Source organism: Seriola dumerili, unplaced genomic scaffold (assembly GCF_002260705.1).
Source record: "Seriola dumerili isolate Sdu_G_001 unplaced genomic scaffold, Sdu_1.0 BDQW01000149.1, whole genome shotgun sequence".
Taxonomy (NCBI): Eukaryota; Metazoa; Chordata; class Actinopteri; order Carangiformes; family Carangidae; genus Seriola; species Seriola dumerili.
In genome coordinates, this window is record NW_019174404.1 from 21,964,978 (window position 1) to 22,109,156 (window position 144,179).

Consider the following 144,179-nt stretch of genomic DNA (forward strand, 5'->3'; position numbering starts at 1 on the left):
GATTGTCAGTCTGTCCAACATGGATCTGATGTTTGGCTCCATGGTTTTAGTTTGATTGTGTCATTAACATAATTTTCTGTTCCAGCTGCTGGAGGAGAACATTGTCACTTTTGTGAAGAATGAGCTGAAGAAGATCCAGAAGCTTCTGATTGCAGATTACCCAGAATGCTTAGCAAGTCAGATGGAGGATGAAGAGATGTTGGACAGTGAGGATGAGGAGCAGAAGAGGAGCAGCAGAGAGGCATTTCTGAAGATCACACTGGACTTCCTGAGGGGAATGAAGCAGGAGGAGCTGGCTGACTGTCTGCAGAGCAGTAAGAGGATTTCTCTAAAGGTTTAACATGATGGAAAAATAAGACATTTATTAACTCTACACACATGAGGGGAAATATGTTCATATATGCATTATCTTGCATGCATCTTTAGGGGAATTCAAATGTCATATTTTCTTTATCATTCAGTCACAGATATTTTTCTTATTTTCATTCAGGACATATTGCTGCAGTTTGTCAAATTAAACTCAAAGCTAAGCTGAAGAAGAAGTTCCAGTGTGTGTTTGAGGGGATTTCTAAAGCAGGAAACCCAACCCCTCTGAATCAGATCTACACAGAGCTCTACATCACAGAGGGAGGGACTGGAGAGGTCAACAATGAACATGAGGTCAGACAGATTGAAACAACATCCAGGAAACCAGACAGACCAGAAACAACCATCAGACAAGAAGACATCTTTAAAGCCTCACCTGGAAGAGATGAACCAATCAGAACAGTGATGACAAAGGGAGTGGCCGGCATTGGGAAAACAGTCTTAACACAGAAGTTCACTCTGGACTGGGCTGAAGACAAAGCCAACCAGGACATACAGTTCACATTCCCACTCACCTTCAGAGAGCTGAATGTGCTGAAAGAGAAAAAGTTCAGCTTGGTGGAACTTGTTCATCACTTCTTTACTGAAACCAAAGAAGCAGGAATCTGCAGGTTTGATCAGTTCCAGGTTGTGTTCATCTTTGACGGTCTGGATGAGTGTCGACCTCCTCTGGACTTCCACAACACTGAGATCCTGACTGATGTTACAGAGTCCACCTCAGTGGACGTGCTGCTGACAAACCTCATCAGGGGGAAACTGCTTCCCTCTGCCCGCCTCTGGATAACCACACAACCTGCAGCAGCCAATCAGATCCCTCCTGAGTGTGTTGACATGGTGACAGAGGTCAGGGGGTTCACTGACCCACAGAAGGAGGACTACTTCAGGAAGAGGTTCAGAGATGAGGAGCAGGCCAGTCGGATCATCTCCCACATCAAGACATCACGAAGCCTCCACATCATGTGCCACATCCCAGTCTTCTGCTGGATCACTGCTACAGTTCTGGAGGATGTGTTGAAAACCAGAGAGGGAGAAGAGCTGCCCAAGACTCTGACTGAGCTGTACATCCACTTCCTGGTGGTTCAGACCAAACTGAAGAATGTCAAGTATGATGGAGGAGCTGAGACAGATCCACACTGGAGTCCAGAGAGCAGGAAGATGATTGAGTCTATGGGAAAACTGGCTTTTGAGCAGTTGCAGAAGGGAAACCTGATCTTCTATGAATCAGACCTGACAGAGTGTGGCATCGATATCAGAGCAGCCTCAGTGTACTCAGGAGTGTTCACACAGATCTTTAAAGAGGAGAGAGGGCTGTACCAGGACAAGGTGTTCTGCTTCGTCCACCTGAGTGTTCAGGAGTTTCTGGCTGCTCTTCATGTCCATCTGACCTTCTTCAATTCTGGAGTCAATCTACTCTCAGAAGAACAGTCAACGTGGACCTACTGGTGGTCTAAACTATTTAGATACAAACCCGAATTAACACATTTCTACCAGAGTGCTGTGAACAAGGCCTTACAGAGTCCAAATGGACACCTGGACTTGTTCCTCTGCTTCCTCCTGGGTCTTTCACTGCAAACCAATCAGACTCTCCTACAAGGCCTAATGACAAAGACAGGAAGTTACTCACAGACCAATCAGGAAACAGTCCAGTACATCAAGAGGAAGATTGAAGACACTACCTCTGCAGAGAAAAGCATCAACCTGTTCCACTGTCTGAATGAACTGAATGATCATTCTCTAGTGGAGGAAATCCAACAGTCCTTGAGATCAGGAAGTCTCTCCACAGATAAACTATCTCCTGCTCAATGGTCAGCTCTGGTCTTCATCTTACTGTCATCAGAAAAAGATCTGGACCTGAAGAAATACTCTGGTTCAGAGGAGGCTCTTCTGAGGCTGCTGCCAGTGATCAAAGCCTCTAAAAATGCTCTGTAAGTGTATAGATAATTGGATTTATTCGTCATTATATGATCAATTTTTTTTATTTAACAGATGATATATACAGTATAGTACTAAATCTATGTCAAAACCATTGTACCTCCACCAAAATGGACCAGAACCATAAAATAAGAAAATAATCAAACAACTACAAAACAGACCACCAAGTGTTGACAGAGGGTTCCTGTGTGTTGTTTTGCATGTTAACAGTCTTTCAGGTTGTCTGGTCACAGAGGAAGGCTGTGCTTCTCTGGCTTCAGCTCTGAGCTCCAACCCCTCCCATCTGAGAGAGCTGGACCTGAGCTACAATCATCCAGGAGACTCAGGGGTGAAGCTGCTGTCTGCTGGACTGGAGGATCCAGATGAGGGACTGGACACTCTCGGGTATGGAGAGGCCTGCTGCACCTACAGACACTGTCTGATAGAGGAGGAAGAGCTGAAAACCTTTTCTCTGTCACAGCTAATGACAGATTTCTATAGAAGTGTTTTGACTTCAACAACAACAAAAGAGGAGTTTTCTCCTAATGATGACTTCAGAGTCTCATTATGACTCACTATGTCATATTTAAGAGAAAAGCACTCACAGTCTCAATTCAGCTTTATTGCCTCCACAAATGTTTTTATCAGACTTAATTACCTTATTTATCAGGCTGTATCAGCACAAAGCAGCTTGGAAACATTTCAGCTGCAGCTGGTTTAACTGTTCCTCAACCAACAGAGCCACATTGAGTGTGAGTGTTTTCACCAGAACAACCCCAGAGACTGTGGAGACCTGTTCAATGTTTACAATCTAATAATAACACACTAATAAATTTATCTTACTTTTCTTTTTTACTTTTTTTTCTTTAGGGGGTCAGGGGGTATATGTTGTAGAGATCATGGAGTTGTTGGCTCCCCTTGTTGAGAGATGACTACTGTAAAGGAATGAAATTTGACAAATAAAGAGTACAGATAATAACAATAATAATAATAACAACAACAACAATAATAATAATAATAATAATAATAATATTACCATTTACACTTCTTAGAGACATTAAACTCCAAATAGTGAGCTCATCAGCTTTCTATACCGATTGTAAAGTGATGTATACTGAAATAAACAGCAACATTAAGGTGCTGTTAATGTAATGTGAGAGCAAGAGACTGAAAGTGTGTGTCTCACACCAGAACTGATATCACATGAAGAACACATGATGGAATATTTTCTCCATGTCGCCTCCCTGCTCCGTATAAAAGACTCCAGTTCCTTTTTCTCTGTGGTGAATGTACATCCATACATACAAGCCTCCATTTGAACAGAGTAATAAAACAACGTATATGAGAGCCATATAATGTCCAGGGCCTGTATTCACAAAGCATTTATCTTACCAGAGTACTCCTAAGTCACACTAAAAGTTTTTAACTAAAAGATTTTCTTTCAGCAGGTAGACCGACCATGAAGCTACTTCATTTCTCTGTAGTTGTTGAGCATGTTGAGCAGATGTTATTTAATCCCTCACAAACTCCACAACAATCATTATTCCCTCGTGATTGAGTGGTATCTTTTAAGTAATTCAGCATTGTGCAAGGTTTCCAGAACACTGCGACGTGGAATGACAGCAGCCATTTTACAATCCTTTGTGATTTGGTCTTAGTGAGTTAGGAGGCCTCTCCACTGCTTCTAACCTCTTCCAGGTTTAGGAGCTACTTTAAGCACTAAGTGGATTTGTGAATTACTCTCAGTCAAAAAAATTTAGGAGTCCTAAAGTTAGGACTGACACACCCATTATTTTTAGCAGTTTCTCCTAAATCGGCAAGTTAGGAGCTACTTTGAGCCTTAAGATGCTTTGTGAGTACGGGCCCATGTCTGCATGCTGAAAGAGAACGTGCTGGTCTGACCCCCCTCCTCCTTTCAGGGCGGAGCCTGGTGGAGTCCAATGGTTGAGACCAGATCTGAGGAAGTGTAAGTGTGTTTTTAATTTGATTCATGGACAAAGTGGCACATTCAACCATCTTCAAACTGTCACATCACTCATTCAGATCACTGATGTCATGAGTCAGTAAATAATCAGATGATAGATCGATAACTGCAGCTGTGTCTTCTTCTCTCCATCAGATTCCTGTGAACTCGCAATCGACACAAACACAGTGAACACAAACGTGAAGCTGTCTGACAACAACAGGAAAGTGACACATGTGGAGGAGGAACAGCTGTATCCCGATCATCCAGACAGATTTGAAGAGCAGCCTCAGCTGCTGTGTGGAACTGGTCTGACTGGTCGCTGTTACTGGGAGGTCGAGTGGAGAGGGAATGTTTATATATCAGTGAGTTACAGAGGAATCAGCAGGACAGGTGACATAAAAGAGTGTGTGTTTGGACTGAACGATCAGTCCTGGAGTCTGTTCTGCTCTGATGGTCGTCATTATGTCTGTCACAATAACAAAGTGATAAATATACCCTCCTCCTCCTCTGTCTCTGACAGAGTAGCAGTGTATGTGGACTGTCCTGCTGGCACTCTGTCCTTCTACAGAGTCTCCTCTGACTCACTGATCCACCTCCACACCTACAACACCACATTCACTGAACCTCTGTATCCTGGGTTTGGGTTCTGGTCAAAGCCTGGTTCCTCAGTGTCTCTGTGTTCAGTGTAGCAGAGAGTCTCTGTAAAAAAAAAGCTGCTTTGTTTCCCTCTTCACTAGGCCCTGATCCCCCACATTATCACTGTTTAGTGACCATCACTGTTATATCATCAGTATTTTATTCAGATGTTTCTATTAATTTTTCAGGTTTTGATTATTCAATACATTAATAGTGAGAGGGGTTTATCTTTCTTTGCAGCTTTGTTATGTTGGATTGGTCAGCCCACTTTGTTTATTTTCAGTTGTCTGTCTAGGTTAGTGGGGTAGATCAGCGCAATCATGTAGAGGGGATGCAGGTGTGCATCATTAGGTCCTCTTAGTAGTGAGGGACCGGACATTTGTAGTATGGGGAAAGAGAGGTAAAACTGTTCATTAGATAGTAAATAGTAGATGACAGTGGGATGAACCTCGTGCACATTCAAATCATTTCTTTGTGCTTATTGTAGATTGAGTATTGTCGGGAGTAATATAAATCCAGTGTGTAGCAGTTGTGTAGGGGTTGGTATGGTTGGGAAGACAAGTGTTTGTTTAGCTCACCCCCATACTTACCTAAGCTGATGGTATGCTCCAGCTAGGTGCGAAGGAGAAGGTAAAATGCCATTCAGTGGTCCAGAGAGAGCAGGTGGCAGCTCGCTGTGAGGCTGCACATTTCCTGGGGGTTCATTTTTCCTCTGTCTGGTAATTTTTTTGTTGATAAATGTCACTGAGATTTTTGCTGACCTGCTTTTTGGAACATCCCTTAAAAAGGTTTCCAGTGCCCCAACACCATCACCTGCCCTTTATATGGGATGGTGGCACTCTCCTGTTAAAGAAACTGTTCATTCTGTACATGTCTGTCTCTGTATGTATTAAATCAGTTTGTTTTAATAAACTCTTCTAAATGATTCCTTGTAAAAGTTTTCCTCTTCCAGTCCTTTAAAGATGGAAGGTTAAAAATTTGAAAAGTTGATTTAAAATCTTTTCACAATAAAAGCATCACTGTGAAAATCAGTCTGTCCTCTCTGTCATTTTTTTGTCTCTTCTTGTCAATTTCTGACAGTTTGGCAGTTTTTTTTGTTTGCCATTTGTAGCCATTGCCAAGGTGTGCTTGTCAAGCTGTCCTTGACTCAGCTTCTGCTGTTCAGAATCAGTTATGATATTGCAGCATTATACGCATGCACAGATGTATGTAAAACTAAACTTGCACATTAAGTGTTAAGAGTCAGGAGCAGCAAGTAAACGAGCAAATTACACTGTGATTCATCATCTCTGTGTGAGACCTGCTGTAAGATTGAGAAATTAGAGACAGAATATTTTCACAGGTGGAGAGCAGCTACCTTCAGGAATAGATCGGTACATATTGTGTGTGTAGAGAGAGAGAGAGAGAGGTGACACTGGCAACCGGTGCACAGATTTAGCTATTTAGTTAACAGTTAGCAGTTAGCCTGTGCACTTTTTAGGCTGTTAGTCAGTAAATAAATGCTACGATTCCTCAAGACCCAAGTTCCCGCCTCTTTCCTGTTCTTCGACTAAAGCCAGGTACATTGAGCCAAGGAAGATTAACAGCACTGAGGCTGGAAAATACAGGATTCTGGAAAAAATGTCAGATCAGATCATGATCTGGTTTTTCTTCAGCCTTCCTACAAACCATGTGTACAACCACCCTCTCATTCAGGAACTGGAACCCAGAGGCCAGTGAGTCTCTAAAGGGCTGTTTTGACAGCAAGGACCCTGACCTTGATAGAATGGTTGAATGTACCACGGACTACATTAACTTCTGTATGGACACTGTAATACCAGCAAAGGCTGTACACTGGTTTCCAAACAACAAACCCTGGATCACCAGTAACATAAATCAAACATCAGCATCCCTCCTCAACCAGAAAAAGGAGGCCTTCAGGGATGGAGACTGGGAGAAGCTCAGGTGTGTGCAACATGAGCTGAAGAGGAGATTAAAGCAGGAGAAGGAGGACTACAAAAAGAAAGTAGAGAGGAAGCTGCAGCACAACAACACCAGAGAGGTGTGGAAGGGGATGAGGACCATATAAGGACAAGAACAGCCAGGCAACATCAGGTGATGTGGACAAGGCCAATGTGTTCAACCTGTTCTACAAAAGGTGTGACACACCCTCACCTGTTCTCTCTCCCACTGCTTCAGCTGCAGCTTCTCCTACGGCATCTCCTCCACAACCTGACACTGCAGCTGCAGCTCCCTCCACACTGGGTCAAGTCTCCTGTCCTTTACAGCAGAAGAGGGGAGGAGAGGCTCAAGAGGCTACATCCTGGAAAGGCAACAGGCCCGGATGGTGTGTGTCCGAGGCTGTTAAAGGACTGTGCAGCCCAGCTGGCTGAGCCTGTCCAGAGGATCTTTAACTTAAGCCTTCAAACAGGGAGGGTCCCAGTCCTGTGGAAAACATCTTGTCTTGTTCCAGTCCCTAAAGTAGGAGGACCAGCTGGGATAAATAACTACAGACCAGTGGCCTTCACATCACACATCATGAAGACCCTGGAGCAGCTGCTTCTCCACCTTCTGAAGCCACAGGTTGAACATGCACTACACCCCCTACAGCTCGCCTACAAAGAACATATTGGAGTGGATGATGCTGCCCTTTACATGCTCCACGGGGCCCATTCTTAATGAGCCAGGTAGTTACATGAGGATTATGTGCTTTGATTTTTCAAGAACATTTAACACCATCCAACCCCCCATCCTTAAAGACAAGCTGGAAGGGATGGGGGTGGATCCCTGCTTCACGTCCTGGATTGTGGATTACCTCACAAAACAAACACAGTTTGGGTAACTGTGTCTTAGGGACAGTGATGAGCATGAGATTTCCGCCTTCAATACAGTCCCGGATGCTCTGTCAAGAGCTCCTGTGAATGACTGTCAACACTTACCTTATGCTGCTGTGCTATGGTCTGAGAGGGACACCTCTGAAAAAACCCAAATCACATGAGGACATTTGGAAAGCCCAGCAGGAAAATTTCTTCATCCAGAGCCTGTGTGACAAAATCATAGAAACAGGAGAAGTGATTGAAAATCTGACCACCAAGTTCACTGTTTTGGAGGACATAGTATACAGAGTTGTAACAGGGTGTGATAGGACCCACGTGCAGCACAACCAAACAGATGGATAGTTTGAAATGACCTTTATTGAAATACAAGCAGAGAGAACACACACAGGTGGGTATGAGGACTCGAGGATAGGGTCCGGGGCTGGAGAGCCCGGGGTCCAATGAGTGGAGCGAGGTGACCCGAAGGCTGGGGCTGGCAGTGCCGTGTGTCAGGGAGCAGGCTGGAGATGTCGTCGAGGGAGCTGGAAAACGCCCAACAGCCACAGGAATGGGCAGACGGGGACCAGGAAGCGCACAGGCAGAACTCATGGTCGGGGACAGAAGGCTAAGGTATTTACCGGGGCAGAGACGAGGCAGGATGGTCAGGGACAAGCAGAGTCGAAAACAGGAAGTCAGTCTGGGGATAATCACTGGAAAGTCAAGCATGACGCTGAGAACAATCTGGCAAGGAGCGAGTGAACCGGGGACGTTTATATAATGGTCCGATTGGAGATCGACTGCAGCTGGGGGCAACAGGTGAGGACAGTGAAGCTGATTAGGAGGTGTGGCAGAGTGGAGAGTGAGAAATCGGCATAGCAGGCTGTGACACAGAGTAGTGCAGTTACCTTCTAAAACCTTATATCAAGTGTACATACCATGAGATAAGCATGGAGCATGGATGTGAGAGAATGTGCGATGTTGCCGGGTTTACCAGCTCTACAAACCTGAGTCCAAGAAGGGACTGGAAAACTTCAACAAACTGTAGAAAAAGAACCTTGGGATATGCTAGAAGTTGATTTCATGGGCTCCTTTCCTCTAAGCTCCAATAGCAACTTATACTAGGAATGGGCATTTTCAGTAATTTCAATATTCAAGTACTTTCACTACCTTATGAACAAGTACTAGATTACTCGCAAATTATATATGTATTTTTTTTACCGTAAAAAAACGAAATACGAGAGGTCCATGTCTGACTGGGACCACCGGTTTAAAGATTCCGCTTTTGTTTCCAGTTGGACACGGACCTCCCTGACCACACCCATGTTTGACTGTCGGAGAACATGATATGCAAGTTTAATGACACATATCTTGAACTTAACGTTATTGTCGTCTTTTTTAATCAAAGTATTTCCTGACATCTCTTTCCCTAGTCACGGCTGCCATGGTGCATGTAACGCTACCTGGGTTTAACTAATGTAGCCAAAAACAACACGTGCACAGGTGCGCAAGTGGTGAGACGCTACTTGAATAATGACATCAACAACGAGTACTCGTACCCATCCCTAACTTCTACTTCATTGTCTTCGTGAATTACTACACAAGATGGGTTGAAATGTTTCCTCTTTGCAAATCAACACAGTTCATTCAGTTTTAGGAGGGAGTCAGAGCAGGTCAGTAGGAGCAACACAGAGCAAAATGCTCATTGCAGTAGACCCAAATCCCATACTTATCGTCATCCACCCGTCATTGCCAGCCACCCTTTGGTAACTACTGTGCTCACATTTTGAATGTGCATCCTTTGTGTATTGTTTGACCTAATCTTGAACTCGACTTATCTTGAATGCCAGGAGAGAGACCTGACTGGCACCCCTAATAGAAATAAAACTTAGTAATCATAACTTGAAAAGTCAAACAATGTTTGATGCACATGTTTTATGGTGGCCAGTGTACTCTTTTATGCTGCAGTCTGCTGGGGTGGCAGCATGTCCAACATGAACACAAAGAGACTGGACAAGCTGGTAAAAAAGGCTGGGTCTGTGCTTGGCAGGAGTCTGGACTCACTCAGGACTGTTGTGGAGAGACGCATGCAATGTAAGGTACAGGTGCAGCAAACTTCTCATTTCACTGAACAGAGGTTCAGGAGATCCTTTGTTCCCACTGCCATCAGGCTATGCAACACCTCAGCCAAAGGAAGTGGCTCATGACCTGGACTAATGAACAATAATGGTTTATTATAATCCATCCATCCATCCATCCATCCATTGGGAAACTTAAAGTAAGTCAATGAAATGCTAGTCAAATGGTGCCATTACTAACAATACCACCTTGGATACTTCCAGACACCACAGAAAATTTACATAGTTAGAAAACAAAGGAAAAAAATAAAGATAATTAAGTTATTGTAAAAAATATTATTTATTATATTTATAATTCACATACCATATAGGCCTATGATAGTTGCAGTTGCATTTGTTGATCCAGAGTAGTAGGGAAAAGTATAAATGATGAAGTTTCAGTTTACACAGGAGAAATACTTGCAATATTGTTAGCTGTACAGTGGATAGAAAAAACAAGACTGTTGATAAAAATCATTTGTTCAGGTTCAAGTTCATCACTCGCCAGTTTACAGTTCAGTCATTCAGACAGCAGACCAGATATTCTGATACAAGTACAACAAACATACAGAATTTAAATGATGGGGCAGTAATATTTGTATGAATACAGCACACATTGGCATTAAAGGAAATTAAATGGCAGACAAGGTCACAAAGGAGGCAAAAAACAGAAACTCATTGATTAGATTAGATTAGATTATTAAGCAAAGACTGACAGACAAGTGGCAAAGGTAATGGGAGAAAGAGAGAAAAGGAAGATATTACAAAAAAAGACTTAGGACAGACTTATAAGCAAGTTTAACTGACCGTGTCTGAACACAGAGGTATATAGGTATTGTAAGTCTTTTACTATCTGTCATCTAGCAGGGGATAAGAATGTTACCAAAGTCCCATTGCAATGAATGATTATGTGACATTATGACCTCAATATAACAGAAATGCTGTTTAAATGGCTTCAGTTTGTCCAACTGCCCCTTTTGCATGTTAATAGATTAGAAAAAAAAATGAACTCACATTTTAAGTTCACAATAAGTACAGCTCATATCAAAATGAACAGAGAGTTAATTCAGCTGTAAAGTCCAAACTGGTCTCTGACCAATGATCTTTTCTTACTCATCAGCATCTTTAAAAGTCATGAAATTATCTTTTCTCAATCTCTTACTTTAAGTGATGGGACTTCATTACTAAAGCCACAACACTTAATTTTAGAGGACACATTTCATCATGCTGAGGAAAATTACAAGATACAATTGAGAACTCCAGAATAGCTGCTAAATGAACTAGACTGTTTTCTGAACTCCTTGAGGATGTTTTTTATCAATGCTGCAACTTTAATTGTTTTTTACTTTGGCATGGAAATTTCATGTACAAATACAGGACACAGATCAAACAACTGACTTAAACATATTGCTAATATGAAACGAATAAACTACGTGTTCAACAGTGAGAACGTTTCTCAGGTGGAGACGCTCTCTGCTACACTGAACACAGAGACACTGAGGAACCAGGCCACCAGACTGCAAACCCAGGATACAGAGGTTCAGTGAATGTGGTGTTGACGGTGTGGAGGTGGATCAGTGAGTCAGAGGAGATCCTGTAGAAGGACAGAGTGCCAGCGGGACAGTCCACATACACTGCTACTCTGTCAGAGACAGAGGAGGAGGAGATAGATGTCACTTTCTTATTGTGCCGGAAAGAGTAACCATCATTAGAGCAGCTCAGGCTCCAGGACTGATCGTTCCATCCAAAAACACGATCGTCTTTGTCTCCTCTCCTTGTCATTCCTCCGTAACTCACTGATACACGAACTGCTTTGCTCCACTCGACCTCCCAGTAACATCGACCAGTCAGACCAGTTGTACACACCAGCTGAGGCCAGTGGTCAAATCTGTCTGGATGATCAGGATATGACTGGTCCTCCTCTACACGTGTCACCTTCCTGTTGTTGTCAGATAGTTTGATCTTTGTGTTCACTGTGTTTGTGTCTATTGTGAGTTCACAGGAATCTGATGGAGAGAAGCAGACAATTGCAGTTATTGATCTATCATATGATCATATATTATCACTTTGACGATGACTCATGACATCAGTGATCTGAATGAGTGATGTGACAGTTTGAATATGGTTGAATGTGCTGCTTTGTTTCCATGAATCAAATTAAAAACACACTTACACTTCCTCAGACCTGGTCTCAACCATTGGACTCCATCAGGCTCCACCCTGAAAGGAGGAGGGGGATCAGACCAGCACATTCTCTTTCAGCATGCAGACATGGATAATACATGGCTCTCATACACAGATTGTTATGAACTGAAAAAGGAGCAGCCCAACAATTTGAAAAACAAACTTGAATGTAATATCTCAAAAGTCCTGTCTGTGGATGTCACGTTCCAGCACAGTTTTAACTAATTATCATACTTCACTGGTAATTAATTTTTTCTCTTTGTGCTAAGCTAGGCTAAAGATATGCTTGACCTCTCTCATTATAGAGACTGATACGAATCCTATGTAAGAGGGAAGAAAAGTATATTTCTCAAACTGTTGCTGTACAAAAGCATAAATTATTACCATCACGCAAATATAATTTTTTGAGATCTCCTACACTTTTTTATGTTCAACCTGTATCTGTGGCTGCAGCAGGCCTCCCCATACCTGAGAGTGTCCAGTTTCCAGTCTGGATCCTCCAGTCCAGCAGACAGCAGCTTCAGTCCTGAGTCTCCTGGATGATTGTAGCTCAGGTCCAGCTCTCTCAGATAGGAGGGGTTGGAGCTCAGAGCTGAAGCCAGAGAAACACAGCCTTCCTCTGTGATCAGACAACCTGACAGACTGCAGACACACAAAACGACACACATGACAGATACTGCTGGATACTGCTGTGTAACTTTCTCTGGAAAAATAAATAAAAAATACAATGTCAAAATCAGGGAGTTAACAGGACCCGTGTTATTATAATGAAAATGTTTCAGAGTGTACACTCATGGTGGACAGGTTGGTTTTTTGAGCTCAACTGCAACATCAACATGCTAACACATATGTGTGAAAGTCTCACCAATAAAAATTAGGCTGTCAATATTACTATGTAGTTGCTGGGGTACAGCCCCTGTCGACCTGACAAGGAAACCCCACCTACTAAATGAGTGGTACATTTTGTCAGTCTGTTTCTGTCTTACTTTTTCCCTTGGTGGATGGTGGATGTTCATAATATGTTAATGTGTGTGAATCTCTACTTGGTTAGTGAATTAATATGTATGTGTATATGTGTATATACGTGTTTTATTTCAACTGTAGACAGTAATTGAGGATTAATAATGTGATACTGTGTCAAATTGTGGAAATGTCATTCTAGGTCTTGTTAGCTACTTCAGATTGTTATTTCAGTTGTGGTAAGATTGAATCAAGTCAATCTGAGTTCATAATGTTTAACCTATGTAAAAATGCTTAATTGATATTATTTGATATTACCACTACGTAGATTATGGTACTTACATTATTTTACTAATTGCTGTACTGTGTTTCATTGTCTGTTTATTGTACACCACTGGAGATAATGGAGCCTGAGGATACTGATGTCAGAGCTACTGCTTCACATACCCACAGCAGTGCTGGATGACCAGGTTTAACGTCTTGATCTGGAGGAGCTACATCAACATCAACTACTAGAGGAGGGAGACCATGCTAAACAGGAATGCCATTAGGTCCCGTTCATAGCAGTCACCATCCTGCTCTGGCCATATGAAGGCATATGAAGTTTTACACAACGGTAAGGACAGGATTGGTTTTGACTGTTTGTTCACTACAAGTGACAATCACAGAATAGTGCGTTGCTCCTTGGGTCCACTCTTGCTCCTTCCCTCCTTGGAGTGCTCATAAGATTCAGCCAGCAATCTATATGGACAATTGTTTGGGACTTCTCCTGACTCTTCAGAGTACCTAGCAAGTCCAATAGGGTGTGATTAAATAACTCAGTAGGATTGCCGCTAGGATGGTATGGGGTCGTTCTCACCTTATTTATGCTAGCTATCTCACAAAGCTCTTTGAACAAGCAGGACTCAAAATCTGATCCCTGATCACTATGTAGTCTTTCTTGGATCCCATAGTGTACAATAAAATTTTCCCACAGACACTTTGCCACTGTGTGGGCCCTCCTGTACAGGATGTTATTGAGGAGCTCAAGGTGATTTAACTCCCTCAACAGGAGTGGAAGATCAGGGAGTTCACTCCTCAGTGTAGGGGTTGGCTTGTCCCCACACTCAGAAATACATTGGTGAACTCTTTGTTTGTTTGCCAACTCTGCCTCAGTTAGATGGGGAATAACTGGCAATCCTCCAAATTGATCTTCCTGCCCATAACTGTCGGGCACAGCATCAGTGGAGATGACAAGAGTTACGACTAGGACAGCACCACCAGCACTGCCCTGGTCACCAGGGCTGTCACTGTAGACAAACTGTCCCTCACGGATTGCTTGAACAGCTTGATCTACTGCATCAATGCTCTGTAGATCAGAGATGCTCTTGGGTAAACTCACATATTTCTTCAATGACTTTTTGTGATTTTAGATTGTCTGACAATTTCCTATGGGTTCTGAGGGACAGCCCATCTGCATCAGCATTTTGTTTTATAGGTCGGTACAACAGTTTGAATGAGAATGTGGAAAATGCTGCCAGCCATTAGTATCTTGTCGCGTCCAATTTTGCTGAGGTCAGTATGTATGTCAATGGGCTACTATCAATAACAATGGTGAAATGATTGCCGTAAAGATAATCGCTGAACTTTTCGGTCACTGACCACTTGAGTGCCAAAAAGTCCAACTTGTGTGGTGGGTAGTGGTTGTCCCACTGAGACAGCCCTCTGCTTGAAAAGGCTATGACTCAAAGCTGGCCTTCCTGTTCTTGATACAAAACAACATTGATCCTGCTGGTGGTAGCATCAGTATGGAGTACATAGGGCTTTTGAGGATCTGTAAAACCCAACAGAGGAGCAGAGGTAAGTTTTTGAACAACCAGCTCCAACACTTGCTGTCAATGTGTCCAATGATCTCCAAAGGGTTCCTTTGGATTGGAGTATTGATCTGCTTTGTCTTTCAGTTTGGATTTGTTGTGGGAAGATGGATAACTGGATGTTAGGCCGTGAAGGGGCTTCATGATGCCGGAATAGCCGTTAACAAACCTAGTGTAATACCCAGCAAACCCTACAAAATACCTGAACTCTCTGAGGTTCTGAGAAAATAGCCAAGTCTTAAGGACAGCGATTTTCTCTGGATCGGTCTGAACTCCGTTCCTAGAGACTACATGGCCCAGATAACGGATGGATGTCTTGAAGAAGACACATTTTTCTGGGGATAGCTTCAACCCAAACTCTCTGTGACGATCAAGGTAAATCATCAGTCTCAGCTCATGCTCCTCCAGGGTTTTCAAGAATACTAGTAAGTCAAGAAAACTAGTATCTTCCTTGAACGCATGCCTCCCATGCACTTTCCCATCAATATTTTAAATGTTTTAGGTGCGTTTGCCTTGAGGCATTCGGTTAAATTCCCAAAACCCAACCAGGCATACAAAAGCCGTCTTGTCCGGTTTGTCCGCATCCTCAACTTCAATCTGGTAATAATCTGATTCTAAATCTCTTTCAATTCACCTACTTCACTTTGATGAAGTGTGGGGTAGAGAGGTAAAGGTTGTGTAAGTTGCTCAGCGAGTAGTTCTGGAAAACCAAGTACTTACAGATGTCATTTTACACACAGTCCTACTCAAGGTAGAAGGTGTGCTCAATTTGAAGCCGCTGGTAGATGTGTCATCTGAAGTGGCATGTCAGAATTCAGTCATTCTTAATGTCCTTCTGAAGGGTGGTCACGACACATCACTTCTGCAGGCTATGTATGCTGCAAGTGACACACTTGGAACACTCCAATGAAGGCAGACCGAAATCCCTGTGTATCATTTCTGGATCAACTTTGCCAGAAATTACTTACCTGATCAGTAAGCGTGAAAAAAATGGAAAAAGGATGAGGAAGACCTGGAAGTCAGTCAAGTGGTTTTCATTATTGATCCTCAGCATCCTCGAGCATCCTCGAGCATTCTGGTTTGTAGGAAAGGTGTCAGGATGATGGACGCATTCCAACTAGCAGCCACCCAGATGCTCGAACAAGGAATATGCGCAAATTGTTTGATTAGACTCCCTGCTATTAAGGAGGATGTTGTTAATGTATCTACCATAGGCTGATGGACATTCTGTTGTGTGTACAAAGTTACAACTGTCATAATTTTGGGGGCAGCTGTACGAAAGTCCCACAATGTAAATGAGACTGTCACTGCTGCTATGTAGTTGAGTTGCACATGTCATCAGTTTCTTTCTTCCTTTTTCCCATGGTGGATGGTGGCTGTTCAACAATGTGTTCCCATGTGTGAGTAACTATTGAGTCTTGCATCAGGCTGATTTTTCAATTGTTGTATGATAGAATCAAGTCGCTCTGAGTTCAAAATGTTTAGCCCATATAAGAATGTTTAATATTATTTGATATTATCCCCATCTAGAGTTTGGTAATGACATTATTTTACTAAATACTGTAGTTTGTTTCTTTCTCTGGAATTTAAGACGTCTTGATCTGAGTTATTTCCACTCAACAGAGGTGCTTTAGGTGTCCACCTTACTCTTTGGACTGAACTTTAAAACGCTGGGCAACATACATACAGTAGTGCTGGTTTATTTGTGTTGAATATTTCATTGCTATTTTGCTATTTGCTTCATTGTATGGTTTGACTATAATTTGTCAGACATAATTCTGACTGGCACCCTTCTTATCTAAACATGTTAAATCTGCTACAAGCTGTGGTAAAGCTGTTCATCTAATGTAAATGAGATTTTTAATGGTCATCAATTGAATCCTGACCTGAGAGTTTTCAGTGTACAGTGTGGACTCTTCAGTCCAGCAGACAGCAGGTTGACTCCTGAATCCTGCAGGTTGTTGTTACTCAGGTCCAGCTCTCTCAGACTAGAGGACTGTGAGCTGAGGACTGAGGACAGAGCTTCACAGCTTCTCTCTGAGAGGTTACAGCCACTCAGTCTGAAAAGAAAAAAATAACTAATGAGTTGTTTATTTTCTCTCCAGTTTAAAAAAAAGCTGCATAAGTATATATAATGGTGAATAAATTCAACTATCTATACACTTACAGGGCTGCCTTGGATGTTTTGATCACTGGCAGCAGCCTCAGAAGAGCGTCCTCTGAAGCAGAGTATTTCTTCAGGTCAAACACATCCAGCTCTTGTTCTGATGACAGTAAGATGAACCCCAGAGCTGACCACTGAGCAGGAGACAGTTTATCTGTGGAGAGACTTCCTGAAGTCAGGGACTTTTGGATCTCCTCCACTAGAGACTGATCATTCAGTTCATTCAGACAGTGGAACAGGTTGATGGTTTTCTCTAAAGAGGAAGTCTCTTCAATCTTTCTCTTGATGTACTGGACTGTTTTCTGATTGGTCTGTGAGTGACTTCCTGTCTGTCTCAATAGACCTTGTAGGAGAGTCTGATTGGTCTGCAGCGAAAAACCCAGGAGGAAGCGGAGGAACAAGTCCAGGTGTCCATTTGGACTCTGTAAGGCCTTGTTCAAAGCACTCTTGTAGAAGTTTGTCTCTTTGGATTCTTTCTTGGATTTTCTCTTCTTGGAGTTGTGGGAGGTTGACTGTTCTTCTGAGAGTAGATTGAGTCCAGAGTTGATGAAGGTCAGATGGACATGAAGAGCAGCCAGAAACTCCTGAACACTCAGATGGACGAAGCAGAACACCTTGTCCTGGTACAGCCCTCTCTCCTCTTTAAAAATCTGTGTTAACACTCCTGAGTACACTGAGGCTGCTCTGATATTGATGCCACACTCTGTCAGGTCTGATTCATAGAAGATCAGGTTTCCTTTCTGCAGCTGCTCAAAAGCCAGTTTTCCCAGAGACGTAATCATCTCCCTGGTCTCTGAACTCCAGTGTGGATCTGTCTCAGCTCCTCCATCATACTTGACATTTTTCAATTTGGACTGAACCACCAGGAAGTGGATGTACATCTGAGTTAGGGTCTTGGGCAGCTCTCCTCCCTGTCTGGTTTTCAACACCTCCTCCAGAACTGTAGCAGTGATCCAGCAGAAGACTGGGATGTGGCACATGATGTGGAGGCTTCGTGATGTTTTGATGTGGGAGATTATCCTGCTGGCCTGATCCTCATCTTTGAACCTCTTCCTGAAGTACTCCTCCTTCTGTGGGTCAGTGAACCCTTTAACCTCTGTCACCATGTCAATACACTCAGGAGGGATCTGATTGGCTGCTGCAGGTCGTGTGGTTATCCAGAGGCGAGCAGAGGGAAGCAGTTTCCCCCTGATGAGGTTTGTCAGCAGCACGTCCACTGAGGTGGACTCTGTAACATCAGTCAGGATCTCAGTGTTGTGGAAGTCCAGAGGAGGTCTACACTCATCCAGACCGTCAAAGATGAACACAACCTGGAACTGATCAAACCTGCAGATTCCTGCTTCTTTGGTTTCAGTAAAGAAGTGATGAACAAGTTCCACCAAGCTGAACTTTTTCTCTTTCAGCACATTCAGCTCTCTGAAGGTGAATGGAAATGTGAACTGTATGTCCCAGTTGGCTTTGTCTTCAGCCCAGTCCAGAGTGAACTTCTGTGTTAAGACTGTTTTCCCAATGCCGGCCACTCCCTTTGTCATTACTGTTCTGATTGGTTCATCTCTTCCTGGTGAGGCTTTAAAGATGTCTTCTTGTCTTATGGTTGTTTCTGGTCTGTCTGGTTTCCTGGATGCTGTTTCAATCTGTCTGACCTCATGTTCATCATTGACCTCTCCAGTCCCTCCCTCTGTGATGTAGAGCTCTGTGTAGATCTGATTCAGAAGGGTTGGGTTTCCAGCTTTAGCGATACCCTCAAACACACACTGGAACTTCTTCTTCAGCTTAGCTTTGAGTCTAGGCTGGCACATAGCAGGAGATTCTGAAAGAACACATAAACACATTTTCTTTAAGTAACTATATCTAACTTTTTCAGCCGCAAGTCTGTCAAGTGATAGTCTCAACAAATTCACACTCTTAGCTACTCCTTACTCCCCCTTGGCCCTACCTTCCTGTTTCCTGAAACAATGACACGATCAACAGACAGGTCACAACAAACTTTATGAGGTAGGCACTGGTCCAAAGCTAGCGTGAGATGAGTAACACTTCTCTCCTCTTGCACTGAAACAATGCAATGTAACAAGGTTTACAGTTTAGGATTTATAATACATAGTTTTTTATTGTTTCTACCATTTTTTGAAGAGGCTGCATTTACTTGGTTGTATCTATTTCAGTGAGGAGATTTTATAATGTCAGCAGCTTAGCTAATTTAGCTTAAAATGATGAAGGCTATGGGAGTGTAGCATGTGTAGCTGACACTGGTGGACGCCAGTGACCGGACACAAGATTTATGGTAAGGACCTGGGGTGCTCTGGAGTATATGGAGAGCCCCCCATGTCCACTTTCCCATCATCAAACTATCACCTGGATAGAACACAGGGACGAAATGAGTTCCTCTCACCAATAAACTAGCTTTTAAGATATCATCGGAATTTATGGCTAGTTCATGGAACTCATCCCGAATCAACACTCCTGCAACAAATGGGAGACAAACACAACACTCCCAACAGACTGACACTGAGTTCATGTCGCATCCCTGAGATTCATCTGGAACTGATAGGTGGGTGCCACCTCTTATCAGGTAACATGAAAAGGAACATTTAGCCCTATCAAGGTGCTAAACCATCAGGATTCACACTCTTGACTCATTTCTCTCTCACAAGAGAAAACAACATCATCAACTTTAACACCCTTTCATACCCAAAGGGGGGTCTCATGAGGAACCACAGGCCCCCGCCATAAACCATCCTACATTCCAAGCTGGACTGATAACCATTATTCTACATTTATAAAGCATGATTAAAATGTCATTGAACGGAATGTCCCATCACCAGGTAATTCATGCATTATTACTCTGGAAAGATTTCCATAAAGTATGGTCCAAAATTCATTTCTGTAGCCCAAGAGGAAGCTGAGATATATTTTATCAGTTCTAAGGTAAATATCCACCACGTTACAATACTGCCATCTAAGGACCATTCTGGACCCCTTTTTCCTCTAGGAAATTAACTGCAACCTAATATATCACTTTGATATTACTATTTCATGCTATAGCTGTAGCTATATATTTGTGTGGGTACTAATTGTTATCTTTTTGTTAGTGAATATATTCTATGTGTACTATTACCCATGATGATGTTATTAGTTTATTTCGTATATTCCAAACCGTAGCTAGGTAGTTGGTATATGCCGTTGGTAAAATGAATGGGCCATGGTGGGAGTAGAATACGCAACACTTGCGAGTAAAACCAAATTAAACAAAATAACTTAAGGTTTTATTTATCTCTTTCTTTATTGAAACAAAGAAAGAGAAGGAAAACCTGAGGGGTGGCGACAACTGTCAAGCCCCCCCCCCCCGGCTACACACACCCCGAGGATAAAACAGCAGGATCCTCCAGGGCAGACTCTCTTCTTTTACAATCTTAATCTTACTGTCACTCTTACGTCTAGTCTCTTACATTCTTGTCTCTCATTTTGCACACTAGCTCACGTTCGTTTCTAGTCTAAACTTTACTTTGTTACTTTGGTACCAACCTCGTGTTCTTTGTCCTCAATTTTCTTATACTTTTGTGCGCGATTTTCGTTTTTACTACTTCAGCAAGCCAAGCCTTCCAAATTGAATCACACACAGGTGTGTATAAGTAATTTCGTCATTTTCTTTTTCGACAAATTCAACTTTTGTCAAGAAGATTTTGAAGGTTTTGTGTCGTTTGGCCAACACCAATTCCTTCCATCTTATCTGGCAAATTAAATTAAATACTAGCGCTTATTCTGCCGTCAACCTCCGGCCCTCCGGCTACACGCCTCACCAGGACCAGCTGACCAGATCTCGAGAGTGCCTATGTAAGAAAGTCTGCTGGCAGACTGCGCCAACGCTGACCCATCGAGACATCGGCAGAGCCCGTCACCCCTGGCAGTGGCCGTCATCTCTGAGAGAAACCCACTAGGAGCGTGGCATCCCCGTCACCTAGCGACTTAACTCCGGGGCTCCAGCCAGGATCTCAACAGCGCACGCAACTCAAAGTAGGCAACTCCATCCTTTGCTCCGAACTGGGTTGATGTCGGAATAATACTAGTCCCGACCTAATAATTTCCAACCGTAAGAATAAATGCTATACACATAGCAAATTCATTCTCTTTCACCATCGCCCAAATCACTGCTAGTTCAGCTGCTAGATATAGGTATCGTTAGTCATAGATTCATGTTCATTATCATTGTTCATTGTACTCCTCCTGTGTTTAGTTAGTCAATAAATATTATCAACGTGACCCAGTCGTTGCCCTGTGTTTCTTTGAAGTGAAGATCGGAGATCCCTGTAATCGAGAAATCACAACTTTGGATGTGAGATTGATCAAAAATAATCCTTAATTTTAATCAAATTGTCCTCCCTGAGGACTGGTGCCCCATTCTTTAACAAGAGCAAATTTCAAATTGTGGTGTTCGCGCTACACATGTAACACTTCTAACTGAAATTTGTTGGCATAAGGTTAGGTATTGCACTGATAAGGATGACAGAGACTGTGCTGTTTTAATTTTTGAAGTGAAAGAGAATTGAGCATGTTAAGCGAGGCCAGTGAGGGTTCACCTGTCCCATCAAGGGGATGGAGGACAGCGAGCGGGAGCTGGGAGAGGGAGCAGAGGCGGAGGAGTCAAGCCGAGAGAGTCGAGGTTCTTCATAGGCAAAGAAGGGAGGACAGAGACCTACGTGTCATGATCAATATTACAATAACAAGTGTCTTATTATATAATGTTGTTGTGGATAAAAACAGAGAAATCCTCTTACTGCTCTGCAGACAGTCAGCCAGGTTTTCCTGCTTCATTCTCCTCATGAAGTCCAGTGTGATCTGCAGAAATGCCTCTCTGCTGCTCCTCTTCTGCTCCTCATCCTCACTGTTCAACACCTCATCCTCCCTCTGACTCTCTAAGCATTCTGTGTAATCTGGAATCAGAAGCTTCTGGATCTTCTTCAGCTCGTTCTTCACAAAAGTGACAATGTTCTCCTCCAGCAGCTGGAACAGAAAATTATGTTAATGACACAATCAAACTAAAACCATGGAGCCAAACATCAGATCCATGTTGGACAGACTGACAATCCACTGGTCTAAAAGTGCAGCATGGAGATTATTGTGAACAGAACAGATGTAAAAGTAGTTGTTGAACATTTACAGACCATAAATATGGAGTCCAGGTCTGGTTGATGCTGCTGGGCAGACTGACCACGGGGAACCTCTGAGCTCTCCTGGTCCACTCTGTGGAGGAACCATGAAGAATGAGTTCACATTATGTCTGTCCACACAGAGACAGACACAAGCTAAAGGTCGTTTTAGCTCTATGATTGGATATAATATTGAATAAGGTGATTTTCCCTGACATTAACATGTTTCTCATTATGCTGATCACACCTCCCCTGTTACTGAGTCGCTGGTCCTGGGCAATCTTTCCTCTGTTCCTGCATCTGATCAGCATCTTGCCTCTTCCTGTGTGAGAAGATCTTGGTCAACGCCTCCTTTTCTCCAGAGTCAATTTCCTCAGACAAAGCCTCCCCTGTTACTGTGTCTGCTCCTAAGTTGACCGCACTGGTTGATTCATCGGCTGTTCCAGTGTCCGGGGTCCCAGTTGACGTTAAACCTGCTCCTCATGTCCTGTCGGCTGTCCGGTCAACTTCTGCTCCTATTCCCCAGTCGGTGGTCTAGTTGACTTCTGCTTGCCTTCCAGAGGGACTCCGCCTGCGACTCGCCCACACCATTTCTTTCCAGTTTTGCTCCCTGAGATGACACACCGTCCCCCTCCTGCTCAGCCTCCTGAAGTGCTCTGCCTGCATCAGCATCGCCCTCCTGCTGTCTCCTGAGGGGACCTGATTTCGACCTCCTGAGAGATCCGGTCTCCAGCGTCGGCCTCCTCTGGGCCATCATCTGGAGCTGCCCAGTCGGTGTGCCTGCTCCCTGGCTGTCCTCTCCAGCCGCTCTGCCTGTCCATCCGGCCTCTGGGCCATCCTCCTTAGCAACCCAGTCTGTCTGCCGGGACTTAGTCGTCTGCCCCATTCCTCAGCCCTTGTTCTGTCCCTGCTGCCCCCGTGAACCCCAGCTCCTTCCCTAGCCCTGTTTCTCTCCTTCCTGTCCACTGGCCCCTGGATAGTTGTTTCATTTCCTGTTTTATTTTGAAGTAGAGTTTCTTGTGTATCTCGTGGTCATTTTACTTCTTTACCTCTGCTTGTCAGGATTAGGTCCTTTTCTTTCCCTGTTTTCCTTGTGTTTTCCACTGTGTTCCCTTCCCTCTTGTGGTTGTTTGTGCCCAGTTTGCATGTGTGCGTGTGTGTGTGTGTGTGTTCAGCTGGGCATGGCTTCCTGAATCCTATTCCCTCCAGTCTCCTTCCGCACCTGCTGTCCATCACACAATCAACTCCACAACCACGTGCAGTATAAAGCCCGGTTCAACTCTTCACTTGTCGCCAGATCGTTCTGACTCATCGTGCAGTATTACGCTATAGCCAGGCTTTGCCTTTTTTTTTTTTTTGCTGTGTCTTGTTTAACTGTTCATTAACCCTTAGATTCCTGTGGCTTAGGTCCATATCTCTGCTACCCTGCCACCTGCAATGCTCAGCCCCCAATCTTATCTCCTCAGCGTGGTGCTGCACCTTGTGTTTTGCAACTTGCAAAAGCACTCTGTTTGACCGGAGCCTAAAAAAACATTTTGTTCTTCTGTTCAGATTTAATCTCTTACCTTTGACCAACATTGTGACGTCCATCTTTGAAGTATATAGGATTTTTCTTAGACCGGTCGCTCTTCATGGACACACTGCTGGGTTCAGGTTCTTCCAGTTTCCTCCTGAAAGACACAGGATATAATCTAATCTGCATCAGGTGAAACAACGTACTGAATATACATCAGAAAAAACCTTGTCCTGTTCTGTCCTCTTTGCAAGGAATTACACTCTGTGATTCCTCGTGGGCCACTGTCAAAACTGAAATGCAGACTCAACTGTTGATTCACAGTGTGGTCAGCAGTATGAGAAACACTTTAATGTCAGTGAAAATCATCTCATTCAATCAACTCCACAACCACCTGCAGTATAAAGCCCGGTTCAACTCTTCACATCGTGCAGTATTACGCTATAGCCAAGCTTTGCCTTTTTTTTTGCTGTGTCTTGTTGAACTGTTCATTAACCCTTAGATTCCTGTGCCTTAGGTCCATTCTCTGCCACCCTGCCGCTTGCCACGCTCAGCCCCCATCTCATCTCCTCAGTTTGGATTTCGGTTCACCAGCTCTACTCTGTGCCTGTCCGTCACACCTGTCTGCCCTGCTCCACAACTCCCAACAATATCTAAAATAAAAAGAATTATTTTCCATCACTCCACTGTGTTCTGCTTTGTGGGTCCAGATCCTCACTAAAACCTTATGGCTGCCTACTCATATTGTTGGGGGCCTTATCATTTAAAGGTTTGTTAAAGTATAGCAGCAGGCGCATGTAGCCAGAATCAACTATCCAATTTAATACAAAAAATGCCATCTTATTTATGAAAAAACCATCCAGAGGAGATTGTAGAAAGCCTATTAAAAGATCGATCTCAGGATTTTATGAATCGATATCAGATTATTCAAATGAAGATAGATTTGAATCAGAATCAAATTTTTCAACCCTTCCCTAATTTTGATGGCTCTCAACATGGTTGGCGCTAAATAATGACCTGATGGTTAGTTAGAAAGTAACAAGTCCCACATCTACACCTGTCAGACTTTGTAGGCTGTTGGATAAACAGTAGGGTAGGCCTAAATCCAGAATATCATGTGGACATTAAAACAAATATAACCTATTGCCAACAAATGCTCAGCAGAACCAATGGACCCCCTGTAGTTATTGGTCATTTTTGTGATGCTACATCCAAGGATTGACAGCAGATTGTCAAACTTTCCCTGACTCAACCTAAAATAAGCCTTGAACCAACCATTATCCAGGCGAAGCTCCTTGGCCAGCTGGTGGTATTCCCCATGATTTTTCCTCTTTCTGAAGGTCACATATACCCACACTGATCTCCAGCATATTATTGAGAACAACCTCTTAATCAGATCCAGAGCAAGTGCCCTCCACCTGTAGCCTAAATATTTAAGTAACATGTTGCCCTACAGATCTGTGGGTTTACTGCACCACAAAATCAAGGTCAAGGCCTCACAAGAAAAACACACGGCACTGCTCCTTCTTTAAAGTGCAGGCTTCAACAGAAGAGCAGCGTGGTGCACCTTGTGTTTTGCAACTTGCAAAAGCACTTTGTTTGACATTTTGTGCTTCTGTTCAGATTTAATCTCTTACCTTTGACCAACATTGTGACGTCCATCTTTGAAGTATATAGGATTTTTCTTAGACCGGTCGCTCTTCATGGACACACTGCTGGGTTCAGGTTCTTCCAGTTTCCTCCTGAAAGACACAGGATATAATCTAATCTGCATCAGGTGAAACAACGTACTGAATATACATCAGAAAAAACCTTGTCCTGTTCTGTCCTCTTCGCAAGGAATCATCAATCAATCAGGTACAAACATTCAAAATATGATAAACTATGCATGATTAAAATCAAAATCCTTTTCAATCCTTTTTACTCAACAAAGTTAATAGAAAATTAAGTTCTGCAGTGTGATACAGCACACATGTAACATGGCTCAGACTGCAAAATAAAAAAATAAATAGACAAAGAAGATTTGCACTGCGTACTGGCCCGGCGCTCATCAGGAGTCCACTAATACTCGTTTGGGCCTGTAATTTTTTATTTTCTGTGTTCCATAAGTACTTGTTTAACATATGTACTTTTTTCATGTGCACTTTTGTGTTTTACATTCATGCTTTTTAGTAACACTATTCATTACTCATTACATCATTACATGTATCATTTATTACTCATCTTATAGGCTAAATATTATATTTTTATCTCTTTTGTCACGCTGTACTCAAAAAAAAAAGGCTAAGGCCTTTTGGAGTAATGACAGAGCAGTGATCTGAGCTTTGACATGGAGAAGAGTCATGGACAGTTATAGAGCCTCATCTTACCTCCGGGCTCTGGTCTGGCTCTCATGTTCCCCACACAGAGTGGTTTTAGAGGGAGGGGCTCCCTCCTTTCTGTCCTCACACTGATCCATGCTGCTGAGTTCACAACAGCTCACACGTTCTACCTTCATGTGGAGAGAAACACAAATCATTCATTTGCATATAAACTGAAATTAACATCATTTCTCCTGTTAAAATATCAGCTGTTCCTCGACTGATTCTTCTTCTCTGTTTCATATCAGTGTCAGTTGAATGCAGTCAGACAACAGTGTGAGGCAGAGGAAGCGGCCTTGACAGATTACTTTGTCGATTAATGGTAAAGTCTGAACCCGCATAAAGTACCAGCATGAAACCAACAACAGAGACACAGTTAGGCAGATAGGCATCGCTTTACTATAACAAATATGTTTTGACAGACAGCTTTTCTGTTGCACTGCAAACAATCATAGAGATATAATCACCACCAGAGCAACTGAAATGCTTTACGGTCAGACTCTTAATGGATATGGATTACCAAATTCATCAGGTGGACTTGGTTCCCGATAGTTTCTGCTCCTTTGTCCAAAAAAAACAATAAATACAAAAATCCTTATTAAGAGAAAAAGGTGAAGTAAAAATCCTACTTTCTAATTCCACTTTCTAAGTTTTATCAGTACAAATACACTTATAAAGTATCAAAAGTAAAAGTACTCATCAAGCAGAATGGACTCTGTCATCATTATATCAATATATCCTGCATCAACATGTCAGTAGAACCTGTCAGGGAGGAGCTGCTTTGAACTGTTTTGTATTTGTAGGTAGTTTCATCTGTATTCCTGTATCATATTTTATAAAGTGATCATTAGGTTTTTATTTCAAATCTGTAGCCCTGGTGTTTCTGAAATATAGTGAAGTATAAAGAAGGAGAGGTCGAAATACCCAAGTACTGAAGTAATCTTAATCAATACTGTAAACAACTCAACTACAGTAGTGGAATAAATGTACTTAGTTACTTTACACCGCAGGAGTGGATGAACAAAGAAACCTTTACAATAAGTGACCGACAGTCTCAGTAAAGCCTTTACAATAGCTTCATTTACCTATTGATCACATTGAATTAAACATTTATACTGACAGCTGTTGGAGGAGAAACAGGAATGACACAGCTCTTTTTCATTGTTTTTCATTGTATATCACCCTATCTATCACCCTCCTCAGCCCGCCACACTGAGTCCACATCAGTCCTGTCGTGTAACTCTAATGACAGACCACTCACCCCAGAGAAAGTCCAGCGGTTGTGCGGCCGAGCTCTGACCGCATCCAGTGAGTCAGACAGCGGGAGAACAGTGGCTCATCTCCGCCTCACCACAGGCTGATTAAGGCGGAGAAAGCTGCCTCCAGTCATCAGCAAGTGGAGCTACACGGTAACAACGACTCTATGTTCAACTACTGACCGTCAACTAACTCTGCTTCTACCCTCATTTATATATATATATACATACTTATATCACACAAACATGATGATCGTCCTCCCCGCTCTTCGATAACAAGTGTGACTCAATAACTATAACGTATGATCACACTATCATAATACAACAACAACAACAACAACAACAACGACAACAACAACAACAACAACAACAACAACAACAACAACAACAACACAACAATAACGTAACGGTGAGATAACTCAGGTAACGACAGGTGTTAACGAGTAAAACATTAAAAACTGTTCACATTACCTTCAGAGGAGGAAATTAACTGCTGCAGTCTTTGCTCCAAGTGAAACTTCAGTGAGGACACGCCCAGAGAGAGAGCTCGAGCGAGCGAGCGAGCGAGCGAGCGAGAGAGAGAGAGAGAGAGAGAGAGAGAGAGAGAGAGAGAGAGAGATCCGATCCCATTTGTGCCAAAAACATGTCCATATCATAATACAGTGATTATAAAATAACAAAATAATAATCTAATACCGTAATTGTTAAATTAAAAGTAATACAAATCTTGATAATAATAATAAAAAAACATATTCCCATTAGAGTGATGGCAGGATGTGTAATTACACAGCTAAATTCACAGCATCTTTATATCCCAAAACCCGCTGTATTTCTTCCTGGATGATGTACTGTATCATGTTTGGCTGTTGGATCAGTTCTCAGTCAATAAAGGAGGTTATAGTGAATGTATGTTGAATTTAATTTATGTATCTCACACATCTGACAACCACCAACAGCTCAATGATCTACAGCTGTAAACTCCAGGTTTACCAACCAGTTCCAAAGCTGACCTGTTCTGGCATCAGTGGATATGAAGCACTCATTCAAGTTAACACAACCGTACATCTCTGCTGACTCAAATGATGCTGCAGTTGTAAACTCCTCCTGTCTTCTAGCAATAAATAAATGGATGAACAATAATTTCTTAAAGTTAAATAAGGAAAGAACTTTTGCTCCAAAGCAAAAAGAGAAGTGTTGTTCAACAACCTGAGGTTACAGTCTCAGTGTTATCTTAGATTAGGATCTGAGCTTCAGGTCAACAAAGGTGAGACAACATCAATTTCCCACCTGTTACATTTCCTGTAAGAGCAGGCATACAGGGAATAACAATAAATAAAAGAAGATTATAATAACAAAAAGATCTACAGGAAAGAGATGCAGCAAAAATAAGGGATTTTATTCACAATTATAGACTACAACAAAAACTGACTGTGGAACACTGGGCAACTGAAACTGCCATACCCTAAGAAAACCCTATAAATACAACCACAAGATAGTATGAGTATCACTATCAGAATTCATCAAACACTACAGCTTGTTGAATGGAGCAAAAGAAGCAGAGTGTGAACTTTCATCTGTAATGGCCTCTAGACCTCCAGAACAATTTCCTGGTTGTTGGGATGTGGGGAGTGATGGCTGCCACCTGGTGACTGCTCACCTATAAATACATATATGTGGGAGTGGCAGCATCCAGCCGTTAGCTCCTATGCAGGAAAGTTGGAAAAAATACAGTTACCAATTGAAAAAAGTAAAGAGTAGCAAAGAAATCAACATAAAAGAGAGACTAGAGTATGTTGCAACAGCTAGGGAGCTTCTGACTATCTTTCTTCTTCTTTCAGTTTCAATGAGTTTTCAGTTCAGTTTTTATTTCAGTCATAGAGAGAGAGAGAGAGAGAGAGAGAGAGAGAGAGAGAGAGAGAGAGAGAGGGTGACACACAGCAAAGGGCTGCCGTGGCAAGGACTAAACCTTGAGGCATAGACACTTTACCAGCTGAGCTACCGGGGTGAAGAATTTGCTTTTATTTCTAGCTTTGTCTCTCACACTGGGATCCACAATAGTTTAGTCTTTATTTACCTCAACTCCAGAACATAACAGACTTTCATTAGAGGCAGGTCTTTATGTCTGACTCCCTCTGTTTGATATGTAGAGTTGGTCAGAGCAGTTAGTACGAAGCCTGATTACCGATGACTTCTCTCTCTCCCTCCCTCTCTCCTGCTCTCTCCGCTCGGGGAGTCTTATGTTTAGTTATTCCTCTGCGTCATTTAGTAATAATAGTAATGGAGGTGAAGCTCAGTGTATTGGAAGTGCTCCTTTGCTTCCCTGCAGCTCCTGAGGAGCTGGGAAACCAGAGCGGTGTAGCCCTCCATCCATACAGTCCAGTCATGAACCAGGTTTATACCCAGTCTGTTTGAAAATAGTCTCTCAATCTAGAGACAATAAGCTGAGTTCATTTCCCCCCCCCCCCCCCGCTGATAGATCCTGTTTATGCCAGAAACTCCAACTCAGTGACAACGCACTCAGCTGACCAGTGGTGGAAATATGATCAGTCCTTGCACTCTAGCCAAAAACTGGAAGATGCACTGTCAAAAATGTCACAAGGTTATAACTTGAAAAACATGCAGTCTAACAACCATGGTTTTCCCTGTAAAATGTATCTGCAAGATCTAAATCTAAATCTGATGAACCTCAAAGCGTCCAGAAGGTCATTGGCCAACGCGAGTCTCTTGGACAAAGACACTTTAAACCCCATTTCTCCTCTGGACAGAAAATTTCATCACTGAGAGCCTCAGGGTCATTTTTATTTTCTCAGATCTTTCATACAAACTGTGACAGCATTTTTGTTTAAAGTGAATCAGTTCAATAGATCTAAGATTCAGAGAAAGACAAAACACTGATATTCACAATGCTCAATGCTTTTATTGTGAAAAGACAAGCAAATAACAACCAGTGTTGTAATGTACTGGTTGGCACTCATCAACACACATCTCTACTTGGAGACGTCAGGTCACAGCAAGGCAAACATACACAGGCTTGGTTATTTGTTGGCCATCGATTAAGTAACAATCACTACTGCCTTTTACATATTAAAGCCACAAGGTGGTGACAACACCACTCTATTACAAGAGTCTTAAACCAAAAGTCAACAATATTTTTATTCTGTAATAGTCGTAGCTTCCATCTTTAAAAGACTGGAAGGAAGAGCAAGACGTTTAACAGGAATCATTCAGTGTCTGATAAATAAACTGATTCAATACATGAATCTGAAAATGTGTGTGTCAGTGAAAGAGACAGACATGTACAGACTGAACTATCTGTTCAACAGTGACAAAGTTTCTCTAACAGGAAGAGACTCCTCTCTACTCTGAACACAGACACACTGAGGAACCAGACCAGAACCCAAACCCAGGATACAGAGGTTCAGTGAATGTGGTGTTGTAGGTGTGGAGGTGGATCAGTGAGTCAGAGGAGACTCTGTAGAAGGACAGAGTGCCAGCGGGACAGTCCACATACACTGCTACTCTGTCAGAGACAGAGGAGGAGGAGGAGGAGGAGGGTAAATTTGTCAGTTTCTTATTGTGACAGACATAGTGACGACCATCAGAGCAGAACAGACTCCAGGACTGATCATTCCTTCCAAATTCACAGTCTTCACCGTCTCCTCTCCTTCTGATTCCTCTGTAACTCACTGATACATGAACCACTCCTCGCCACTCGACCTCCCAGTAACAGCGACCAATCAGAACATTTCTACACAACAGCTGAGGACACTGGTCAAATCTGTCTGGATGATCAGGATACGACTGTTCCTCCTCCACAAATGTCACCTTGCTGTTGTCGTCAGACAGCTTCAGGTTTTTGTTCACTGTGTTTGTGTTGAATGCGAGTTCACAGGAATCTAACGGAGAAAACAAGACACAGCTGCAGTTATTAATGTGTTGATTTATTGACAGTTTGAGGGTGGCTCATGACATCAGTGATTTGAACAGGTTTTGCTTTGTTTTGTTTTCATGAATCAAATTAAAAACACACTTACACTTCCTCAGACCTGGTCTCAACCATCGGACTCCACCAGGCTCCAACCTGAAAGGAGGAGGGGGGTCAGACCAGCACGTTCTCTTTCAGCATGCAGACATGGACATTATGGAGAGCAAAAATGATGTAGGCATGCATAAATAAATAAATAAACAGATAAAGCAATGACTTAATAAATAATAAAAGGTCCTTCCAGTGTTGTCATTTTAGTGGCTTTGACGCTAGATTAACAATTTTTCAGACTTCTTTGTTTTTTTGATTTAGTGATTTAAAATACTGAAACTCTTTCTCAATGGCAGACTGTGAGTGCCTGCTTAAAGTTTATCAAGAGTGAACAAGTTAAAATTATTACCAGTGGCTACGACACAAAACCTGCCAGCTGAATTTGCAGCTAACTCTATAAGGAGGACAAAGGAGTAACCAGCCACCACCTCAGAGACACAGAAGCCGCACAGCTAGACAAGCCTATGCTCCCAGTATTAAATCATGAATGCAGCTAATCCCCCTTTTTCACCTGGCACTCTTTAGCATACATAAAGTGGCTTTAAACAAAGAAACACACTAGCCGTTTCTCAATACAGAGTACGCCAAGTTCAGACTCCTGTACTTGGCAGTTCCAACTTCACAACTTCAACTCACAAGTCCAGACTCCTGAGGACGGGCGGACTATTTTGCAATTGGAACAGCAGCATTCTTCCTAATATCAGCAGCTCATCTCGGCACAGGTTACACTACAACACTCCTGTTAATTAATCTAAACTCAAGTCAGAACAAACAGATGAATTGACATTGATTGTAATAAAATATACGCTTCATATCCAATCAGTAATATATATTAAAAATTTAACGAAATTCAATATAAAGCACACTGCCTCAGTTCATTTTTGTTTACATATATTTATTGAAACCCCATAAGTAACTGAGAAACACGGGTTAATTATCTTATATTATACAGTTTTTTTTTTTAAAGAATTTTTTGGGCTTTTTGTGTCTTTAATGGACAGGACAGTAGAGAGACAGGAAATGGGGAGGCAGAGAGAGGGGGAATGACATGCAGGAAAGGGCTGTCTGATGCGGGAGTGGAACCGGGGGCCAGCTGCAGCGAGGACTGTAGCCTCTATATATGGGGCGCCTGTGTAACCCACTGCGCTACGCGACGCCCCATATTATACTGTTTTTGATGTTGCAATGTGTATTTTCATGACCGTTCTTGCTTAGGCAAGATAGATAGTGTTAACAAATACCCCAATGTTACAAATTGAATGAACTGACTGAACTAAAGGACTGAGGGAAATCCTAAGACCAAATGGGGGAATGTTGGGCCTCAGTCCATTCAAATGGAAGAGAACAAATGAACCCCCTAATTGTCATTGTATAATTGTACTCTGGCTGCACAGAAAAATTTCCAGCTCGTTGTCCTCTATCAGACATTGTCTGTGGCTGCAGCAGGGATCTCCATACCTGAGAGTGTCCAGTCTCCAGTCTGGATCGTCCAGTCCAGCGGACAGAAGCTTCAGTCCTGAGCCTCCTGGATGATTGAAGCTCAGGTCCAGCTCTCTCAGATGGGAGGGGTTGGAGCTCAGAGCTGAAGCTAGAGAAGCACAGCCTTCCTTTGTGATCAGACAGCCTGAAAGACTACAGACACACAAAACAACACACACAAACCCTCTGTTACCACTTGGTGCTATGTTTTTCTTTTTCTTTGATTTTTGTCTTTTTTTCTGGATGCAGTCCATTTGGTCAAGGTACAGTGTAGTTTAGTTTAATTTATTAATAGCAACATTTGCCTGAAGAATTTTCAAAACTATATGTATTTCATGGATGTTCCTGGATCCATGAGCATCCTTTACACAATCCTTCACAGGTTAGCTGTTCTTCCACTTATATAAATCAGAATTTAAAAAGTCATCAGTTAAGCAGGTTGATCAATTCTGACCTGAGAGTTTCCAGTGTACAGTTTGGACTCTCCAGTCCAACGGACAGCAGGTTGACTCCTGAATCATGCAGGTTGTTGTTACTCAGGTCTATCTCTCTCAGACTAGAGGACTGGGAGCTGAGAACTGAGGACAGAGCTTCACACTTTCTCTCTGAGAGGTTACAGTCACTCAGTCTGAAGAATAATTAAGAAACAACAGGACAAATAACATTTGTGTTAAAACAAACAAAAATCTCAGTTTGCCCTGCAGCTCACAGCAAACAGACCTGTTTTTTCAAAATTTGTTCTGTTTGTGTCAGATATTACATCTGGTGATAATCTCTTATTGTCACTGATTAAAATCCTTTCTGTTTTATTCGAAACAAGATGGAAACATGACAGTTAAATATGTCAGACTTTGTAATAAACAGACATGTAACTGTGATAATTTTGACACCTGATTTTAATTTAGTTTTTAAAAATGTTCATTAGCTGTAAATACTTTTTTGTCTCAGCAGGTGGTTTGTCCATTAATCACAAAGTTGGTGGTTTGATTCCCACCTCCGCTCTTCTCCACAAGAAGCTTTAGTCTAATTTTAGTCATGCATCTTTAGGCGTGAGCATTTTGAGGCTCCAGCTGTTTTCATCTTTGTTATGTATAGTCAACATGATTAGAACTGTCTGCAACTTTGCTGTGTACAGTTATCATGGTTAGAGCTGTTTACTTGTTGACTCACAGTAGCAACGTGACTTTGATTTGCAGTGATACAACAGACTAACTCTCCTCAGCAAATCCAGTAAATCCATGTCATTATAAACTCTGAACCACTCTCTCTGTCATTGCTGCTCACCTAGCATTAGCATTAGCAATGACCAAGCTACCTGTGCTCTCTATAGAGACAGACTGACAGAGATTCCTGAATTTATAGTTAGATTTTGTCATAGTTCTCATTACCTATTATTTCATTTTAGTTTTAGTTTCCTAATGGGTTTTTTGGGTAGAATCCTCTTGGACTGCAGCTGGTTACAGGAGTTCTAGTTCTGCTCTGGTAGAGAACACACAGCATAAGGACTGCCGTTGCCAGCTGCATTTAGTGGACTAGCTGGTTAATAGTCAACAATGGAACTGTTAGCAGCAATTTAACTTTCAATTTAGTATCTAAATCTAGAACCTTTAAATTAAGCAATCTGTACGATTGATCTGAAAAGCAGATCATATGCCAAAATAAGATAATCAACGATAGTTGTCGATGAATATCTTTGGCTGGACCGCAACAGTGGGGCCAGCCTTATAGTCTGGAATGTCCCTGACTGACTGACTGACTCAGGTCACTGAATTGGAGTTTCTGGGTCAAACAGGTTCTATTGGGGGCTGTTTACAGCTGCAGTATTGCCAACTTAATGCATTGTCTCTATATTTATAGACTTTTTTTTAGACAGACTCGGTATAAATCTGCATATGGGCTACACCTCTTGTTGCAGGCAGTCTACTGAGCCGCTCTTGTTTCCTGGCTGCCCGGAACTGCAGGGTAGCAGAGGCGGGCTTCCAATACACTGAGACTCGCCTCCATTACGGAAAATAAACTACTTTGATTATATGTATCATTATTACCACAGGAGGCAGAGGAATAGCTCAACATAAGACACACCAAGGAGAAAGAGCAGAAGAGTGGGAGGAAGGAAGAGAAGTCATCGCTAACTAGCAGATCTGAATAGCATGTAAACAACAGAAATGCCAGCATCCGGGAATGAGACAACACTGACAATACCATGTTAAGAAATGGTTATAAAATTAGGATTTGACAGTCCAGACATTTACTCGGTTCAACTTAGTCTTATTTGTCTTCATTTTTGTTGACATCATTAACACTGACATGAAATCATCTAAACCACATCATGACAAAAGCATAAATTAATTTCTATATCTTTATTTCTAGAGTTTGTGGGCCTCTCTAATGTCAACATTGTTGGACTTAACAAATATCTCCAGTCATTTAAAACAATATATAACTTGAACTGACCTGAGAGTTTCCAGTGTACAGTGTGGACTCTCCAGTCCAGCAGACAGCAGCTTCACTCCTGAATCCTGCAGGTTGTTGTTACTCAGGTCCACCTCTCTCAGACTAGAGGAGTGGCAGATGAGAACTGAGGACAAAGCTTCACAGCTTCTCTCTGAGAGGCTACAGCCACTAAGTCTGAAGGGATGATGATAAGGAATTGAAGAAGAAAGGGATTTATTTTCTCTCCTGTTGAAAAGATAGAAGTGTCTTTATAAAATGATGAATAAATCCAACTATCTATACACTTACAGAGCTTTGTGAGAGGCTTTGGCCACTGGCAGCAGCCTCAGAAGAGCCTCCTCTGAAGCAGAGTATTTCTTGAGGTCAAACAGGTCCAGATCTTTTTCTGATGACAGTAAGATGAAGACCAGAGCTGACCATTGAGCTGGAGAGAGTTTGTCTGTGGAGAGACTTCCTGATCTCAGGTACTCTTGGATTTCCTTCACTAGAGAACGATCATTCAGCTCATTCAGACAGTGGAACAGGTTGATGCTTCTCTCTGCAGAGGGAGTCTCTTCAATCTTCTTCTTGATATACTGGACTGTTTCTGGACTGTTTTTTGAGTCACTTCCTGTCTGTTTCAGCAGGCCTTGCAAGAGAGTCTGATTGGTCTGGAGTGAAAGACCCAGGAGGAAGCGGAGGAACAAGTCCAGGTGTCCATTGGGACTCTGTAAGGCCTTGTTCACAGCACTGTGGTAGAATAATTTGGATTTGTTTCTTACTTGTTTCTTACTCTGGGGGGTTGATTTCTTTTCTGTCAGCAGATTGAGTCCAGAGTTGATAAAGGTCAGATGGACATGAAGAGCAGCCAGAAACTCCTGAACACTCAGGTGGACGAAGCAGAACACCTTGTCCTGGTACAGCCCTCTCTCCTCTTTAAAGATCTGTGTGAACACTCCTGAGTACACTGAGGCTGCTCTGATATTGATGCCACACTCTGTCAGGTCTGATTCATAGAAGATCAGGTTTCCGTTTTGCAGCTGCTCAAAAGCCAGTTTTCCCAGAGACTTAATCATCTTCCTGGTCTCTGGACTCCAGTGTGGATCTGTCTCAGATCTTCTGTCATACTTGACATTCTTCAATTTGGACTGAACCACCAGGAAGTGGATGTACATCTGAGTTAGGGTCTTGGGCAGCTCTCCTCCCTGTCTGGTTTTCAACACCTCCTCCAGAACTGTAGCAGTGATCCAGCAGAAGACTGGGATGTGGCACATGATGTGGAGGCTTCGTGATGTTTTGATGTGGGAGATGATCGTGCTGGCTGGCTCCTCATCTCTGAACCTCTTCCTGAAGTATTCCTCCTTCTGTGGGTTAGTGAACCCCCTGACCTCTGTCACCATGTCAACACACTCAGGAGGGATCTGATTGGCTGCTGCAGGTCGTGTGGTTATCCAGAGGCGAGCAGAGGGAAGCAGTTTCCCCCTGATGAGGTTTGTCAGCAGCACGTCCACTGAGGTGGACTCTGTAACATCAGTCAGGATCTCAGTGTTGTGGAAGTCCAGAGGAGGTCGACACTCATCCAGACCGTCAAAGATGAACACAACCTGGAACTGATCAAACCTGCAGATTCCTGCTTCTTTGGTTTCAGTAAAGAAGTGATGAACAAGTTCCACCAAGCTGAACTTTTTCTCTTTCAGCACATTCAGCTCTCTGAAGGTGAATGGAAATGTGAACTGTATGTCCTGGTTGGCTTTGTCTTCAGCCCAGTCCAGAGTGAACTTCTGTGTTAAGACTGTTTTCCCAATGCCAGCCACTCCCTTTGTCATCACTGTTCTGATTGGTTCATCTCTTCCAGGTGAGGATTTAAAGATGTCTTCTTGTCTGATGGTTGTTTCTGGTCTGACTGGTTTCCTGGATGCTGTTTCAATCTGTCTGACCTCATGTTCATCATTGACCTCTCCAGTCCCTCCCTCTGTGATGTAGAGCTCTGTGTAGATCTGATTCAGAAGGGTTGGGTTTCCTGCTTTAGAAATCCCCTCAAACACACACTGGAACTTCTTCTTCAGCTTAGATTTGAGTTTATGTTGACAAACTGCAGCAATATGTCCTGAATGAAAACATAAGAAAATATCTGACTGAATGATAAAGAAAATATGATCATTTAATTCCCCTAAAGAATGCATATATGAACATATTTCCCTCCTCATGTTGAGATGTTAGTAAAAGTCTAATTTCTCCATCATGTTAAACCTTTAGAGAAATCCTCTTACTGCTCTGCAGACAGTCAGCCAGCTCCTCCTGCTTCATTCCCCTCAGGAAGTCCAGTGTGATCTTCAGAAATGCCTCTCTGCTGCTCCTCTTCTGCTCCTCATCCTCACTGTTCAACACCTCTTCATCCTCCCTCTGACTCTCTAAGCATTCTGGGTAATCTGGACCTACAACTTTCTGGATCTTCTTCAGCTCATTCTTCACAAAAGTGCCAATGCTCTCCTCCAGCAGGTGGAACAGAAAACTATATGAATGACACAATCAAACTAAAACCATGGAGTCAAACATTAGATCTATGTTGGACAGACTGACAACCTACTGGTCTAAAACCTGCAGCATAGAGATTATTGTGAACACAACAGATGTAAAAGTAGTTGTTGTATATGTACAAACCACAAATATAGAGTCCAGGTGTGTTTGATGCTGCTGACCACTGGCAACCTTTGATTTCTTCTGGTTAAATCTGTGGAGGACTCATGGAGAATTAAGTTGGAACTATGCTCCTGCACAAATGTGAACTCATGCAGAGAAGGGTGTTATAGAAAACTGTATACTGAATGGTCTCACAGAAGAGCTGGCATACACACCTCCTAATACTTAACAGCTTAAATTGTTGACCTGCATGTCAGCACGATGATTAGTTGATCCAACATCCTGTCACAAAGCTTTTAGAGCTTGGGCATAGATACTTACAAAGTACCACCACAACTGTTGTTCTGCCAGAGCATCCATTCATCCATCCATCCATTTTCTTCTGCTTATCCAGGGTCAGGTGACAGTGAAGGTGAAGTGCATTCCAGACACCCCTCTCTCCCACAATGCTTTCCAAATCCTCCTAGGGAATCCAGAGGAGTTCCCAGGCAGATGGGATATGTAATCCCTCCAGTTCTGGGTCTACCCCGAGGTCTTCTCCCAGTTGGACATGCACGGAGAACCTTCAAAGGAAGGCACCCAGAAGGCATCCCGATTTCAGGGTTTTTCCTGCATAGAGAATTGTGAGGTGGCCGCCTCTGTCACATTCCGTGCCGCCTCTACCTCCCGACAAAGTTCTAATACTTGCTTTCTTGGTACTCGGTGGATTTGATGTTTGTAACTGCAATTGCAGCTGTACACCACCACGGCAATGTAGTGGCGCTGTATCGAAATCCGTGCATCAGGCAGAGCCATCGGAAATTACCAAAGAAGAAGAATACGAACGCGCTGGATTTTCTGCCTGTGGAGGAGGCGGCAACCTGATTTTGTGGCTCAGCTGAATAGGGTTGCATGTACCCATCCCGTATATCATCATATATTTGAAAATAAAATGCTGCATCCTGTATCAATACAGGACAGCTCCGCCTTCCGAAAAAATTCTAGTACTTGTTTTCTCGGTACTCACTGGATTTGAATCAATATGGGATGCTATTTGTCCCATATTTTCATTCATGTTATGTCCTCAAAGTGCTGTGAATAATGTAATGTCAAGTAAAATCAAACCAGTTGCCACCCTTTTTCACATAAAAGGTGGCAACCCTACAGATTAATATTTTGTCTTTTACATCCAAGTACACCCAGCTTCTTGAAAAGTTTTCCCTAAATTAACGTTACATCCCATCCTGTATGTTTTTTTTTTTCAGAAATATCTCAAATCACAGATTATTTTAAAGAGAAAGTTCACGAGGAGGAGAATCGCGAGGACAGGTGAAACAGTGCAGAGTGCAGACATCATTAGTTCTTCTAAAATGGGAAAAAAAAGTCAATGTACATGGTGTTCATTATGGCCAGACTATGACTAGCACAGAAGTCTAATAACAAATCACCACTCAGGTTCAGATTAGGGAGGTCGATCCTCCCATTCATGCCCCTCCAGGTTTCTCCATTGTTGCCCACATGAGTGTTGAAGTACCCCAGCAGAACTATAGAGTCCCCAGGCAGGACCCTTTCCAGGACACCACCGAGAGACTCTAAGAAGGCCCGATACTCTGAGCTGATGTTTGGTGCATAAGCACACACAATAGTCAGAGCAACCCGCAGTTGCACCCAGGTGACCCTCTCATTCCCCGGGGAGAACTCCAACACAGTGGTGCTCAACTGGGGGCTTGTGAGGTTCCCCACACCTGTCCGATGCCTGTAACCCTGGGCAACTCCGGAAAAGGAGAGAGTCCAGCCCTTCTCCTGGAGTTTGGTTCCAGATCCCCTGTTATGCGTAGAGGGGAGCCCAACTACATCTAGTTGGTAGCACTCCACCTCCCACACTAGTTCAGACTCCTTCCCCGCATTAGGACATTGGGCCTTGGTGTAGGTCTGCACTCTGCAAGTGCCTTTCTATATGGTTTATTTGCTGGTTTGTTTGTATCTAGCAATGTTAAGGAAAGTGATTTAAAAAATTACTGGATTTGCTCCTTTAACTGGATGGGTCCACAACAAAATTTCATAGGTTCATCCCTGGCCCATGAACCATCCCTCCACCATGTTTGGTGCAAATCAATCAGTTCATTACTTTTTATGTAATCCTACAGACCAACAAACAAACAGACACAGGTGAAAACATAACCTCCTCAGTGGAGGTAAAAACGCTCCCTGGATAAACAGCTATTTAAACATGAATCAGTAATGTATAATGTTAGTAACAGCATACCTCTTAGCAAAGGTTTTTTACGTTTTTGAAATAAATAAATTAACTTATGTTTTGACCCGTCACTCTTTAAGGACACAGAGCTGGGTTCAGGTTCAGGTCCACCAGAGAGGGAAATTCACTTTTTAGTCTCCAACTTCAGAGGCTGCTGGAGAAACTAAAAGCTATCATAGTTTAAAAGATGCAATCAGACAATTACACAATGTGTAACTGCTGATAAAATATCCACAATGACGTTTAAACTACATGACTGAGAAGTAACACATTAAATACTGTTAATGGTAATACCATTAGTGTGAGTAACAGCTTACCTCTTTGCAGTAGAGGGTTGTTGTTCTTTAAAATGTATGTAATGCTGTTTTGACTTGTCACTCTTGAAGGACACGCAGCTGGGTCCAGGTTCAGGTCCAGGCTCAGGTTCAGCAAAGGCTGGTCTTCTATACATCCTGGCAGACAAAAAAGAAAACCACCAGAGAGGGAAATTCACTTTTTAGTCTCCAACTGCAGAGGCTGCTGGAGAAACTAATAGCTATCAACAAGAAAAGATGCACACAGCAAATATCAATAACAACTAAGTTTGGAAGACGTAATCATACAGTTAACAACCTGTAAAGCTGCAGAAATAATTTCAACAATCAGGTTTGAACTACATGTCTGAGCACTAACATATTAAATACTGTTAATGTTAACACAGCTAATGTTAGTTGGGTCCAGGTCCAGCTCTAGGTCTAGCAGAGTTTGGTGTGTGAAACACAAATCATTCATCTGCACATCAACTGAAATCCTCCTCTCATTTCTCCTGTAAAAATATCAGTGTCAGTCGAAAGCAGTCGGACAGCAGTGTGAGGTGCAGAAAGCTGCCATCAGCTGCTGTACTTCTCCTGTCAGTCCATGGCGACATGAAGTTGCAGTGAGATGAAGAGCAGCCCAGCAAACATACGATGCATGGACGACCATTCACATCTACTGACGCACAGAAGGACTGAGATCCACTTTATGACACAGTCTCTGTGTCTACGGCGTCCCTGTAGAAATTGATTTCATGAAACAAGCTACCACTAATTATTTCACACACAACAATTGAGACTTAAGTTATTTCACCTCAAAGCCAGGGTTTTTCCTGGATGAAAATTTTGGCGGGGGTGGTACTAAGCCTTGACTCCTCTCTCGCGCTCTGAGCCTCTCCACCGACACCTTCCACTTGTGGCTGAGAACTAGGCCTGCTTTCAGTCCTGACACACCTGACATAACCGTATCTCATCAGTAAAATAAATGAACTTTTTTCCCCCCATTTTAGAACTAATGATGTCTGCACTCTGCACATTTTCACCTGTCCTCACAAGTCTCGTCTTTGCAAACTCTTTTTAAAATAATCTTTGATTTGAGATATTTCTGAGAAAAAAAAAACATACACGATGGGATGTAACGTTATTTTAGGGAAACTTTTCCAGAAGCTGGGTGTGCTTGGATGTAAAAGAGATAATATTCATCTGTGTCTCATTTATGTGAAAAAAGGCAACCCTATTCACCTGTTTCTGGAGCTGCAAAATCAGGTTGCTGCCTCCTTCCGCAGGCAGAAAATCCAGCGTGTTCGTATTCTCGTATTCTTTGGCAATTTTGGATGGCTCTGCCTGATGCACGGATTACGACACAGTGCAATAGTTAAAATTTAAAATATCACTTCTAAAAACATTATTTTATAAAAAAAGATAATCAATATTGGCCATTATGTGGCTTTCTGATCCGTATCAACAAAGCTTCCTGTAATGGACTGTAATTACATTTCAGAAGATTATCTCCTTAACAGCTACAACAGTGAATAATTTCCTGGAAATCAAAGTGTATTTGGACCCTCATTAAAGGGGAAATGGAGACAGTCTTCTGTCAGTTATTTTAGTGGGAGCGTGTCTATGTTCCCACAGCCCTATATTCCCCTTTTATACCCTTTCAGAACGCTTTGCATCCACGTTCCACGGCGTCTTCACATTTATCCACCTCAGCGATCGTTTTTGTAAAGCATCGTTTTCAGTTTCGGAATTCACCGTTCTAATGTGGACGGAAGGGCTAACCGGATAAATGTTACCCGGGTTAGTGTGGACATGGGCCTATGGGAACATATAAGACTGTGGGAAAATAGGGCCTAATTTTCAAAAAATTCTTAGAAATGTGGGAACATAGGGCTGTGGGAACATAGGGCTGTGGGAACATAGGGCTGACCCCATTTTGGTTAGTTGGTGTTTAAAAGCAGTTGTTGAATTCCAGAGGAATTCTGCTGCTGCATTTAAAACCAAAAAAACTTTATTTTTCAGACATGTTGAATTGTCTGTTTCTCTGTAGATACATTTCACATTTGAGCTGCTGTGCACTGACTAAAATACTCTGTAAGTTGTAGTTAATAGTTAATACACATATAGAATAATATAACACAAGTAATACTCTGAATGCAGGATAATAACTAGCTGTGAAGTAAATGTAGTGCCTCTGAAATATAGTGAAGTATAAAGACGCAGAGATGGAAATACTAGTACTACAGTAATCTTAATCAATACTGTAAACAACTCAACTACAGTAGTGGAATAAATGTATTTAGTTACTTTACACATACAGGAGTGGATGAACAAAGAAACCTTTACAATAAGTGACCGACAGTCTCAGTAAAGCCTTTACAATAGCTTCATTTACCTATTGATCACATTGAATTAAACATTTATACTGACAGCTGTTGGAGGAGAAACAGGAATGACACAGCTCTTTTTCATTGTATATCAACCTATCTATCAACCTCCTCAGCCCGCCACAGAGTCCACATCAGTCCTGTCGTGTAAATCTAATGACAGACCACTCACCCCAGAGGAAGTCCAGCGGTTGTGCAGCTGAGCTCTGACTGCATCCAGTGAGTCAGACAGCGGGAGAAAAGTGGCTCATCTCCGCCTCACCACAGGCTGATTAAGGCGGAGAAAGCTGCCTCCAGTCATCAGCAAGTGGAGCTACACGGTAACAACGACTCTATGTTCAACTACTGACCGTCAACTAACTCTGCTTCTACTGCAAATATCCACACAACATCATGGTCCTCCTCCTACCTCGTTCAGACTTCACTCAGCAACTTAACGTATGATCACACAATAATAACACAACAACAACAACAACAACAACAACAACAACAACAACAACAACAACACAACAATAACGTAAAGGTGAGATAACTCAGGTAATGACAGGTGTTAGCAAGTAAAACATTAAAAACTGTTACCTTCAGAGGAAAAAATAAACTGCATGACACTGGCCATTAAAAGTGAAACTAAACTTCAAGCAAGAAAACGCCCAGAGAGAGACACACACAAGAGGGAGAGAGAGAGATAGAGAGAGAGAGAGAGAGAGAGAGAGAGAGATGCAGTCCCATTTGTGCCAAAAATATGTCAGTATTATAATACAGTGTTTATAAAATAACAAAAAATAAAAATCAAATACCATAATTGTTATTGTGTTCATTTTGAAAGTAATACAAATCTTGATAATAATAAAAACAAGACTAGGTCTAAACCTAGTACATGTCTGTACCCAAGACACTATCATTGTTATTTAGTCTCTCACACAGAGCACAGCTTTCGTCTGCGATCCACAATAGTCTAGTCTAGTATTTACTTCAACTCCAGAACGTAACAGACTTTTGTAAGAGGCAGGTCTTCATGTCTGGCTCCCTCTGTTTGATATGTAGAGTTGGTCATAGTCGTCAGTACGAAGCCTCGTTACCGATTTATTCTCTCTCTCCCTCCCTCTCTCCTGCTCCCTCTGCTTGGGGTGTCTTATGTTTAGTTATTCCTCTGCCTCCTTTAGTAATAATGATACATGTAATGAAAGAAGTTTATTTGCTGTAATGGAAGCCAGGCTCTGTGTATTGGAAGTGCTCCTCATCTTCCCTGCAGTTCCTGAGCAGTCAGGGAAACCAGAGCGGCTCAGTAGACTGTGGCTCGGCACTCTGCTGACCAATGGTGGAAATATCATCAGTCAGTCAGGGACATTTGTAATTATAGGGCTGGTCCAGCCAAAAATCATATTCCCATTAAAGTTAAGGCAGGGTGTGTAATTACATAGCTAGGGTCAGGGGAGAGGGAGGGGATGACACGCAGCAAGGGTATACAGGCCAGACTGGAACCTGGGCCGCTGAGGTTAGGAGTAGTCCTTCGTGGTACGCTCTCTACCAGGTCAGTCCCCTGGACGCCCCAGGTTATACTACATTTATGTTCAATTTAATTTATATACCACTGTTACGATCCTAGTGGTGTTGTATTGTGTGCTGCTCTCTCTCTCTCTCTCTCTTTCCCCAGGTACTGCTCCTCCTCCAAATGGGGGGAGATGGGCTGAACGCAGCTGTACCCACTTACTAATTAGCGGAGATTGCTGAGTGGCTGTGCGTGTGTCGCTGCGTGAAGGAGGGTGGTTTTTTTCAAACTTTGCCTGAGGCTCGATTTTGTTCTTTGGTTAACCCTGGTGGTTTAGAAGCCAGCATTTGTTGTTGTTCTTTTTCATTTAATAAGAAAACTCATTGGTTTCCTCACACTTTTGTTTTGCCTCCTTATCTTCCTTTCTCATCTCCTGACACACATCAGGGAATGTAACAACCACCAACAACTTTCTGATCTATAGTTGTAAACTCCAGGTATACTTACAGTTGAGCCTTTCTGACATCAGTGCTCAAAGCGGATATGAAGCATTCATTCAAGGACAGGACTGAAATCATACTAGTCGCTCCCAAAGCGAAAAGAGAAATGCTGTTCATTAACCTGGGGAAAAAAACACTGCAAGACTCATTCAACTGCAGCTCGGCTGTGAACCAGACCAAGAGGAGAGAGCACATTAGCCCAGCTGAACTTCCTGTTACATTTAGAATTAGATTTTAAGATCCTCCTCCTTATATATAAAGGTCTTAATGTGCAATGACCAAGCTACATTGCTAACTCCCTGATTAACTATATGCGACCTTTGTGAGATGTCTTCTGTCTAAATCAACTCGCCGGAGCTGGTCAGGTGTGTGGTAACAGCAGGTTTATTCCTCATCAGCATTCATCTGTATTTATGACAGAACAATAGAGTAGAATGGTCATCTCTTGTGAACACACAGCTCATGCTCTGTCTTGTGGCAAATCCTCTGTTCCTTTTAGATTACCACAATCTTAACATCGCCAAAAATCTACACTCTGCACAATACAAATATATAGTGATCATACAGTGGGTTTAAATTTGTGTAAATAAAATCAATGACACAGGACAGAAACTGTCACTATTCCAAAACCACAAAGAAAAAGTACAAAAATATCAAATAATGACACAAAATAATACAATAAAAATAATATAAAATAAGAACAAATGTATAATCATAAATATTTCTCATAGACTGTTACCTTTTTGTTTACCTTTAGTATTTTTCATTCCATAACAATGTGACTTTATTATATTATAAAACAAAACATTACCACACTCTGTAGAGCGAGACTGTAACAAACCTGCATTCATGACAGAACAATAGACTGAGTAGAATGGTCATCTCTTGTATGAGAAGACGGCATCGCATTAACATTAGCTAGCTTAACTGGAAGCTAGATCAATTTTTTATATACTTTTCAAACTTATAAACATTATTATGCCCCTAACCACTCAGAGACTCATTACCTTGTGGCAAATTTCCATCTCTTTGCGGATTACCCATAATCCTGCAATTACTCCCTTGCTCTGCAGGTACAGATTTACAACAGCAGGTGGCATATATGATCCATTTAACCTGAACCTCTTTTTAACTGTTGCCCCCAAGAACACTGAGATCACCTGCTGCTGGTTCCAGTAACAGCTGTAAGAAAATCTGGGATGCAGCCTTTGTCAGTTATGGCCCAAAGCTGTGGAACATATCAGAGAAGCAGCTCACTGAAAAAAGAAAGATAAAAACTTATCTTTTCACTTTAGCCTTTAACCTGCTGTGAAATGTGTGTTTGTGTGTGTGTGTGTGTGTGTGTGTGTGTGTGTGTGTGTGTGTGTACCCTCCACAGCGCCACCAAAGAAGTGCAGATGAAACCAACAGTGAGGATGCACCTGTAGGTAAAATGTTGTGGGGCAGCTGAAAGAAGCTGTGATCAGAACCTATGGTGCATTTGTGTCCGTTGGGAAAACAGGTTGTGTAGAGCTGTTTGCCTCAGAGCTGAGTTGACTTTTAATAGAAGAGTGAACAAAGAAGTTTTTCCTTTAATGAAAAACTTTCTTACTTATTTCATGGCTTCTATGTAATCCACTTTTAACTTATTTATTCTTTTTTATTTATTTCTATTTTTTATATCTGTTATTATTTTATTATCATTCCGTCTCATTTCACATTAATGCTTTGAACATGTTTTATGTTCATTTTGTCTATATAACAAACACCACAAAACGCAGTAGAAGCAATGAATTTCAAAACACAGACATCCAAATATTCATAGCAATTTAATAAAATCCTTCAACTTAATTATGTGCATACTATCTCCACCAAATTGATGTGCAGTAAGGACAAGCCTCAGGTCAGTAATAAACTATTTTTTAATATGCAAATCATAGATATGTACAGTCTCCGTCCAGCTAGTCCTGTAATTTAGAGCCTAACCACAAGTACTGTGTGTATTTACTCTTACAGTATGAATTGGTATATGACGCTATGTATGGACCTGATTATTTGTTAATTGTCTGATCTGAGTGTTTCAGTGTTCAAGTTAATCCATTCTCTGTCAGTCTCCCCTCCGCACTGGTCACTGTCAGGGCATTTCAGCTTTCTGCATTCTCATTGGTCTTCAGCCTCTGAAGCTCCTCCTCCAGTATGCTGATTCGCTGGAGTAGCTCCTCCCTGTCCTGTTGGGCTCTGAGCTCCGTCTGCCGCTCCAACTCCGCAATCTTCCTTTCATACCAGCGCTCCAACTGGGCCGACACCGTCTCAAAGAAACGCTGAGTTACCTGACGGGAAAACAACAACACCCTTCAAGTGGTTCTATGTTTCCTTAGTTTCCCTCTGTCCTTACAGGAACAGTGCAACAATTTGGGACATGCTTATTTTCTTTCTTTCTGAGAGTGAGATGAGAAGACAAATATCAGCTTGTCTGTATGTAGAACCAGGAGGCGATTAGCCTAGCTTAGCATAAAGACTGGAAGTAGGGGGACTATACCTATCACCTATCCACACCTCATTCCACCCATTAGTACACTCACCTCCATAGCGTGCAGATTTTTCCTCTCCTGGTTGAATGTGGGTTCAGTGGGACGGTCGATGAAGAACTCCAGGGTTCTGGTTCTGTCACCGTGTATCTCTGCATGCCTGTGGGCACTCATCAGCTTCACAAGGTGTTTCCTGTGTTGCCTGTCATAGCTGTGTCCCTGATGTGTGATGAGTCTTGGTCCCTGGTCGCTGATGCTGGCCTGGCTGCTGCTGCTGCTGCTTGAGAAGCTCTCCCCACACAGTGGCACCACTGCTGCTGTAGGACCGTCCTGCACTCCCGGAGGTTGCGAGAGGGGGTCAGCAGAGCCCAGCGGGAGGCCTGAGGTGTGGTTGGCAGGCAGAGGAAACAGGGCTGTGTTCTCGTAGTCGTCTGAAAGGAGTTTTTGGAAAGAAACAGAAAAGATAAATCATCCACTTAACACAGAATGAAAAGAGAATCTGTTCAATAAAGATATAAACTTTCAGTCAATCATAACATGTTTCATATAATTTATATATTCAGACTCAGTCCAGCTGATGTCATCCTGCTGTATGTCTTTATTTTCTGTCATCTCTCTCCTGTGTGCTATCTAATAAACACTTTTTATTTTAATCTTTATTTTACTTTGAATTAAGAAATCATAACACAAGATCCACCTACTAGCTTTTTCTGAAGCATTCAACTGCTTTTCATTGTCTTCCTCAATGGATGTTTGATGTGTTATAATGTGTAATGGAAATGAGTAAGTCTTGACCTACCACTACAATTAAGTAGGGGTGGACTGTAGCAAAGCATATCGCATCCCTAATATTAACCCCAACCTAACCCATGTCAATTGGACCAAAATACCAAAATCCTCATTCTGAGGAAAACCACAAAACCTTCAGTTTCAATGCAGTTTCTGATGGAGGGCTTGTATTTCCATAAACGAGTCACATCCTTAACCCATTTAAGGTTAAACTGCTAAAAATATTTCATCAAAGCTTGTTTTGACAATTGTGACAACTACACACAAGTTCTCCACAGGATATTTCATCCTCTCTGCTGTGAAAACTTGTTTTTTTTATAGTTTATAGTATAGAAACTATCATGCACCCTCCCACTGGCCTGTTGATACACTTGCAGTGGTAACAGCCACAAATCATTGTTGAATGCCTCTTTGACTGCATTATAGACTCTTCTCTTGGACATACCTGGTGACCTGTCCACTCTCATTTCAAAGTATGTCCTCCTGCCCGCCCGCTCTGGCTCCAGGCTGTCCAGACAGTAGGCAGCTCTGGATGGCAGGATGTTGACATAGTTGGCCAGTGAGGTGCTGCTCTCTCCTGAGACCACCGACAGCAGGGGGAGTGACTCCAGATCAGGGTCTGCCGCAGACTGCTCCACAGATGGTGAGGGGAGGAGTTTGTAATACTGGGCTTCGACCGGGGCGTGGACATCCATGTCCTTCAGGTGAGACGCACACCACCTCTTCAGTTCCTGGCTCACTGCTGCCTGCTTGAGATAAGAAACAAAGCTGCTCTCTGATCATTAGATCTTATCATCAGTCTTTATGATGCTGACAAAAATGAGATGCTGACAAAAACCCAATTTCTCTTTATCTACTTCATTGTTGAAATTGGGAGATTAAGCTCAAATGACTCTGTATTTCTCACGTCTATTTGCATTGTACCAAAAAGATCAGTCATTACAGACTGGGATTTAGATCTCAAACAGATTTCTGAGATTTATTCTTGCAAGTCTGAAAATTAACCTAAAATGACATCCTCCCATATGCAGAGATGCAGTTTCTGCACAGGCAACTGCTTGGGGCTCCAGGCTGTTAGGGGGCCCCGGAGGGCCAACAAACTCCACAGCCATGTCTCAAAATGCAACTTTCTCCTCCTTAAACAACAAATGGATGATTTGCACTGATATCTCAGTAGGAAATCTCCCTAAAGGGGCCCCATTTAGAATAAAAACAGTAGCGATTGGTGATTGGTTGTTAGGTACGCCCATTCACAGCTCATTCACTTTTGCTACATTTACTCCTGCCATTCACACATCAGAGTCTTCAAGCCCCTAAAACAGAGACTCTCACAAACACTGCTAGACCAGTTTTAGTTTGAAACCTCCAAATTGTGTTGTAGTCTGGATGGACAGAAACTGAGACGTTTGGAAACGATGATGTAGACACCCACGATCGCTCCCTGATTGGTTCTCATCAGCCTTGTATACCAGTGGTGAAAACAACATGATAATGAATTAAAGCGTTAATGACCTTGTTGTCTTTGCTAGCAGCTGTTGTTCAGTTAAATTCTGTATTTTAATGTTACAATCGTCTTTGCTGCTCCTCATTCAGAGTTTTTTCTGTAACATCTTTGCTGCAGAGTAGACAATCTGCTTCCTGTCTACACAGTCTACATGAATGGTCATGTCTGAACAACCATATGTCATTTTTTTCAAACCTCTGATACGACACATAGGAGTGTCTACTGAAATAGCGCCCCTAGGGCGGCAGGTGTACCGGACCTTGGTTGTCATGGTTACAATAACAAACACGCAGATTGTACCGACAGCGGCGCACCTACTTTCATCGCCATGGTTACTATAATACAGTCATGGATAATAAAAACAACATAAGCTGTTGGTTTCAGATGGGAATGGAACACCGCTCTCCTGTGTCATTCATCCATCCACCACAACCTCCTCCTGACGTGGACTTTGTCTCTCTTTATACTACGTCACTACACTTTTCCCTTTGCTCCTGTCATAATTACTACAACCTGTAGATGTCGCCTAGCAACAAAATGTAACTATGGGTCATAATAACCTGCTGCACAGACGACCTGTAGGCTATTAATAACATGAGTAATTAACAACGTGACAATGTTGAAGTTCTTTAGTTATTTAGTTAGATTTTGTAAAATTTTTGTTGGTGTGGGATTACTTGTTATATAATGGTGATAAATGCTGATTGGAGAGACCGGGCTCTATAATCATCACATCAAGTCAGCTGTGTGTTGTCAGTGATACCTGTGTCTTCAGAGCTTCCTCTTTGTCCTGAGCCACTCTCTGCTCGATCCTGTAAACCATGTTCTTCTTCTCTGCTGCTGCTTTCTCCTGGTTCAGCCTGTTCAACACTTTAATCTGCCCAAACCAAAAAAGGATAAATTGTCAAACTGGCATGAAAATTGTCAATTGTAATTTATCTGAAATGATAGTGACGATGTAAATTGATGTGATTTTATAGAACCAATTGACAGTGTTGCTGCTGTGTCTCAACACGATAGCTTAGATTTATCAATCGTTGAAAATGAACTGAACCATTGGTTTAAGACACTGAAAGTAAGAGGAATGATGTGTTTGCAGGAGCAGAGTAGATGTAGACCTGGTGTCTGTTCCGTTGGGCCATTTTGCCCATCCTGCTGTTGACCTGCTCCTGGACAGTCAGGATGTGCAGCCTCATCTCCTCCTGCGTGGCTTTCACTTGACCCTCCAGCTTCTTGATCAAGGGCTTACAGTGGCATCCATTGGCTGGTGCCTAAAGAGAGCGAGCACAAGTTATAAGCTGCACAGTCAGCAAAACGGGTTCCACAGAGTACCCTATGGTTCAGCTTCCATGGCAGGTGTGTTCGGTACAGCTCAGCAAGTTTTAGCAGCAAGATGTTTTCAAAGCTGCTCCATACACAGTGGTTTTGATAAGGTTGGTGACTAACTTCGCTCTGGAACCTTAATAAACCGGGTTATGTTTGACCTGTCTAATGTTGCCATCCTTGTCGCGGTACAGAGTGTAAAGCTGGTAGAATTTTCCATTCTGAGCGGAGCCCTTGTCGTCATCATCATCACGGAGGAGATCCCTCTTCTTCCCCTTCCTCAGATCATCTTCATTCAGAGCCTTCAGAGGAGTAAAAGCAACACACTGTTACTGAAACCCGCAACATGTAGTTGTCCTTCAGAGAATCATGAGCTCTACTAAAGGGAACTTCACATTTGTTTTCATGTGGAGGGTCGTAGAACAGGTGGAATCATACTGCTCATCTGCTCATCAGCTTCTACTGGCTTTTCTACGAGCTCACTGAGTTAGCAACTGGAGCAAAACTTCAATCCAATAATCAATAACTGGATTTCTTGAGTTTGAATAGACTTGTTTGCAATCAAACATTGTTGGTACCTCCATCTAATGGCCATTAGAGGAACTGCACCTTAAGACACATCTGCATTACCTACCTTTAAAGACTCTTGAACCCTTTGAGAACAAAAAATCATTTTCTACTGATAATATCTCATTATATCTGGATAATGAGCTTTCTCTGCTTCTGTACTTTCAAGTAGAAGAATCACAAAAGAAAAAAGTGTCTTTCTGTATCTTCCAGCAACGTGCAGCCTGACAGCAAATTTCAGAGGGGAGAAAAGATTGATTTGCAGCTGCTAATGGTGCAACCAGATACTACTGCTTCTTAGGAAACAATTTTCACCAAATTTCTAATTACAGAAAAAAAACAAAAAACAAAATAGTTGCTTAACAGCTGATGTTGAAGAGCCTATCAGCTGATGGAAGTGTGACTTCAGTGCACACATGGCTGCTGTAACTCCCTGGTCCTGGTGTCTCTGTTGTGGACCCACCTGCTTCTTGACTCTTGTCCTCTTGTGGCAGCTGTAGGGGCTGCTGATGGTGGCTGGGGTCTTCTGGTGCTCCTGCTGCTGCTGCTGCTGCTGCTGTTGCTGACGCTGAGGACTCCCCTGGACGGCAGTTCTGCTCTCCATGTGTTCACTGCTGGTACATTCCTCCACCACTGAACTGCTGTCTTCCTCAAGACACACAGATGGAAAGGAGTAGCGTCATATTTAAATCAAACGCAAAATAAAAACTGAAGAATTGTTCATGAGACCTGTCCTCTTGTCTCCACAAGCTATAAAGAATTAGTCTTTTGGGTAGTTTCTTACTTTGTTTGGTAGTATTTCTACTCTGGTGAAAGACTGGGTCCTGCGCTCAGCTGTCAGTCTTTCTCTTCGTTTCCTTATTGTTCTTCCCCGCATGAAGCGATGTACCTGAGGACGATAACTGCTACCACTAAGTCTGGCTGCTTATGATATCAAAACACCACAACATCTGGACTCAAATGATCTATCTAATACAGGATTGTGATCTGATCAAATCTAGATTAAGTTCATATTGACCTGAGGAGCTCTGGCCAGGAGAAGTGCCACATCTTTGTGATTGTTGTCTCTGGCTTTATCAAGTGCTGTTTTTCCTGCCTGGAAGTCAGGTGTGTCACATACATAATATATTTTTAGTTTGAATAAAGATCTCTTTATCCAACAAAGCAAAATGGAGAAGAAGGGGAGACTGGGGACGGCTGCAACAAGGGATGGTTGCAACAAGTCTTATTCCTCCAGTAAGAGACATGCTAGAGTGATGACGCTCATACTGCACATTTGAATCATTTGAATCATTGTTGTGTTGAATTCTAAGTCACATGGTTAGCATGTGTCAGTGTGTCTAGCTAGCACATGTTGTTCTGTCATGGTTGAGGGTGGAGACGGTTATAACAACTTGTTGCAACCGTCTCCAAGCCAAGCAGCTACATCACAACAGACCACACAGACCAACAGTCTGTTTCTACATTTTTTGTTAAAAATAGACAAAATTATGCAGCTACTTCTATCCCATAGAATGACATGCAATAATAATTGTCCTTTTTAACACACAAAAAAATATAAACTCATTTTGGGAATTATTTTTTTGCCTCTTATGGTCTTATAATATATTTGCCTGTTCTGTTCCTCATAAGCAATACAGTAAATAAATTGTGCCTATTTTGACAGAAGTTAGGTTCTATGTTCTTAGGTTCTACTGTTCTTTGATAAATATTACTAAATAAATAAATGAATTTAATATTATTGTAAAACAAAACATATTTTCAGAATACTATTCTTATTGAGAAAAAAGCAAAAGTTACATAGTGAAATTTTATGTATTTTTAATCTATTGCAACCGTCCCAGATCTGTGTTGCAACCGTCCACAGGGTTGGGGTCAGTTGCAACAGCTGAATTCTTCCATTTAAATGAATATTGTGAATGACATGTCATATGTAATCATCTTTTAATGGTATGGGTAATTAGCTACAGATGTAAGTCTAATATGTAAAAGTTTGGTGTGTCTAGGAAAAAGTGTTGCAACCGTCCCCAGCCTCCCCAGCCTGCAGTCGTTATTACTATGTCTTGGAATAAGGTGATGATTAAATTGAAGCTTAGAAATAATAGATATATAATAATTAGATATTTTGAGACATTAGGATGATGATTCTACTGTGTTTTAGTTGTAAAATAGAACTTACATTGTTTCTGGTTTTCCCATCAGTCCCTGCCTCCAGTAAGAGCTGAACTGTCTTCTTATGGTTCAGAGCAGCAGCCACATGGAGAGCTGTGTCTCCTCCCTACAGGCAAACACAGACACAAACCCTCTCTCCTTGAAATTATAATTATTACTGCAGCAGCAAATGTGTTTTACTTGAAAGGAAATGTTGTTATCTTACTTTGCAAATATGCAAAATGTTCACATAGTTGTTTCCAGCAAAATATGTGATGTTGCAGTACAATGCAGTAAAGTCACTTGTAGTGACTCCAGCATCATTAGACTGGTTTCTGTTCAGACTCTCACAGCTCTTGGCTCAGGTCGGGGAAAGATCCTGGTCTGGTTTAATACAGAGAACATTCACATCTAAACCGAAGCCGCCATCTTTCACTAACCAAAGGGATTTGTTGACCAAACCTGACACACTCACAGACGGGACTGTGGATTCCAGCTCTGGTCTCTGGTATGACCACCACTTACCAACCTCCCGGTGCCTCTGCTTCCATTAATAATAAGGTGTATAACTTCATTGATTAGAAACATTACCATTTAGCAGTTTATCCCTCTCAATATCATGTTGGTTGTTAACTGTACTGTACCTGGTTTCTCTCTATCAAAGAACACAGTGAACTCAGCAGGATTTTGACCAGGGTCAGGTTGTTGTAGCGAGCAGCCACATGCAAACAGGTGTCACCCATCTGGAACCAAAGCAGAGGTCTAGTTTAATCTTCTAACCAGGGATACCATGATGAAGTGCATCGTGAAACTGTTCCTTACTGTGGTACAATACCTCAACAATCTCACAGTGACAGGGCGGAGAGTCAACTACTTTTTTAATCAGGTGAAATCAATTTCAGTCTCAGTGAAGACTATGGTGCATCGTGGGATGCTGGACAACTCACATTGTTCTTGGTGTCTGGTGTGGCTCCTCCGAGCAGCAGTAGGCGAGCAGTCTGAGCATGTGCGTTCTGACAGGCCAGGTGAAGGGCGGTGTTTCCTGCCTTAGTCAACATGATACAGTCATTTCATTTGAACTTCTTAGGGGGTAGAGACTGTGACACCATCATCTATAACAGGAGTTTGTAAAAACAAGCAGATATTCTGATTTTATCCAAGAGTTTGACAGTCCTCATTTACCGTCCAGTCGGCAGTATTTCAGTCTGTTGGTCCCAGGTCACACATTCGTTTCAATACAGAACTATCAACTATCAAACAAGCACTGTACAGCTCTGCAGCCGGTATTTATGTTTGAGTTGTCAGATTATGTTTGTTTGCTGTGTTTTAATGTTTACATGGAGGTAGTTTACTGTGAATCACAGTGCCTGAGTCGACAAGCCCAACAGACACCTCGCCTGTTCCACCTCATCTGTCTGTTCTGTCTGTTCCTGAGTCTCTTCCTGAGTCTTTGCCGACACCCAGGCAGATCTCCAGTGGACGCCCTCTTACTCAGCCTCCGCACAAAGCCTCCAGAGGGATCCCGTCTTTTATCTCCTGGCCTCCTCGTCATTGACCTCCTCCTGCTCTGCCTTCAGTGAGACCCTGCCTTCATCCCTGCCCTCGCTGACACCCTCCTGCCCGTCTGCCTGGCCTGTGGGCTGCCCCTCCTCCACCCTTGGTAAATTTTTATATTGCCACATATAAAGTATACGATGATTATTACTATCCTACCTTGTTCCCGATGTGCACATCAGCTCCTGCCTTCACCAGCAGTTTGACACACTGAGAGAAACCATGCCAAGACACCTCGTGCAGCGCTGTGTTGCCGTCCTCAAACAGATACCAAACACTCCCATTACTAACTATTAACATTCTGTGAACCACACAACTCGTGAATGCATTAGAGGATTCTGTGTGAATGAGTTTCGACACCACTCACTCTGTCCTGCAGGTCGACAGCACAGCCTCCCTGAATCAGAGCAGACATGGCGTCACTGTTCCCCACCATGGCAGCTCGGTGCAGGGCCGTCTGGTGCCCTGGGCCCGGGCATGATGGGGTAGGGACGTGGACCAGCTCCTGTTCGTTCATCGCTGCTGGCACACACACATTCATACACATCTGTATATGTGTGCATGCATAAACAGATACTTAAAAACAAATATACCACTATGTACATTTATGTAGGGCTACAATAAAGCAATAGATCATTTTATTTGAATAACAAAAATAACACTGATATTTTACATAATATTCCTGCAAAGCCTGAGATGATTGATTATTTATCCCATCCAATTTTTATTTTAATATTTCATTATTAATTATTATAATAATTACTGCCAAAATTTAAATAAAGGCCAAAGACCAGTTTGAAGGCAAAAAACCTAAAGTCGTATCTGTAATCATTTTATTTGTAATATCTTTATACTAAAAATGGATCACATTACTAGTCTTATGTAAAATTTGCCACTTGTAGTGACAAAGACTCTTTAGCTCCCCTCAGCTCTACATAGTGTGTTAGCTCTTTTCAGCTTTTATTTTGGTTTCACAGCTTGAATCTTCACTGTTCTAGTTCAGTCTCAGTGCTCTTCATCAACCAGCAGCAGCAGCAGCAGGCAGGTCCAATAAACCCAGTCAGAGAGAGCAGCTGGTGAACATAATGGAACATTTAGCAGCTAACGAGCCAGATGTGTTTGTCAGGAACTGGTGGAGACCAAACACAGAGCTAAAAGAGAGGGAATACTGGACACAAATATAACTGAATGATAATGTTGCTGTGTGTCTGCTGGATGTCTAAATAAGCAGCTGGTTACCAACATGTTCTCCGAGACTGGCGACTAGGCCACATCTAGTGGCTGCTCCGCCTTGTTCATCAGATGGTCATTAAGTAGAGATGAAGACATTTGTAACATTTTTCCCATGATGTGAAAAGTCCCTGTGTAGTTGTTTTAATTCTGTGTTTTGTTTTTTTAGTCAAGCAGATGAAATTCAAGCTGTAAATTTCCAGTGTTGTCTGACCTGCCTTCTCACGCTGACTCTCCTGCTCCTTTACTGTTACACATCTGACCCAAATTCCAAAGGATTTCATGTCAGTGCTGCAGAGCTGCTCGTCAGATTATGTGTCATTAATCTTAATCTTTGTTGGTGATTTACAAACAGTCTTGAACCTAAAGCATGTGTACATACAACACTGAAACTACTAGGCTTATCGCTCACTCTTATTCTGTTCTGTTCACTGATCCCATCAGTAGCACATACAGGTATTTTCTGTATGAATACACATTCTAATCCGATGTGATGGGAGGTTTGGTCCATATATTTGTAATTACACTTTATACTGTACACTGTATGATATTCGGTGTTTTCTGGTGTTCTGGCCCCTTCAGAGAACGAGCTGTGTTGTTTCATGCTCACTGTTCTTTAAAATGATTGATCCAGGAAGTTTTCTGAGAAGTTTCCCCAAAAGAATGATGGACTGGTTTTCAGTTCAGCATTTGCAGCTATTTAATTCCAGTTAATTTCTGTGTAACTTACATTTTCATTTTCAAGTTTACATTATCAGTTGAATATAGTCTCCTATAGGCTTCCACGGTGCCATAGCGAGCCATTTACTCAACAGGTTTGTTGAAAATGCAGAAATGTGAAATTTCTCTCATGGAAACTTTTATTTCCTTTTAATTTTTTACCAAACTACTTCTTTCCAATAAATGTATTTCCTAGTAAATAAAAATAAAAATAAAAACCATAAATAAATGAATATTTTAAATCATTCCATTCCCTCTATAAAATTGATAAGATATAGAGAAATGTATAGATTTATAAGATCGGATCCTGCTCCTAATTTTTGCACCTTTTCCATCTTTCAGAGCACAAATAATATAAACACACCTTGAGTGAAGTTGTCATTATAGAAGCAAGGAGCAAAATTGTGAAATTAGCAATGTCTAATTACATGATGTAACAAGTGCCTACATATGTATAACAATGTGTTCAGAGAAGCGTGTGTTTTCTACAGTTAAAATATCTTCTCAATGTGATTATAGGTATTCCCACATCAGGCCAGCTTCAGTTAAAGGTTTAGTTTGTTCAGGTATAGATTCTCACAGAAAAGCAGAGTTGTGCTGTACGTTTTACCTTTCCCTCCACGCAGCCTGCAGATGTCTCTTATTCTCTGTCGGAGCAAAAAGGAGCATCCATGTAAAATCCAAACAAACAAGCCGTTCAAAGAGTCACTGGACGTGTCTGTGTCGTGTTGTGTAAGAGGATGATGCTGCTGCTGCTGCTGCTGCATCAACAGCAGGCGAGCTACTCAGTGTGTGAACATGTGCAGAGAGGATGCCAGCTGTTTGCTGTGCACTACAGCTTAAAGAGAGAGAGAGAGAGAGAGAGGAGAGAGAGAGAGAGAGAGAGAGAGAGAACATACATCTACACTAACACCTGAAACCCTCCATCTGTACATGCTCAATGTCATGTAAAGAGGTTTATGACCAGTTCATCTGTGATCTGATTTACAACAGGGTCAGTGACAGCTGACTTCTGGCTTGTGTGCGGAACAGTGTGCTATGAATCTCAATTACGCTCACACACACACACACACACACACACACACACACATACACATACACACAGGCCTACATGTCTTTGGTGAATCTTTCTGAAATGCATCCCTTGAGGATTAGGATCAGGACACATGGATGAAATCTCTGACGAGCCCTTGTTGTCATTTTAATCTAAGCTTTTGTTGCACGTGATACAGAACAGGATAAAGAGAAAAAAAAATCTAGAGCTAAATTGAAATTCAAGTCAGGTCATAATGTATTGACAGCTGGTTTACATGCTGTGTAGTTCTCATCATACATGAGAATCCACCGGTTGGACCTCAGAGATCTTCAGAGGCTTTATTACATGACAAGCGGACATGTTATTCACTTATTCAGGTTTGCCTGAGATTAACTTTTTCTTGTCATGTTCATAACCTATAATATTCACATCCACTTAGATGTAAACTACATATGGGTGATGTGTGACATTCACCACTGTAGCTTGGCTTATTTGGTCTAGACCAAAATGAATCCACTGTTATCTTTCAGGCTGTGTCACCATGGAGGCTCAGAGAAGTTGTCAAAGGTTTGTCTTAAATGAGCCCGACAAACCAAACCAGGATAAATCTGTTTCATTAAGCAGCTGATTGCACTGTAGGTAAATGTAAGTAGCAGTAGCTAACTATCTAGCATGTTTAATCCACTTTACTTTGTGACCATTTCTGAATTAGATTGTGTCAAGTATCTACAGATTAACGCTAATGTTAGCTAGTTTATAATTTAGCCTTAAGTTATAATATTAGCCTTTATAGTTTTAGCTGTTGGGTCACTGAACAATATTAAAAACCATATGTGCTGAAGGTTCAGTAATTGTATTAGCAGTGGTTTAAAGTAATTCAGTACATTTACTCTAAGTACTATGTAATTAAGTACAATTTTGAGGTTGCCTAGTTGTACTTCACTTTCATTTTCTGCTACTTCATACTTCCAGTCCTACATTTCAAAGGGAAAGATTGAAATTTTTTTCTCCACTACATTTATTGGACAGCTTTACTTATTAGTTTTAATATGACAATTTTACACAATGTAAAGCATAACAAGCTTTTAAAATACAATAAAAGTAAGTCATCCACAGACTGCAGACAATATGTAAAACAAGTAAGCTACATTAAGGATTGTAACACTGCAGTTTACTGAATGAATATAACAGATCCACACTAATCCGTGCCGTCTGCCTCCACCTGCTGGTAGCTGTGGTAAGAGCAATTTATGGACTGGAAATGATCATCCTTTTTAAATGGCTCAATAGCTAATGATTGGTGGACTTGGTGAGGCACATTACTATTAACTCATTATTAAGTACATATGTGGTTATGATTTTTGGTTTTGCCTGACAGGCCACATGTTCACATGTTAGAGGTCTATGGGGCGGTTGCACAGTGAACACAGTGAACACAGTGTCAGAGTGGTGTGTTTGAAGGAGGACCAGAATCTGTTACTACTGATCCAGCAGCACCTGGACCACATGTTCTCAGCGTCTCGAGTCCCGGACAAGCACAAGCTTCAACCAGGAACATTTGTAAGGTAATAAACAAATGCACCAGTTAAGGTGGTACAGTGGCATCCTGGGTGCAGACAGCTGGAAGCTGAAATCCGGAGCTTTGCCCCAGTGTGGTAGGCTACTTAACACATGAATTCACAGTATTAATTAATACTGTGTTGATAGGGAATTAATCTTTTAGTCCACCAATGTTTTTAATCACTGTATTTTATTTAATGGGCTCTGTGATTCAGCTTTCTGTTGTTCACCTAAATTAATGAAAGAAAATTTAACAAAAACATGATATTATAGTTAGTTACCATAGGAAAAGACTATAGATCCATTCAGACTGTTGTTATTATTATTATTATTATTATTATTATTATTATTACTATTACTGTTATTATTATTATTATTATTATTATTATTGGCAACAAACTATTTAAAAGCTCGCCCTGTTGTCTTGAGGTCAGTTTTCTCGTGACACCCACCAGCATCACAGCCCTAACCCGGATCCTGCCCCCTGTGGCTGCAGTGTGCAGGACTGAAGGCGGGGGGGGGGGGGGGGGTGAAAGTTCACCAGCATGGCTCTCACGTATCAGGTCGCAGTCTGGAAAAGTTGGACACCACAGGCGGTTTAAATCCAAACCAGAGACAGGGCGACAGGAGAAGAAACCAGCATGACGACCGAGAGAGTCTCGGCTCTGAGCGGCGGCGACGAGGTGGAGGACTCGGCTCTGGGATATTACGACGACGAAGACGACCTGGACGCGTTTTCAGACGGAGAGCTGGGCTGTGAGGACGGAGGTAGGCGGAGGAAGGTCACACAGCGGCGGTACACTGTCACCTCGGTCTCTGGTTTGTTCTCGGTTGAAGTGTCTCAGTGCGGCGACCTGGTCCTGGAGTGTGGCTGGTCTGCCCGTGGTTAACACTCGGTCAGGCTGCTCTGCCTTCTCTGTTATGTTCACGGTCTGTGGGTCCGCTGGGAACTTCATGTGCGTCATTTTAAAAAGTTAGGCTGCACAGTTTTACATAACGACACTATATCTGTCCGAGTCTCCTTCCATGTTGGGAGACAAGTGTGACATAAGTGTAAGTACTGTAACATGAGGTAAAAGTAGGACCAGTTATACCTGCCTATGACGTTTGTGTTTAAACTAGACAGTTCATTATTATTATTAGCTTATTATTATATTAAATTATTATTTTACATTTAATGGTTGGGGTTTTATACATTTGGTGCATTAAATATCCATCTGAGTGTTATTTATAGATTTTGGATTAGGTTTCATCCATTTTACTTTTGTGAGGTAAACTCCTGGAAGCTCATTTTTTGTAATTTACATATTTTGAACAAGAACTTGGAAGTACATTAAAATACTGAGTACGCTGGTGGCCTAGTGTAACAGTAACAACAATGTAAAAGGAAAAAAAAGGATTGTTTTTATTTTTAATTTATAAATGACATTAAAAATAAGCAACTGACAACAGGCTTTGGCAATATGTCCAGGCCAAACATCGCGATATGTGATATTAGGGATGTCCTGATCAATGTTATCAGGGTCAAATCAAGGTATTTTTCAACTGATGGGTATCAGCTTTATTTGGCACGAACCCAATCCTTTTTTTCCACGTCAGCTGTCATACAGGTGTCATGAACAGAGCACAATATGTGGCAGGACTCGGCTAAAATGTCTGCAGTGTAGAAATATTTTAAAATGGAAAGCAAATGCAGTCCAACAGACACTTGCAATGTCTGCAATGCAAGCATTTTGTGAGGCAGTAGTAATAGATGCGTTCAATACTAAACAAAACACTCAACGGAATGAGTGAGTGCAGTAAGTTCACTCGGGTGACTCAGGCAGAGGCTGCACCGAGGCAACACACACACACACACACACACACACACACACTGGAGGATACTTTGGGATGGGGAGAGAAAGTTCCTCGAGACAGCAGGAGGCCAGAAAGATTTGGATGACCACTCCATCTCTGTGGTACATTATTTTGTTAACTGCACTAAGTGGAACCGTGATAAGAGCCATGTCAAATATTTTTAGTTTGTTTACTTTGTCATTTTGTTAAAAACAAACAAACAAAAAAAAACATTAAAGAAAAAACATTACGGAAAAGCTTGGATGTAGGATTTTTTTTTCTTAATGCAGTGCAGAGCTATTCAGCTGTCAAGCATATACATTAGATTGATTTTAATAATTTGAATGTATTTGAAGTGTGCACTGAGGAAAATAGAAGTATCAGATCGGCAGATACTCAATATTAAATGACTCAGGGATTGAGGGCAAAAAAAACTTGATCGGGACATCCCTAATCTTTATCTCTCTTTTTGTCTGGTCCACTTTTCTATCACTTTTTCAGCATTCACAGATCAGCTGAAGTTGCACTGGGCCATTCACTTATTTGACATCCATCCTAGCCAGTGTCCCAGACTTAAGATCAGGTGTTAGCGGCACCTGGAGCCAGTAACATGTGCATCACCTGACAGCTGATTTCCTCAGTACCTCAGTCACTGCAGTAAAAACATCAAGGTCGTACCAGGTCATGGAGATTGATGACCTGTAATCAATGGCAAATCGCTCGATGGATGGATGAATGGATAATCCAAACTGTCATTTGTCATCTGGAACCCCAGCAAGTAGGGCATGTGGGGGCCCAAAGGGAACACGGGAAATAAATAAATAACTGTGATTATTCAAGGTAAATAGATAAATTCATTTCAATTCAGCCAAATAAGAATAAATAAATAAATGTGCAAATCAATAATTTATTTATTTTATAGTGTATTGCCACATTTACTTTTTTTTTTCATTTCCTCGTTTATTAAACCATTGCCTGGGCATGAAGGTGTAAGCAGTCAGACTAGGAAGAGTCTTTATTCTGTATGATGACTTGTTCATATTCAAGCTGTGACCGGGAGCAGCTGCCTCACATATGGTGCGGAGCAAATGCTACATACAGAAATGCTACATACAGCGAGGCTGTATGTCTTGTGTCCGTGTCAAAGCTGGTGTCCACCAGCAGCTGACTAACCTGATCACTGCAGGGTGTGATACCACTCACAAGCTGTAAAGAACAACAGCTGCTGCACGGTACAGTGTAGGAAGGTCAAGGAAGTGAGAAGAAAATGTAGATTTCTCCGAAGATGGCTATTCAGCATAAAAAAACATTTAAGTTCAGAAAGTCTCATTGTACTTCAGTCATTATAACCTAATAGAGGCTTTACTGAAATTATTTGGTAAATTATTCCTGATAATGCCATTTATTCGGCTCCACTGTATTTTAATTACCTAGTACTTTGTGAAAAATAACTGAACAATGCGTGTACAGCTTCGTTTTATGCCAAACAACTGAAACTAAAGACTAGGTCAAAACTTGGTATCTGCCTGGAACATGTGTTGTCAACGTGTGAAATTGAGGCTGTGGTTGAAAACTGTTGCGGAAGCGCTATAAACAACTGACATCATCACTCTCTTCTATGTTGCCATGGTTTGCCCAAGAATACGGTGGCCCTGAGAGCTCAAAGCACTGCAGCTTAAGAAAACACATGCAAACAGACAAAAAAAAACAAACAAATTCAGAAAACATCTTCATCAGTTTGACAACACATGAGCTGCAAAGACTCACAACACAACAGAAGTGTTTCCAGGGGGACACTAGAAAGTGATGTGGGGGTGCTCACCTGGTGCTCTCCTATTATGAAGGCATAGTCCTTACTGCAGCGGCAATGGGTTCGAGTCCAACCCGTGGCCCTTTGCTGCATGTCATCCCCTCTCGCTCTTTCCCTGACTCAAATCGATGATGTTTTCTGAAGTTGTTTGTGTTTTGTCTGTTTGTATGTGTTTTCTTAAGTAACAGTGTGTTGACCTCTCAGAGCAACCGTACAAAAAGTAACTAGATTTGTTGCAAGTCTCTAAAGGTGTTGGCAACAATGCAGACTGTGAATGCCCCCTGAGAGCATTTCACTGACCAATGGTGGAACTATGATCACTCAGTCAGTCAGTCAGTCATGGACATTCACGATTACAGGCCTGGCCTCGCTGTTGCAATCCAGCCAATAATGTATATAGTATCTCAGGTGCACAATTACCTTGATTTGGTGGATAGAGCCTCCATCTGAACTGTGATGTACGTCCCTGTGTGACTGGTGGAGGCAGCACAGCCGTGGGCCAAAGTTCTGCTGATTCTGATGCAGATTAATCGGCCAAACTGATTAGTGATGAGATGGATGTAGTTCATACCAGCACTAGAAATACAGTTGGTCCAACAACAACTGAACGGACCTTCTTCTCTAACAGGAGGAGTATTCCTATGTGTCTTTGAGTTAAATCTAAGCATAATAATAGCAGCAATAATAACAATAACAGTAATCCACAATCTAATGTAAATAATAGGCCTAATATATTTATTTTACAAACCATTCCATTTGGTCTTAGTCCTTGCCACGACGGTCTGGGCTCGAGTCCAGCCTGTGGCCCTATGCTGCGTGTCATCCTCTCTCTCTTCTCTCTCTTTATCTATCTCACTCTCCCACTATGACTGTAATAAAGGCAAGCGCCTGAAAAAATAACTCTCCTCTAACTTTCTCTGTGAGTGATCATGTTACAGTAAATCCAGCTGAAATCGCAGCTCAGTCTTTGTCTTTCATTTACTTGTTTGGTGATTTTGTCAGACGACGTCACAGGATTTATAAAATCAGGATTTGACCAGAGGTCCAGACATGTACAAGGTTTAGACCTAGTCTTGTTACTTGTTATTATGAGACTGTGTTCTGGTAGTAACAGTTCTTGCTGCTTGTTTTACAGCCGTGGGAGAGATACAGACTGTAATGCACTGACACACTGCCATCTCAGTGTTTTGCTTGTGTTCTGTCAGCACATTTTTAAGAGCAAATTTAAGATTATGCCCAAAACAACTGAGCCATGGCCTCATTATCACAGCTGCAGTGTGTAGCTAGTGGTGACAGTGTTTCTTATCTGAACCCCAGTCTTAGAGGAGGCTCCACTTATGCTCTCAGCCGTGTGATTTTCTGGGAAGAAGCTTGTCTGAAGGCGTTTTCATTCAAGTTCCCAGTCAAGTGTGATGAAGGTGCAGTCAAAGACAAGGGGGGAGGGTGGGGGGTGGGGGGCTCATGTCAGTCGGTGACATGTTAAAACATAATTGCTTGTCTGATGCACATTTTCCTTCAGACAGAAAAAAACACACATTGGTATTTTTATTTGCTTCTTATGTTGGCATTTACTGTCATCACTAAATGGACATCATATATTTAATTAAATTATTATTATTATTTTGTGTTTTGTTTTTAACACTAAATGAATTGTTTTTCATTGTGACATTAATTTTCCATGACACAATAAAATAAAGTCACACACACAAAACAAAGTGAAGAGGTGAACAGGTGTGTTATATTTCAGTGTTGTCCAGCAGAGGACATCATAGACCTGCCAACATTAAATACAGAGCTCTGTCCATTAGTTTTCATGAGGAGCCTTTTCTTCTTAAGAGGAAGACACATCATTAATGCCAACATGAAAAACAAGTAACTGTCCAATCACAGTGTTGGGGGTGGGACCATGGGCAGAGTTGTGACCAGCTGATGGCAGCCTCACATTAAAACAGATTCCTGTGGGTCAGCTGGTTGGAAGGATGCTACTATTGACTGTATGTTTAGTTACACTTGTGATTGAGCATAGTTTTAAGACATGGATTCTGCAGCTGCAGGAACAATAGGACACTCACAGTGTACAGCCATCCTCCATCCTCCAGCCTCCATTTATTTGTTGAGTCATTTATTTATTTTGATTTTGAGTTTCAGTCCTCCATACCAGCAACTTAAGAGGCTCTTCAGTCAGGGATTAACAGCTGGTGTTTTTCCGATAAAGGACAATAGTCAGGTTTCCATCACAGTTATGCGCAATAAAGAAGATATTTTTTTAAAAAAGGCGATATAACACGATAGTGAATGTTCTGTGTTTCTATTGAGTGATGTTATATGAATCGAGCTGGTTTTTTTATGCCTCTTGACCCGCGACAGAACAGAGCTGGAGGCATATTGCTTTTGGGTTGTCTGTATGTCCATCCTTCCCATTTTAGTGGACACAATATCTCAGTATCGCCTTGACTTCTTTTGGCACCAACATTCATTTGGATTCAAAGATGAACTGGATTTTGGTGGTGAAATGTCAAAGTCACAGTGACTTCACAAAACAGGGTTTTGGCCTTTTGAATGTGTAATCTCAAGATCACCTTGAGGAAATTTTATTTAGATATGGCCAAACATTCACTTGGATTAAAAGATGAACTGATTAGATTTTGTTGGTCAAAGGTCAAACGTCAAGGTCATAGTGATCTCATGTTCTTGTGAATGCAATATATCAGGATTGCCCAGAGGGAATTTCATCACTTCTGTCTCATTGTGACCTCACAAAACATGTTTTTGATCATAAGTCGTGAATTCATTCACTAAGTATGAAACAATTGAACTCAAATGTCTATAAGGATAAAATTAAGTGATGACCTTTCATATCTAAGTGATCAAAGGTCAACTTCATGACATCATAATGTTCTGCAAAAACACTTCTGGCCATTCTAATGTAACCATATTTCCTGACACTTGGCTGGTTGATGGAGGCATACAACTGCGAGGCGGTAATTCTAGTTTGTTTCTTGTGTGATATGGTTTTTGCAACATTTGAGAGTTTTTTTTTAAATTCACCTGTTTCCATTACTGTTAAGTTGAAAATTTCAACTTGTGCATTAAACAGGTTAATGTAAACACACCTAATGTTTTGTCCAAAGGCTACAAATGCTAAGCTAAGTTACATTTGATTTTGACCATCAGTGTTTTTTGTTACAGAGACACTTCAAACCTTGAATTTTTATAAGGTGACATAAACAGCTTGCAGTTTGTCTGTTTTAAATTTGTTAGTTGTGATAGACTGAGTTTTGGGGGTGATATATGACAATACCAGCAGATCCACTGCAAACAGGTCAAGAAGTAGATGTAGAGAGGTCAGACATGGTTGAAAGTGGTTCTTCTATAAAAGGTCAGATTTACAACAATGAGATATGTGATCAGTGTAAACAGCAGAAGAGGACGACCGAACAAGTATTTGTCAGTATTTTACGATTGAATATCATTACCACAACATTACTCTGCCATATCATGATGATGTTTAAGGCAACACTACCTCCTCTGCTAAGCAGTAAACTGAGGCCTTCTACAAACAGCCTGTAAACCTGCAAGTGTGCGGTCGTAGTTTTTTCCTAATGTAGCTTTACCCACCTGATTCCCGGTGTTTCTGTCCCTGCTGTGTAGTGCTGGGCTTCAGTGATTCACTGAGTGGAGAGGTCAAACCTCGTATACTGTTGATGGGCCTACGGAGGAGTGGAAAGTCCTCCATCCAGAAGGTGGTTTTTCACAAGATGTCCCCCAATGAGACCCTGTTCCTGGAGAGCACCAACAAGATCTGCAGGGAGGACGTCTCCAGCAGCTCTTTCGTCAGCTTCCAGATCTGGGACTTCCCCGGACAGATCGACTTCTTCGATCCCACCTTCGACTACGAGATGATCTTCAGAGGAACCGGAGCGCTGATCTTTGTCATCGACTCACAGGTCAGACCACAGAGCTATGGAGTCCTGGAGGATTTATCATGATCCTGAGGAGGTGACAGTAATGAATCAGCGCTTCAGGGTACAGATGGCGGATGGGGGGGGGTATAGAGGACTGGACTTATATTGGTTCTGGTTCCTGACTGGTTAGAACCCCTGAACTTATAAGCTTCTGTAGCCACTGGTGCCAATTTAACCTCATTCATTGATTTGTTCAACAACATTCAGACACTCTCAGTCTGAATAAATTCATCCTCTCATCAAACCCTCAGCATCAAAGCAGATAAGCATATTTCCCAAAACACTGGTAATCAATAATAGTTTTCACTATAAGTTTCCTTGTTTCTTAAGTCTGTGCTCTCTGATGGACTTATGTTGTCATGGAGACACTGTTTCTACCTGACCCCAAACATATCGGTCACATTTGTGTATTGACATTTCCTGTTACTTTTCAGCAGACATTGTTACCTGCTCGTTTTGGGAAAAGGGAAGCAAGATGAAACCAGATGTAGTTGGTAAAGTAAAATAATTTATTTATAAGGAGACTGGGGAAGTGGATAAACAAGACCAGGTCTAATCCTAGTATATGCCTAGACTGCCTCCAGTCAAGTACTGATTTTATAATTCCACCTTCATCTTACAATATCACCAAATACATCAGTTAAAGACAAAGACTGAGCTGTTATCAGATGTATTTTTCTGTAAAATGAGAAAGTTAGAGGGGACAGACTGTCTTTCTTAATTAGTCTCTCACACTTTTATTCTTTATTTACTTCAACTCCAGAACGTAACAGACTTTTATTAGAGGCAGGTCTTTATGTCTGACTCCCTCTGTTTGATATGTAGAGTTGGTCATAGTCGTTAGTACGAAGCCTCGTTACCGATGACTTCTCTCTCTCCCTCCCTCTCTCCTGCTCTCTCTGCTTGGTGTGTCTTATGTTTAGTTCTTCCTCTGCCTCCTTTAGTAATGATGATACATGTAATCAAAGTAGTTTATTTGCTGTAATGGAGGTGAGGCTCAGTGTACTGGAAGTGCTTCTCCTCTTCCCTGCAGTTCCTGAGCAGCTGGGAAACTAGGGTGACTCGGTAGACTGGTCGAAACAAGAAGTGTAGCCCTAAGCCCCGGGTTAGCGTCCATACATGGTCCAGACCTGAACCAGGTTTATACCCAGTCTGGTTGAAAAAAAAGGTCTTTAACTGTCAGTCAGTCAGAGACATTCCAGATTATGGGGTAATGACCTTGCTGCTGTGGTCCAGCTAAAAACAATAAATGAGTTAAACTGAAATGGGAAACAGGGCAAACAGAACCAAGTACAGTATAACCAAAAGAGGACTCAAAGAGTTTCAACCAGCTGTCTAAAGGAAAACAAAACCCCTCTGACTACTCCCTCGTGATTTTTTAAATTATTTATTAGTTATTTTTATGGGCTTTTTATGTCTTTATTAGACAGAACAGTGTAGAGTGGCAGGAAATAGGACAGAGAGAATGACATGCAGCAAAAAGTCCAGAGAGAATGACATGCAGCAAAAAGTCCAGTCAGGAGTCAAACTGGGGTCTCGCCTATTTTAGAGCATTTGCGCTTATGTGGTATGGGCCCTAACCATTTGCCCCCATCAGGTTCCCCCCCTGTCCTGATTTCAAACAAAAAAAAAAAAAAGAAGCAAAAAACAGCCAAATATCCATGTTCCTGGTGGCTCTAAATCAATAGTTTTCTATGTGTTTGTAGTCACTTGTGGCCCAGTCCCCAGATAGTCCAACAAGTACCTCAATATTAAAACACAAAGAAAAAGTTCAACAACTACAGGAGGAATGCTGGTGAGCGGTGGGTATTAGCCCTTCTGAATGACAGGCTTGCCAGGCTTTTGCACTCTTGGTGCCAAATTGCATCGGGTGGATTGGCGGGCTGAACCAAGTGCCACTCCAATCAGGACTCAGACATTGAAGAAGGTGGAGGGTGGGGGGCGGCTGCAGCTGTAACAACACATACTGTACACTACTACACAAAATCTTTGATAACGTTCATAAAACAACATTACTCAGACTCTTTAATCTTCACTGCTAAACTCACTGGTTTAATGTAGAAAGATCCAGAACCTTGGTGGTCTAACGTCTGCTTCCTCAGCTGTGTGAATCTCCTCTTCGCCTCCTGACAGGATGACTACGTGGAGGCTCTGAGCAGGCTGCACCTCACTGTGACAAGGGCCTACAAAGTCAACCCAGACATCAACTTCGAGGTGTTCATTCACAAAGTGGACGGCCTGTCGGACGACCACAAGATCGAGAAGCAGAGGGACATTCAAAAACGAGCCAGCGACGACCTCGCAGACGCAGGCCTGGAACGAATCCACCTGAGGTCAGCTTCACCTGCAGCTGCAGACGGTTTTTAAGTTTCACAATATGTCTGGAATAAATAGACACTGTGATATAGGTACGTTTCAAAATGATCATATCATCTGCATACTGCAATGAGCAGCAGATTTATCCTCACAGAGCAGTTATGCTCGAACAGAGCGCTCCAAGAACAAGCAAAATATAGACACAAACACATTCATCACTCAGGTGGTTGTGACCTGCATGAAGAGTCAGACTGGACCAGTCAGAGCAGAGCTGGACCACCCAGAAAAACACATTTAAATACATTATACTAGAATGTATTCAATCTGATGCATCAAAAATTCAATCAAATGTAAATATGAATCTCATGAATCATTCAGAGCAAATTATCATATAAATCACCACACAGACAAGTAAATAAAAACACTAGAGCAGACATCAAAATAGTAGAAGAGCAGAGAATCCTATATGAATCTGTAAAACATCAACGCACAGGAATTCAATGGAATCAACTAAGTTTTCAGACATTATAATTTATAAATGTGACAACATTTATCTGACTTAGTCTTTTTTATTCAAAGCCTGTTCATTAGTATTTTCACAGTGTAAAAAATTACAAATGGAACATTGTATCCAGTCTGATACCAAACCTCCCACTAGACCTGTGCCACTGAATAAAAGTCATAGAGTTCTTCTGTCTTAAACCCAGAAATTAGTAGCATGTTAGCTCCTCCTGTTCCCTGGTCCTGAAGTCTCTGGATTTGTTGAATGTGCTTTTGGTTAGATGAATGAAATAAGGACAACATAAAAGTTCCTGTTATTGGTTTATCACAGTGATAGTGGGCCCCCAGTCCACAGGTTGGGAACCACTGACTTAGACTGTATTAAAGATTTGGGAAGTTTGACTTTTTAAACAATAAGAAGATTGTAGAAGAAAATGTCAGTATTCTTCTAATTCACAGATAGTTTTGTATTGGTGTCTGTACTGAAGGTATTTGTATCTGTATCTTTGCTAACATTAAACAAAACAAAGTAACTAAACATACTCATTATGTTTCTTTTAACAGCTTCTATCTGACCAGTATATACGACCACTCCATCTTCGAGGCCTTCAGTAAAGTGGTCCAGAAGCTCATCCCTCAGCTGCCCACGCTGGAGAACCTGCTCAACATCTTCATATCAGTGAGTAAATCCTGCTGCTGACACCACAGCACAGAATCCACCTGCCCTGACTACTGTAAACCAAACTGTGCTACTGAATGAACTGGATTCTGTGGACACCATGTCCTCCACTGTGTGTTTCATGTGCATGTCCTCCTGTACTTTACAATTGAGTCACTAGATGGTAGTGATAGATAACAAATACAGTGGTTGAACGGCATGAATGCACATCGGATGAAATGCGACTACAATGCATGTTACTGATATCATATACATACAGTATATATATATATATATATATATATATATATATATGTATATATATATATATTTAAACACTCATTAATGAGAAAAAGCCTATGAACTAGCTTTTACCAAACACCCAATAGAGACACATTTATTAAGGGCCAAGGAACCAATTGAAGCTCGTGTTTCTTATTATTATTATTCTGACAAATGCATGGCCTTTTTAAGGCCTTACCATGCTCGAAAAGTCATGAAACTTTGCACAGGCATCAGGCCTGGCGAAAATTTACATATTTTATAGATCTTGCACATGCCAAGGCTCACAAAAAAGCCTCTTGTATTCACATCTTAAACTGAGAAGGAAGTCAGCCATTTTGAATTTACTCTGCATTTTTGGTGCCATTTTTCTGAGTTAAAGAATTTCATATTTTATCATTTGATGTCCTCCTCCTAGCAGGCTGGCCACACCCACTTCAAACTTGGTAAGAAAATGTGTAAGACCTTGATGATGCCTCAAAGAGAAAACTATAACTTTTTGTTGGATGGTGTGACTGTGGCAGCATGGCTAATTTCAATGTTTCACCATGAAACAGGAAGTTGTTGTAACTCACGTGTACATTGATCAATCTGCCCCAAACTTCATGAGTTTTATGACCCATACCGAAGACATCAGCACAGTAATATGAAGTCATAGTCATAGCGCCACCTGCTGAAAACAGGAAGTAACCCTTTGATTTACATGAAATTTTCATTGCCTTGTTTACACTTGGTATACAGGGACGTAGTACATGTTGCCTACGTTAAGGGGCCTCTTGGCTGCAGCCCTGAGGTGAGCAACAGGGCGAGGCCCTGCATAACGCTTATTGCAGCTTTAATGTTTACAATGTCAGTGTCTACAATTTACTCAGTAATGTAATATTTATTTATGCTTGTCAGTGTTTACTGCTCCATCTAACCTGAAGAGTCTGTTGGTTCATGTTCAGTGTCACCTCCATGTAAATGAACTTAAATGCCGGGGTGCTCCAGCTGCATCTGTTCACAGTTCACTTCATTTATTCACCGGGCTTCAGTCTTCAGTCTGACAGTGGCGCTTAATACCAATATAAATGATCTATGACTCCACAGATAGTTATAAAGGTTAACACAACATAAAACCATACATTTATTTAATGCATTAAACCTTTAACTATGGTGAACATTTAGCCATTTACCCAGTGCAGTGAGGCAACAGGTGAAATGTTATTAACATGATAGAATGACAGCAAAATAAGTACAAACAAAAAAGTATGTGAACCCAGTACGATGCTCTAAAGACAACGTGACGTTTGGGAGTGTATACTCTCCTGAGGGCTTCAGACGGTAAGAAACCTGAGCTGACAGGATTCACCTGAATCTCTCTTTTACACTAAATATTGTAAAAATGAAAAATAAACATTACTATTACATAAAGTCAAAAACTATAAGTTATGCAGTCGTTATTGGAATCGTTTAAATAAAGAAGTGAAATCCACAGTGATGGAGATGGCTCAGTGTGTCAGCTCTCTCTCTGCTGTGATCTCTGGGCTGTGATTGTATCTCCAGCAGCTGAGGAAAGCTGCTCTCTGTGGGTGGAAGAGGCCTGCACACTCAGATATGAAGCAGCCAGCTCCGACAACAAAGGAGGAGTGTGTGTCTGTGTGCTCGGCCCAGGGGGAAGCAGAGGAGAGCAGAAAATGACTCCACTTCTTCCTTACTCCCAGGGATGACCAGGGCCACTGCAGAATTAATGTATTCACCAGTCAAGGTAGGGCAGGCATCAGGGTGAGCACATGCAAAAAGACAACAACAGAAAATACAGGCTTTTTAACAAAGGTATCTCATGTCTACAGCTGCTGCAGCTGCTTTTTGAGAAGATATTTACATCATGTACAATGGAGATCAGGCTAAACACACAGCACGGTCTGGTTATGTAGCCAGGACCAAGCATCAACCTCCGGGGCTGAAAACTGCAGTTCCTCTAATGACCACTAGAGTCTGGCTCCAACAGTGAGTCAGTCTCCATAGACTCCCATGTTAAAATGTCCAACTTCACAGCAGAAATAAACATGTTTACAGCCTGGTACAAAAACTGTTTTGGTCTCTAGAGCTAATTTCCTCCTTCATGACACCTGTTAACATTTTAGTAAGGCTTAAAGTCATGGAGAATTGAGGGCGTAGCCACTTTGAGTGACAGGTGGGTGAGTGCATGCTTGCCACAAGCCAACATGCAATGAAGTCTCAGCTCCACACATGCCCCACCTCTTCGACCATTTTTGGATTAGCTGAGAGTAAGGGGCGGAGTCAGACAGCGACAAGAAGGCGACGGTGGAGCAGCACACTCTGAGCTTCAAAACCGCTCTTCGGGATCCCATGGGTGACGTCACAGAGGCTACATCCATCTTTATTTGCAGTTTGATGTTAATGACCTCATATCTTCATCATCCTCAGTAAACAGCTCCTCTGAAGGTCTACATGCACTAACGTCACTTGTTCATCAGGTATTTGGTCGTAAAGTTTTGACCGGATGATGGACGATGAGGTGTCACAGAAATATTACAGTTTATCCTGAGGAGGAGGTGAACGGGTGAACTACATTTCATAACATTCCATCCAATAGTATATGAAACATTTCATTGAAAACTTTTAAACCTAGATGAACTAGAATTGGTTGTTTCCTTCCACCAACCGGTCAAGGGAAATATGGTCATTATCTCTCATTCCTGAGTTACAGTGTTGAATAATGACCATAAGTGCATTTACAAAATATTATGTCACAGTGATGTTGACCTTTTACTTTTATATATAAAAGGTCGTCACTTCAGTTTATCCTAGACATTTGAGGTAAATTGTGTCATAGTGTATGAATTAGCGAGTTATGGCCAAAAACGTGTTTTATGACGTCACAGCAACCTTGACCTTTGACCTTCAACCACCAAATTCTAATCACTTCCTTAAATCCTAGTGAATGTTTGTACCAAATTTGAAGAAGTTCCCTCAAGGTGTTCCTGAGTCATCACCTTCATGATAATGGGCCAGACGAACCCAAAAACATAACGGATCCAGCCCTGACTGTCGCTGACATGGAGCAGGATTCATCCTCTGCAAACCATGATGACTGCTCAGAAAACATGTGATGCACTGACATCACATGTTGGTCTGTTTGCATGCATGTATGTTTCAGGTATCAAGGAAAGTAGACCCAAAATGCAGACAACAAAAAGGGGTAGGTGGAAAAATTATGTTTCATAACAAAAAAACAGAAACTTACAAAACCAAGAATCCAAAAAATCCAGGCAGGAACAAAAACCAGGACTCAGTAAGCCTTGGAGCTCGATAAAGGGGAAACATAAAGGCTACCAGAAGAAGTCCAGAAGAAAAAACTGGAGGAACACAAAGGAAACAGAAGAACTAAGAAAGGGGAACACAGAGACCAAATAGACACAAGGGAGGCAAGGGTGATCGAACACAGGTGAAACATTGGGGGGGGGGGGGGGGGTCTACAAGGAAGGAAACAGGACAAAGACAAGAAGTAAAATAACCACAAGAAACACAAGGTAAGTAGTTTCAAAATAAAACAGGAAATACTGTCCAAATCAGAGTCCAAACATAAGGTCCAAAAAAATGTTCAAACATAAATTGTCCGTCAGGGCAAACCATGTATGTTTATGATCCTCTGTTCATTCTCCCAACACACAGATAAGCCTGGATAAATAAATTAGAAAATGAGAGAGAGACTGTGTCTTTGTGATGAGCCACTGAATTGAAAATAATGCAGACAGACTCGGTTGTGTCCTCACACAGATCTCCTGCAGTGCTGAGTGTTTAAATGTGGTGATGATGGAGTGCTTATCTCTCATACTGACAAGTTTAAAAACATCATATCGCTGATAAAGAGCCATGAAGAAAAGCTGAAAAACATTATTACTGAATCATGTCGTCTGTTCATTGCCTGACTGCAGCTCTACAGTGGACTGTTACTGAAGATGATGATGATGATGTAATCCTCCACACAGTGATTTCCCAAATCTCTGCTGACACCACTGACTCCACTGTGTTTTTAAGATCTGTGTGTGAACAGCATTTTTGTTTTATTACTGCATCCATTATCTGCAGTAACAACCTGAACTTCACCCAAACTGTCTCCTACAGTGTGGACGGAATAATAAAGGGTTATTTACAACAGACCGCTGTGGAGGCAGTGTTTGTTTTTAGGATTACTTCCCTTAATAATACAGTTTAATTGTCCCGGTAAATGCTTGTCTCATTATCACAAGTTTCTTTCTGGCATTTTTCAGACATTATTTTTAATTTGAACGGGTTGTTCTCTGGAGGAATTAAGCAGCTGAACAGACCGTCCCTCGAGAGAAGCTGGTATTTAGGATTCAGAGCCATACTCATGTACCTGAAATGAATTAGAATGACTGGGGGAACGGGAAACCACTCAGAGAGCACGCTCTAATATTAGGTATGAACAATATGATTAATAAGATACGAGAGACAACTGTTTAAATGTATTTCTGTCTGTTTAATTTCTTTGTCAAAGGTTCTTCTGGGGATGGACTGAATTACACATATAGTAGAAGTAGTAGGTTAAATGTTAAACACACAGTAACTTCTGCCTCTAGGGGTCTCTCAATCAAAACAATAGCAAAAGACGGCATTGAGTGACATCATGAAATAGCGTGGGATCATGGGAATTGTCCTCACCACCATTGCTGTCAGCTTATGCTGGTTTCAGTGTTGGCCGTTCAGGAGGTTTTTACCAGCAGCTGAATTATCCACAGAGGTGTCCTCTTCACAACAAACAGACTAGGTGATTAGGACTAGTAAAAAGCAGTTTCATGTTAAAAATCCGTGTTTCAGAGGATGGCGGTTGATCTTCGTTGCGACCCTCGCCATTGGTCATCAACTCTGGGTACAGACCAAAAGAATGAGATCGTGAACAGCAGCTGCAGTGAGTTTCCTCTGTAGGATTTCTGGGCTCAGCCTGAGAGATAGGGTGAGGAGCTCTGACTTCCAGAGGGAGGTCAGGGTGCAGTCGCTGCTCCTTCACTTTGAAAGGAGCCCGTTGACATGGTTCAGGTATCTGGTAAGGATCTTCCTGGGTGCCTTTCATTGGAGGTCTTCAAGGCACGTCCTACTGGTAGGAGACCCTGTGGTAGACTCAGAACGCACTGGGGAGATTATATATCTCATCTGGTCAGGGAACGCCTCAGGATTCCCCTGGAGGAGCTGGAAAACATTGCTGAGGAGAGGAACATATGGACGACCTTGCTTAACCACCTTGACCCAGCTACAGAAAAGTGGCAGAAAATGGATGGATGGATGGATGGAATGCTTTGTTCTCACTAATGCATGCCTGTATCCAAGATCATGTCTGTAAAGTGAGTGAGTGGTTTCATGTGGTGTATAGTACACACCTTGCATGTATTCTCATGCATTGAAAACTCTTAGTGATCACCCGAGGTCATGGTAACACTAATGACTCGCACTTAATGAGTTTCTCTCTTCTTTGTCTCTGTCTTTGTTTTCAGAACTCGGGTATTGAGAAGGCCTTCCTGTTTGATGTGGTCAGTAAGATTTACATCGCCACAGACAGCAGCCCAGTGGACATGCAGACGTACGAACTGTGCTGCGACATGATCGACGTGGTCATTGACATCTCCTGCATCTATGGGTAAGCCAGACATGTTTACTTCCACCTGTCAAGAGAATTATACAAAATAATGAAGTTCCATCAGAAATGGTGTCGACCTCCTTGGTCTTCAGTGCCAGTTCATGTTGGTCATAGTTTTTATTTCATGTGAAGATAAAGATGGAAACATATAAATTCTCTGTAATATTCCAGTGGACCAATTAATGCTTCATGGTGGAGGTTCCAACATGTTATAAAGAAAAGTATGACACTGTTCTGAGACTAATGGTCATGTGAGATGTCAGGAAGTTGGTCATTGTGACATTCAGCTCTAGGAAAATGACACTAAAATCTAATTTACAAGCAAACTAGTTTTCTGATGCGACGCCAACATGGCAAGATTTTTAACATGTTTATAACCGGTGTTGTGCATGAACGCGCTCAATGAACGCGTTCCTTCACTCTGGTGAGATTTAACAACGCTCATACACCAGAAGGTGGCGGTATCGCACCAATAAGCTGTTTGCCAACAAAAAATAGAAATCAGTTCATAAGAACATTTGAAGACTTTTATGAACAAACCAGTTCAGATTCCAACAGAAGAAATCTGAGTTTGAATAAACCGACACTGCAACAAATCTAAAACAACACATCGAGTTGGAGCATCATAAGAAATATCTGCAAGTGAATGATGATCAAAAGAAATCATTTAGAAAGAGTCAGACCATGAACTTACATGCGCAAAGTTCCTCTACCCGTCAGACTCACAGCAGAGACACATGAAACATATACTCACAATGGGTTTAAAAGTGATCTCTGTCTGTGACTCTATAGTATCAAATGGTGATTCGTGTGGTTTGAGAAGTGGCGGTGATTTGAGGCTGGGATGGATGGTAGGAAGAGGTTCAACTGAAAAAGAATAAAAAACAAAACATGATATGAACATGAACTACGGTAGTTAATTTTAACCTTGTGAAGTGTAAACTTTCACAACATAGTTTTTAATCTTTTTAAGTTCTTATTTCCATCTTCCAGTTCTCTAATAAGAGATGGTAATTAGTGAAGTATATAGTTATAGTTTCGGCTACTTTCAGCTTTACACAGCTTCATAGTGTGAAACTGGGCTCATTGTTTTCCAGCCCACAATTTCACTGTTCTGTTCACCGCTCTCATTGAGTCATATTTGGCTGCAGCAGCAGCTATTTTCAGAAAAAAAAAAAGCTCTAGAAAGCCACAATCCTCTACCTGCTCAGCTGCGAACAGCAGACACGCAGTCAGCGAGCAGCTGGTGAACATAGATGAGAAAAGAACTGAAAGAGAGGGAACACTGGTCAGAAACATGACTCCAGATGAAGGATAACGATGCTCCATAACTGCGCGTTCAACCACATCACCATAACAACTTAAAAGGAGATGATGTGTCATGTCTTGTTCACAGTGTGTGGCCAAAAACATGTAGTATCTGAGAAACTCTTTGGTAGCTCATCAAAAGAAGACCCTGATGATACGGTGGTATTCTGATTCATGGAATATATTAATATTTAAAGTGCATCACATAATAATCATGAAATGAATTTGCAGGAAAACATGTAAAATAAACATGTATATATGTGCATATATATAAACATACACTATATGTACAAATAATATATGAAACCTTGAATTGTAACAATTTCACATATTGACATTTATGTCTAACCCATACAAATATGCATGTGTCTTTATGTATGTTTATATCGTAGACATATGTTACATAAATATATATCCATCCCAAAGCCTGTCAACATGTTGATATGTATTTACAGTAGGGTCCAAAAGTCTGAGACTTTGAAAGAAAGAATGAGAAGAGAGACATATTTAAAATTAATGAGAAATTATTAAGAAAAACATAGATAAACATACAGAATTTTTATATGTATATTACTTTAATAAACTTACACATATAAATTAAATATATATAAATAACATGTATTTATTAATATATGCACATATACAAATTTTACTTTGGGTATTTCATATATGTTATTAACTTATAACTTTGCATGAGTGATAATAATGTGATAATGGTTTACAGTATATTGTCATATCAATAATAATCAAATATTAGGGATCCATTCGAAAGAAAAAACAAAAAGAAAGCTAATTAAACTCTCAGTCACCAACATGATTATCAGCTTCTAACAATTTGACCGGATGTCTGTGTGGTGGTGGTTATGGACTTGATTAAGATCTAAGAGAAGCATCAGAGTGGTGAGCTGAAGCTGTGGTTGTTTGAGTGGCTGAAATCACTGTCCTTGTCAAGGTGAAGTGTGCTGGGTAGCTGAACTGGCAGACTGGATATAATAGTGGTGCAGCGCTGAATGTGAAGTGAAGCCCTCTGATCCCCGGCAGGATCTGCTCTGTAGTCTCTCTGCAATAATCACTGCAGCTGGGAGGATAATTAGCTCAGGATCCAGATCCGTGTGCGATTCTGTGGGTCGGTTCAGTCACAACCTGGAAGAAGAATTAATGAGACACTGGTTCCTCCACTGTCATGAAGGAACCATGAGACGTGATGGGATCACAGCTGCCTCAGTCATTACTCAACAACACACTGTCTGTCCGTGACATGTAGCCACCAGCTGCTGTCAATCAAACACAGACACAGACACGCCTCTCCAGCCGGCTGAGATGAAGAGGATTATTTCTGATATTTCCCAAGACTTTTTTCCTTCCTTTTAATTAATTTAATACAAAACTATTAGTAATGCAATTAAAAATGTTGACATGCTCACATTTAGTTTGATAATAGTTTGTCTTTACTGGGAAACAATTTAGAGTTTATAATGAACTATTAGTATATAGTCATTACATTCACAAGAATCATTATACTTAATTTAATTACATTTAATTTAACTGCTGTGTAGTTTTCCACTCATGGTAATAATCTGATAATTAAAGCTGAAGACATCATGTGTGATCTAAATGATCCCATTACTGCTGATGGATGGATGGATTAATGGATGGATGGATGTATAATAAATTAATTAATGAATGGATGGATGCATGAATGGATGAGCGGATGAATTAGTGGATGGCTGGATGGAGCAAAGTTCACCCCCTCATTTTCTATGGGATGGGAGTGATGCGGGTCAAAAGACAGGAAATGATAAGGGACTGAACTTTATAGTTTATACTTTTTTATTTATTTATTTCAATTCACAAGTGTCAGAAAATGTTCTGAAAGCCCAAGGTGACAGTCTCCCATCACTTATTTTGTGAGTCGGGTAGTTTGGTCAGTCTGCCTGCAATCCAGTGATTTTCTCTTAATGATATGAGACAGAACTTTTGAATAGAAGCTGGAACCAGAACTGTCACCTTGAGTCTGCAAACCTGAACTGTGGGATTTTGACTATTGCGGTCTCTTTGTCACTTGTCACATGTATGGGGCTGCACTGAAATATACCACTCAAAAGAACATGTTGTTAAACTGAGAATGACGTTCAACAAAAGCATCAGAAGAAGGTGGACAGCACGTCAAAGCTGTGACGGTCAGTAAGGACTTCCTTCATGAGCCAACAATCTTGAAAACCTTCAAAGCTTCAACATGAACTTCTGATGGCGGTCTCCTGTTGGCTCTGTATGTCTGTTACCCACATGCTGCCTTCTAAAACTTTTTTCATCTCATGTTGAAAATCTGGGTAGTTGTCATACCTGACGGGCAACTCCACATGTGAGCAACAGCTTGTCTCTGGAGTCCCTGAACAGTGATGCTGTTTCCTGTCAACAAGTCTGAGTGCAAAATCTGATTAAAGAGGAGAGGTGCTGGGTGTCATTCATACATGCAGTTTGTTTCTCCTGGGCATTCTGGGTACCGGGGTAAGTTTGATCTGATGATCTTTCATAGACTTGCTTCAAACCCGTTCAGCTCTGATCTGTTGTTGGTGAGCGAGCTGCCTCCGGCGGTTGCGAATATCCACGTTTTCCGACAATTCTTCTTGGTCAACACCTTCAAAATCTAAACGACAAGATTCAAAGATCACTCGCTCCGAATCTGACACTCCCTTGAAAAAGCTGTCCACAACATCACACTTTATGAAGCCCAAACAGCTTGCTGTAGAAGTACAGGAAGGTGCTTCTCTTTTTGTCAGCTAAATGTGATTATTCAGCCGACATTTCCCTTATTTTTGTTTTTCAAAATCATGATGTAGGTATGACACTTTGAAGAAATTTCCCATAGATCACTTCTCATAAGTCAAAAATTCTGACAGCACATCCCTCAAAAAACACCTCCATCATCCCCAGCCTTTTCAAGCTTCCAACTGGGAAGAATAACCTCATCCTGCAGGATACTTTCCTCAGAAAGAGTCTGTCCATGATGAAGAGCAGTAATCTTCCTCTCTCTCTCTCTCTCTCTCTCTCTGATTGGCTTGTTCCTGCATCATATCCATGGAAGGGTGGTTCAAATGACAGTTCATGAGAAAGAGGGAAGGTATCATCCGGACTGGAGTACTCCATCCCAGAGATGCTTTTACAAACATCCTCTAAAGCGTTCACATGAAGAAATGTTTCATGTTCTGGTGAACCAAAAGCACCGGTTGGGTCGATTGTGGATCGTAGGGAAACAGTATTTATCTCCACAGTGGTAATAGACATCAGGTCTGTGATGTGTCTTTTCCCCTTTTTGTGCAGTCGTATCACTACTATCCTCCTGCAGATTTAAGTCTCTCCTCTTGTTGTTAAATGGAAACGTAGAGAGTCTTTTCAAACAGTTCTCTGCCTGTGATACTGTCTCTAATGAAAGCTGCTGAGAGTCACACAACTGCACAGCCTTTTCAATCACGATCTGTTTCCTGCTGTCTTTCAGGACCCTCTCTCTTCTCTGATTCCCTGACTCTTCCAGGGACAGAGCAGGAATAAAAATCAACCTGGGACTTTTGACTGAAAACCATCAAACTTTGGCCTGAAACCCATCACACACACCCTGTGTCACACTTTACAATAAACAACAGAGTAAACAGAGGTTAAATGAATTGGGATGATTTGTATAACACCTTTAACAGAAACACCTACACATAAATTATATTGATATACAGTAACTTTGTACTGTCATAGTCTTAGTTGTTATTTGCAAAATTCAATGACAGAGTTTGTGAAGAAGAGAAAAACGTCTTTTCCTATCACAGTCCACAGCTACAACAACACAGTAGCTACAGTCTGAAAAATGACCATATAACTCCGTAACTACAGGTCAGATTGAGAAGATCAGACTGGACAGTACAGCAGTAAATACAGCAGCAGACATGTTTGGATTTTAGTGTCTTTTTCTTTCTTCACTGGATGTTTCTGTGATAAGATTCTGTGGATCTGAGCTGATCACACCGACTATGATGACTTTAATTAGCTTATTAGAATTTCTGATGATCACAAAACTTTACAACTTCCATCCATCCCTCCATTTCCTGCTGCTTATCCGGGGTTGGTTTATGGTCGTCAAGCAAAGTAGTCCAGAAGTCCCTCTCCCCAGCAACGTTTTCCAGCTCCTCCTGGTGGATCCTGAGATGTTCCCAGACAAGATGATATATATATATATATATATATATATATATACAGTATATATACTCTCTACTCTGAGCTCACCCTATCTCTAAGTCTGAGCCCAGACACCCTGCAGAGGAAACTCATTACAGCTGCTTGTAACCTCAATCTCATTCTTTCCATCTCTACCCAGAGCTCAACACCAGAGGTGAGGGTCAGAACAAAGATTGACCAGTAAATGAAGAGCCTCGCTTTCCGGCTCAGCTCCCTCTTCACCACAACGGTCCAGTACGACGCCCACTTCACTGCACCGATCCTCCTGTTGATCTACAACATTATTGTCCTAAATAACCTCTTCTGCCTACTGCTTAGTCTGTAAAACTGGACTGCTGTTTATACTGGCCTCACTGGCAGCTGTGGTCTCTGCTGCTCTGCTCCTCCTGTCTGCGGTCTGCAGAGTTACTGCTGCTACTATTTGAACTATTTGAAGCACATTACTTCTTTTCTCTGAGCCTCTCAGTCGGACCTTTTTCTTTTTAAACTTTGTTATTCATGTAAAGTGAGTCAGTAACAGTCCACTGCTGCCTCGTGAGTTTAATCCATGATGAAGATACCAACACACAAACAGTAAGTATGTGGGCGGAGCTGTGAGACAGAACTGAATGTATTTAGCTGGAGAGGGAGACAGACGACAGGGAGATGACGGCCGGCAGAGCCTGCTGCACTGAGCTGATCGCCACAGCACAGATACATCTCTCTCCCTCCCTCTCTCTCTCTGCCTCTGTCACTCACTGATATATATATTTTTTTTTTCACATTAAGCCCTATTAGTGTAGCAGCTCATTGGGAAAAGTTTTGGTTCTCCCTAATGGCCTTTCTGGCCTTTTTGAGCATCTTTGTGGGGTTTTGACGCTCAATCTCAGACACATGATCAGCTTTGTTTCCTCTAAGTCGCTTGAAGATCTTTGACTTGTAACTGCTGCAACCGGTCGTCCAACCTCAACAACCACCAACCCTCTGATACGACCCATAGGAGCTTCATCTGAAATAGCGCCTCTACGGTGGCAGGCGTACTATACCTTGGTTGCCATGGCTACAGTAATAAACGTGCAGTGTACCGACCTTCATTGCCACGGTTACTATGATAACAATCATGGCTTGGTTAGGTTTAGGAAAAGATGGTGGTTTGGGATAAAATAATTACTTCCTCAACATTAGACAATCTTTATTGCCACGGTTACAATAATAAAAACATGGTTAACTTTAGTTGATCCATCCATCCACCACAACCTCCTCCTGATATGAACTGTCTATACGTCACCACACTTTTCCCTTTGCTCCTGTCATCATTACTACGACCACTAGATATCAAGCATCTTCCCTAACCCTCATGTTTAAATGAGACAAAACCTTTTCTTCAGTTAGGGAGAAAGGAAACTTTTTCTTTTAAAATTTAAAATAAGTCTCCTGCTTTTCTGATTTTCTAAAGCTGCCCTCTGATATTATCACAAAGTCAATATTTTAAAGTGGGTAAGGTAGCATAATCACTCACACTCCTTGATCTAGCTACAGAGGTTCTCAACCTTTTCCAACTCATGACCCACTTGAACATCTCAAAAATGTTGGCGGCCCACATCTGACCTCGTAACAATACACAGGCTAAATAATTCACATTCTCAGAGCACTTTTTATTTTAATGATAATGATGGAACATTCAGGACTGAAGTGAAGGCAGAGGAAGCTCAATTTTCCTTTTTTTGTTTGATCACTTGTAGATTCATCATCTGTCTCTTGACTTCCTTATTCTTCCTGCTGCTATCCAGCTATCTATTCTGATTATCCACTTTTTGTCATGGATGAAATCTTTTAGCATACAATCAGACTGAGATAGTACACTAGTATACAATGTTGTCCACCTGGCAACAACATAAAAGTGTCAGGGGGTTTGCAAGGTAAGTTGGACCCAAATGCAGTCAATTCTTGGGAGATCGGTGCGCAGAGGTTTATTTGCAAACGTGAACGTGACATGAACAGACAACGTGAAAAACAACAGAGAAAAACAACAGATGAACCGACCATGACAAAGAGAAGCACAAAGACTATATAGACAAGGGAGGCAAGGGTGATTGAACACAGGTGAAACACATTAGGGCGGGGCAGACAATTACTACACAGAAACGAGACCAAGACAAGAAGCAAAACACAGACACACAAGGAAGCCAAAACAAAATAAAACAGGAAGTGCAAAAGTCCAAAACAAAACTAACAAAAAGTGTCTGCCATGGCAAAACATGACAAAAAGTTCCTATCAATATGAGGACAAAAAAGTATGATAGGTATGATAGTTAAGTTAAACGTTTTTAATGATTTAAATGTCATTTTGTTTTAAAACACTTAACACAAACACAAAATATATGTATATATTTTTTATAATATAGCAGACTCTATGACTCTATGGACATAATTCACCATAATCGGTAGTTTGCTGTGCTGCATGTTGTCCACACAAAGTTATTGTGAGTTCTCTTTGGTCAGTGACACTGTCACTTTAAGACAGAAGGCTGTTCAGGGTGAACGGCTCTCTACTTTTGTTTTGGGGCTTTTGATGTGTTAATAAAAGTTGCACACATTCGTGCAGCAAAGGAAATTGTCCATCTCTGTTTTCCTTCAATTTTCTTTTCTACAATAATTACATTTTACAAAATGTTTTTAAAGCTTTAACAACAATGGTTTAATTTGTTCAGCTGCGACAACAGACTGATTAAAAATACTCAAGAATTATATCTAACATCTAACACTTACAAAAGTCACCTGTGATAGTCACCTTATGTAAGATTGCGTAGGTTTGCACGGTTAGGCTACGTGGTGATGAAGGGACCTAAACGCCACTTGAGCATATGCACACTCAAGTTTTCATCTTATAATTTTTTCTTTTACTGGCAGAAATGGGCTTCCATGCTTTGTAGATATGAAAACAATGCTGTGCTATTTCTTTTTGAATCAGTCTTTGACAGAATAAACAGAGCACATTCGCCACAACAGTTTTATTTAGTAGTTTGGCTCACGAAATACACATGAATTGAGCTCTGTGATGGACTGGCGATCAGTCAAGGTTTATACCCTGTCCTGGCACAATGTCAGCTGATAGGCTCCACCAGTTTCTCCCAGTGATGAACCACAGAAGAATCACTGCTGATGAGAGAGAGAGAGTCAGGGTACAGTAACAGGACGTGCAGGTTGCCTGACAGATATTCTGATTTTCTGGATGTTGTGCACTGAAAACAGAATACTGGGGTTTACACGGAAAATAATTGGGCCAGCTGTTATGACATGTGTCATATAATTCTTGTACATATCTGCAACCCATCAACATTTTTCACGTCAAACCAGTCAGAGTGTACAAGCCTCACAGTATGATTTTAACTATATGCCGGTGCATTTCACAAAGCTGAGGAGAAGAGGCTGGTAAGAGAATAAGAGAACAGCAGGAGAATACAGACTAAGACTAAGATGACTGCATGAGCTGTAGTTTTAAATTAAATTAGAGGAACTGTAATCAGCACAGATATAAATAGAGAGGTATGTATTCTCTCTATGCATGTATAGTGTACAGCATGTACATAGAGCTGCAATTTTAAATGTACAAATGTAAAGGAAACTGTTGGAACTGTGAGCTGTAAATAACATTTTATTTAGCTAAGTACTCTATTGATACATGAATATATTCCTGTTGTTTATATTGAGCTATTTAGTCAAAATTGTAACTGCCAAATATTCATTATCTAAAATTATCTGCAGTGATATTAATATTCTCCAGTGGACATTTCTTTTTTTTACCACAACTGATGATATCTGTGTAAACACAGTTTGTTATATCACCTCATTAACAACAACCTGATAGTCATGTTTGAGCACACTGCTCTATAGGGGGTGACATTGCTTCCTGTTGTGTTTAGCCCCACCTATGTCTGATTGTGACTGTGTTCGTGCGGAGGTCAGAAAATGACATGTTGCTGTGAGATTTAAGAGTCTGGGACCATTATAAAAACTTCCTGTTTTAAGTCTGAAGTCAAGACATGAAGAGTATAAGAGAGGATTTATCTGACTAACTTCAGGAATCCTGTCTTATCTTACTTTATCCTTTTTTTTTTTTATCTCAGGTTAGAAATCCTAAATACTCAATCAAATGTTGGTTATCAACTTTTACGTCTGTTACCTAGCAACCGACATACTTATCTCACTGAGATATATTTGAAACCAATTAGATTTCTCACTGAAATGTATAAAAAGGCCACTTGACTCTGAAAATCTTCATTAGCGAGAAAGGAGTTCCGTGTTGCCAGGTTGGCCTGTTCACAGCTGGTAGGAGATGCTTGATTATGTCCTGTCTTCAGTTCAGAACACTGATTTAGGAACTTTTCAACCCTAAGCCTGATTACCATGGTTACCAGGCATCTTTAATATCGCCTCTGGTCATTTGCCATCAGCTGATGCTACACCACCCCTCCCTTCTTAATATAGTGAAGGAAAAACACAACACTGAGCTACTGCTTTTTTAACAGGTGTTGAATTAACATGAATGTCCAGTGGCAATCAGTGTGAACATTAGCAAGCTAATCCAGCTAGCTGCCGCTGTATGAGTGGTATACAAACAGCGTGACGGGTCACCCCAGATGTTACATGTTGTGAAGGGACGTCTCAAAGCTGGAGTATGACACTCTGGAGAAAGACACCAAAACAAATACACCCCTCCCTTCAGCGCTCCTTCATAAGCTCCACCCCCCAAATACAGCGTGGTAGGCGTACAGTATATACTCCTTGTCATAGTTGAAGCAAAACAAAACATCACCAAGCAAACTTTCCTTCGTGGTCTAACCTATTCCAAGATGCATTAGCCCTTAAAAGCTTTTGTAAAAAAAAAAAAAAAAAAAAAGTTGTCAAGGTTGGTAGGCGACAGGAGCTGCACTTTGTGACGCAACAGTAAGGACGTGGTACAGCTGGTGACGCGAAGAGAAAGTCCTCCGTAGACCTGTCCATCTCGTTTCGGTTTGGCCTTCGAAGTCTACAGTATGCTGGCTACGAAGACCGCGTCCTCTGAAGGACGTGGCCCTACATTGGGACACATCTTTAGTCTATACGGTGTGATGATCTCCAGTCAAGAGCACAACACAGAAGTTGATAGTGTGTCTCCTAGCAACGCCAGCTCTCAGTTGTCAGTCAGCCAGTGCCGTGGGAAACACCCACTCAGGGACTTGAGGCTTAGATGCCGTGTTCACAGATACGTCCAACAATTATTACAATCTCTGACCGCTCTACATTTCTTTTTACATACATTGGGGCATAATTTAATCAACAACATAGGTTTCAATCATTTTCACACTCACATCGTATTGTCATGGAAGTATATTGCTGCCACGCCAGACAAAGAAAGAGGATCAATATCAAGTGATTACATGAAATGTATCTTGTTACAATAAGAAACTCTTCATGTTACGAGATTCTGCTGTGTCGGAGAAGTTGGTAAGATATTCACTGATTCAAACTTCCTGGATCAATAACTCATAACAGAAACATGATGACACAAACCTGCCGTATGAAGGTAGACTATGAGCTCCCACCTACTTTTCATCAACACCAGCCGGAGAAATAACACGGGTCTCTATGTGCAGCAGCTGTGAGCCAAGTGATCAGGGACCATGTACAAAGTGCAACACTGACAACAGATACTACAAAAATATTCATTAATTTCCCTCTTATATACTGTTGTGTCACTAAAATCACATCACACATCAAAGGTCTCGAAGACCCTACATTATGTAAAGGCACATTTTTCCAAACTAAATGTTGTAGTATAACCGAGAGGAGACTATTGATGTGTGAAGTGATTTTTTTGTGACACTTCATATATCCAAATAACATGAAAACATTTTTGTTCTAACAATAAATTTTTCACAGTCATAACTTAATACTCATCCCTTTTTCTTTTTCTGGCGTGGCAGCAATACGCTTCCATAACATGAGCTAGATAGTAGAGATGGGAAAAATACCCATGTTCATGACTTGTGAGCGTTGACATCATTGTCTTGTGAGGTTTAAAAATGATGTGAATTGAGATTTTGACATTTGATTGATTAAACTTAGGTTATTCGATTGTGCCAGAGAAACTGGTAACTATGGCAACTCCCATGTAGCATCATTCCTGCTTGCGTTTCATTTATTTGCTAAAAATAGATTTCTAATTGTAATTGAAAGTGTTGTTGAAATGTTTTCTTAAGTTAGTTGTGTTCAGTGCTGTGAGCTTCTCAGCCACAGTAGAAGACTGCTTCTGGGGCTTTTCATGTGTGCACACAGAATCGGAGAAAGAAACCTAGAGTGAGAAGGCGGCGACACTGTTTTCTGAGTAACGTCACGATGCCTGCCCTGGGACAGGTGGTCCTTGTTTGACCTATATCTATAGTTGGAGGTGTGTTTGGATGTATGTGTGTGTGTGTGTGTGTGTGTGTGTGTGTGTGTGTGTGTGTGTGTGTGTCAAAGGCTACTTTTGTGGACAAATGTTAGTTAGTCTTGTCCAATTGGGAAAAATCTGATTTTTTGATCAGGGGTTAAAGGTTAAGGGTTAAAGGTTGATGTTGGCGCAAGTCTCCAGGAAATAAATGTAAGTCTATGTAATGTCTCCAAAAGTGACCCATGACAACCTGTGTGTGTGTGTGCGGTCTACCCGGGGCGTCTCAGCTGAGGGTTTTAAACTGAACTGGGCCACACTCGGCCTGGAGTGAGTGAATATTTAACCATGGCAGCTGTTCCAGGGAGCGTGTGGCCGAGGGCGCAGTCAGGACTCCTGCAGACGGAGGTGGACGCCTGATGTCAGTGGAATCATGTTCTCTTTGTAAACACACATCACTCAGTTAACCAGGACTGTCCGCTTTAGTTACTCCCCATAGCGTGCGCACTCACCTGTGTCCGTGAATGAGCGTGGGAGCGCTTGCAGGTGCCGGTCGGACCTGCTCTCATAAATCAGCAGATTGCGGCGTAGACGGCTGCCGTCGTTATCGTGACAAAACAGCTGGGATATTATCCTTAATTAGAGGCTTCAGGAAATGGAGTTCTTTTTTCACCTCATTTAATTAATGAGCTCTGTTGGTGCGTGAGACACCTGGCACGCTACATGTTTGGAAAGCTCAAATGTGACTGAAATGTTCCTCGGCCAACAAACCGAGCCAACTCTTATTGTCAGTGAAATGCAATTATCTCTTTTTCTCTCAACAGCAGTGATGAATTCACTTCATCTGACTGAACTGACATGAGCCGAGCATGTTCCTCTGCTCTGCTCCGCCTCCAGTCTGCGGAGCGCTGGGACTATTCTTAGCTCTCCTGTGTCGTCACGTCCAGGCTAACGGCCACGACAACATGAGATTAAGTGAGAGTGAACATTTTATTCATTTTGATAATTACGTTTAATCCGGCATCTGTTGCATGGAGATGTATTTAAAAAAAAAAAAAAAAAAAAAAAAAATCATATTTCTAATGTAAGATGTGTTTGTTGCCAGCAGTGCCTCAGGTGCAGATATGAGCGATTCATAATTAATAGAAGCTCAGCTTGGTGCTGTCTGTTTGTGGATTGATGTGTAAAAATAATTCCCTGTGAATCTGTTACACATCTTCACAGCTCCTTAGACACGTTTCATGAAATTTATTCTATTAGCACAAACTGTTTTTGTGAGTTTCTAAAAACAAAAGCAAAACTCTGCTGAAGTCTCTCATCATTCAGATAACCACCACAAACACCTGGTCACCCTGAACACCCTGAACACCCTGAACATTGCTGGTTTCTTCTGTCTCTTGTTCAGTCCAGATGGACCAACCTTCAGTCCTGAGACCAGCTGCCATAGTTACAAAAGTGACCAGCAACAGTTTCCATGCATCATGTCCCAGACTGACTCGAACACTAGACGCAACATCGATGCAACTGATTGTGAAATGAACCTTTAAACAACATATTGGTCTCAGCCCGTGGCACAGTGTGGGAAAAAGATAAACATGTAAATACTTTTCATTTCGGAGCAACTGGAAGCAGTGCCAGCTGTTCACAGTGAGTCTGCGAGGTTACCACAGTAACAAGCCTTGTGAGGTATAATGTATGGCAGTCCTGAGAGCTCAACACACTGCAACTATGGACTAGAATTACTGCCTCGTAGTTGTGAAGTCTTGAGTAATGGCTAAACAGCGTTTTCACCTTGACCTTTAACCTTTAACCTCCAAAATCTAATCAGTTCATTCTTGAGTCCAAGTGAATGTTTGTGCCAAATTTGAAGAAGTTCTGTTTAGGCGTTACTGAGATATATCCATAAGAATAGGATGGACGCACGTACCTATGTACGGACGGATGGACGAACAGAAGACTATGTGGCTGCAGCTCTGTCCGTGTCCTGAGGTATTAAAGTACATGCAAAGAGACAAACATCTTCATCAGCTTCAAATACTTACATCACAACCCCAAGGGCGTAGGTTTGCATATGGACGGTGGGAACATGTCCCTACCGATATCTGAGTGAACTCAAACTCATTCACAGCATGTTTGAAGTGATGTCTTTACTGCAACATGTTTTGTACTGTAGATATTATACCTCCAAAAAAGAGTCGGGGGCTTTTTCACCTCCCAGAGTGTCAGTAGTGCAGTGACTTAAAATGAAAATGTTTGAATGTGAAATCAAGGGGAACTGCAGCGCTGATAGGACAGCTGAATATAAACATGTTGATGTTGGATGCAGAAATACTGTTTTTTTTTTTTCTCTCTCTCTCTTTTCTGTAATTTTTTAATGTTAACTTTCTTTTGATCTTTAATCTGTTAATGTGTATAGTTTTTATTGAAATGTAAATACAGGTAAATACAGATCATATGTTAATAAGTTGACAGTTTTTTTCGGAGGCGTCAATGTTGATGGAAGGGTTTCCAGGGGACATGAAAAACGTGACGAACCCGGCTGCGGTGCACTTGTTGTTCAATGCTCTGTGACTTTTGAAATTAAAAGCACTGAACAAGTTCACATATAATACATCCATGTGGCCTCCATGCAAGCACATTCCACTTCATCACTTTTTTAAAATGTTCTTTATGTTTGTGTATTTGGTTGCGTTGTGAGTATTTGCAGCTCACGTGTTGTCAAATTGATAGAGATGTTTTCTGAATGTGTGTGTGTGTGGAATGTGTTTCCTTAAGTTGCAGTGCGTTCAGCTCTCAGGGCCACCGTAGATAACAGGAACAATGTTTCTGAAAGTAGATGTTGCTTTTGAATTATTTAAACGTTCATTTCAAAGCGCCACAAACTGAATTTTCTTCACCTCTGTCAGGCTCGAGGAAGAAATCTCAACAAGTAAAAAAAAAACCAAACAAAAAAACCCAAAGCAAAACAACCTTTTCTCTAAACAATTATAGCCTGTAGCTGTGGATGATGGACTCATGTTTTCACGTACCATTGTTAGTCCAATATTGCAGTTGTAGAGTAGTTACCAGCAAAAAGTACGAGTCACAAATAAAAACAATTTAGTATTTGATGGGAATGAGTAAAAACAAAGCAGATGTTGGCAGGTTGTGGGTAAAATAAACAGTGCACCTGCACAGTGTGTTTTCTTTGTTTTAATATTGAGCTCAAGTAAAATAATCTGAATCATCTGACTCACTGTCCACCGAGCGATGCAGGAAAACAGCGTGCCGGGCTTGAACTTTCCTCAAATTTTGCACAAAACTAACTGTGCAAGGGCAGTGCGACATGGAACAACACAACCTCGTCGCCAGCTCTGCTTCCTCTGCTGCATACGGTGGTCAGACGGGAGAGACGTCCCATGGTGCACTACGGTTTTAAATCTGACCAGGATGCACTTATTATTCTCGGGTCGTCAGATTGTCTGTACCTGCATCCCACTTTATTAGACACGATATCTCAGTAACGCCTTGACAGACCTTCAAAATTTGGCACAAACATTCACCTGGACTCAAGGACGAACGGGTTGGATTTTAGTGGTCAAAGGTCAAAGGTCACGGTCAGTGTGACACTTTTGAGCCGTAACTCTTCTAAGACTTCATAAGAAAGTCTTCATAAGATCATAAGACTTCACACAGCAATTATGACAAAGTTTCACACTAATGGTTGATATTTTCTCTGACTCTGGATAAACAGGGATGTGACCTGAAACTAGTCTGAGTGGAGGAGGCAGACGACCACCAGGAGGTGATTCTAGTTATTTCTTTGACTGTGTGGAAATCTGAGAACAATGAACAATGGCCTTAAAATGTGAGTCTTAATGGGGCGCCACCCTCACTGCAGTCGGCCCCGGTTCGAATCCCGCATCGAACGGCCCTTTACTGCATGTCATTCCCCCTGTCTCTGCCTCTCCATTTCCTGTCTCTCTCTACTAGGCTATCATAAAGGCATAAAAAGCCCCAAAAAATATATATGAAAAAAAAAAAAATGTGAGTCTTACAGGTCAAATATGAGCCTAATGGCTGTTAAAAGATTCAGAGATATAAGTGTGGCTGCAGAACAGAAGCATCCAACTAGTATTTTATCTGCGAGTCAAGGATGATCACAAGAAATAAAATGAAAAGTTCCTCTACCTGAGTCAAACTCACAGCAGACGCACTTAAAACATATATTCAAGGAGTTTTTTTTATGATCTTTTAGAAGTAATCTGTGTCTGTGTCGCTATAGTTGTAAACAGTATCTGACAATGGGAGCTGGGGATGGATGGACGGATGGATGGATGGACGGATGGATGGATGGATGGATGGATGGATGGATGGATGGATGGAGGTTCTACTGGAAAAGAAAAACTCAGAGCAGCTCATTTAAAACAATAGAAGAAATGAAAGTGAACTAGTTCATTTTAGTCTGTGTGAACTGAACTTTGAACTTGTACAACACCGCCTGTCAACGTGTCGGCGTTCTGACCCATCAGTCCTCATTACCACATTATTACTCATTACGTCAACCACACCCATACTCTGACTCGGCCTTCATTTTGGTCTCAACTACACACCTGCAAAGTTGTGCAAGGTTGCGATGCTATCACGTTGACAACATCTGTCCACAGACATATAAACACCTGCCAAAGTCTTCAAAACCAGTCCTCCAGGACTCCAGGACCACAGGTCTCCTCCCCCTGCCCTGCTGTAAAGTTGAATATGAGGAAAGTTCTGATCCAGGTGTAGGTAGGTAAACATTCATGATGTCATTGCGCTCCTCCAGCTCTGGAGCATTTACCACCCCGTCACTCAAAGGACCCTCAGCTCCCTCACCTCGCTAAAGACTCACCTATGTTCTGGCGTTGCAGCGGTTCCAGGGATGAAGTCAGGACAGCAGAGTCACTGCACGTCTGCCACCACAGACTCAAAACAATTTGTTCTACACATTAACAACACAAACACACAACACGTACGCACTGTGTTGTCTGAAGCGGTCACGCTGACATATGGACCGTGAATGCTCTCATTGTAAGCTGCTAAATGCCAAATAAATCTCATGTAACGGTCACAATCAGAGGAGAAGTGTGAACGGAGCTGCTGCTGCTAATGTGCAACATGTATGCGGATGGAAAGGCAGCACCCACCTGTTGGATGAGGTTTGATGTCTGTTTGTCTGGCTGCTGGAACATCAGGTCAGATTGTAAACTGCGCAGATGATATCACGTCCTGTTTGCTTTGCTTTCCCCGCGGCAAGAAAACACAACTTCACACTTTAAATTCAGGTTTTCTCATCCGAGTATTGACCCAGTCTGAGAAGTTCTGTTAACCTGCTGGAGTTTTCCTGTTTTGAAGCCCCTGTGCTGAATGAGCTTGACTAATACACTTGACTATAAAATAATACTGTGCTGCCAAATTAAAAGTCCCTTGTGGCTGAAAAAGAGAAGAAGCTGAAAAAGCAGGAAGGAAAGATTAATATTCACCAGATGGACTGAAGAAAACAGTGTTTTCTTTTGTTTGTTGTCTTCCTTTGTGCAAACAGAATACATTACCAGTGAACACCAGAAACAGCATGTCCTTTCTGTCCAGTGCTCAGTGTCTGTCTGTGCCCTCATGCTCCTCTTCTTCTTAAATTCTCTCCTCCATTTGCCTCTAAACTGCTCTGTTCATTGCTCCACTCTCTGCCTCCCTCCCTCCTCCTCCACCTTGCACTCCACATCTTGGAATTCCTGCAGTTGAATACTAAATCAGAGGTCTGTTGTTGTTCTGAAAAACAACCACTGTGTGCTTCCTTTGAAATTGTCCAAAACAAGAAGCTGTAATAGCAGCAGAGATCCAACAGAAAATGCTCCCTCAGTAGAAGTGCTCTCCATGTTCGAAACATGGCCAGTGTTTATGTCAGAGGATGCATTATTTATTTATTCTTACTTCTCCGCACTGGGGTGTGTGTTTTTTCCTCAGGCTGACAGACTGTGAGGCTGGGTTACCCTATGACAAGGAGTCCATGGCCATCATCCATCTGAACAACACTACAGTCATGTACCTGAAGGAGGTCACCAAGTTCCTCGCCATGGTCTGCTTCGTCCGCAGGGACAGCTTTGAGAGGAAAGGTCAGTCCGTGAAGAGTCAGTACAATTACGTGCACGGTAGAAACAAGCTTCACCACACCTTCCTTCCTTTAACTGAGCTGCAGGATGCAGTTTTGGTGAAGAGGCTCATGGTGATAAATCCACCAGTCACATCAATCCCAGAAACACACCAGAGACACCAGGGCTGACTCAGCATTTAACCTTTAAATCACTCTCACTGGGATAATGATCATTTTGCATTGATCAGGCCGACCAGGGGCGGACTGAGACAGTGATTCAGGCAGGGCACTCCATCAATCGAAATATAATCGAAATCACAACATGGCCAAGTGATATATCCAAATCGCAGGAGCTGCATTTTTTTTTTTTGATGAAGTTAAAATGTGTCTCAACATTGTTGTGCATTGTTATCGCCATAAGGTGGTGCCACACAGACGCCTCGGCCTACAAATCATGTTCTCCAGACGTAAAGGAACATGTTTGTTTGGTACAAGACTCAAAAATCATCAATCATCATTTTAAAATAGTTTTCAGTGAAAATAAACTGCTAAATTTCCAACTGAAATCACAATTGTGATATCTGACAAAAGTAATCGCAATATGTTTTTCTTTTGCATATCATACAGCCCTAAGCCCAGGCCCCGCTAACAAACCATCAGACCGTGGAATGATCCAGATAACAGATTACAGAAAATTGTGGCTGACCAATAAATAAGATGAAGAAGATTATTATAATAATAATTATTATTATTATTAATTACTATTATATTATTTTTTATTATTTACCATTTTTTCAGTTATTACAGAAGAAAATGGAGGCTATGTGCGCACCATATTGTCATAGCAGAAATATTACTATATTTATATTTATATATATTTATATTATGTCAATAAGTAATTTTTTTAAGTTATATTTTTGGGCATTTTTGCCTTTACTCTGACAGTGCAGTGAGAGATAGACAGGAAATTCAGGGAGAGAAAGAGAGAGGATGACATGCAGCAAAGGGCAGCAGGTCGGACTCGAACCCTGGACGCTGCAGTTAGGACAGTTAGGACCATGTGGTACACGCTCGACCAGGTGAGCCACCGAGGTGCCCTATTATGTCAATAAGCTACATGAGGTGAAAGGCAGTAGTTCTCCAGTGCTCTCTCTATCTCTCTCTCTCTCTTGCTCTAAACGAGGGCAAACAAAAAATCACATGGCTGCTTTCTGAACTCTTCACATTTCCGACTGCTTGTCACCATTGGATACTTATTATTATTGATGACTATTATCAAAGGCAAACTCATTGTAGAAAGACAGGACTGGCAGGAGCGGCTGGGAGTTAGGTGGAGTCACACGCTGCCAAGATGGCAACCGTGGAGCAGAGCTTCAGAGGTAACATCCATCTTTATTGACAGTCTATGGGTTTCACCAGTAAATGTGTGTTTTGCCTCTATGTTTGAAAGATTCTCTACAAATAAACCTGCCGCTCTGTCTCGCCTTCTCTAAGTTGACAGGCAACATGAATAACATCATGAACAGACAGGAAGCACAGGTGGGTTTGTGTGTATTTGCTGTCAGGTGCTGGGAGCTGCCCTGGAACAGCAGGTTTACTGCTTCACTTTCCACACAATGCCTGTTTATCTTTTCAGACAATCCACTGGTCTCAGGTGGCTTCCTCCAACCTCTGTGTTTGAGAACAGGTGATGAGAGTTGGTGGTGTGTTTGACGACGGCTGCAGTGTCCACAGCCTCACTCTGCGCAGAGAAGCACCTTTAAAACGTGTCTGTGGACCTGTGTCTCTCTGGCCGTCGGCCAGATGAGTCATAGCTGCTCAGCAGGTGTGAGGCCACTTCCTTTGATGTCCTGAATGAAGCGGTGTACTTCAACACACCTGCTGTTGACTCTGCGCTGATTATTTTTGCATGAGTACATGTTTAGTTGAATATTCGGGTTAAGGAGCCACTTTGAAGTCTGATACATCTCAGCTCATATTTAGATGCTGACAACAGTCTGGTTCTCAGAATGGAGCTTTTTTTTTAAAGTATATTTTTTTGGGCTTTTTATGCCTTTATTGATAGTGCAGTAGAGAGAGACAGGAAATGGGGAGGCAGAGAGAGGGGGAATGACATGCAGCTAAGGGCTGTCCGATGCAGGGCTCGAACCGGGGCCAACTGCAGCGAGGACTGTAGCCTCTACACATGGGGCGCCTGCTTAGACCACTACGCCACACGACCACACGACCACACGACCAGAGTGGAACTTTTATACCTGAAAATCTTCATCACACTGACCGGCTGGGAAATAGTAGCTTAACTATGTTGAAACGAACAAGTATAAGGATTTAAAATCAGAATTCATTGTAGCACTAACACTACTACATTAATGTCTTTATCGACAGTGGAAATGAATAGGAATATTTTCAACCGAACTTGTCTGTAGCCCTCGAGTTTGCTCACGGACGCTTGCTCAGTAGTGTTTAATTCAACACATCCTCCAACCTAAATGTCCTCCAACCTAAGTGACAAGTCTCTTGTCCTTACCCTCGAGTGCAACCCACAGGAGTGTACCTGTACCTGGTGTCCCACAGCACAAGGGCACAGCTGTGGAACTTTCATTGTTTGCTTAGCTTCAGGCACAAGAACTGCTTGAGTTTAGTAGAAGGTCGTGGTTAGAATAAGTACTTCCTTTAAGTTAGAGGACCTTCGTTGTCACAGTTACGGTAATAAACATGTGGTTAAGGCTGTGGAACGGTCATGGATAAAAGAAACAACTCGGCCATCCATCCACCCCGACCTCTTCCTAACACGGACACTGTCGATCTTTATACTACCTCACCTGACTTCCTCTTTTGCTCCCGTCATATTGACTACGGCCACTGGAGGTCACCCAAGAGTTAAGCATTACTTGGTTTAATTTACTTAGTTACTATTCACATGTGGCACTGTGGCCACATTCCGACTGATTTACTGAACTGGTGTTTTTTTTAAATCGCACATCCTATGTCCTTTTGAACCTACAGGCCAGAACTTTTCAGAATGAAAGCTCACAATATCTTGAAATAAAGTTGAAAACAATATGAACTTTCTCACGCTTTTATTTTGTCCTCAGAAATTGCTAAAGGGGAAGTGATTCCGTGGGTAATTGTTGCTGCCGTGATGGAGATCTGTTTTAGCACCAGGCACTGCGCACTGACTGTTTGTGTCTCTCTCAACATGGATGAAAGTTTAGAAAGCTTCTTCAGGTGAGGGTAGATTTTCTATGTGGACATTATAACTAAATGTGAGACAGTCAGTCTGATATTGTAAAATAAAATAAAAAATCAGATCATCAAAATAATCTGACGGGTCAGATATTATTGTTTTGCCAGTTGCTGACCACTGACCCATGGGCGTCTTTCTTACAGTCTCCTTTAATTCAATTATATTTCAGTTAAATCAAATGTTTGGCTGCTTTATTATATTTTGCCAGGGAAAGTTTCTCATACAGCTGCTAGCGTCTAAAAATTTCAAAAGAAAGCAGCCTTAAAAACCTTGTGAGCACACTATGACTGAAGCATGTTTCTGTAGATGGCACCATCTCTGTTCCTTCATACGTCTGATCAAAGACCGCATTGTCTGACCTTGTTGCCCCTGATACCTGTCACAGTCCCTGCTGAGATCAAACCCACTTTGAGTCACGTGTTGGTCTCGGGCCCAGATCTAAGGGAGTGCTGGGGTGGCTGCCCACCCCCCCCCCCACCCCATCAAACACCCACCCACCCATCCAGATTCTTCCTCTCTGCCCCAGGCAACACACCAAAGCAGCTCCCCTCCAGACAGGTCATATTACACTGTCAAGCTTGGAAGGTTCTCCTTAATGAAACACATGCTGCCTCTCAGCTACAGGTTCCTGTGTGTGTGTGTGTGTGTGTGTGTGTGTGTGTGTGTGTGTGTGTGTGTGTGTGTGTGTGTGTGTGAGAGACCGCAGAATCCCACCCCCCCCCCCCGACAACAGTGAAGCTCTGCGGCCTGGACAGGGAGACCCTGCTGCTCCTGCTGCTGGTGCTGATTCAGACTACAATTTAAACCCAAACACATGTGGCTGTTTAGTAAGGAGCTCTCATTCAATTAACCCGAATTGGTTTCACTCACAGTCATGGTTGGAATACTGAAGCAAGATGCTGCACATGCTTTTACTTCTTGGACCACTTATAATAAAGATGTGTTCACAGCTTTTGTCTTTACCAAGTGGAGGACAAGAGAGAGACACCTGGTGAAACTGTAGCCCTCCTGCTGGGACCGAACCAGATTAAGATAGATAGATGAAAGAAAGAAAGAAGAACTGACTGTTACTGGACTCTGGTAAACAAAAATCTGAAGAGTGACTCAAGCTTATCGAGGGGCTAAAGTAAGGAAAGTATGCACACACCTGAAACCGCGGCGCTGGTCGGTCTTACAAGGTCTCACTTGTTACCTGTTCTTTCAAAATGACACAAGCCTGAAGTGAATGTGCGACGACTCAAGATTAAATCTGCATTTCTTTACCTGTGAATGAATCACTCGGCCACCATCACAGTGACGCTCCTGCCAGACGCCTCTGGTTTCATCTGGTTGATGTTTGTCATTTAGACTTTACATTGTTGTTTTAGCCAGACATGACACAGCATTTATGGAGAGATACAATGCTTGTGTGTCTATGTGTGTGTGTGTGTGTGCATGTGTGTGTGTGTGTGTGTGTGTGTGAGCAGGGATGAAGACAGGTTTTGTTCTCTCAGGCTGCACCACTGATGGATTTTGAAACCTATTTTTCTACTGAAGCCTAAGTAATGACCATTTGGAGAGAACCCCACACCCACCCCCGCCCACCCCCCACCCCCTGCCTTTTCTAACAGTACAGCCACCATTATTACATCAATTTCAAACATTGTCATTATTACAGAATGAATTCTGTTGCTTGCTGTATGATGTCTGACCATAAACAAGCATTTTTACACAACATGAAACACAAATTTCACAAAATTTCACACACACAAAAAAGAGGTTTAAACCACAATAACAATTAACAATGACAATAACAATGACCAGCTTCACACAGGAATTAGACGAGAATCCCAGCTCATCATCAGACATTGTAAAATAGGTGGAAAAATATTCTTTCTGATAAATGTTCAAATTCACTGTGACAGTCCATCGTGCTCCTGATGGTCATTCATTACAGCTTCAGTTCAGGGGCTCTGCCTGCAGTGACGGAGATCCCTCTCTGGTCCAGGCACCATGTGATCATGTGCCAAATCTGAATAAAGCCGTACGAAAAGGCACCATAATAGTCACCTGGCAAGCAGTAGTTAGCAGTTCTGGCTGACAGCAGCACTGTGCTAATATCCCACAGAGATGGACACATGTGGGACTGTTGGTGTAATGGATAAATATGGATAAATATCAATCCACCTATTGTGTGCAGTGATGACAGGAGCAGTCTGTTTATACAAATCAGTGATGAATATCAGTTAGAGATGACCCCTGACCTCTGGCTGTCAGGAATAATCGTGTAATCTAAACCATCAACAGCAGGATTTGTTGTCGGCCTCTCATTAGGGACTTTAAGCAGCGATGGTTGAAGGGACGGCTACAGCATGATGCGATGACGTAGATTCTATGTCGAAACTTCCTACTGTGGCAGCCCAGCAGGAGACAGACCAGTTTGCCCTGTGATAAATCAAAGAGTTAGCCGGTAATTATATGTTTTTGTCATATTTGACTTGTGGATTATGAGCATATTTATCAATGATACCTGCTAATTTGACAGATTTTTCCAGTTTATTATCAGCACAAACTGTTGTTAACCTCCATCCTCTCTCTCTAGCCGTCAGCCTGACTGTGCTGTGTGTTGGTGAAACCATGACGCTGTCCGTGGTGCTGAAGTAACAGATGGATTTATACAAACTCCTCATCTCATCAAATAGTCTCTAGAGCTCTCAGGTTCTTTTAAGAGACATATTGTAACAATGTTCAGAGCAACCTCGGTTTCCTGAAGAAGTGAAGCAGCTGCTGTTAGAGTTAAATGTTGCTTAGTGATCTTTGATTTACATCACTATGGCCATGTGTTGGAGTTTATATGGACGCCGTAGTCGTCACTTCAGCTGTCACTGTTTCAAATCCCTATCACTGGGAAAGTTTCTTTGTGGGACTGCATTTTCACACAGGAGGATCAGTTGGCTGCGGTGTAGATCTGTCCTCTGGCCCAGGCTTTCTCACAGTGGTCCACAAGTAAATTTGTTAAAATATCATGTTTTAAATTCAATGTTTCTCAAACTGTCTGTGAGTGACCACAAAGCCTCATAGTGAGTAGTGTATATGTGTTGTTTTCAATATTAAATAAACTAATATGTAAATGAGTTTATTGCTGATAATAAAAACTCTGTCTGCATTTAGGGCGATTTAGAGTGGACGTTATCTGTGTTGTTTCCCACAGCGGCGAGTCACTTCCATCCGATCGGATGTTTGGGGACTTAGGTGATCCATGAGTTTAATTTTAGTGTTTAAGTCCTTGATCTGAAAAAGTTTGATAAACACCGGTCTGGCCTTTGCACTTTTATGGCTTTTATGTCTTTTTGCACTTTTGTCTTTTATGGACATTGACTTTGACTTTTACTATGTTCTGATCCAATTTTCCTGATCCAGGTTTTTTTTTTGTATTGGTGAAATAACACAACAAGGAGTTACATATAAGACATGGTGACTGAGAAAACAAAAAATATAAAATGTAATAGAAAGTTGACATAACAAGGGGTGAAGATTGGATTATGTGAGGTACGGTGTGTTGTGGGTAACATGTTTGCATGGTAAGATGTTTTAATAAGTGGTATCTGTGGTACACAATAATAATAATAATAATAATAATGATTATAATTGCAACTGGGCCTTTTAGCAGCCAACAGCTAACGTTATGCTATTTACCAGAAATCAGTTCTTCTTCTCTGCTCTATAACAGTAGCTGCCAGTGTCTGCACAGCACAACTTCCTGTGTAGACAACTGTTCTGAGCAGCGTTTTAGAGCATTTCCTGGTAACAGATTGATTCCCGATCCAGTATTTTAGGCAGTGTCAGAAGCATTTCTGATACTAGTATCAGAATTGGAATAGCTGGACACAACCCACTACAGTTGTCCTCTCTCAGCACTTTTTTGATTTTCAGAAGTTACTTATTGTATATTGTATATGCTGTTTCCTTGGCAACAGATGACAGCAGTCTTACATTGAGTGAGTCAGTTGTTAGAGGGTCATTGGTGCCACTTCACATCAGGATCTGGATTCTGAAAATAGTTCAAGCTCTAAAGAGACGACTAAAGTTCAAAGTAAATAATGGGATAAATTCATCAAACCTCAGTCCTATTTAAAGTTGGGTGCAGGACAGCAGTAACCTTCAACAGCAGCTCCAGGTGGGTATTTACAGCTGAAATGACTTTTCATGATCAAACAGTCAGAGGGGAAAAACCAGCAGACACAAGAATTCAGGCAACATCTGTCCCTTTTCAAATCAATTAAAAATCAGCCGGAGTTTGTTTGTTTTTTTTAATGTTGATTGTATTTTTTTTTAATTCTCATCTCAACTAGAAAGTAATCAACCTTTTAAGGAAGAAGAAGAAGCTGACACAGAAATTAAGTCAAAATGGAAGACAAAATAAAAACCAAACTGGATGAGGGAGGAGACGCCCCTGCTGATACAGAAGACAAGCTATTATAAAAAGCCAATTTATTAACACACCCCCTGTGGAATGTGAAAAGACGCTTCTAGAAGAGTTGGCAGAGAAAACAGTTCACATGAAAGCAGCAGCTGCAGCCAGTGAGCTGTACAACTAATCTGCTCTGACTCCTGCACATTTCTTCAGATCATGATGAAAACCATCCTGCACAGTCCAGATCAGTCCGCCTCTCCTGTCAGAAGGTCTGGAGTCTGTAGTCTGTCTCCAGGGGTCTGTTAATCAAACCAATAACTAAAGACGGTGTTGGCTGTTGGCTGAATTATTGTCCCCCTCCCCATAACAAACAAACCAGGGGATTAAAACCAGTAAAAACAAAGCTAATTAAAAAAGTTTATCAACCAAAACCTTTCTTTGAAAATCGCCAAAAATACATCATTTATCATAGACACAACAGAAAGAACTGTCCGATTTCCAATGGTCCATGAACTAATCATGTGTGATATACGCTTCCGTCAGAAAATTGAACAAATTTGTGAAAAAAAATTTCAGCTTAAAATTGTGATATTTCCTCAAAATCATACTGCGCCTCATTTAAAAAAACTGTTCGCTTGAACCAAATCATTTAAAGTCAGTGTTTCCCCGACGCTGTACAGAGGACAGAGATGTCAGTGAAGAGCTGGGAGCTGAGATTGCTGCTAACCTTTATTTTGCTTTTTTTCTCTGATAACTTATGAAGCAGACGTTCAGGAGTTTTTAACCAGCAGCTGAATTATCCACAGAGGTGTCCTCCTCTCCATAACAAACACACCAGGAGATTAAAACCAGTAGAAACACTGAATAAAGTAGTTTCACTTTAAAAAACAGAGATTCACCGACACTCTTCAGTGACACAGGACAGGACGTCTCCAGCAGCTGGGAGCTGAGCTGTCTAACATTTCCTCAGCTTGTTTCTCTGATAACTTCAGATCCAGACGTCCGACGACTAAAATCCTTCATCTGCTTCAAATATAGAGCTGAAAACCACCAAGGTGTGACATTGAAGTACATAGAATAATATACCAGATAAAAGTTAAAGCTGCAGTACGTAATATTTCTTAGTTGAAATATGCTTCAAACATATCTTTATATGTAGAGGTTCTCTCAAAGAATTCTGCACTCCATAATCACTGAGCAGCCTGACAGCAGTGCAGAGATATTCCCCTCACCCTTCTAACCAATCAGAGAAGGCCAAAGTCAAAGGGGTGGGAGCGCACAGCTGTCAATCAATACATAAATGTGCCTCTCACACTGAGGTTTTGAGCTTGTATCGGCTGCCGGAAGACGTAACTATGGCTGACTCACAGACCAGCGTGACCTCAGCTGAGACAGCGAACCTGATGAGGATGTAGGCGCAGGGCTGGGCGGAGCAGGGAGAGGGAGGGGCGGAGTGTTCATTTCACGAGTCTAATCATGCTGGCTTGATTTCCAGAACTTGAATATTGTAGCTTTAAGTTTCAGTTTCGCCGCCTCTGTCTGTCCGTGTGCACACACACACACTCTCTCTTGATTGCCCATGTGTGTGTTATTTCTCTCTCTCTCTCTCTCTCTCTCTCTCTCTCTCTCTGGGTCAGTTAAATTACATTAAAATGTCAGTATCATTTAATTAATTTTCGTTCCGCCAATTAACCAAAGCCCCAAAGGCGGGCAGCGTTCGACACATGTATACGTGTGTGTGTGTGTCTGTGTGTGTGTATGCAGTCCAGAAGCCTGAGAGCACTTAAAGAGGTCTAAGACTTTTGGACCCCATTGTAGATTTACATATAGATATAGATGTAGATAAAGATGACAAAACTCCCCATTCACAGCCAACGTGAGCAGTCAGGTGCTGGTTGGTCGCAGGAACAACTAAACTATAAATCCAACTTAACCACTGCACACTGAGAGAAAAACAGGAGGTAGCTACGACTGTAATTGTTCCTGGTGTGGGGGTGAAAAACTCCACACATGTATTCTCCAGATCGGTTTAAAATCACTGACCAGGGAAGGTAATGTTAAAATCGCCCCATCGTCCTAAAGGGCTGAAACACCTTTCAGCAGACTGGTCTGGACCTTAATTAAGAAGGTTCTGTTTATGTGACTTCCTGTTGTACTTACTGGGAATGCTGGTATAAACCTTCTGCCTCAGCAGCAGCCACACGAACCGAGAATATCAAATCCCCACTAACACTCACACTGGAAGACATGGACTGTAACACTTCACTGTGTGTTTAAAGAGAGGAGCTGCAGCATTTACCAGCAGTTGGTTATATACTACTGAATGCATAAAGAGATTATCTGAAGCATCTTAATCACTGCTACAAGAATACACACAGCCAATGAAATTCCCCAAAATTAAACCCTTTATTATGTAATAATAAGAGATTTAATTATAATGCATGAATTAATTTAATTGTTACATTATATAAGCCTTTTGTGGCTTCGTACTGACAGCTGTGTCTGTCCTCGTACATGCGGTGTAGCTCTGTTTCCACTGTAGTTGGTTAGTCTGTCTTTGTCAGCCTTATGTTGCTGCTGTTCAGATTAATGGTCCCCATGGAGATCATCAACTGTTGACTCGCATCTAAGGCAAAGTTATGGAAGCACAGACTATAATCTGTTTACGATCTCTGCTGTGCTTGTTTTGTTTATGTCTCTGTGCCGGCGACAGTCACAGCCATTTTGTTTTTCGTGTTATCTGTCCGGCCCATTCTCATGGGCACGATATCTCAGTAACGCCATGATGGAAATTTGGCACAGAGATTCACTAGGACTGAGGGATGAATTGATTAGATTTTGGGGGTCAAAAGTTAAAGGTTAAGCTCAGTGTGACCTCACAAAACACTTCTTAGCCATACCTCAAGACTTCACTTCACTTTCAGACAAATGGTGGATATTTTCTATGACTCTATTGTTGAGCATAAACATTATTAACTGATCAACTTACATTTCTCTTTCCTATCAGAATGTTTTACACTTTAAACATGTAGTGATGTGACACTGCACTGACTGCTTGTATCTGGCACACAGTACTTTTTCTTCCACAATCTTGACTTTCGTGTGTCAGTAGCTGCCTTTAATTTCATCTTCCAATAAGACCTCTCAGACCCTCCACTGCCATTCCTTTGGATTTTTGCTAATGTTTCTCAGCTGAGGCAGTGAACTCAGCTGCTACTTTAGAAAAAGAAATTAAATACATTCCTGGCATTTCATTGAGCTGATCCAACCTTGTAAGCTCTTCAATTTTTATTTTTGCTCTGTATACATTTTTTTCTGTTGGTTTTATAATTATTGTGTTTAATGTTTTATCATAATATCAAAAAATAATGATGACTTCAGTCATTTTGTTTTCTGCTTAACAGTTTTTTAAAATTAAGTTCCTGTGAAGCACATTCATATACATATGTGTGTATATATATATATATATATATATATTTATGTGCTTTTTTTTACACTTTACGACAATGTTGTCCTCTCATACAAGAGCGGACTCTGCACATGCAGCCTCACACTTGGCTGATCCTGTTTTGCTGCAGAGGCAGGATGTCTGCACTGAGAGTGCCTCCAATCAGGGATAACTATAAGATGTGTTAGATTTACTGAAAGAGAATATTTGCAGTAAAATCAACTCATTGTCCTCTGACATTCGGGCTGAAATCTCTTCAGTAAGAGAGAAGCATATCACAAATGAATTTAAATTATTATCGTTATTATTACCTAGAGCTGTCTATTCCTGCAGCTGGCTGGCCCACAGGGAGCTGTTTCCATGTAGTTTTTTTGGGCTGTCCCACCAGATGGCAAGCTCTTCTCTCAGGTCTGGCTCCAGGAGCGTGCCCCGGTTTCCCTGATCTGGGTGAGGTGACGCATTCACAAAAAGTTGGCAAATCATCAGGTGGTTTTTGAATCACTCTTAGTCTGGCCATTCCCCTGGAACCCGTTTATCTTGGGAGTCTTGTTAGGATGCCGCCTTGACTGCCTCCCGGTGGAGGTCTTCCAGGCACGTCCAACTAGTAGGAGACGTCAGGGTGGACCCAGAACACGCTGGAGAGATTGTAGATCTCATCTGGTCTGGGAACACAGACAGAACACAGACGACAGGAGGAGCTGGAAACGCAGCTGGGGAAAGAGACATCAGGACTACTTTGCCTGATCTGCTGCCTCCACCGCCCGACCTCGGATAAGGGGAAGAAAATAGATGGATGGATGGATCATTATTGTTTTTATTAGTAATAGTAGATTGTTCAGGTCTCAGGCCTGACTTACAGTATTGCCATTACTAAACAGCAGTTTTTTAAATAAATATGACATTTTAGAATTTTGTAATAAAATTGGAATATTATTGATATGAATGACTGATGAATGCAAAATGACTATTATTAAAAGATATGTTTCTATTAGATACAACATAAGTTTGTGATAATGCTTCATACAACCAATGTTTAATAAAATCACTGAGTCATACTAACCCAAAGAAACTATACTGACCTTGTGTGTGAACATATAGAGCATGGCTCTGATTATAAGAAGACAATGATTTAATTTTATATTTGGGTCAGTACGGCAGGTACTGAGTTCCTTTACGGTCTTTATCTGCCCTTTATTCCTTGGTGGAAGTTTATGGTCTTGTATGTTTAACAAAGGGTTTTAAAGGTTCTTCGCTCTCAGACCTGGAACAGACCTGATACGTCTCCTCTCTCTGTCCCACGCAGGACTCATCGACTACAACTTCCACTGCTTCAAGAAAGCCATCCAGGAGGTTTTTGACGTTCGAGTGAAGGTTCAACAGAACCGTAAACTCCTCAGTAACAGGAGGTGGAGCAAACTGACTCTGACCAACGGAGGGCTCAACAACCCCCACTGAGGACAGGTGACACCGCATCGGTCCTCTCAATACCCGGAGCTGCACCCAGACAAATTCAGGAGCCTCCATCCTCATTCAGAGTGTTTCATCTTACTGGGAATTGTCCTGTTCCGTCCTCCAGCTGTCTGTCCAGAGAGGACAGTGTCTTTCACCGGGCTGACTGACTTTAATGCACAAAAACAGTTTTCAAGTAGGAAGTGAGACGAATACAGGAAGATGAACTGATTTTATTCCCCCACCCTCCATGGCAGTAATGGTGGAGTAATGTGCCTCAATAGACCACAGAAACTCACACTAGTGATGTGTCTCAGAGTCAGTGTGCTTGTGTCATGTGATTCTCTGTGAGACAAGGGCTGTAAATATATATTTTAGTCTGGTGCCTTGGCTCTGCTCACATGACGCTCTGGAACAATTCTGAGAGAGTTTGAGCCTGAGATGCACAACATCTAACACATATGAGCACATATTAAAAAGAAAGAGTCAAAAATGATGACTAAAACGCTAATGCAGGAGCAAGGATGCAGAGCTCAGTGTTGTGTGCAGAGTAAATGAACGTCAGATGTGTATATAGACAGTCTTACATACATGAGTGACAATAAAATCACTTTGTGCCTCCCTCAGCTACCAGAGCCTCTGTGGATCACCCTTTAGACACCAAATCACTCCTAACAGGCTGAACTGGGAACCAGTATGACCACAGAATGAATTAAGGCCATCACTTCCATGTTAGGACTGAAAGTTCTATTAACAACCACAAAAAAAACACCAGACTAAGAAACCAAACAAAGTGACGTGTTCTGTGTGTCGATCTCCTCCACGCCTACACACAACGAACAGTGCTGCTGTGGCAGTCAGTCAGTCGGAGCGAGTGTGTTGGTGTTGCAAACAGGGGATGCTGATGTATAAAACTATGGCAGGGCAAACTAAAATTAATATTAATTTACTAGTACAAGTAATAAAAACATAAGCTACTACATTAATGGACGAGCCAATTAATTGTCTTGACATTGGTAAAGATCATGGCTCACCATCTTCCATCAGCACAACCTTTCTGTCTGTTGTCTGTGATTTGTGGACGGTAATAAAATCTTTGGAAATTGCAAGTCATTCTCATCTAAATCAGTATGAGTCGTGTTTGTTAAGATTTGACTGAGCTATAATTTTGAGAGGGATTGGGATTTTTCTCTTTTTAATTTACTGATATGACTTCTTGAATGGTTGTACAACCACACTGTACATGCAGTCCACCAGGTCTTGAGTTTGGGTTTGCACATTTAGGCCAGGGTCTGGAGTCATGAGTTGTTGTGCAATGAAATTAAAAAACTGACAATGAATGATATTGGTTTTCTCCACCACAGGATCTTACTGGCCTATAACTTGAGGTTCTGGTTTTGTACTCAAGTTCCTGAACCTGAACTTCAGCACTGGAGGTAGTATTGAATTAAAATGTCAAGGTTGAGTGTGACAGATGGTTTGCAGCATTACAAAACGATATAGCCTGGTGTTAAACGCACCATATCTTGTTTACAGTTCTTTCAGTATGGACAGAAACATACTCAAAGGCACTTTAATGTAGTATCTATTATCCATAAGCTCAGAGCCTGAAGAACAAAACGCGTACAGGTCTGGAAAGCCAATCAGAAACATTAGGGACTTTAAGCAGTGACACTTGAAGGGACGGCTATGGTGTGATGTGATGACGTAGCATTCATGTGGACACTTCCTACTGTCGCAGCCCATCTGTCTGCTACAGGAGAAAGACCAGTTTGCCCTGTGATATGTCAAAGACTTAGCAAGTAATTATAGGTTTTTGTCATATTGAACTCTGTCATTTCAGTTATATTCCATTAAACTGTTGCTAGATTTATGGAATATATTTGTTAAAGATAGCTGCTAATTTGACTGATTTTTCCAGTTTAGTCATAGACATGTCAGCTGGTGCCAGCAGCGCTCAAGATGCTGAGAGGCAACCACAGTAAGTAGCAACTGGCTCATGTTCCACTAGCCAAACACTAAAACTGTTGTTAACCTCCATCCTCTCTCTCTAGCCCACAAACTGACTGTGCTGTGGGTTGATGAAACCATGACGCTGTCCGTGGTGCTGAAGTAACAGACGGATTTAAACAAACTCCTCCTCTCATCCTTTTAAGAGACATATTGTAGCGATGCTCAGAGCGGCCTCGGTTTCCTGAAGAAGTGAAGTAGCCATTGTTAGAGTTAAATGTTGCTTAGTGATCTTTGATTTTCATCACTACGACAAAGTATTGAAATATATTAAGGTGCCGTAGCCACCACTTCACCCGTCACTGCTTAAAGTCCCCACTCTGGTTTAGAACATGGACCTCACAAGTTCAGGTTCTGTGAAGCTCCAGGTTACAGGTGGCAATGGAAAAAGGCCTAATGACAAGTCTGAGTCATGAGCTTATTCTGATGTGTTAATGGCTATCACATGAGACAGCTGTTCAGGGTTCCAGTTCTCTGTCAGTCTGGTCCAAGGTTGGTTTACTGTGCAACCTATATTTTCAATCCCTTATATGTACATTTCACAATAACTGTGACTTGTTGTCACTGTTTGTATTTGAAAAGCTCAGTACAGTTTGTACCCAGCAGTGGGTATGTATTACTCAGTGCAGTGGTTCCCAGTCTTTTCCAACTCAAGGCCCACTTGAAAACCTTGAAACTTTTGGCGGCCAACAACCAGTTTTTTATTTTAATAATCTGTCTTTGCCTCTCTTTCCTTTTGACTTCTCCTGTTGTCAACCAGCTATTTATTTTGATTCTTTTTGTCATAGATCTGTTAGCGTGCAATCAGACTGAATAGTAAACAAGTATTTGCTGCGTTGCGCCCAGCAACAACATAAAATCATTGGTTAATCACATTTTTTATGATTATAAAGATCATTTCATTTTAAAACATTTAAAAACATTATTTATATTTTATGTGTTTTATATAATTACATCTTTTCACCAAAATTGATGTGTTTTGCAAATGATTTGACGGCCCACTTGCGATACCTTCGTGGCCCACTGGTGAGCCGCGGCCTGCAGGTTGGGAACCACTGGCTTAATGTAATGCTAATATAGCTGCAGTCAGTTTGGTCTGTTTCACACAGGTGGAGCATTTACAGCCTGTTAGAGCCTGTTCAGGTCATATGGTATGATGAAATGTAACACAAGATTAGGAACCAAGCCAAGTTTGTAAAAGGTCTGTGCCCCCCACAGATCACTGTGTTCTATAAGGAGACATCAGGAATAGTCACTTGTCTGAGTAGATCATTTGTGCAGCTCTCTCTGTGCTCTCGCAACGGAGAGGTCCTTACTTACATGACAACTTGACAACTGCTGTTACTGTTTCATTAACCTGATCAAAAGTGTCAGAACATGTATGTGGAGTTGAGAGTTTCAGTTGGTGTAAACTTGTAAAGAGTATGTTGAATGATATGATGTGATGTTATTCATGTCACGACAGAGATGGTTTCACAGTGTGTTAAAGTGTGTTTTCATTAGTTTAAAGGAAACATAATCAGGAAAAATAATCACGACTTATACTGTATAATCAACATGGTGAAATCTATCTACATCACCAAATTTACTTTCACTGAGTGCACCTTACTCATTGTGAACATCATCATAATATAATCATTTATATGGAAGTTGTTTCTGATGTTTGTGATTAAATCTCTTTGAACATGATGCTGTCGCTGCTTCTTCAGCTGTGTAAACACACGATGAATAAAATAACGCACCTTGTGCCTCAGCGTTCAAGACAACAAAAGGCTGAAAGGTCTTTAAGTGCAGAGAAACAAGAAATACAAAATAACATACAATTTTATACCAATGGGGCTAACTCCATCTGCTGATGAAGACCATGTGATAGGATCAAAAGCTCCAGAGCTGATCTGATGGGGTCATTGCCAGGCATGTGGGACTCCTTGGCTTTGGGCCCTGACATCATCCTCGGTACTGCTGACTGCAGACAGTGTTGCTGGCAGGGTGCATCTGAACCTAGCTGGCAGGGAGGCTCTTTCATGCATGTATTATAATACATGCATGAAAATGCGTCCTAGCAAACGCTTCAGTTGTGAGTATTTGCAGCACATGTGTTGTCAAATTGATGAAGGTTTCTGAATTTGTTTGTGTTTTGTCTGTTTACATGTGTTTTCTTAAGCTGCGGTGCGTTGAGCTCTCAGGGCCACCGTACAGCAGTGTGGCGGAGTGATGTGTTTTTAGTAGCTTGTGGACAATGCAGCATTGTGGCATAGAGGATTAAACTGTTCACAGTCACAAGCACGTACACATATACTTGTTATTAATAGGATACACTCATCAGTGGTTATGGTAAAATGGAGGATCGTCAGATAGTGAAGGACCTTGTCACATTCATATGAGTATTGAAAGTTTTTTTCATGTTCTGTCTTTTTTGTGTTTTGTTGAATTGTGGTTGTTAATGAGAGAAGCCTTCAAAATTGCTTGACAGCAGCACAATGGACGAACTTTTATTTTTTGTAAGAAACAGAATTGGAGAGCTGATTGGCCACTCGCCATGACTTCTACAGACAGGTCACTGTGTTCTGGCTTGACGATGGGGCCTTTGCTTTCTTTTAACTCAGCTCTCTATTTAACTGTCAGTGTGTGCTTCATCATATGCTGTCGTTGTGAGCTGTGGGAAGTGACAGAGAAAATGAGCTCAGATGAAGTGGAGTGGAGTTTGATGCACAGAGGATCTGAGCTCAGAGTCAGTGACACAGTGAGGAGCCCAGCGTACAACTGATGCTTTGTTCAGGTAGTTCAGAGGGCCAGTGTGTTATCTCACCATGAGGATTCCTCTGAAATGACATCGAAAGCTACAATGAATTTCCTCGAAAGAGCTAAGCTTCAGAGACACTTTTATACTGAGTGACTGGGGTTACCCTGTCTGTATAGGACCATCATCCTTTGATTAAGTTCTACATGTAACACCAGTTTTACTGATTGAGTAATCCATGAAATCTCCTTCATTTATAGATGATTGATTAATGGACACATAAAAAGAAAAGTAGATCTCAAGAACAGGTTTTTATCTGGATGAATAATTTCAACAGCTGAGATTCTTTAAGGCTATGACCACTACAAACTGTGTTTCCAGAGTCATGATTAGCTTTAGCTGCAGCCAGAATGTGAATTATACAATAACTATTAACAAACAAGCTAATATCAAAAGGGTAAAACCACCACAGACACACAAAAGACTATTCAAATTAAATAATAAACTCTATTTTGATATCAAAACGTATCTCTACAACAACTATTCTACTACTGTCTCACTGCTCAAGACTGAGAGTTCAACAATGGATATACAAATATCAAATTAACAACTAATACCCTTTTGAAATGTTACAAATACAAATGTAAACTCTCTGTAGGTGGACTATCAAAATAAAGTGTTACCAGAGTTTCTCCTACCTCAGGTGATGAGAAACTACTTTTAGTAAAACACAGACCCAGACCTCCTGGATTCTATTAAGATTCTATTATGCTTTCCAGGCATGTCCAACTGAAGGGATCATACATTTAGTCTAACTTGGAAAGGATGCCCCAGGAGCAGAGCTATTCAGAGCAGTACAAACCTCCCTAAAATCTCATAACCCTCTTTATTCCTGTGTTGCTCATTTGTCTTTTCAAACTGACACAGTGAAACCAGTTCACACAGTCTCATGAAATATTATAGATCTATTAAAACTTCTCTCTCTGCTCAGGACCTTTGGTTCCCACCTCCTTCATTGGTGCCTCCATGCAAAAACACTGAGTAACCATGGCAACGGCTGTGTGCTCCATCTTCCTTTTAATAAGTCTGGCCAAAGCAACACCTGGAGCTCTGCATTCTCAATTACAACACAGGTAGACATATGGCTGCGCTCACCAACAGGATGTGACAGGGACAAAACTGAGCAGTGTTATTCCTCATTTATTTGTGAATCATTACCATGATTAGGTTTATCACATTTGTGTTGAAGCTCAGAGCCTGAAGAACAAATGCGTAACTGTCCACATACTCGCTGTCTGGACTGTTTATCAGAAACCTTCTGGGTGGTGGAAAGCAAAGCAGAACCTGGAACGTGGACCCCGCAGGTTCAGGTTCTATGAAGCTCCAGGTCACAGATTGTTATGGAAAAAGGCCCAATTAAAAGTCTGAGTCATGAGCTTATTCAGATGTGTTTTTATTGCTGTTTATGTCTATCACATACTGACAAATAGTTGAAATGATGGTATCGTGGACAGACTGTGTCTGTGTGGACAAATAGGAGACCACTAAGGAGAAGAGAAGAGCTATCTGAACCCTGATGATGATGACTGATCAGATATTTGAAATTTCAGATTTGAAATACTGTCAATATTTCCATTTCATTTCAACAATACTGGTATTCAGAAATTTAGAGTTAGTTTGGGGATTTTTATTGGTTTAATTTTAATCAGCTGCACCTGTTGCATTGTCATTCTTATCATTCACAATATTTTTCAATGTAATTTCCTCCTTCATGACAACTTTACTGGGGGGCAAATTTTATAAAACTCACTTATTTATTTTTTTAAGGCTTAAAATGATGTATATTTGAGGGCGTGGCAGGTGGGTGACACACGCCCCACCTTCTCCGCCGATTTTCGGATTAGCTAGGAGTTAGGGGCGGAGTCAGACACTGTCAAGATAGCAATGGTGGAGCAGGTCACTCTGAGCTTCAAAACTGCTCTTCAGAAACCTTTGGGTGACGTCAAAGATGCTTCATCCATCTTTATTTACTGTCTATGATGGAGAGAGAAAGTGCTGGCAGTTTAGTGACACAGCTGCCACGCACACACAGCTCAGGCAGTGCATTCCCAGTGTTACAACAGTTTTTTTTTCTTAATTTCTTCTAGAGAAACCAACATTTGGACCTAATCTAAGCTGTTTGTGTGTAAATAAATGGTCAAATATGAAGAAGAATAGAAAACCTGGTGAATCCAGCCCTGCTTACAAAAGTACCATTATTGAAATGAATATTAAAATCACTGATTATTACAACAAGTTTTCCACCCTAGAGGGTCATGGGAGTCATGGTGAGACCCATATTCAGTGTTGCTATGACACAAAAAAGAAAGACCATTTTCTGGTAACAGAAAAGGGTTTTTTAGTGCTCTTACAACACAATGCTCTAATTCTGCCTCTGCCCCTGACATACATTACTCATGCGGGTGATCCGGAAAATGACCAGCTCTGTTGTTTCATGCCGTGGACGGTCTCAGTAATTAAACTGTTGTCAGTCAGAAGTGGGAGATGAAATCAGGACACGATGAGCTCCCACATGACATAACAGGTATCAGGAATAACTTTACTGCCCTTTACAGAAGACAGCTTCATTTGGCTTTAAGCAGATTTCACACATCCCCATCACATCAATCCTTCTCTCCTTAATTAGACTGTGGAGCTGGAACACCTCGTTAGAGTCACCTGATGGTAATGACCCCAAACTGCAGCTCCATGAGCAGCATGATGATGAGACAGGAGGGTCAGTGACAGCTCAGGTGTGTCACCTGCAGGCTGTAAAGCTGCTCAGGTGGAATTCACTGCATCACCCTATATACAAACCCTATATACAAACACTTAGTGTCAGTCACATTTCTATGTTTTGTTGCAGATAACATTGTGGCTAAAAATAAACAGCTGTTGTCAGATGAAAACCTTGTATATCTCCTAAATACCAACTGTTCCAGAGCTTTAAGCTTCATGTTATAATCCTCATGATCTTTATATTAATCCCCATTTTTGATACTATTTATGGCTATGATAGCAATGCAATGTATTTGTTTCTAAAATTTCCTCTCTGTAGCAGCTTCCATTGTCAGTGGGGGAGCGTGCCTCCCACATGCAGGATTGAAAATGCGTCCCCACACGAAACTGTCCTGTCTGAAAAATCAAGATCGCACATGTAACAGTTAGAAATAATCTCTATTATGAATTTCTACACAATACATATGCTGGTGTTATATGGGTATAGTTTGGAGCCACCTGGTGGGTTGATAGTGCAACTGCAGCAGTGGGGTTTTACGCTATGAGCCGTACGTGCCTGAGCAAAAAAAGATATTTCTGAGCTGGAGGTGAATACACAGGAGCGTCCAATATGGCGGCGATGTTTATATACGATCTAGTGGCCAATGCAGCATCTACGTATATATTATATAAGTTTATGGGAAGGACCATTAACCTAAATTCAAATGTGTGAAAATAGCGACAAAGGAACCCAGCTAGTAAAATTGGTCCACGCACAGCCTGACTCATGCTGCTGGAACCTCAACACTCTGACCAGTATCACGTAGTCTGGGCCGCGAGGTACGGCTGCAACGTGGACCGATAGTTCTGGACAGATTCTGGCAAAGAATCAACCGAGTCTGGGCCGAGAGATACGGCTGAAGTGCAGTCCAACTGGTGGCCTGAGTCCAACAACCTACAACTTAGCCTGAAATACACCACAAGTGCCAGATCTGGCTCATTACCAGTTCTGGTGGTGGATTAGAATGGCTTATTTTGTTCATTTCCTACCACTTCCTCCGTGCAGGCCTTTCCTTCAGGTGCAGGAAAAAATAGCGAGACTCCAGAAAAATTTCAGCTGCAAGTGAAGGAATATTAAAAATGCGTAAACTACAGCAGTGTCGAAACGCCTGAATTCCTTCAGAAGCTTAATGTACGCCGCTCTGTGTGGCCAGCAGGGGGAGCAGCTGACTGTGGATTATCTCAGTCCCACATGTGAATTATAACATATAACAGATAACAGATATAACATCCACACGCTGAAGGTATGGGAATGGATAAACTTTGCCGAGCCACCTGCCTAACATGGGTTTCAGTTGTTAGCAGCAGTGGACAACAACTTGAGTATTGTGCTTAATTACACTTCTGTATCTGTATCTGTACTTTACTTGAATATTATCTTTTTTTAAAAGTTCAGACTATTACTCCACTACATTTCTATGAAGTACTCTTACTTGGAAGCAGAGCTTTTAGTCAGTGGAATGAATTTTATTTTACTTTGAAAAATGTTATAGACCAATAGAAAAACCAATCACAGTCAACTCCTACAGTAAGTCCTGTTGTGCTGCTGCATATTTGAACGATGGCTACGTTATAAGATGGAGGTGTGCAACTTAGGCTATGTCCACACTGCTACTTTTTAGTTTTAAAAGAGTTTTTGAGCCCCAAAAATTGAGAGCAATGCTGCTGGACCTGTTTTATTTTGAATCCTCTGGTGTTGTGTTGTAGTCTGGACGGGCAGAAATTGAGACTTTTGGAAACAATGACATAGACACCCACAGTCGCTCCCTGATTGGCTCTCATCAGCCTCGACTACCAGTGATGAATTCAACATGATAATGAATTACAAATGTTACTGACCTAGTTGTCTTTGCAAGCAGCTGTTGTTCAGTTTAGCTCTGCATTTTAACACTACAACTGTCTTTGCTGTTCCTCATTCAGAGTATTTTCTGCAATTTAAAACAGAAAACAGAAAAGCAGTAGAAGGAAACAAATGAGGTTTTATTTGAAACTATGAAATTCTAGATTAAAAGTCCATTTTCACAAAAACCAGGAAAGAATATTAATTTTCAAGGATAGTCTCTCAAAAAAAGACAACCGGGACGGATGGCAACCCGAAGTGTACGTTAATGGTCACGTATGTGTGTGTTTTCAGGTGTGTTGTGTGGACGGAGATTGTTTCTGATACGCAACTAATGTAAATGAAAACGTGTGCAGAAGTGGCCTACGTTAGGTTGTTGTTTTTTTTGTTTGTTTGTAAGCAATTCCACTGTATGTTTAATGGACACATGCACAAACACACACACACACGCACACACACTGCCATACTGTTTTGTGGGGTGTGTTAAATAAAGAAAAGAGAAACATGTAAACAAGAATGGCTCATTTTGTTTAGTTGTATTTTGATGTCCATTTGCTTGTATTATATCCAATCAGCTTGTTATTCTACAGGCTCTACAGTCAGTCAGTCAGTCAGTCAGTCAGTCAGTCAGTCAGTCAGTCAGTCAGTCATTAGGTTCTGTAAATGTAGAACAATATAACAATCAGTAGACAGAAAATTTACTTTTGAATACTGAAGTATTGTTAAAATCTTGTACTCCAGTACACAAGTGGACAACTTCCACTTGTGTTGGGGTCATATTTGACCCGGAGGATCTGTGCCTGTGACTCTATAGTTTGTCCACCTCTGCAAATAAATAAGAATTGAGTTGTTTTATGTTTTATATGACATGCAGCTTTTCCTTCCTATAGATTGTGTCATAATTACTAAATCTTTGTCTGTTCCTGCTTGTGTGTGTGTGTGTGTGTGTGTGTGTGTGTATGTGTATGTTTGTTCCTTGCCAGGTCAACAATGAATTGCGTAACAGCTGCTGGTGGCTGTCGTCTGCACTACAATGTGTTACATAAGACAATTTGATGTTCAGAGTTATAATCCGGCCTGTGCTGCTGAGCACTCCCCATCTGGGATTTCCTGCCGATCCTCGTCCTGAGCTCTGCACTCACCTCCCCTCAGAGCTGTTTCACAGACACCACATACAAAGATGGGTCACAAGGTCCCCTCTGACTAATACCCCAGACCCATTCTCATTTTAATGACCACATGACCATTCAATGACCACTGCTCTAGCACACATTGTGATACTGTGAACATAAAAACTGAGGAATTTTTATTCAGTGTTACATAAGTTTTGTTTTGTGAGTGCCTACAAGTGTGAAATGTGCTGCTATCCAACTCTGCATACTGACATACTGCTCCCACAAAAGTACTGTTATTTAAATGAACATTAAAGGTCCCTTATTTTCCTCTTCTTCTGTGTTTTATTTGAACCATTGATCCATAAGAAGAAATATTTGTGGGTTTAAAAAACCCAAATCCATCTCATTGTAGTTCAACATCTCCTCTCTCAGGCTTACATGCATTTATCTATCTATCTATCTATCTATCTATCTATCTATGAGGAGGCTCTGAGTCTCTCTTTGAACACCACAACTAGCAGATGAATAGGCGGTTAGCATAGTTAGCATCTTTTATTTGTTTATCTTGTTTGTTAGAGCTTGTAACTGGCAGAGGCTGAAGCACTGTTAGTGGTTGTGCTAATGCTAACTTCCTGTACTGATAAGGTTTCCTTTGACCCCCCCACACCACCCTTGCACACACAGCACATTAAGTGTTTACCTTTATTTTCTCCAGCATCATCCCATATACAGTAATTATACCCACCTGGGACGAAGCACAACCAGAGCTCCACATCGGTGGTGGTTATCTAACAGCAAAATCTTGTAATATAGAAATACATTTTTATTTGTTTGTTGTAAAGTGACATATTTTTGTTATTTCTATGTTTTTATTTTGTTATTTTATATTTCACATTTAGTGCTAGGTTACACAGTATCCATGGTAACGATTCAGCTATATATAGTCCATTATTGGGGGAACAAGTCAGACTGGGCTTGTATCCCCCCATGTAAATCTGTTAAGATTTCAGACCAAAGTTAGTCCAGATCTGACAGCACTGGTCCAGGAGATCCAGGTGCTGCTGCAGTCCTTGTTGTGTGGGTGACAGCATCACTGGGTCATCCGCACAGAAAGGGAATTTAACTTATTATTAAGGGTTAATCCAGAGGTTCCAGATGTTCCAACAGAGCTGTAGGTCATTAAAGGTCCCATATAGTATAAATATGTTGTTTGATTATACAGCAGGTCTAGGTTCTATATTAATACTGTGAAAGTATCAAACCGCTCAGTCCACAGAGAAACCCACCATCCAACCTTGCAGGATTTCGTTTAATATATTGTTGTATATCCTCTCTGTGAGAGGTGTAGTTAATAGTCTCTGGATATAATGTGAGATGAGGTAGTTTTCTATGTTTCCTGTGTTTGTGGGAAGAAGGTGTTCATTGTAGTTAGAATTCAGGGTACAGTGTTATTCATCATAGGTCTTCTTATATGGCCAAATATAAGATAACCACCACATTTCAATAAGAATAAATATATGAATGAACAGAGGCAGTGACATCCATGTTAAATTTCGCTGGATTTTCTTTATATACATTACATTACAGATTGGATATGAGGTGTATCTTTCACTACACTCACTGACAATTTTGTTTTTCCCTGAAAAGGTCTTAATTTGTCACAGTACAGTCAGGTCACCTGTGCTGAGCTGAGCAGATGATATCAGGAAGAACGCTGCTGTTCAAATTGCAACTAGCTTGAAGTTCACGATTGCAACTAGTAGTCCAAACGTGACGTACTCTTTATTGACAAACGGCAAATGAGAGGTGCTGTCATCTTTTATTTTTGTGCATTCATGTTTAGTGTGAGCAGGTCAGACAATGAGGATCTCTGTGTACAAGATGGAAGCAGATAACGCTGTGTAGTGACTGTGAACCTAAAGTGATTATTGCATTTTGCATGAATGTGTCGAAGCAGACTGAGTCTGTGTGACATCACTCTTTGCACAGCTACAACATGCATGAATCTAGAGCAGCTCCCCTCACTGAAAACACATTTCACACACACATCTGTGTATCTGCCTTGTTAGGAATATATTTTACTTTTATTGAATGCAGCCTGGTGTTTCCATTCTGAGATGACCAACATGACTCCACCTGACGGTCCAGGGATCATGATGACAGCGTGTTAGCATCATCCTGTGTGAGAACAGTGTTGGAGTGACAAAAAACAAGTCCCAACAAATTAAATGAGCCCAATAAAAATAAACCATGTACTGCAGGTGTCTCCTGGGAGGAGGTCTGTGATCTGAGAGATGAAGAAGATGAAGAAGATGTCAGAGTGAATCTCCACCAACGGCATCAGAAGATCTCTGACAGACACCCGACCCTCTGAACTCACCAGGGTGTTTAGGCTGCTGACAGAGAAGATGAGGGTGTTCTGAGGCCTCTCTCTCTCTCTCTCTCTCTCTCTCTCTCTCTCTCTCTCACACACACACACACACACACACACACACACACACACACACACACACACACACACACACACACACACACACGCGTTTACCATTTTCTTCTTGTTCTTTTATATTGTTTTATTTATTTGTCTTATATTGTTCACCTGACATTCATGTTGATAAAGCAAGAGAGAGAGAGAGAGAGAGAGAGAGAGAGAGCGCGTGTGTGTGTGTGTGTGTGTGTGTGTGTCAAGATAAATATTTGTCACAGTCAGTGATGTTGTTTTAATTATGTGTCCCTCAGTCTCTGTCAACACTGCAGCTGTGTGTCCTGATACACTCTGATGCTTTTCTCTGTCGTCTAACTCTGTGAAGTTTAACATCGTATTTCTAAAATCTTCCTCTCTGATATCATTATATTTGTCACATTTTCACAGGCAGCACATCATGGTCTGTACCTCACCTGTCGAGCAGTGACCGTACACTCTGTCCTGTGTTGGTGGCCGGGACATCTTGTGTCGTCCAATCTCTCTGTGGTTGGACTCTGGTCACTGAGTGGATCTGGATCTGGATCTGGATCTGTCCCTGCTTCTCTGACAGTAAAGAAACTCTGCCAGTTTAGATTCATGATTCAGGGCCAGAAAACATTTTAGTTTGATTTGGATTTTGGTTTGATTTTTGTGGTTTACTCCGATTGGTGGTTGTGAAGTAGTGCTGGATCTGAGGTTGAAGAGTATTGGCTGTTATTTGATCAGTAGGTCTCAGGACCAGCTGACAGCAGGGACTCTTTTGGAGGTTCAGGTCCTGGGTTTGTCTCTGTGTGTCTCGGGGGCTCAGTTTGAGATATAATGTTAACAATCAGTGGGTAACGTCCTCATGAATTCAACCCGTACTTGGGCCACACGCTTGTTTTCTTCTTGCCCAATATATACCTGTTGCACGGCCCAAATCTGGCCCATATAAGGCATGATTGCCAGATGCTACTTCTACATCTGGACCTATTCTGGCGCACAAACACAAAATCTTTGGGCTGTCTGGAGGGTAACAGCCAGACTCTGCCCAAATGTGGAAGTATAGGGCCCAGACTTGGGCCTTGGACCCATACTGTATGTTGTGATCGCATATGTTGGGCCAGAAGTTTCATTTTGCTAATCGGGTTGGTTCGGATGTTTGATATGGACCTAGAGAATTCTGCAGGCAGGACCTTTATGAGAAGCTTGTCCCTTCTAGTGTAGTCCTGATGACTGAGGGTAAATATTGTAGTGCGAATTCAAATTGGTGTCTATTTTGTAAAATATTCCTCTAATGACATAAAGTGCACTACATGCTTTTAGTTTCAGTGGATCCACTGTCAGACCAAAATAAATCCAAATCTGACAGTGCTGGTTCAGGAGATCCAGGTGCTGCTGCAGTCCTTGTTGTGTGGGTGACAGCATCACTGGGTCATCCGCACAGAAAGGGAATTTAACTTATTATTAAGGGATAATCCAGATGTTCCAACAGAGCTGCAGGTCATTAAAGGTCCCATATAGAATAAATGTGTTGTTTGATTATAAAGCAGGTCTAGGTTCTATATTAATACTGTGAAAGTATCAAAGCCTCAGTCCACAGAGAAATGTCCACAGCCTGTATTCAGAAACTGAGCCTTAGAACCAGCCGTCAGGACTTCTGGAACTTTGTGATGTCACAAAGATACACTGCTTTCAGCCATGCCCCAAGCCCCGCCCACCTGGATTTGGTTTCTCTGAGTGTTTACCTGAAATCTATTATATTTTTTATTGGACCACCCAGGAAACAGTCAGCCAATCAAGATGCTCAGAGCCTCCTCTCTTCTGATTGGCTCACCGACCAGTTGTTACTAGAGCTACAGAGATAAGCCTGAGAGAGGAGATGTAAAACTACACTGAGATGGTTTTTGGTTCTTAAAACCACAAATATATCTTCTTCTGGATCAACACTTCAAATAAAACACAGAAGAAGAGGGAAATATGGAGCTTTAAAGTAGATGTTGAACAGAGCTGGAGATCAGCTGTTACTGCTGATTTAATTATGTCATGAAGTTTTCCCCCAACACAGATTTGAGAATCTTATAATATAGTCCTTCTTGTCAAACCTGCTGTGCGGTGTGGTGATATGGTCAAAAGCCAGTTTGTCCTTTACTCATCATCCAGGACTGATGATGCCGCTTAACACCTTCAGTAGATTACTGCTCACACAGATGCCTCAGAGGTTGCTGGGGTCTAATTTATCTCCTCTTTTATGTGTTGGGGAAAAAAGACCCCGGATCCAGATCTGAGGAAAACAACCTGACTGAAGAACGAGACTGAAGAACTGAACCAGGTCCTGTCTCAGCTCAGGGCTGCTGTCTCAGCTTCTCTGTCCTGATGACGTCAATTCCAAGGGTTTTTCATTCTTTTATTGTGAAAGAATCAACTTTGCAGTGAAATAGGTTTATTGATATATTTTACTGTATAAAACAGAATATGGAGTATTCCCATGTTTCCTCTTTAACGCTCCTGGTGTTCAGCCCCCAGGTCGAGCGGTACCATAGAGTGTTTGACCACTCGTTATTGTCACTTTTTCATCATATCTGAAGGCATCTTGAACATTTATTGTTTGTTTCTTCTAGTTATAGCAAAAAAAAAATCTGGGCTGTTTTGAGTATATAGTTTCTTTTATAAATACCTTCAGATCCCGTTGTTTTCTTAGCTGTAGTGCAGTTCAGCGTGTATCTAACTGCACACACCAGACCTGGAGCCTCTAGACCAGTTCAGATCACAGGACTGCCTGAACAGTTTTTCAGCTGTAGGGCCTGGTTGTCTTTTTGTTGTTGAACTTGTTCCATCTCCCCAGAACTGATAATGGACTCAATTTCTGATCACAATGTTGTTGTTTTTTCTTCTGTCTTATTATCTCAGTGTTTCAACATCAGTCTGAACAGCTGTTTTTTTTCAGACCTGAAGTGGTGACATTTTCAAATCAAACCCTATGCTGTGATGACGTCAGAATAACACATTACACCATGTTATACCATTTTCTGCATGTGTTCATTTTACTATAATTTACCACTACTGTGACATTGCATCAATTACAACTTTGTGTTGACATTATGTTACAGCTCACACCAAAGCACAGGAGTAGATTCAAGTTTCAGTTACTTTTATCATAATTATTATTAATTATTTGTTCCTTTGTTCTGACCCAACATGCAGCACTATTGTGTGGGAGGGTCCAACCCAGTGTTTCCTGGTTTTTATAGCATTGGTGATGTCATAGCTGATATCACTGGCTCAAACAAATGGGGGGGGGGGGGGGGGGTTCTTTTCCTAGAAAATCATTTCTAGGATTATTTACCTTATAAAGAGCCATTTAGAAATGTAAATGTGCTTAAAAAAGGAATCCAAGAATACTGGCTGATTTCTTAGTATTGATATTACTGTGTAGGACAACCTGCTGTGTTGTGGTTCAGGCTGAAGCGGTGCTGGTGTGAATTGAACTGTCAGATTTTTGCCCTGGTGAGGAGAGGTGAGGTCATGCTGCCCTTTGTTTAATTTGTCATGAGTTCATTTTCTTTGTGGAGCATCCTTTAGTCTTTATAACTTCTAATAAGCATTTTTAGTAAGTGCTGACAAGCTTCTTACTCCTCTCTATTGGAATATATATATATATATATATATATATACATCACAGCTGGTTTTAAAAAACAGCAATATTAAATAGAGGCTGAATAATTACAACATGGCTATATAAACAAAATCTACTGTTACAAATGAATACAACACCATACATTTTCTTTGTTGACTTTATGAATCGCTCAATCGATAAAGAAGTCATCCAAAGCAAAATCTTTGAAAAAACATTCATTGGTAAATCCTTACAATCATTGGGGGGGGTTGAATATCTCTAATTGCAACTGTATACAGATTATCTATTTTATGTCATTTACAGCTCTCAGGTTCTGTTATAATGCCATGCAAACACACACATTTTTATGCAGCAAAAACAAATATAACCAATGCACCAATTCTTTTGTATTTGTACATTATTTAAAGATGGAGAATTGTGAACACTGTAGAAATATCTATGCATCACTGCAGAGTGGAACAACAGGATTAGAGTTTGCAGCTCTGTGGCTTCACAGTTGTGTCTGAGTGAGGACATTCTCAGCCTCATCGTTTGTGCTTGTCATTTGTAGACCGGGGCAGAAAGGTCCGGATTAGGACAGAAACGACCCTCTGATGTATTTGACTTAAACACTGGATTGGGGCACATCTGGATAAAGTCTGCATTAGTAATAGTACAGCAGGCACCTCTCGGACACGGTGCACGCTGTAAGCTCCTCGCATCCAAACTGAGCCCATCATATCAGACAGTGATGTGTCTTTATTGTAAGTTTTACCTGCAGCGGGAGGAGGTCCATGCTGATGAATTAGTAATGACACAGTAATAAGTATAACTATACAGGAGGACAGAGCAGAATATAACCACACTAACAGATCACATGTAAAATAAAACTTTTTTCCACGGTAAAAGTACATTAAACGGCTACTTAATGCAATTAAAAAATCAGGTATCGAGAAGGTATGACTCTGTACTCAGCAAAAAATAATAATAATAAACTTTACTTCGCAATGATCAGATAAAATCAAATCGTTTTTCTCTTTAAATCTACAGAGGTTAGAGTTGATCCGTTATTTTACACCACTCACTTCGCCATAAGCCGTGTTGATCATCTCTTCGCAGATTTTAAATACAGACTTATATTCTTTCTCCATTCAAATTTACAAAGCTCCTTAGTTTGCCATTTTTAGCACCTCCCAGTCTCGGCTCAGCGCCCAGCGCGTCCATCATCTTACCACAGATTAAAAAGCCTCTCTGTGGTGAAGTCATCAACAGCTCCGAGCGCAGGCCAGAGGTCACGACCAACACATATTGTGTGTCAACAGCCATGTCTGACATAAACACGCATCAACACTGCACGTGTCGATCAGAGGTTTAACTGACATATGATGGTTCCTGCGCTCTCTGTCAGACATCATCATTAAAAATGTTGTAAATTAATTCCGCATTAACTGTAAACATAAAGTGATTTTGTCAGTTATGATCCAATCAGTCCATCACTTTGGTCAAGACTGAAATATCAACAACAATTGGATGGATTGCCATGGAAGTCGGTACAGCAGTTTTGTGTCTCTTTGTAGTTGTTAATGTCTCTTTTTAGCTCCTTGTGGTCATTTTGTGCCTCTTAGTCTTTTTGCGTCTAAGTGACAAAATCACTGCAAAGTCGATGGGAATTCTAAATCAAATCTCATCAAGCAGAATCAAGGCTCACTGAAGCTCTTTTTTATTTTAAGGAAGTCTTTCATTCCACCTGTAGCATATCACCACCAAAAAACAACATCCGTCTCTGTGCTTGAAAATCTGTCTCCTGGGATAAAACATGACCTCGCTATGACGGACTGGTTCTTCTGTCTGATGACAGCATCTCCCTGTAAATTGTAAAACTTTAATACTTGACAATGTAAACTGTCAGAGGGTGTGTAGCTGGAGATGGAGGACTTGTTGTGTATTGTTTCAGAGTAATGCACAATTCAATAGACCATCTGTTCTAGCTCTTCATTTACCTTATTCACGTTTCCACCTTCAGTGACAACACAAGGCTGTGGGGGAGCTGTGAGCCGCAAACAGGATGAAAGGGAAGTGTCACAGCCCATCATAAGGAACACAGGCAGGAGGACATACGCAGGCAGACAGGTAGGTTCAGTGAAGAGACTCTAATGAAACAATGGCCAAGGCCTGAAGGTAACAGCCCCGCAGGAAGCAGCACAAAGGACAACACAACATACTACACTGGCAGCGGGCAGGTTGAACAGGCGGGGTTAAAATACTCAGATCAGATACTAAGATCATTTGGAAACTGGGAAACAGGTGTGTGGGCGGGCGGGAAGGTCACATGCGGGTGAGAGTTCGCCAGCGGTCGAAATGTTGAGATAAGATGACATGAAAGGAATATACAAATAGAGAGAATGAATTATATTCAGACATAAGTTTATAGTTTCCTGTCATAGGCGCTTTGACATTTCTACATTTGTTAAGTAGAGAAAACTATTTCTAGTGTTCGACACAAAGGGAGGGGATTTAGTGCAACAACATTTATGTATAGGCTGTAGTATTTTGATATGATGATGATATTGTTGACTATAAAGTCAAGCTGCTTGTTCTCCATGACGACTCCTGACTGGATTTAAAGAGAAGAAATCTATATTCATGGATTTGGGCTTCAGTGGATCAGACAGGGATTTCCTTCAGTTCTGGATCCAGTCACAAACATTAAACTGTTTCTCTGTTGTTTCTACATGTATGTGGCTCTGCTGTGGTGAAACTACAATTCCTTAAATGTTGCTGCAGCAAGGAATTGTGGGACGGCATTTCTCCTTCCCTTTGATAAAGGAAGCTCCAGTGTTTCCTATGCTGAAGGAGATGAGATAGGAAGCACTGAAGCTCCTTTCCTCCTCATGTAGAGAAGTGGAGCAGCTCTGATCATGATGCTGCTCAGACACTCCAGGACTTGAGGACTTCTGCCTGGTTATCTGGTTCTTGGATTTTTTGTTTTCTTGTCTCAGACGGATGAACTTTTGGCTCTCGAGTAAAGACATTAATAAGATCTAATAAGAGTACACATGCTTCAATTCTTTTTGCACTTCCCTCTGGGCAGGGTATTTCTATTTCATGAAGTGAAACACAAGATTCAGCATCCACTCCAATACAGTCCCTTCTATAAAGGTGGACAGGTGAAAGAGCAGAGAGCATCAAGATGGTTAGAGGAGGAAACATCAGAGAGACTCAGCCACATGTTTGAGCCTCAGTCAGACCCAGACTCAGATGAGGAGTCTGTTGAGACCAGAACCAGAGACTAGCAGACGGATCAGAACGGTTAGCGCAGTTAGCATCTTATATTTGTTTATGTTGTTTGTTAGCTGGGTTTCAGGTGTATTTAGCCCCGCCCCCCCCGTCCCCACAAATTGACAGGATTGGTTCCTCAGGTTTGTGACGTATGAAACCCTGAATCTGTTTTTATGAGACTGTCATTGTTTCACTGCAGTTCAAGCTGGAAAGTGATGGTGGTGACTGATTATTTCTCTCATCATACGTCTTGTATTATATAAAAAAATCATATGGATGTTAACAAGGTTAAACGCTTGAGCTTCATCGAAGGGGACATTAAATAGCGAGTCTGCACCGGTGCAGGACGTGCACATGCAACAGATGAACAGAGGAAACAACATACAAATATAAAAGTTTGTCATGTATTTCATGTCAAACATGCTCATCGTAGTTTTCCTCACACTGACTTTACGGCTTCAAACCAAGTCACCAAAATCAAAAACAAGGATTGTCACTTTGTTCCTAAGATCACTTCACCTGTAGCAAACCCACTGATACCTGTATGACCGTATCACCTACATAAACACAAGTTCAATACGTCATGTTTACCTCACATCTCTTGGTTTTACATTTGATTTTCTTTATAATTATCATTGTCGTGGCTTTAGATGTGACGTTGCTTCTTGTAATCTGCGAAACAGCATGTCACGGCCATGCAAGCAGGGCATCTATCTGTTTCCATGGTGACGGCCGCTTCCTTGTTCCAGTAGAGTGGCATGGCGTCCCATAATTTGGCTAACCATTTTGTGATTGGTGGTGAGGTGGTGGTTAGGAGGAGCTGGTTTGGGTTTGGGAGGCTGGGTTCAGGTCGGCTTCAGCTTCTTTGCATCAGCCTGTCTGTGTGTCTGCGTGTGGCTCCACCCTGTGTTTCGATAACACAAGTGTCATGTTTTTTCGGTGAATAAGCCTCAGAACGGACGAGGTCGGCCATGACAGTCAGTCACACTGACAACAACTGAGGCTGCAGCAGCAGCAGCAGTGTTTCTCAGGTCAAACCCACGTCATCCAGAAAGGAAACGTGCCTGCATTGTTGGAGTGTGTCCTGACCTTTGTGACCCACTGTCACAGTCACTCACACACACACACACACACACACACACACACACACACACCAAACAACACAAAGACTATCAGGAGCTCCTGAATGAAACACTGTTGTTTAACTGTGTCCTTGGTTTGTGCTTTTCTTGCAGGCATTTAATTTTATGGTTGTTGCAGGGGCCTTCCCATAATCATCTCAGTCACCCATCTTCCCCCAGCCGGAAGAAAACCATAGTATAAAGAGAGACAAAGTCATGTCAGGAGGAGGTTGTGGTGGATGGATGAATATGACACAGGAGAGCGCTGTTCCATTCCCATCTGAAACTAGTTGTTAACCATAACAACAGAGATCGTCTAATGTTGAAGAGGTACTTATTTCTACTATTTTCTTCTTACTTATATCTTTTCTGAAACCTAACCAAGCCACGACTGTTATTAGATACACTGCTGTCAGCACAGACTGCGTGTTCATTACTGTAATCATGACAACTAAGGTCTGGTACACCTGTCGCTGTAGGGGGCGCTATTTCAGGAGACACTGCTATGGGTCGTATCAGAGGGTTGAAAAAAAACGACCTGTGTGGTTGCTGGTTTTATGACCCACATCTTCACTGTGTGGTTCAGTCTCAGTGCCCAACAGCCTGGTTCCCAGCAGCAGCTGTTTTCAGTGATAAACCCACTGTCCAGCAGCAAACAGCAGACAGGCTCAGTCGGAGAGCAGCTGCTGAACATTGTGGAGCATTTAGCAGCTAAAGAGACAGATATTTCCCTCTGGAGCTGGTGGAGACCAAACACAGACAAATATTTGTGTGTTTTCTTTTCAAACAAGAACTGTGATTTATTTCCTTCATTCAGGAGCAGTCCCAGTGAAACTCTCCTTCTCATAGCAGTTAATGGACCAAACTTAAGTGGATATATTACACTCATATAGAGCAACAAATACCACTATAATCCCAACTATCACCCTAAATTACATCTTTAATTACCCCGGTGGGTGTCCTTAAGAACGGGCGCTTCTTTACTGTCTCCTACACAGTCATGGCGTGCCATCCTGCAAAGTTGTGCAGCATACGCTCTCATACACTCATAGTATCAGGTTGTATCTTCTGGTAGCGGCTATGAAGACCTTTATGTCATCCTCAATGGAGGATTGAACCTCACCGAGAAAACATTGTGCCTTATGGAGAAAAATCCTAGACTCAACTTGGTCCAGGTCCTAGTAGGTCTGGCTCAGTCATGATGCCCAAACTACAGCTGTAACCATGTCAAGTGAGTCCCTGTCTAAATTCTGCATTTTGTTTAGCAGCTCACCAACATGTGCACCTCTGACCTCGGACACATTTCTCTGACTGGGTCTTCCAGTTTCTAACAGGTTGACTTCTTTACTTCTCCTTACATCTCACTTCATTGTCCTAAGTTCTGCTACTCACAACCTTTGACAGTGACATACTGGTCACATGTTATCCCAGTCCGGACAGAACATAATACTGATTGTATTAGATCATTAGTATGACGAACATTTAGTGAGCACATAAGCACATAGTGGGGTACATTACACCTTGAGGGACAGAAATGGACTTCTACTGTTCCCCTATATCTGACAGTGTGTGGGGGGTAACTGTAAACACACATGGGGACCTATATGGAGAAACAGTAGGGGCCCAGTATGGGAAGGCCAGCAGGGGGCTCATGCAGGGTCTCTGGGCAAGTTCAAAATTGTGGGTCTCCCATAGTTTATCGCCAATTAGGCCCAAATGGGAAAAAGGCTTTAAAAGCCCATGTGGGCTGTCAGTGGGAAAGCCAGAGCCTAGACTCACCACAGAAAATCCATAGTGGATGGTGGAAATGTGGGCTGCCCCTGTCTAAGTTTTAGGTTTGTGTTTTTATACCAGGGGTGTATTCGATTTAAAGTTTATTAAAAAATATATTTTTCTAATATTGTCCATTTCTGCAGCACCTCTTTTCAATCCATTGTCAATCCTGTCTCTTTAAGACACCCACCACCCAAAAAGCTCAGTCTGCTCTGATTGGTCAGCTCCCACAGCCCTGAGCAGGAACCGCCCATCAACTCCAAACACATGTTTCTGGTCTTTGAAACACAGTTTAGCTGAAATCCTTTGATGAGTATCACCACAATATAAGCTTCTAAACCAAAAACTAAACAACCACATGTGTTCTAGTGGGAGTCTGATCCATTTATATTTTCTGACATAATGTTTAAGTTAGTATTTATTAGGGCTGTAATGGTACGCAAAACTCACATTTCAGTACATGCCTCAGTTTTGACATGAAAAACATGACGTTTATTTTCATTTATTATGAATTTCACTTGTAAACATAAAGGTGTAATTATAAACTTGTTAACTTGTAACTCAGTGGCAAACTGGACATAATTTCAAGTCATCTAGGTATTATTGATGTCGCTGCTACGAACAAGACTTAAAGTGCTTCAGAAAGTTATCAAATTTAAAATATAATAATAAAACAAAAATCTATTAAAGTGCAGCATGTAGAAATGTATTGATACAATATAGATTCAAGGTTGTATCCACATCGTCTGCAAAAAAGGCAGATTTCTTTTTTTTGCCTTTATTCTGAAAGTCACAGTGAGAGGGAGATACAGGTAAGTCAGAGAAAGAGAGTGAGAGAGAGAGAGAGAGAGAGAGAGAGAGAGGATGACATAAAGCAAAGAGCCACAGGTCAGATTCAAACTCAGGCTGCTGCAGCTAGGACTGGTTAGGCCTTTATGGTAGGCGCTCTGCCAGCTGAGCAGCCAGCGCGCCCCCACAAAGGGCAGATCTCCTGGCTCTAACAACTTCTCCTGCTGTTGAAAAAACCCTCTCACTCCCTGATATGACTTGAATCTAGAATGAGAACACAGCACTATATGGGCTTAACCCGCATGGCTAAAGCTACACTGTGCTCATTCGGATCGCAACGCGGACATCCTGTACCGAATGGCACAGATACCTGTGCTGTTACAGCCCTAGTATTCGTGCATGAACTCTCCAAACTGTAAATTGTAATTCTATTCTACATCCGTGTTTACAGTTCTGTGTGAGAAATGACCTACAGAGCAACTGAAGTTCAAGTTTGCTCAAGTTTGTCTTCAACTGAAGTTTATTTAAAGTTCACATCACACAAAGAGTCTCTTCGCACTTTCCATGGTGAAAAACGTGACTTTACACACACACACACACACACACACACACACACACACACAGAGAGAGGAGATAATATGAGGTTGGAAATGTAAAAATCGAGAACATGCAGTATATACTGGTTTCCAGGCAACATCATGAGTGAGATGTGGCCACAGGCAGAGAGGGGCTGAGAACTTGAACATGAGGAGATCAATGTGAAAACTTATTTCCGTGTCTACAGTTGCTCAAATCAAAATGAGTGAGAGAAAAAAAAAGACTCTGACGGACATTTGATCACTGCTGCTTCAAACTGTCACAGATGTAATCCCATCTGCAGAGAGGTCAATAAGATCAAAGAGTCATTCAGTCTCCTCAGTAAATTGACAGCTGTAAATCCATGTGCATGAACTGTACATTCACCCTCCTGTCACCATCGCATGCTGGCAGCCTGTATGTATGTAACAGCTGTCAGAAAGCAGGCGGGCTGGAGGGAGCTGGTACAGTCTGTCAGCCAGGATCCTCAACAGCTTTTCCACAGATTTACTTAAATACATAAAACATAAAGAAGAGTCCCACTCATAAACGTATTCTATGTGCTGAGTGTATGAGACAAGACCTCACACTCACACAGCTTGATGCAGAGTGAAATCTGGACAACACTGACTCAAGTACTTCTTATATCTAACAGAGGAGGCGGAAAGCTGCTGTAGACTGCTACGTTAGTTATAATGAAAGCATGTCATTACACCCTTGCTCACCAATGAGTTCCCTGTGCGAATGAGACTCATTAGAAAAACTGTATTTTTACACAGACCTGACAAACACCTCTTCTGTCCGAACCAAAGGCTGAAATAGTTTGTTGTTATCAGCGCCACAAAAACCCAGAAGAGAGGACGCTGTGACATCAGAGAGCGCTCTGTGTTTCCTTTATTTTACTGTAAAGAAGTGAACATATACATTCAGTTTGTGATGAAATGTCACGGCACCATCCGCTGACTAGATAATAAGCTGCATATGCACCAGATGCCTGTGCTACAAAGCAAGTTCAACAAACCCAGGATAACTTTTAGTTATCTGGCTTGAGTGAACCTAACATTGACCGTCCTGATAACCTGTACGAAGCAGGTTATCAACTGGTTCAGTTAACCCAAGGTTAACCTGGCTGCCAGTGCATTCATTATTTATTATAAGCAACATCATCTGAACCATGAATAAAGTATTAATATAATATGAGAAGAAACGCTGAAAAATGTGGATCATTGTTAGTTTAGTTTTTCTTTCTCCTCGTGTTATTCTGAGCTGCAGTGACGAAGAGGAGAGTAAAAGCTTCATCACTGTCAGGAATCCTGTCGGATTAAAGAATCTGTCTTCAGTTCAAATAGTTATTTAGTGGGATAAACTCTCCAAGCTCTGTTTTAAAACCAGAGTGGACACAAGCAAAGACTCAAACAGCAAAACCATCCATTGATTTATAAAAAAATATCTACTGCTCGTTATTATTGATCACTTTATTGTAAACTCTTTTGTCCCTGTCAGGATCCTGTAGGAATGACGACTCAGTGTTTCCAGGTATCTGATTGGTCAGTAGTTGTTGACAGGTTTTGATCTGATCTTCTGAAGTTAACCTGCACCAGAGCAGGTTAGGAGTTCAGCGTAAGTTACCATGGTGATATACCCCAGTAACAAGCGAACCACCATCATAACACTGAAAACCCAGAGTTAAACCTGAAGTTACCTCGATAACCTCGAGTCCTGCTTCATAGTACAGACCTCAGGACAATAATCCCAGCCTGTATCACAGCATTCCTATATTAATAAAATATGAATATTATGCTCTATTAAAATGATAGGTTGGGTTATTTGCAAAGCCAATGTGTTAAATACGGTGTTGTATGTCTACATCCATGTTGCTAGTTGCCTTCTTCCTCCCTTTGTTCAAGCATTACTGTGTTTTGCGACCACCACCTGTTGATTGGTGGAATTCCTATGAAACTATTGGCAGGACTGTGTATGGTCTCACCTGCAGTAGAATGCTCATCCTGTTGGCTAAGCACAAGTTGTCAAGCTCGGGACACAAAGGTTGAACCCAAAAGCACGACCAGAGAGGCAGGTAACAATCAGGCAGTTTATTGATCTAAATCAATGAACCTTGACACCAGTGTTCCAGAAAAACTGGCAAGCCCAAAGGAAACAGGTGATGAATCCAATGGGGGGGGGGAAACTGAGAGACGTGGTCAGGCAGGCAGGGTCGAAACACAGACAGGCAGAAGAAGGCAACGGTACCAACAGGGAACAGGCAGATCTCAGGAAACGGGTAACAGAAACGGTCTCTCTCCGAATGGCAGTCAGGAAAACGCTGGTAAGTAACTCACTGGGGAAGAAAACAAACTGGCGAAGTGCAAAGGGACACACAGGGCATAAATACTGTTGGGAATAACGAGACACAGGTGAAACACTTTAGGGAGAAGGCAGGTAATCACACGGGAGGAAGTAAAGACACAAGAGGGAAACTACCAAAATAAAACAGTAAATAACAAGACAGACATATAACACTAAGGCCTGGGGACCGTTGTGACACGAGTTAAGGTCAATAGCTCCACAGGGTACCATCAATTAAAGCTGCTTTTCTGTTGAAGTCTTCACATGCACATCCTTGTTTGAGACTCACCTCACTTTGTTCACTGTTAGCTCACCTGTCAGCAGGTAACTGACTCGTCTGCCTGTCAGTTGTCACATGTGTTGTTTCCACGTAAAGTTTCTTTTCTCTCTTTCAACTTGTGGACTTAAGATACAGTATTTGATTAGTGGCACTGTACACATCTTTTCTGCTAATCTCCCTGATACAGTATCTTTTTTCTCCTTCTGCCTGTTTACAGTTTCATTACTGAGGTTAGCTACAGTGTTGTCAGATACAGCTGTTTTGGCATCTTTCGAAAAGGTCTTTAAACATGAATTTTCTTTTTCTGGAAGCTGAAGAGGCTGTAGCTCACAAACTAACAAACAAGCTAACAAACAACATAAACAAGTATAAGATGCTAACTACACTAACTGTTCTGATCTGTCTGCTAGTCTCTGGTTCTGGTCTCAGACTCCTCATCTGAGTCTGGGTCTGACTGAGGCTCAAACATGTGGCTGAGTCTCTCTGATGTTTCCTCCTCTAACCATCTTGATGCTCTCTGCTCTTTCACCTGTCCACCTTTATAGAAGGGACTGTATTGGAGTGGATGCTGAATCTTGTGTTTCACTTCATGAAATAGAAATACCCTGCCCAGAGGGAAGTGCAAAAAGAATTGAAGCATGTGTACTCTTATTAGATCTTATAAATGTCTTTACTCGAGAGCCAAAAGTTCATCCGTCTGAGACAAGAAAACAAAAAATCCAAGAACCAGATAACCAGGCAGAAGTCCTCACACAGGGAGAAACACGAGGAAGCTTCCACATGAATGTGATAATGTGGCAAAGGAACAAAGGGAAGCTTGGCAGTATATATACAGGGTCTACCGGTGGGGAAGAGCAGGGGCAGGCAATCTTTTTTTCTTATGAAGGTTGAAACTGAGTGAAATGAGCTGGAGTGTCTGAGCAGCATCATGATCAGAGCTGCTCCACTTCTATACATGAGGAGGAAAGGAGCTTCAGTGCTTCCTATCTCATCTCCTTCAGCATAGGAAACACTGGAGCTTCCTTTATCAAAGGGAAGGAGAAATGCCGTCCCACAATTCCTTGCTGCAGCAACATTTAAGGAATTGTAGTTTCACCACAGCAGAGCCACATACATGTAGAAACAACAGAGAAACAGTTTAATGTTTGTGACTGGATCCAGAACTGAAGGAAATCCCTGTCTGATCCACTGAAGCCCAAATCCATGAATATAGATTTCTTCTCTTTAAATCCAGTCAGGAGTCGTCATGGAGAACAAGCAGCTTGACTTTATAGTCAACAATATCATCATCATATCAAAATACTACAGCCTATACATAAATGTTGTTGCACTAAATCCCCTCCCATTGTGTCGAACACTAGAAATAGTTTTCTCTACTTAACAAATGTAGAAATGTCAAAGCACCTATGACAGGAAACTATAAACTTATGTCTGAATATAATTCATTCTGATCTCTTGCTCAGTTCCTTATTTCCATTTAATTATGATTTAATGGCTCAACTTTCTCTTGTATTTTTCTTTCCTGTCATCTTTCCTGTTTGTTTTGTGTTTTTGATTAGGAAAGGAGGATTTATCGTCCATGTGTTAGATAGAGTTAGTTCAAAAAAAAAGAAAAGCTTGGTGTAAGTGAATTCTCCTTCACATCTTTCCTTGACCTCGTGATGTTTTCCATCATGGTCAAAGTAGTTAGAAAGGAGATTGTTTTAACTCTTCAACTGCAGCCAAGGACGGAGCTGAAATGACTTTGAAACAGGAAGTGCTGAACATTAGAGTATTGGCGCCTCTGTAATTCAAGTAAGTAGCACAAACTATCTGAGAATATCTGAAAAATAAATGCAAATGAACCAATTTGTATAAGCAAAATATTTTCACATGTCCAAGGTCACTGAAGAGAAGAACAAACAACTTCCCAGAGTTCTTTCTGCTGTGGCAGAGAGGGGATGGTAAGAGACCGGCCGGCTGGGAGTCAAACCTCGGACTCGCTATTCAGGGCGTTTGCTCCCACATGGTTTGCCCCCAAACCAGCTGGCTCTCTAGGTCGCCCCAACCTGAGACAGCGTTTTAATTATCAACAACCACTGCGTTTCACACTCTGCACAGCCTCAAGTGGTGACATTTATGTAGCAACAAAATGATCATATGCATATGAACACTAGCTGGATGTCCTCAAACAGTCTCAGTCGTGGTGACGACATTACTGGTAAAACTTATCACTACCTGGTGTGTCCGTTACGTCGAAGGTTTCATTTGATCTTCTTTTAATTGACCAGGTGTTAATCCACCGCTCCATGATGTTCTGTTTCAGAGTAAATACTGATCACATTTCAATTGTCCCGCAAACATAAACTGTAAACTGGTGTACCTGTTGTAAAACAGTCTGTTACATTACTTAAATCTTAACTACTTCTTGGTATGACCCACAGGACTGTCTCCTGAAATAGCACCTCTATGGCGGCAGGCATACTGGATCTCGGTTGTCATGGTTACAATAATAAACATGCGGACTGTACCGACAGCGGCTACTATACTGACGGTCATGTCTTGGTTAGGTTTAGGAAAAGATTGTGATTTTGGTCAAAATAAGTACTTCCTCAACATTAGATGATCTTTGTTGTCATGGTTAAAATATAAACAACCACTTTCACACGGGAATCGAACACCGCTCTCTTGTGTCATTTATCCATCCACCACAACCTCCTCCTGACGTGGACTTTGTCTCTCTTTATACTACGTCACCGCACTTTTCCCTTTGCTCCTGTCATAATTACTACGGCCATTATATGTCTCCTAGCAACAAAACCAAACTAGGGGTCATAATAACCTGCTGCACAGACGACCTGTGGAATTGTTTTTTACAAGAGGACAGTCTCTCTAGAACATCACCAAAGGGAAATAATCAGAATAGTAGAATTACCGTCTCATTTGTGAGGTCACACTGACCTTTGACCTTTGACCACCAAAATCAAATCAGTTTGTCCTTGTTTCTGTGGACGTTTGTACCAAATTTGAAGAAATCCCTTCAAGGTATTACTGAGATATTATGTTGGCAAGGCCAAAACCATGATTTGTGAGGTCACAGTGACCTTGACCTTTGACTTTTGACCACCAAAATTGAATCACTCACTCATCCAAGTGAATGAAAGGATTCCCTTCAGGAGTTCTGGACATATTCCATTCACAAGGACTAACCTGTGTTTTTTTTTGTTTAGGTATTGAGTTGAAGCCGAGAGAGGCCCCCATGAACCTCGGCAGCGTAGTCGAACAACGACCTACAGCAGTAACTGAGCCACAGTCACGTGGTGGTCACAGTTGATAAAAGAGGTTTGGATAGAATGAAAAAAATAAATTGGACAACCTTAAACCTCAGAGACTAATGATGTCTAACAGCGACCCTTTAAACTTCCACGGAACACATGCAGAGAATCAACCTCCAGCTGTGATGTGTGGAGAGCTTTTAGTCGTCTCTCTCTGCTTTGGAAATAAATATAGCCACATGGCTGTGTTCATGTTCGGCTGAGGACTGTTTCTCTGGCTCATGTTCCCTGCTGCAAAGCTCCAGGCCTGAACAAAGCTCTCAGAGCAGCGACACTCACCCAGACTACGGAGAATGTGATTGTCAATATGAGAAACACTAATATGAAATGTAGAACAACACGCCCGAGTTCAGCTGATACAATCTGGGCACAGGGGGCAGAATGTATAAATAATAAGTTATCAGCTGCACCAACAGCAAGCGCTGGTTACACATCCAGGCTGTGACAGGCTGGAGTCGACCCGTGACACTGAGCTCAAGATTAAAGGTTACTCTGAGCGAAGGTATCATCTCCAACAGGAGGTAAGCAGTGTTCTGAAGTTTACATCTTTTCCAGCCAATCAGGACGAAGTACTACTTTTTCTTAGCCTTTGTCAGTCAGGGTCTTTAGAAAATCTCTTCATTGTGTGAATTTAATTTTCAGCCGCAGAAGCATCAAGTGACTTTAATGAAGTGTCAACAGGTTCCGTACAACAACCGCCGCCCTCACGCGTACAAAGAGAGAGACAGTGTGACCTAAATAGATTGAAAACATACTGTATATGAAGACGTACAGTATATAACACATAATAGGAGAAGAGGACGTCAGAGGGCTGCTCTGCACTCGCAGAACCAGGTTTACAATCCACAGCCACTGCTCTTTTTCACACAGGCTCTGCCATGTTGTTATTTCTACCACAGCAAGGATTTCATGTGAATTCAAGGCAACAGCACATTTTTTAATGTATTAATTAGTTTAATGGAACAAGCTTGATTTGGTATAGACTCATCCATCCATCTGTACCTGTTTATCCTGTTTGGGCTTTTCCTAGCTCAGTCCTGCACCAGGTCAGGTACCCGAATTGAAGGTTATGTGTGAAAGGTAAAAAAATATATACTTCTCAATTACTGTACATTTATTATATTATATATAATTAACCCTGCAGTCATGTGGAGTCAGAATAAATGGAAAAATGATTTTCTGACCAGGAAAATTGACAAGAACGAGAACGTTTTGGCTCGAGATTTATCAAGTTGCGATGTCACAGATGCAGAAACATGGCGGATGAAAGTAAATGTTTGCTTGATGTTGAGTAACTTTCTATTAATTATGCAAATTCACATACTGCATATCAATATTTTGCAAACATTTAATTTGTAATCTCTATTAGGTTATAACTGTTAGTTGCTGTCCACGTAGACTGAGCTGGATTAGTCACACAAATACTGGAAACAGCATCAACATGTTGTTTTAACTCTCTGAGCAATAAAATAAAATACAGCTCTTCTTTGTAGCGTCCATGTTGTTTCTACATTCCGCCCTGAAAGCACATGAACAGTTCATGGGTTAGCACTGTCGCCTCACTGAGTGAATGGACAGTGTGAATGGTTGTGTGTCTCTGGGTCAATGATGTATAAGGATTTTCAAAAATTCATTAAAATTTTAAATAAAGTGATTTAATTTTTTTTTCGCCTAGATGAATTGGCCGTGGTGCGACTGTGGCTCATCTTAAACTTCTTTCATTTCCTTAACATGCTTATTATCTTTTTTTACAGGTAATGATCTCATATTTTTGTTGAACAATGTCACAGTCTGCATCTTAGACGTACTGAACAGACTTACTTTTCCTGTAAATTGCATGAAACTGATAAAGAATAATATAAAAAAAAATACCATTCATATAATCACACAGTATCAGTGATTAATATTCTGGCCACAGAAATTTGACATTTTATTTCAAATTCAATATAGTTATTGCTATTATTGGTTGCACCACATGTTATTTTGACACTTGAGATATCAGAAAAATAAAAGTTGAAGTGAGTCCATCTATGGGACAGTTTATGAAATCTTTTTTAACTGAAAAAATTGCACTTGGACAGAAAATGTAGGCGTCATTTCATTGCTTTAGTTATAAATACAAAGGCTATGTAACCTGAACTGTTTGTCTTTGCACTGTGAGAGGAAAGTGGAGCCGTCAGAGGAACCTCACAGACTTGAGGAGAACATGTAAACTCCATATGCCCCACTGAGCTGTGTGTATTTAAATGTTTGAGTCTTGTTCTAATACATTTTCTGCACATCAAACAAATGCCGACTTATCTGCCTGGGAAACCGCCCATAAACGCATGAATCTGCACAAGGTGTCACCGAGGTTGACAAACTCCTCCACAGATTAAAGCAGCATCTCCTGCAGTAACCCCAACCTGCACAGTATAGTATGGAAGTGTGGTGTCACCTGTAGCAGGGAACTGCAACCTGCAGTAAAGCACAGGGGGGAGGTACTGTGGTGAGAGGGGGTAAACATGGTGTGGTAACCGGTGGCAACTGGGATCAGCTGTCTAGACTGTGAGGCTTTGTTGTTGTTGTTGTTGTTGTTGGCATGGTGTATTTAATACCCCAGCATGGAGGGCCCAGTGGTTCCAACAGTCATCAAATAGAAGTGAATTAATCATGAACGAAATAATGAATTATTCTTTATCGCAAAAATGCTAGAAATTCTGCAACTAAAACTTGACGCTACAGAGTGTGAAGTAGGAGAATGAGAATGAATCTAATTCATTTAAATTCATATTGATCACACAGAAGTTCTATCTAAATGTGGAAATTTGTCAACACAACACTGTGACAATGTTGAAACCAGAGAAGTGCTTAGTCACTTCAGATCATCTGGAAATAACTGATTTCAATCAGTTTTACCTGAGATTTGAAACTGAGTGTATCAGACTCTTTATCCTCCACTGAGCGTGGTGAAGAAGGACTGTGGATCGATGCACAATACATCCATCTATCTATCTATCTATCTATCTATCTATCTATCTATCTATCTATCTATCTATCTATCTATCAATTCATAAGGTTATTATTGCTGTCTCAAAGAAAGCTCATCCAACTGAAAACAATGACTGTAGAGCCGCTGCTCTTACATCAGCTCTGATGAAATGCCTCGACGTGAACTGTAAATTAGACCCATTACAGTTTGCATGCAGACAAGGACGGAACAGGGACGATGCTTTCACTGCCATTATGCACTTGAGATGTTTGCAAACATCCTGAGGACCTTGGAGCTTTTTATTGATTTTTGGCTCTTTTAGCTTTTACCACTCTTCAGTCATACCTTTTAATTCAGAAACTTAAAGAGCTGGATGTCAATTGTTCAGTCATGAAGTGGTTACACAGCTCAGCGGGTGAAGGTCAACTACAGGCTGTCTCTGCTAAAACCTCTCAGAACTGGAGCTCCTCGAGGCCGTGTCAGCTCGCCCGCTCCTCTCACTCTGTACTTAAATGAGTGCTCATCATGGCACTCACACAACTGTATTTTCAAACTGGTGATTCACTTGTGCTAAATTGCGTTGAATGCGTTAAATTTTGTTATAATTGTGTGAAGAGTTATAGCTAAAAAGTGTTCTGTGTTCATCCTTGAACCAAAGTGGACATTTGTGCCAAATGTGTTCGAGATTCCAAGAGTTCTCGAGATTTGTCATGTTCGCAAGACCAGAATCATTGTTTTGTGAGGTCACCGTGATATTGACCTTTGACCTTACTGAGATATCACATCCAAGAGATTTCATAGATGGATCTATCTATCTATCGATCATTGACATATCATCACTTTAACCCTTGTGTGATGTTCATATTTTTGTTACTCAGCCAGTGTTGGCGGGTCTGGTGGACCCGCTGCATTTGTTGGGGTTTAATTCAACACAATCAAACAATTTTCTGTTAAAATACTTAACAGATGTTTACTTCATCCCAATTTACAAGCAATATACAGTAAACAGCATATACTTGTATGGTTAATATAAAATGTGTAGGGGGGTGTACAATGTGTGGTCATTGAAAATGTGTTCTGATAAATATTCTTCACAGAAAATGAGCCAAGGCCAATGAGTCTGGGTTTGAAAAAATACTTAATCATATAATATTTCTTTTGATAAAACAACGGATAAGAAAACGGGTCCCACAGACCCGAACACCACACAAGGGTTAAGGAGACATGGTGATATCGGTGCAAACAGTTGCTTATTTAGAAATCCAGCAGTTTCATCTGATGACTGTGGGTTAAATATTCCCTCTGTTCATTCTGTCTCTGTCTCTACCAGCTCATAAGAGAACACTTTAGCTGCTTATTTTTGACTAAATAAATTGAAAACTATGATTGTATGAAAAAAAATATTCAACCAAGCTGCAGCAGGGAGGCTGGAGAAGTCCATAGGAAGCAGGAATAGTATCCACAGGCTAACAGCCAAACAAGCTCAGAGTCTACTGTGAATGAACCTGTGGTGGTCTCTCTCTCTGGAGGGGCTGCAGGACAGCGTGTACATGAGGCGTGGAGGATGGCGACTGTGTGAGCAGCAGCAGAGTCGTGCTGAGCAGGTAGTACTTTACAGTGTGTTTTTAAAGAGCAGTTTCCTGCTGCAGCAGTGAAGTGTCACGGTGAGGCTGAGGGCAGAGCAGTGAAACTGTGAGCCGCTCAGCTGAACAACCAGCTCATACTCAGTGTAAAGCTGTAGACTCAGCTGATTACTCGCTGCAGGTTCATCACTATGTTCACACTCATTTGATACATTATTATATAATATGAATTATAGACATTAACTTCACTGTTCTGTCTTTGTTTTCTGCGAGGTTAACAATGTTAATATGTATCTTATTAAGTATGAATGAACCAACCTAAAAACAGAAAGACTGGACATGTACACAACTGCTCCTCGGGCTGTTAGTCACTTTTTGGATTCTGTTACTTCCTGTTTTATTTTGAAAGTGGTTACATTGTGTGTCTCATGGCTGTTTTACTCAGTGGGAATCCTAGAATCTGGGGGGCCCAGACAAAGAGGCCCAACAAGGAACACACATTTATAGTTGTCATTCCAAAATGTCATTGGAGGCCCCTGATACTGACAGGTCCCCAAACATTTGCCTGGTTTGCCCCTCCTGACTCTCTGGTTTTACTTCCTGACTTTGTCTAGTGTCCCTCCTTTGTGATTGTTGGCCCCGCCCTGATGTATTTCACCTGTGTCCAGATACCGTGCCCCCCCCCCGTGTGTATTGAAGTCACTCTGGCTGTGCCCCAATTCAGGGGCCTTTGCAGATCGCGGTCCACCCACGAAGGTGCGGCCCTTCGTAGCCGTCATAGACCATGAAGGCTGAACTGAAATGAGATGGTCTGGTTCCACGGAGGTTTTTCGATGTGCCTCACCAGATGTTCCCGCCCATTACTGCTGCGAAGCACAGCTCCTGTCACCTAGCAACCTAGATAACATGTAACTTTTTTTCACATAAACTTGAGGTTTTAAGGCCCTTGGTTTTAACAGTTGTACCGTTAGCTGTTGAATGGAAACCCAATACCCAATAATGTTTTGAGGTAGGTTGAGGAAAATGAAAAGAAGGATGCATTTGAAGGAGCCTTTGAAATGGGACAGTCTAGTCACACCGCTATGACATAGTTGGTCTTTAAATGCAGCCTCTAAACAATGGTGCCCCCTGAATTGGGACACAGTTTTTGTCTCTTTGTCTTTGTAAGTTTGTCTGTTAAGTTCCAGCATGGACTACCTGTTCAGTTCCTTGTTTTTTTTTCCTCCTGCTATTGTTCCTGAGTTTTTGCCTACAGTCTGGTTTTTCTATGCACTTACCTGCCCTTGTGTTTGTCTGTGTTTGGGTCCGGAAATCCCAAACCTTAAAGGTCCCATATAGTCTAAAGGTACGCCCCAAGCCCTGCCTACCCGGACCCACCATCCAACCTTGCAGGATTTGGTTTCTCTGAGTTTTTATCTGAAATCTGCTGTATTTTTATTGAATAACTCAGAAAACCGTCAGCCAATCAGAAGAGAGGCTCTGAGAGAACCCTGAGAGAGGAGATGTAAAACTACATTGAGATGGTGTTTGGTTCTTAAAACCACTAATATATCTTCTTATGATCACCACTTCAAATAAAACAATAAAACAAAGGAGAAGAAGAAAATATGAACCTTTACAAGTTACTTTACAAGTGGATTTCACTGAAAAAATCTAATTCATAATTCATACAAACAAGTTAAGAAATCACAGTGAATCACAGTTTATCTGGCATATCATACCAATAAAAAACAGGCTGCATTTAAATTTAAATTTAAGCCCGTTTTACTTTGTTGAAATAAAACCGGTCAAAGAAAATCAGAGGTCTCATCTCCTCGTGTCTCTGGCGATAAACAGAAATCAAAGAGATATGCATGAAGTGAAATAAAGACCGACAACTCTCTAAAGGTGACAACTCATAATCTGAACTGTATTTATTTAATGCCATGTTTAGTAGCTAATTTTTTGCTTTACTTGTTAATATTTGGTCATTATTCCTTAATTTAATATAAATTCTGAAGCCCGAGAACAGAGGGGACGTATTAGTGTGAGAAGTATCCCTCTCTGAGGCTGTAGGGGTTTGTTTCTTATTCATAATTAATAATATGATTTTTTTTTTACACAACAGGAGATAAGTAGCTCCATTATTGCAAAGATAAACTTTAAGTTAATTAACTCTCTCAGTTAGTGAGGTTGCGGTTGACTGCAGGAGCATGTGGGAGATTATGAGCATAATAAATCAGCTTTTGTTTTTCAGTTTAACTGAAAATGGAGCATAATGGAAATAATTTGGCTCTCAGCGGAGACGCCCCGAGGACAGTCGTTTCCTCGTTGCTACTCGTGAAGT

At 41.5% G+C, this 144,179-nt stretch overlaps 5 protein-coding genes across 6 annotated transcripts in view; 2 read left to right on the forward strand and 3 right to left on the reverse strand.

The window, feature by feature from the left end:
- Positions 1–2,295, forward strand: part of LOC111226134 (protein NLRC3-like) — a 4,918-nt gene extending 2,623 nt beyond the window's left edge. The window contains exons 4-5 of the mRNA XM_022751233.1: positions 86–314; positions 491–2,295. Of these exons, the coding sequence (XP_022606954.1) occupies positions 86–314; positions 491–2,295 (2,034 nt within the window). The remainder of the gene's footprint in view (positions 1–85; positions 315–490) is intronic.
- A 7,809-nt stretch (positions 2,296–10,104) lies between these two features.
- LOC111225312 (NLR family CARD domain-containing protein 3-like) lies at positions 10,105–25,344 on the reverse strand. Its single transcript, XM_022750099.1, has 9 exons — positions 25,244–25,344; positions 23,659–23,763; positions 22,109–22,187; positions 21,722–21,947; positions 16,953–18,759; positions 16,672–16,845; positions 12,441–12,614; positions 11,962–12,008; positions 10,105–11,794 (listed from the first exon to the last, which is right to left on the reverse strand). The coding sequence occupies exons 1-9, from the start codon at positions 25,309–25,311 to the stop codon at positions 11,265–11,267; spliced, it is 3,210 nt and encodes a 1,069-aa protein (XP_022605820.1). The 5' UTR covers positions 25,312–25,344; the 3' UTR covers positions 10,105–11,264.
- Positions 25,345–30,579: 5,235 nt separating this feature from the next.
- On the reverse strand, positions 30,580–41,300 carry LOC111226138 (NLR family CARD domain-containing protein 3-like). Its single transcript, XM_022751237.1, has 10 exons — positions 41,294–41,300; positions 40,425–40,498; positions 39,238–39,721; positions 38,337–38,373; positions 37,441–37,682; positions 35,480–37,277; positions 33,192–33,365; positions 32,717–32,890; positions 31,257–31,303; positions 30,580–31,118 (listed from the first exon to the last, which is right to left on the reverse strand). Exons 1-10 carry the CDS (start codon positions 41,298–41,300, stop codon positions 30,580–30,582), a joined length of 3,576 nt encoding a protein of 1,191 aa, XP_022606958.1.
- A 5,538-nt stretch (positions 41,301–46,838) lies between these two features.
- On the reverse strand, positions 46,839–55,627 carry LOC111226139 (ankyrin repeat domain-containing protein 6-like). The gene is made up of 14 exons (XM_022751239.1): positions 55,478–55,627; positions 55,270–55,368; positions 54,504–54,602; positions 54,201–54,299; positions 53,585–53,683; positions 52,424–52,501; positions 52,190–52,294; positions 51,869–52,054; positions 51,000–51,140; positions 50,634–50,786; positions 50,279–50,392; positions 48,457–48,757; positions 47,277–47,653; positions 46,839–47,024 (listed from the first exon to the last, which is right to left on the reverse strand). The coding sequence occupies exons 1-14, from the start codon at positions 55,625–55,627 to the stop codon at positions 46,839–46,841; spliced, it is 2,187 nt and encodes a 728-aa protein (XP_022606960.1).
- A 4,564-nt stretch (positions 55,628–60,191) lies between these two features.
- Positions 60,192–110,131, forward strand: LOC111226203 (ras-related GTP-binding protein D-like). 2 transcript variants are annotated; one of them, XM_022751319.1, is made up of 7 exons: positions 60,192–60,424; positions 66,954–67,249; positions 69,401–69,600; positions 70,649–70,763; positions 76,541–76,683; positions 94,577–94,725; positions 107,095–110,131. In XM_022751319.1, exons 1-7 carry the CDS (start codon positions 60,298–60,300, stop codon positions 107,244–107,246), a joined length of 1,182 nt encoding a protein of 393 aa, XP_022607040.1. In that variant the 5' UTR covers positions 60,192–60,297; the 3' UTR covers positions 107,247–110,131. The 2 variants fall into 2 exon arrangements, with proteins under 2 accessions (XP_022607040.1, XP_022607041.1); XM_022751320.1 differs by having other exon boundaries at positions 108,605–110,131.
- Positions 110,132–144,179: the final 34,048 nt, after the last annotated feature.

Excerpts from the sequence above, each read along its gene's own strand:
- LOC111225312 (XM_022750099.1), bottom strand. The coding sequence starts at position 25,311 with ATGAAGAGCGACCGGTCTAAGAAAAATCCTATATACTTCAAAGATGGA. Across the intron at positions 23,764-25,243 it reads CGTCACAATGTTGGTCAAAG|GAGGAAACTGGAAGAACCTG; the intron begins GTAAGAGATTAA and ends TGTGTCTTTCAG. Across the intron at positions 12,615-16,671 it reads TGTACACTGAAAACTCTCAG|TCTGTCAGGTTGTCTGATCA; the intron begins GTCAGGATTCAA and ends GTGTGTCTGCAG.
- LOC111226139 (XM_022751239.1), bottom strand. The coding sequence starts at position 55,627 with ATGAACGAACAGGAGCTGGTCCACGTCCCTACCCCATCATGCCCGGGC. Across the intron at positions 53,684-54,200 it reads CTTTGATAGAGAGAAACCAG|GGAGGAGACACAGCTCTCCA; the intron begins GTACAGTACAGT and ends GTTTGCCTGTAG. Across the intron at positions 52,502-53,584 it reads ATGGGAAAACCAGAAACAAT|GCAGGAAAAACAGCACTTGA; the intron begins GTAAGTTCTATT and ends CCTGACTTCCAG.
- LOC111226138 (XM_022751237.1), bottom strand. Across the intron at positions 32,891-33,191 it reads TGTACACTGGAAACTCTCAG|TCTTTCAGGCTGTCTGATCA; the intron begins GTCAGAATTGAT and ends GTGTGTCTGTAG. Across the intron at positions 31,304-32,716 it reads TGGAGACTGGACACTCTCAG|GTTGGAGCCTGGTGGAGTCC; the intron begins GTATGGAGATCC and ends TCCTCCTTTCAG.
- LOC111226203 (XM_022751319.1), top strand. The coding sequence starts at position 60,298 with ATGACGACCGAGAGAGTCTCGGCTCTGAGCGGCGGCGACGAGGTGGAG. Across the intron at positions 60,425-66,953 it reads GCTGGGCTGTGAGGACGGAG|TGCTGGGCTTCAGTGATTCA; the intron begins GTAGGCGGAGGA and ends CCTGCTGTGTAG. Across the intron at positions 70,764-76,540 it reads TGCTCAACATCTTCATATCA|AACTCGGGTATTGAGAAGGC; the intron begins GTGAGTAAATCC and ends CTTTGTTTTCAG.